Below are 111,547 nucleotides of genomic sequence, written 5' to 3'. Positions count from 1 at the left end.
CTGTTAGGGCTGCTGCCAGATTGAATGAGATAATCCAGGTAAGGTACTTAGAACTGGCACGCTGAAATTCACAAAACACAAATCATTGCTAGAATGGGAACGGGAATAAAGTTATCTGGCTAACTTTTGTTAACTTTTAAATGTTCCCATAATGAATTAGAGGCACAAGGAGTTTCCCTAAGGTTGTGGGATATAAAAGTGACACATGACTATTGTAAAAAAAAAATTCAAATGAAATGGAAGCATATAAGTAAAAGGTGGAGTTCACCCCATCTTTGTTATTATTAGAGAAAAGAGTATGCACTAGTATTTTGCATGAATTTTCTTATGTCATCTGCACGTTTTTATGTGATAATGCCGAAGGTAAGGGGTTACGGGCTGGACCTTCAAAGCTGCCCCAAAGGATGCTTCACCCGGGGCTGGTTGGTCCCTCTCTCTGGCCTCAGTCTCCCCATCCATACGGTGAGAAGCCTGATGCTCTCTGAGCTCTAATAATCACTGCTCCAGGTCTAGCTCTGGCAGAGGAGGGACCTGGAGTCCAGCCATTCGTGTCTCTGGGATACAGGAGCAAAGAGCGACACATCTTTACAGCCCAAACAGGCATCGCCTTGAATCTCTCCTTGGCCTCATCCACCCAGGATCCCAGAATGGCATTAGGCTGGCTGGCTGGCCCTAGGAGCCCCTGTCCTATACCTCTGGCCTCACCTCAGGGGCTGCCAGGCTGACCACCCCCACTGTGCAGACTCCCCTCCCCCAGGGTGGCAGCAGGAAGAGGGAAGAAAGGATCGTCTCCAGCTGGCCCGGGAGACAAACCTCCTTGTGCCCATCAGCCCTCCAAGAACCCCAATCCATCCTCCCTCCCTCCCCAAAGGCCTGTCCACGGGGACTTAGGATCAGCCAGAAAAGTCAGGCAACTTTTCAGGGACTGGAGCGAGGGGAGGTGAGGTCTCCCAGCCTGGCCCAGGTCCAGCCCCTGAGAGCAGCGTGGTGGCCAGCCCCACCCCTTGCTGTGCCCTGTCCGTAACTTCAGACTTTGACCCTGAGCTCCAGTCCCAGCTGAGGACAGGACGCCCCAGCCTCAGGAGCCTCCCTTTAGGAGATAGGACCCTGCACCCGTAGCAGCTGCCTCTTTTCTCCAGAAATTTGGCACGCCAGGTGAGTGGGGGCAGGGGTGGTGGCGCAGCAGATCTGAGTGTCCTCCCAGTGTCGACAGAGAAGGTCCACGTTAGAGCCTGACGCAAGTGACAACCTTGCCGGGACCACAGGTAAGTGCCTTCACTTCTCCAAGCCTCAGTTTCCTCATCTGGAAGATAAGGGTCATAACTCACCTCTTCCAGGGTTAATCTGAGTATGAAAAGAGGTGAGGACTATAGGGGCTTAGCACAGGACTGGCACATAGCAAGTACTCAATAAATGGTCATTGTTACTGTTTGGGGGGCTGGGAGCTGGTAGCCTGGTTTTCCAGCGTTTACAGAATCTGTCCCATTTTAAAGATAGACTCTGAAGCTTCCTAGGGGTTAGCCACACGGAGCTGATTACATTCATTCAAATACCTCACCCGTGACTTGTTCATTTTTTTTAAAAAAGCAAGTCTTTCCTATTCTTTGCACATGTAGCCATCAAAGGCATGAGCTGCTTCAAGGTTCGCTCTAGGGACAAGGGAAGTTATAAGCAAACAAATACAAGACTGAAAAGTAAGCGGAAGGTGTGAGCTGCCAATTTCTTGCCGGCCGCCAATTTCTTGCCGGCCGCCTAAAGAGCTCTATGGCGCAGCACGGAAAAGCTCAGATAGAACTGGGTCCAGATCCGAACGCTGTCCCACACTGGCTGTGTGACTTCGGGGGAGCGACTTCCTCTCCCTGAACCTCAGTCCTGCGTCCCTAGAACTTCTTATAGCAGTTGAGAGGATAAAGTAAGAGGATGTCTGTACTGCATCTATATGTGTCGGGCAAGTGGCAGGCGGCCAAAATTCCCTTCCTACTCCACAAATACATAGACGTTACAATTACACACACACAGGCACACGTAATAACCCCAGCTGTTTGCATCTTCCTGAATGCACACTCCAAGCACGCTTGTTTGAAGTAATGGCATAAAGCAGAAGACTGCAACACTAATAAAAACGTCAGCAACAGCAAGAAAATGGTTGAACGATAACAGAGCTGTGTGCAGACGAGTCCAGGAGTTCATTACCCACATGCATGAATGATTTTACCCGAGGCTGGGTCTGTCAGATGCTACAGTCTGACTGCCAATTCTGATAAGAACCTTATGCATTTATATTCCACTTAAATGCATGCACACACACATGGTTGCTACAATCAGTATCAAATCTGATTCATTTATTTAACTAAGATAATTGACTTAGGACACACATTTTCCCTTTTCAGTTCTATGCCTACCACCAACACAATAAAATTCCTGCACTCGTTGTATTTTGTGTTTTTTTTCAACGCAGGACTCGGAAGCCTTGACTGTTTTTCTTCACCTGCTTGACTTGATGGTTTTTCAAATTGTGGGATTAGCACGGGGTGTAAGCACACAGCCTTGAGAGTCAGCCGGCCTGGGCTCTTCTTCTCACCAGCTGGTGCCTAAGCCTCAGTTGCCTCATCTGTAAAATGGGCATAAGGACAACCCTGAGGGTTGTTAGAAGATTAAAGTAGATAATGCATGTCAATTTCTTTTTATTTATTTATTCTTGGCTGCGTTGGGTCTTCATTGCTGCGTGCGGGCTTTCTCTAGTTGCGGCGAGCGGGGGTTACTCTTTGTTGTGGTGCACGGGCTTCCCATTGTGGTGGCTTCTCTTGTTGCGGAGCACGGGCTGGCTCTAGGCGCGAGGGCTTCAGTATTTGTGGCTCACGGGCTTAGTTGCTCCGCGGCATGTGGGATCTTCCCGAACCAGGGCTCAAACCCATGTCCCCTGCATTGGCAGACAGATTCCTAACCACTGTGCCGCCAGGGAAGTCCCACATGTCAAGTTCTTAGCACAATGAGTAACACATCATTGTGTTACTCACATCATACTAGAAGTCGAAAAGCTAGCAGCTGCTATTGTAATCTCCCCATTGCCAGGTCTTTTCTTTCACAGAGACTTTTAAACCCCAAGACTCTATAGATTTTTTGATCACAAACATGTGACTTTGACTGAGTGGCTCCCCTTCTGTGAACCTCAGTTTCCCCTTCTGCATGATGCCATCTTGCTTATCTTTAGAATTTTAGACATTGGAGAAACTGAGCCCTATGCTGTTACCTGTCCCTCTTTGTCTTGGCCAGTTGGTTCTAGAAGTTGCTCTGGGTCCCCCCGTCATGATCTTCTCTTGGGCATGTGCCACCATTTCTAACCAGAGGCTTTGCCACAGCCTTGTTATTGGAGACATGCCATGTGATGGCTTCGGTCTGAAGTCTCTTTCTCCCTGCTCAGAAACCTCTTGCTCAGTCAAGTGAAGTGACTTACCCAGGGTCACACAGCTGGTGTGTGCCACAGCCAGGCTGTCTAACCCCCAGCCTGGGCTGTTACTGTCACCTCTCCAAGCCACACCGCCTCCTGGGTTCATTATGGGGAATTTGGAAAATACAGGAAAACCCTCTATTCCTGCCTTCTTACTGTCAATGTCAAAAGTGGTCAAGGGTTTCCCTGGTGGCACAGTGGTTGAGAGTCTGCCTGCCGATGCAGGAGACACGGGTTCGTGCCCCGGTCCGGGAAGATCCCACATGCTGCGGAGTGGCTGGGCCCGTGAGCCATGGCCGCTGAGCCTGCGCTTCCGGAGCCTGTGCTCCGCAACAGGAGAGGCCACAACAGTGAGAGGCCCGCGTACCACAAAAAAAAGAAAAAAAGTGGTCAAATTTCCAGAGGATATGCAGAGACAGAAAGCCCAGAGAAGGGAAGTAACTTGGCCAAGGTCACACAGCAAGCCGGCAGTGAAGCCAGGTCTGACTCTCCCTCCTTCCTCTCCTCTCCTCCACAGCCAGTGTTTTTCCCATTGTTATTTTCAAGGTGCTAGGGGACAGAAGGAGGCCACCACAGACTGAGGCCAGGCCCTGTACCAGGAACTTTGACCAGGCTAGTCATTTAACCTTCAGGCTGACCCCATGAGATGGGGTTAACCCTATTTCACAGCTGAGGAGATTGCATCTCCTGAGGCAAAGGATGGGGGAGGAGGTGAGGGGTCTCTGAGAGGGTCCCCCTGTAACTAAGCCCAGGCTCAAGTCTGGAAGCAGAATCACCCAGAGGAACGAGGCTTTTCCGCTTTTTGGTTTTATCTCCAACTTGGCTGCTGAAACCCCAACAGAGTCCAGTTCTTGTGGGCTGGAGCCATTTTCCCCTTTACAAAACTAGGACATATTGAGAATGTCCTGCCGTTCAGGGCCATGGGCCGCAGTTGCCAGGAGGCGAGGTCTGTGGGAGGAGAGCTGTGAGCAGAGAGGAGGGAAAGTTGAATTTGGCCCTTCCGGGCACAAAAAGTCCCCTTGTTCTGCCTTAGCAGGAGCCTGCACAATATTTCCCTGCTGTGCAGTCCCAAGCAGCTTCAAGGTCAAAAGCTGGTAGGTCTTCTAAACTTCTGAGGACCCAGCCAGCCAAGCACCCCAAGGCAGGCCTGGAGGGGATGTGCCGAAGATCTGAGCTCTGAGGCCAGACATTGCATCTGACTGGCTCACAGCTGCATCCACTAGCGGCCAGCTTAGCACACACTAGGTGTGCAGTGTGTATCAAGTTTACCTGAATTAAAATTAAATCCTGGCAGCACCATTTACTGGCTGTGTGACTTCAGGTTAGTTACTCCACCTCTCTGAGCCTTCGTTTCCTCATCTGTAGAATGGGGCCAATAACACCAGCCCCTACTTTCTAAGAATGTGAGAGACTTAGACGAAATGACGCTTGGGAAGCGCTTAGTGCAGGGGCTGACACACAGTAGGTGCTCCGCAATGTCAGGAAGTCACTTCTTCTGCACTAGACACTGTGTTAAGCTTTTTACGTTTGCCATCTTGTGGAAAACTCCCATCTACTCTCCGGGGCATGAGTTATTTTTCTCATTTTCCAGAAGAAGAATTTGAGGCTTGAGAAGCATCTTGGCCAAAGTCATGGCCAGCAGGGAGCAGAGCTGAGATCTGAGATTTGAAGCCCATTTTCCTAACCATTAGACTAACCAGACTACAGCTGGCCAGGCACGCTGCTGGGCCCTTTTTTTTCCCCAGCCTGGGGACAGGGTATTTGAGGAGAGTCCCCAGAGAAAGCTGCATCACTTACTGGCTGTGTGACCTTAGGCAAGTTGCTTTGCCTCTCTGTGCCTCAATTTTCCCATGTGTAAGGGCCACTGAGGGAATCAAGTATAAAAAGGGCTGGGCGGTGTCTGGCATCTTCTAAGCCGTCAGTGGACGGTAGCGATGGTGGTGGTGGCATGCCTCAACCCTGACTTCCCCCCGCAGGCTGGCACGATGCGCGTGGTTGTGATCGGAGCGGGCGTCATCGGGCTGTCCACCGCCCTCTGCATCCATGAGCGCTACCACTCGGTCCTGCAGTCGCTGGACGTGAAGGTCTATGCAGAACGCTTCACCCCGCTCACCAACACTGATGTGGCTGCTGGCCTCTGGCAGCCCTACCTCTCCGAGCCCAGCAACCCACAGGAGGCGTGAGTGAGGGTCCCAGAGGGTGGCCTGGGGCCAGAGGGGCTGAGTCTGCAGAGAGGATGTTCCCTCTCAGGGTTTCCGTCACCAATTACAACCTTTTGTGGAGGCTCTGGCCTGACATGCTATAAAGACAATACGCATAAATATTGTCCCTGCTGTGGGCCAGCAGATGCTATACTTGATCGTGACTGAAAGGCTGAGAAGCCATGTGTGCCAGACAGATGGAGACTTTGTCTCCATCCCTCACCTAAACTGGGTGGCTAGGATGCTCAATGCATCTGTCCATCAGGAATGCCTCTAAGTGGGTGGATGGATGTTCAAGTTTAGCAAAGTGGCAGAGGTCATTGTCAGTTTAGAAACCACCAGCTGCTTCAACAAAGGAACCCTCAAATGAGTTACGACTCAAACAGAAGTTTCATTCTCATGCCCATAAATTCCAAAACCAGTATTCCTGATCAGTAGGTGGCAATTCAGGGGCCCGGGCTCCTTCCATCTCATGGCTCTGCCATCCTCCTTGTGGCTTCCGATGTTGCCACGGACCAGTGCCTGTAGAAGGAGCACAGCATGAGGACCACCTGGGAGGAGACGTTAGGGTCAGTTGGCAAGAACGCAGCCACATGGTCACACCTATCTGCAAGGGAGTCTAGGAAATGTTGCTGAGCTGTATGCCCAGGGAGGGGAGAGAAAGTATTCAGAAGAGTAAGTGATGCCTGCCACTGGCATTTACAGTGGGGGGTGCCCAGGGTGAGCCTGAACCACGGGGTTCACAGTCCCCAAAGCAGTCAAAGCTTTCATTTAAACTCGCAGCTACGTGATCCCAAGCCAGAGGTAGGCTCCAAATACTTACGATGGAGCATCCTTTTTTTTTTTATTTGAAGTATAGTTGATTTACAATGTTAATTTCTGCTGTACAGCGAAGTGATTCAGTTATACATATATATACATTCTTTTTTTATATTCTTTTCCATTATGGTTTACCATAGGATATTGAATATACTTCTCTGTGCTATACAGTAGGACCTTGCTGTTTATCCATTCTGTATACAATAGCTTACATCTGCTATCCCCCAACCTTCCACTCCATCCCTCCCCCAACCAACCCCCTCCCCCTTGGCAACAACAAGACTGTTCTCTATGTTGATGGAGCATTCTTTGTTACTCCTCTCCTCTATCCTATTAATGGGAAAATATTAGAAAGTTTGGGGAGGGGGAAGACCCGTAGCATTTGGGGCACTGCAGAGTGAACGTGGTGGATTTCTAGATCTGGACACATCCCACTAACCTGATCACAGCCCCATGCAAGCCAACCCTTGGAGCTTTCATTAGGTGACTGAGATCTGGGGGATCCTTCTAGGCGCTGGAACCAGCAGACCTTCAACTATCTCCTGAGCCACATCGGTTCTCCCAACGCTGCAGACATGGGCCTGGCCCCAGTCTCAGGCTACAACCTCTTCCGTGAAGCCGTTCCGGTGAGTGAGGAGTCCCTGACCATAAACCATAGGGCAGAGCCTTGATCAGAGACCAGGGGGTGGGGGGGGTGGTACTTTGAGCCTCTTAGGCAAAGTCTCCTGTGTTCAAAACAGGTTTACTTTAATTTCTATTTTTGCTTTCAAAATCATTTTCATTTTCAACTTTGTTATTAAATTGGCAGAGACCAAAGAATCTTCTGATGAACCAGGGAAACTAGCCCTTCTTGAGTGGTGTGGGTGAAATACACACACATCCTGGAGTGGGAGGCACTTGACGCTGAAGCCAAAAGGTTTCCTGCTCCCCTGGAGGTTCCAGGACTTTCCATCAAGATGGACTAAAAGACTCACCCTGGCACAGACTTCTAAAGTACTTACTATGTGCCAGGCCCTGTCCTAACCACTCTATAACTAATGACTCATTAAATTTTCATCATAACCAGGAAGTTAAGTGCTATCATGGTCCTCATTTTGCAGATGAGAAACTAGAGGCTCCAAGAATTGGGGTAACTGACTTGAGCTCACAAAGCTTTAAGTGGCAAAGCTCGAATTTGAACCCAGCTCGAATGACAGGCAAAGCCATGGGTGATGTTCTCAGGTTGTTTGGAGAGGGTGGTCCGGCTGGGTGCCCAGAATCCCACGCCAGTTCTCCCAGGCTTATTCGATGTCTAGCACTGTGCTAAGGGCGTTACTTTCATTATCTGTTACCTTCCAAGAGTGATTATTAACTCCATCATACAGATAAGAAAACTGAGTCTCAGAGAATTCAAAGTGGTCAGTGGTGAGGCCAAAATCTCCCCCCAGGTTGTCTGACCCTCCACTCTGCTACCTCCCACTCTCATCCTTTGGTGACCTTCACTGTCGCCCCTTTTTTTCTCCCCTATTTATGACCCTTACTCTATCACTCATCCTTAGCCTTATTCTTACCCTTCATATAGCATCATGGTTAAGAACATGGACTCTGAAGCCAAACTGTGTGGGTTTGAATCTCAGCTCCACCATTTATTAGCTGTGTGACCTTAGACAAGTTACTTAACCTCTCTGAGCCTCAATGGGCCCATCTGCAAAATGGAACTAAAAATAGTATCTACCTCAATGGGTTGTTGTAAAGATTGGATTGGTATGAGTAAAATGCTTGGAACAGCGTCTTACACACAGAAAACATTATATAAGTTTTTGTTATTATCATTCTTATTGATGTTCATCCACCCCTGTGCCGCCTTCTCTTCTTCTAAAGGACCCTTACTGGAAGGATGTAGTTCTGGGATTTCGGAAGCTGACTCCGAGAGAGCTGGACATGTTTCCCGATTACAGGTAAGGTTACTGCCATGGGTGAAGGAGCGGAGGCCCCACAGTTCAGATAGACTTGTCCGAAAGATGGAGGCATCAAATCTCCTGTTCCATCCCTGGTCTAGAGCCCCATACTCTGGTCTCCCAGTGCTCCGTCCAGCTCTTTCAGAGAGCCCACCCACCCAAACTGCACCTTAGACTAGGGAGGTAGGGGATACGGAATCATAGATCTCAAGCCCCGAAGTTCCATAACACTACCCTATTTTGTAGATGAGGAAACTGAGCTTCAGAGAGGCCAAGTCACTTCCCCAGGTCACACAGCTAAGTGACCAGAATGGGATTCCAACCCAGTCCAAACCCCTCTATTCTTTTCACTATAGTCTGATGCCTCTCTGGTCCTCTCTTCACCTCACCCCATGTCTAAACCCTCTCTACAGATGCACAATAATCTCCACTTGCACACCCCAATGTCAGGAATGGCTTCGTCTGATAGAAAATATTCCCTTGCTTCGAGCTGAAAACCACTTCCTCCTTGAATGTCACCCAGTGGTCCTTGCTCCACCCTTTGGGGGCCCAAAGAATGTGACAGCTCCCACTTCCATATGATAGCCTTCACATAGAGCTGTGATTCTGATCCTTTATTCCCACCGTTTGCCTCCTGTGACTCTAGCTATGGCTGGTTCAACACAAGTCTGATTCTGGAGGGAAGGAAGTATCTGCAGTGGCTGACCGAAAGGTGAGATTTTCAGCTTCACTTTGAGGAAAGCACCTCCCAGGGACCAGGGCTGTAGTGGATGATGGTTCGTGGGATTTGTCTTTATATTGACCAACCCCAAATGTTGATGAAAACCTTTAGGTTTGGTGGGAGCTATCCTTGTTCCTGACCGCCTCTGTGCACTAAGACAGTGGCTTCCACACCTTGTTGGAACCACCTGGGAAGCTTTTTACATGTGATACAGTATTTATTATCAGCCTTACTAAAATCTGTGATGGCTGTGTAATAGCTTTAAATAGATTCTCTTAAGTTTTCCAGATATATTTACATCATCTACAAACATAAGGTGGGTTTTTTTTTTAATTTTTAAAATTTTAATTAATTAATTTATTTATTGGCTGCATTGGGTCTTCATTGCTGCGCGTGGGCTTTCTCTAGCTGCGGTGAGCAGGGACTACTCTTCATTGCGTTGCACAGGCTTCTCATTGTGGCGGCTTCTCTTGTTGCAGAGCACGGGCTCTAGGCACGTAGGCTTCAGTACCTGCGGCACGCAGGCTCAGTAGTTGTGGCTCACGGGCTCTAGAGTGCAGGCTCAGTAGTTGTGGCACACGGGCTTAGTTGTTCTGCAGCATGTGGGATCTTCCCGGACCAGGGCTCGAACCCGTGTCCCCTGCATTGGCAGGAGGATACTTAACCACTGCGCCACCAGGGGAGTCCAGTTTTTATTTTTATACCTCATTTTTTTTCTTGTCCAATTGCTGTACCTCTAGAATAACACTAACTAATACAGATGATAGAGGATGTCCCTGTCTTGTTCCTTATGTTGATAGGAATCTTGTAGTGTTCTAAATTAGCAAACATTAGCTTGAAAGATACAATTTGTACTCATATTCACATATATGCATATTAAGGAAGATTCCATATATTTCCTATATATTATTATTTTATTAAGATTTTAAAAAAAACTGGAATGGATGGTGGCTTTTATCAAATGACTTGGGGAGGTTTTTAAAAATATAGATTTCAGGACCTCCCTTTATATCTACTGAATCAGATTCTCTGGAGTGGGGCTCAGAAATTTGTATTGTAAGAAGTTCCCTGAGTGATTGTAACTATCAGCCAGGTTTGGAAACCACTGTATTAAAACATGGTTATGTCTCTTAACCTTGGGACACTTATGACTCTTATCCAGCCCCTTCCAGGAAAGAATGCTCCCAGTTTTTCCATCTTGAGGAAACCATGTGGATAAAATAATCCTGATGTTATGCTTTAGCTCGCATGTGGTTTACTTCCGATTCTTTTAATGTTTCTACTATATTTCTAATAGTGACATACGTTTTTTTCTCTGTGAAATTTAGGGAGGGGGTGGGTGTCCCCAGCCCACCTCCTTCCTCATGCTCTGCTTCAGATAAAGAAGCAATTGGGCTTTGTCCCAACCCTGCCCCTCCTCCACCCTGCATCTCACTCCCTTTGATAATACAAAGCAGGGTGGTGGTAGTAAGAGGCCTGGGTTTGAGTCCTAATCCCATCATAGACTCACCGTATGACTTTCAGCAAGGCCCTTCTCCCATCTCCATCTGCCCAACGTGGGGCTTGGACCATCTCAGGTTTCCCAAGGGACATTTCGTGGACCACTGGTCCATCAAGGTGCTCATGAACTGGACTACACAGCCATCTTCTCAAGGAGCATCCTGTGGGACTAACACCCACAAAAGGTTCTTTGGGAAATGTCCCCCACGCCATCCTCTTGCAGGGATGGGACAGAGAACTGAATACTGGATTTTTTTTTATGTGTTTGATCATCCCAGGTTAACTGAGAGAGGAGTGAAATTCCTCCTAAGGAAGGTGGAGTCTTTTGAGGAGGTGAGCTGCCGGGCTGGAAGGGGCTGGATGTGGGAGAGAGGAGAAGAGGGGAGGCCTTTGCTTCCTGTTGCAGGGTTGGGGGGCCCCTTCTCAGGCTCCTAGCATCCCTTTGAGGTCTGTCCCAGATTCTAGGTCTATTTTTAATCCCAGAAGGACTCAGGCATTCTGCCTTGATGTTGGTGTCAGAAGCAAAGGGGCAGTGGGATCATGGTGGCCATTGGGGGCTATATCTATACCTGAGCCTCAGTGAGTTTTAGGGCCAGAGAGCTGGCTGCCTTTTCTCAATATCAGCTATACCACACCCCCAACTCCAGATGCTTGGTGGCTTCTTATCAACATTTGAGACGATGTTCCTACAAAGTCAAGGCCCTCCACTGACTTACCTCCAGAGTGACGCCACTATCAATAATAATGACAGTAGCGGCTACCATCAGCAGGTACTGGCTAGGTACCAGGAGCTTTGCTGTACGACCTCACTCAATCTCAGTACCCAGAACAGCGCTTGGCACATGGAAGACTCTTGTACTTGCAGCCACTAACGTGTACGAGCATCTGCTCTAGGTCAAGCCCTGAGGGGCACTTGGAATACATACTTGACTTAGACACAGTTCTCAATCCCAAGGGGCTCACAGCCCAGTGTGGCAAACACTGGTTCATGAAAAATAGCAGTGCGACCCAGGACTGACCCGTGAGGGGAGTCACTGGGGCTGGGCTGGGAGTTTGGGTGCCCATGTGCTACATCCTTGAGCTGTGGAGCTTCCCATAGAATGCACGGAGCTGGGGCTTCCAACGTGCCTTCCTCAGATGTCTTGGCAGAGCAGAAGACAAGAGAATGAAATAAAAAGGAGTCAGAAGGAGGGAGAAGACTATCTCTGTGTCCTTTCTGACTTCTTCTAGAAGGTTCCAAGAAGGTTTCCCCCTTCCGTAGTATTCTTTTCCAAACACTTTTCTAGGCAGAGTCATACTGGAGCCTCACAGCACACTATGAACAGATGTTACCGGCCCCATTTTATAGTTAAGGAATCTGATCTGAAACTTGAGGTGATGGGACATTTCTGAGGTCACACAGTAGGTAAATGGCAGAGCGGAATTTGGAGGCAGGTCCATGGGTTCCTCACTGAGTCCCCTCCTGGCTGTTGCACAGGGAGCAGAGAGTTGCAGGCTGGGGAGGATGCAAGGGATACTAAGGTCCTCATCCCCTTCCATCCCACCTGCCCTGTTGGTTGCTACCAGGTGGCAAGAGGAGACGCTGATGTGATTATCAACTGCACTGGGGTGTGGGCTGGGGCTTTGCAACCAGATCCCCTGCTGCAGCCAGGCCGGGGGCAGACCATTAAGGTGAGTCTGAAGGTGAGGGATGAGCTTCCAAAGATAGAGGCTGAATCGGGGGACATCTGTCAGAGGAACCCCCCAGTGTTCAGGGAATTTGCATGTTAAAGAAACAAGAAACATGACCCTCCCAAACATACTCTTTCTTGGGCGGGGTTCTTCTTAATAGTAAAGCGCGCGCGCGTGTGTGTGTGTGTGTGTGTGTGTGTGTGTGTGTGTGTGTCTCTATATGTGGAAGCTGCATATGCCCGCCATAATAAAAAGTGCAAACATTTATGGAATGCCTACTAAGTGCCAGGCACAGACCCAAGTACTTCATTGTGTTAATTAATTTGATCCTCACTGCAACCCTTTGAGATGGGTTCTATCACATCACCATCACCATCTTACAGATGGGGAAACCGAGGCACGGAGGAATTAACTAACTTGCACAAGTTCACATCACAGTAAGTGATGGAACTGGGATTAGAACAGGTAACCTGGTTTAAGAGCCCAGGTGTGTAAGCATTGTTCCACACCACCTCTCACTGTGTGTGTGTGCATGTGTCTGAGGCATGCCTATTCGTGGGCATGTGTGCGTGTGTGTGCCCCTGTGAGTACTGGAGTGCATTCGTAGGTATGTGTGTTCTCGAGGTGGGCTAATGTATACGTGCATTTACACGTGTTGGGCTTTTCTGTGGATGAGAATGTGTGATGCTTCAGGGACTGGGGTGCTCTCAATCAGGGCAGCTCTTCCCACAAAAGCAAGCAGTCTGGTGCAGACTTGGGACAGAGGGGTCACTGAGGGCTAAGGAATGACTTTGCCACTGTTGTCAGAACATCTGGTCATAGAGGGGAGCAGGCGATGGGAGCCCACTGATTTAACTCTTCTGATGAGACTTCTCTGTCTTCAATCAACAGGTGGATGCCCCATGGATGAAGCACTTCATTATCACCCATGACCCAGAGAGAGGCATCTATAAGTCCCCGTACATCATCCCAGGGTAAAAATCTGATATTGTAGGGCAGAAGAGGGAGCACCTTCCTGCTCTTTTTATGCCCCCGCTGCCTGCTCCAGGGCTCTTTCTTAAGTCTTTTCAGGTTTTTTCCTCCAATGCTTTTAAGTGAGGTTGAGCCATTAAACCTGTGGGAAGGCAGGACTCAGCCTTAACTGCCACATCACGCAGCTTATGGGATCCCCGACCAGGGATCGAACCCAGCCCCTCGGTAGTGAAACTGCAGAGTCCTAACCACTGGACCACCAGGGAATTCCCCTGGGCTCCTGGCTTCTATCTTGAACATAATCTGGGATGACAGTAGTGGTGATGCTGGAGACAAAGGTAGTGGATGTGATGGCAGTGACACCAGCAGTGTTGTGAATGGCAATAATGGTGGTGGTGATGGGGTTGATGATGATAATAATGTGGATAGAGGAATGGTGGTAGTGGAGATAGTATTGTTACAGCAGAGGAGATCAGTGTTGATGGTGGTGGTGAGTGAGAGTTCGGGTGGCAGTTGGTGCTGATGAAGATGACACTTATCAATGATGACTTTTAATAATATGGCAGAGATGACAGTCTCAAATGCCATGTTAATGTTGTGACTGTGCTGACTGCCTCAATGGCGATGTTAGTGGTGTGGCGGAGATGATGGTATCAATGGCAATGCTAATGGTGGTGGTGGAAATGGTGAATGGGATTGATCATGATATATTAATGGTAGCAAAGAAGGCAGTAGTGAAGATGATGTTGTTGATGAAGATGACAATGTTTTTCCCAGATTTATTGAGATATAATTGACATATAACATTGTGTACATTTAAAATGTACAACATGATGATTTGATATATGTATATATTGTGAAATGATTATCACAATAAGGTTAGTTAATGCATCCATCAACTCACATAACTATAGTTTTTTTGTGGGTGTGGTGAGAACATTAAAGATCTACTCTCTTACAACTTTCAAGTATATAATACAGTATTGTTAACTATCATTACTATGCTGTACATTAGAAGGGATAACAATGATGACAGTGATGTTAATGGTGATGGTGGAGATGGTGGTGTTTGATGGTAATGACAATGGCAATTGCAGTGATTTTTCTTTGAATTTTATTTTTTTTATACAGCAGGTTCTTCTTAGTTATCTATTTTATACATATTAGTGTATATATGTCAATCCCAATCTCCCAATTCATCCCCCCACCACCACCCCCGCTTTCCCCCCTTGGTGTCCGTACGTTTGTTCTCTACATCTGTGTCTCTATTTCTGCCTTGCAAACCGGTTCTTCTGTAGCATTTTTCTAGATTTCACATGTATGCGTTAATATATGATATTTTTCTCTTTCTGACCTACTTCGCTCTGTATGACAGTCTCTAGGTCCATCCACGTCTCTACAAATGACCCAACTTTATTCCTTTTTATGGCTGAGTAATATTCCATTGTATATATGTGACACATCTTCTTTATCCATTCGTCTGTCGATGGGCATTTTGGTTGCTTCCATGACCTGGCTATTGTAAATAGTGCTGCAATGAACATTGGGGTGCATGTGTCTTTTTGAATGATGGTTTTCTCTGGGTATATGCCCAGTAGTGGGATTGCTGGGTCATATGGTAATTCTATGTTTAGTTTTTTAAGGAACCTCCATACTGTTCTCCATAGTGGCTGTATCAATTTACATTCCCACCAACAGTCAAGAGGGTTCCCTTTTCTCCACACCCTCTCCAGCATCTGTTGTTTGTACATTTTCTGATGATGCCCATTCTAACCAGTGTGAGGTGATACCTCATTGTAGTTTGGATTTGCATTTCTCTAATAATTAGTGATGTTGAGCAGCTTTTCATGTGCCTCTTGGCCATCTGTATGTCTTCTTTGGAGAAATGTCTATTTAGGTCTTCTGCCCATTTTCTGATTGGGTTGTCTGTTTTTTTAATATTGAGCTGCATGAGCTGTTTATATATTTTGGAGATTAATCCTTTGTCCGTTGATTTGTTTGCAAATATTTTCTCCCATTCTGAGGGTTGTCTTTTCGTCTTGTTTATAGTTTCCTTTGCGGTTTATAGTTTGCTTTTGCTTAAAAGCAAAAACTTTTAAGTTTCATGAGGTCCCATTTGTTTATTTTTGTTTTTATTTCCATTATTCTAGGAGGTGGGTCAAAAAAGATCTTGCTGTGATTTATGTCAAAGAGTGCTCTTCCTATGTTTTCCTCTAAGAGTTTTACAGTGTCCAGTCTTACATTTAGGTGTTTAATCCATTTTGAGTTTATTTTTGTGTATGGTGTTAGGGAGTGTTCTAATTTCATTCTTTTACATGTAGCTGTCCAGTTTTCCCAGCACCACTTACTGAAGAGACTGTCTTTTCTCCATTGTATATCCTTGCCTCCTTTGTCAGAGATTAGTTGACCATAGGAGCATGGCTTTATGTCTGCTTTCTATCCTGCTCCATTGATCTATACTTCTGTTTTTGTGCCAGTACCATACTGTCTTGATGACTGTAGCTTTGTAGTATAGTCTGAAGTCAGGGAGTCTGATTCCTCCAGCTCCGTTATTTTCCCTCAAGATTGCTTTGGCAATTCGGGGTCTTTTGTGTCTCCATACAAATTTTAAGATTTTTTTGTTCTAGTTCTGTAAAAAATGCCATTGTTAATTTGATAGGGATTGCATTGAATCTGTAGATTGCTTTGGGTAGTCTAGTCATTTTCACAATATTGATTCTTGCAATCCAAGAACATGGTATTTCTGTCCATCTGTTTGTGTCATCTTTGATTTCTTTCATCAGTGTCTTATAGTTTTCTGAATACAGGTCTTTTACCTCCTTACATAGGTTTATTCCTAGGTATTTTATTCTTTTTGACGGTATTATGAGCAGAGATTATAATGTTTTTAAAGTTTATTTAATATTTTAATTTTTTTGGAGTATAGTTGATTTATAATATTGTGTTAGTTTCAGGTATACAGCAAAGTGATTCATTTATACATATACATGTTCATTCTTTTTTAGATCCTTTTCTTATATAGGTTATTGCAGACTATTGAGTAGTCTGCAATAACCTATTGCTACACAATAGGTTACACATCCCTGTGCCTCACAGTAGGTCCTTGTTAGTTATCTATCTTATATATAGTAGTGTGTGTGTGTTCATCCCAAGCTCCTGACTTATCACTCCCCACTATGTTTCCCCTTTGGTAACCATAAGTTTGTTTTTGACACCTGTGGGATGATAATGTTGAAGTTGATTTAGGCAAACATGGTGGTAAGGGTGAGCATGGCAATGACCCTCCCCCCGTTATCTCAAAGGCTTTGTTTTCCTTCATCCTTGACCCTGCCCACTTTTACCAAGGATCCAGGCAGTGACTCTTGGAGGCATCTTCCAGCTGGGGAACTGGAGTGAGACAAACAATATCCAGGACCACAACACCATTTGGGAAGGCTGCTGCAGACTGGAGCCCACACTGAAGGTAAGGTGGGGAGAGATATCAGTGCTGCTGCAGACTGGAACCCACACTGAAGGTGAGGTGGGGAGAGATATCAGTGCCCTAGACCAGGATCCTAGCAGCTTGATGATCAAAAGGACACTTGAAGATGGGAAGATATCGTGACTGGGATAACTGGGCAAGATAATTCCAACACGGGACTCTGGATTATACCAGAATTGGACAATGTACAGGGAAGTCCTGCTGCGGGTTGATGAAACCTATCTGGTCATGGCTAACAGTTGCTCTCTCTTGAGGTGACATCCCTTAAACACCTTAGTCTGTCTTCACAAGGAGCAGATGTATTTGTTGCAGAAATCTCAGTCTTCACAACTGCCTGCTAGTGGTGGTAACAATAGTGATGGTCATGAAGACAGGATGGAAGTAGTAGTTAGTGTTGATGGTGATGAAAACGCTGAGAGTGGTGATAATGATGGTGATGAGGCGATATTATGGTGGTGGCTGGTGGGGACGGTGACTGATAAAGATGGGATAGTTGATAGAACTGGTGGTGAGATGGTAGTAGTACAGTAATGATGTTGGTGGCCGATAAAGGTGGTGATGATCTTAGTGGTAATTAACAAAAGTGACTATGATAGTGCTGGTGGTGGTGACGGTAATGAAGTTCCAAAAGTTAACTCTCTATCACCTAAAAATGGCATCAGAAAAAAATAAAATCCAGAGATGAATTACCAACAATTTTCTTTCCAGGATGCAAAAATTGTTAGTGAATGCACTGGCTTCCGGCCAGTACGCCCCCAGGTTCGACTAGAAAGAGAACAGCTTCATGTTGGATCTTCAAACACAGAGGTATGCTCTCCCGGCGAGGAAAGCAATGCCATCCCCCAACTCCTAAGAAGTCTCTGGCATTTTCGGGGGAACAGTCATGCTGACCTGAGGTGGGGGCAGGGTGGCTAATATCCCCTCCTCTATAAATGGGGAAACTGAGGCTCAGTGATGGTAAAGGGCCTGCTCAAGTTTACATAGAGGGCAGTGCCTCGATTTACTAGAGCCTGTGGTCGAATAGAAGGAAAAGGGGACTTTATTGAGCATATGCTTTGTGTCCATAACACGAATGACCTAACTGAATCTCCCCTACAGCTCTTTGGGATAGGGACTGTTCACCCCATGCTTCAGATGAGCAAACTGGGGTTCCCAGAAGTGGAAGTCAACTTGCCTACATCAGACCAGTGGTGAGGGGCAAGGCTGGGATGTGGTTTGAATCTGAGTCCAGAGCCACTTCCCAGATGTCCACGTTGTGACTGCTCCATCATCTCTCTGGGTTCCCCTCTCGTGTCCTGTCTCATGGGGTAGGAACTGGCCTTATTGAAAAGGCAGGGGTTGTCCTGGGCTGAAGGAATCTAGGTCACCCTTCCTCCTTTATTCTGATCCTTTGGAGGTGGGCTGTATAGAAGAGTTTTGTGTATGTGTCATGAGAGGGTTGTGTGTCTGTCTGGAGAGAGGTCATGTGTGTGTGTGTGTGTGTGTGCGTGTATGTGTGTGTGTGCATGTGCATGTACGTGTGTGTGTGTGTGTGTGTGTGTGTGTGTGTATGGCAGTGGGGTTGGGGGGAGAGTCACAGATAGAGTTGAACTCCCTGCTGATGGTTTTAGCTTTGAAAAACCCCCCTAGCGTCTTGCCTCTCTCCAGGGTCCATCCATACAGCGCCCCTTCTTTTCTTTGGTGGGTAGAAGAGTCTACCTATTAACATCCTGTCTGGAGCAGGATGGGAACAAGGAAAGTGATTTAGGGAACTTCAAATAACTTGACGTGGTGGGGGAATCGCAGACCTCAGGTTCCAGGTGATTCTACTTTTTCTGTGTTGAGTGCTTAAAGCAGGTCTGCCTCCTAAACAGAAGAGGAGTCTAGGGTGTTGACCTCCAACTCCCCAAACACTCCCCTTGACTACCCTTCCAGGGGTTCCCACATCCCACCAGGGATGGTACCAAGAGGAGCTCTGGTACCACCAGGCTTACCTAGGATACTTCAGGAAGCTCCTGAATCTTCTAGGGACCTTCTCTCTTGCCTCTCCCAGGTCATCCACAACTATGGCCACGGAGGCTATGGGCTCACCATCCACTGGGGCTGTGCCCTGGAGGTGGCCAAGATCTTTGGGAAAATCCTGGAAGAAAGGAATTTGCTCAGGATGCCACCGTCCCACCTCTGAAGATGCCAGTGACCTCCGCCTCCCCCACAAAAACTCCCTGCTCCCCTCAGCCAACTAATCATCGCACCCATCGTTAACCCCCCACGCCACCTGACTCCTTTTTGCAAGAAGCACAAGGTGAGAGGAAACCACGGGGTCAATTCCTGAAGGAGAGTCCTGTTATCCCATGAGTCCTCAGAGGAAGGAAAGCTCAGAATATCCAAGTGGCGAAGGAGCTCTGAGCGAGGGAGAGTGTGAGGGAGCCCCGAGTGAGGGAGATCTGGGTGACGGAGGCTGTTGCAACCTTGGTTCCCTAAGGCCACAGAATGCACTTGACGTAACTGGTATCAGATTTCACTGCAGGAATTTATACATAGAACTGGGGTATAGAGAAGACAGAAGAGGAGAGCCATTGAACGAGCAACATGGGATGCCTGTTCCACATGCAGCACTCCTAATGGCTTCAGTGGCCCACCAGCGGCCCCACGGGCACTATGTAACCCTTGAGGAGGACCCCTTGGGGGTCGTCCCCAAAGGAACCCCTTTATAGATAACTAAACTCACCAAGCAGATTGAACGTGTCCCTTACCTTCTGGCTAGCACACTCTGGGGTAGCAAACAGGCTTCCAGATGTTTCTGAGAGCTTTGAAGGAGCCCAGACGGCACCTTAGCATCTTCATCCCTAATTACCTGCCTCAGCCTCTGAGGTGAATTTTTATCTCTCCGGGGCTTTGGTAAAAACCAGAGCCTAGTATTCCTCATGCATCTGGGACCAGTGACACCCTATGTGCTGTGAGGGGGTCTTGATGGGCCCATGCCATCTATATCCATGTCATCTCACCTGATGGGCTCTTCATGGAGCATATGCCATGAAGATTTTGGCTGGCCCTAAGCTAAGCAGGGTATGAGAGCCAAGATCTTAGAATTCCTGCCCTAATAATAACAACAATTATTATTTTTATTACAGTTATAATTTTTTGCATTCTAATGGGCTACTGGTGCTCAACTCTTACAAACATTATGCATTTATTCCTTACAACCTACCCCCACCCCCCCCGGAAGTATCTATTATTCCCATTTCGTAGGTGAGAAGACCAAGGCACAGAGAGGCAATACAAGGCCAGCAGCTGGGAAGGGGTAGAATGGAGATTCAGGGCCAGAAATTATGTGGTTCCAGTGGCTCACTTTCAACCACCATGAAACACTGAATCCCAGGTTGGGGGGAAATACATAGTTACGAAGGAATAGGTTGGCCTCCTCCCCAACTACTGCAAACACACTGTAAAGGAACCAGGTCTCTCCTCCTCACAGCCACATTTGGGCCAAGATCAGGGGACTCTCACCAGATTGGAGTCAGGGACACTTCCTGGTGCTTGGAGTGGAACACCATTTTTGACTAAAGTGATTGCCTATCCTAAAGTTCCCCAGGGAAAGTGACCCTTACCGCTTTGTCAGCAGGAACACTACAGGGCCCAGAACACAGTGAACTCACAAAAATACATGGCCAGGGCTTCCCCGGTGGCACAGTGGTTGAGAGTCCGCCTGCCAATGCAGGGGACGTGGTTTCGTGGCCCGGTCCAGGAAGATCCCACATGCTGCAGAGCAGCTAGGCCCATGAGCCATGGCCGCTGAGCCTGCGCGTCCAGAGCCTGTGCTCCGCAACAGGAGAGGCCACAACAGTGAGAGGCCCGTCTATCGCAAAAAAAAAAAAAAAAAAAAACATGGCCAGGGAAGTCTCTATTCAGACCCAAAGTGACTCTCCTTTTTGTAAATAGTAAAGACCTCTTTGCAATGTGGTTTCCTCTTGATTCCATCCCAAAATTCAGAATAGAAGGAACATGGGGAAAGTCTGCAATCCACATGGCGCTGTAGGACATTTGCCTTGATGTCTTCATTCTTCTTCACTTAACATTCCTGCTCCTTCCCCAGTGGTGATCTACAACCATATTTACAATGAATGCTCGGCCGCTTGCTGAGTTTATAAAAGTTTATCTTTTCTCATTGAATTGTTTTGGAACTTTGGTGAAAAATCAATTGACCATAAATGTATGGGTTTATTTTTAGACTCTCCTTTCTATTCTATTCATCTGTATATCTACCCTTATGCCAGGACCACACTGTCTTTTTTAATTTTTAATACATCTTTATTAGAGTATAATTACTTTACAATGTTGTGTTAGTTTCTGCTGTACAAGGACCACACTGTCTTGGTTACTTGTAGCTTTGTAGTTAAGTTTTAAAATCAGGAAGTGTGAGTCCTCCAACTTTACTCTTCTTTTTCAAGATATTTTTGGGCTACTCTGGGTCCTTTTAGTTCCATATGCATTTTACGATCAGCTTGCTGATTTCTGCCCCAAAAAGCCAGCTGGGAATTCGACAGGGATTGTGTTGAATTTATAAGGTTAATTTTGGGAGTACTGATTGACACCTTAACAATTTTAAGTCTTCTGATCCATGGTCATGGAATGTCTCTCCATGTCTCTCTCTGATTTCTTTCAGTAATGTTTTGTAGTTTGCAAAAGTCTTGCACTCCTTTTGTTAAATTCATTCCTAAGCGTTTTATCCTTTTTGATGCTATTGCGGGTGGAACTGTGTTCTTACTGATGAATCTGGGAAGCGCTCTGTTCTCTGGCATGGTGGGGGTAGGGGTACTTGAAGTGGTTCATCATCAAAATACTCTTGATTAATTTAGAATGATTACACGTGATGTATCCAGATGTTCCAATGTCAAGGAATCAGAATATAGTAAAGTACCAATGGTGACTAAATCTGGCTGTAACCACCGAATCTTTGAAGAGCTGGAAGGTGCTTCAGAATGTTCTAGAGCTTTGGGATTGGCATCCTGTGTGCCTCCCACAATACTCTGCATCCCTCCATTAGCGCCCGTATCAATCTCTGTCCCACCCATCTACGTTCCCCCCACTACGCTGTGAGTGCATGAAGATAAGGACCATGTCTCAATTCTTTTTCACAACCTCTGTGTTAAGTATCATGCCGATACGTGGTGGATACTCCATGTATACTGACCACATGCCATGCCATGACCCAAAATACACTTATAATGAACAGACTCCAAAGTTCACCTATGTGCTGCTGTGGGTTCTAGGCATACCATTAATTGTCTGTGCCACCAGTAGTTGTCACGGCCAAAGCTTCCATGTTCGTGCCTCCTGATCCCACCTCTCCCTGACCCAACTGATTGGACCAGGATTGGAACCAACACTGAACTGGGCCAATCAGCTTTCTCTCCTGAGACTTTAGAAGCGGGACACTGAACAGCTGAGTCAGATGTGTTTGCAGAGCTGAGCCCCGGTGAGCCCGAGCTATATGCATAGTCAGTCAGGCATATGCAGCAGCCATGAGGGGTCAGTAGCAAGCCAGCCTGCAGAGAGGGACAGAAACCAGGGCCACGGACCCAGAGAGAGGGCTGCCTCAGGCCCTGGTGGCTCTCCAGGTCCCGTTCCCTTTATTTCAGCGATCGTTCTAACCTTTCAGAGGCTGCAAACTGGTCGCCCGTCGACCCAATCTGGCCTACAGATGAACTTTATTGGGGCCACACATTCAAACATTCAAACAATCCAACATAATAAAATTAAAAAAAAATTGAGCTAACATACTAAAATTCGGAGATTTCACATAAGAATCCAGATTCTTGTCTTGAAAATCAGGCGATTCTATGGTACAACAAAATCAACTGGAGCTGAGTCGTAGCCACCCCCCATGTCCCATACTCTGCCACAACCTTCCCCTCTTCCTGGTGTTCCTTACACTTCCGCTTCCCGCATTTATAGTCCCCAGGAAATTAACTACTGTTCCCAGCCTTATATTAAAGCTGTACTGCTTGATTTGAATTAATCTGAGTACAATTTCTATTCCTTGCAACTAAAACAGCCTTGATGAGAACTCTGTCAAGGTTTCTCTCAACTATCTCCCATCCCACCACTATTGTCTTCCTTCTACCAGAATCTCAATTTTGTGTTCAAGAGGCTGTGGGTATCTCTTGATCCTGTGGGAGATCGTAGGCTGGGATGGGCATGCGACCCAGGTTTGACCAGTGCAAAGCAATGGTAAATCTGCTGCGGGATTTCCCTTTCCAACCAAAAACAACAGACCCTTTAAAAAGAAAACCTTCTGTGACTGCTCCTTCCCCATTCTAACATCTTGGAAAAAAACTTGATGCCTGGCACTTTGACAGCTATTTTGTGACCATGAGGTTTCACACATAGGGTCAACGGGCAACATGCAGAGGACGGCAGAGAGGAAAGGCAAAAAGAAGCTGGGTCCTTGATGACACTGTTGAGCTGCTGAACCTTCCCTGGAACTCTCTGACTCTGGGCTTGTTGTCAAGTGAACACTTAATATTCTAATGGGTTAAACTACTATTGGTAGGTTTTACTGTTGCTTGCAGCTCAAGGTTATCCCAGTCCTTTGATGCTTACTATAGTAACCAAGGGATGATCTTATCCTTCAAGCCTCTCTGTTGCTTAACATTATTTAAAAATAATGCACATCCATATTCATTTCAAAGCCCATCTCTAAGATCCTCTTTTATCTCACTGCCAGCACATCCCATTTATGTATTCCTGAGCATACTTGAAGGGAAAGAAAGAAACCATATAACCCTAGCGACACGGAACATCTTTTGCCATTTTCTAAAATCCTTCCTAACACTGAGAGAAACAGATGACATTTCCAGTACTGAAAAGGGGAGCTTCTGGACAGTTCAAAATTAGATACAAAGGTCTTCAGCTAAAGGTCTCACGCATTTCAGAGGTTTGGGCAACTTCTGTGGCAGCTCTTGTATCATTCAATAATATCGATTTTATACAAGGGCAGGCAATTTAGAAGGCCAAGAGTTTTCACCTTTCATTTTCTCAACAAGAGAAAACCCACAACTACAAGCCTCTTTACTCCAGCCCCTGGAAAACATCTCTGCGCACCAAGCCCTCCTTCCCCACGGCAGCCCCCGGATCCTCCAGGTTATTTGAGGGTGAAGCAAGTGGACTTGCTCATCCGGCAGTGTCTGGCCAGCTGGAAGGCAAAAAAGACAAGCATAGGCTCTTAGTTGCCCAGGAGAGCTCAGCAGACCAGAAATAATTAAAGCTTTAGCCACTCATGGTCCAGGGAGATGTGGGTGTCAGAGAAAGGAAGCTCTGCCACGCTGCCCCCTCTGACTGCCTGGGCTTAGAGGGCTGCAGTACATATATTCAGGGATGTGGGATGATTTGCAGTCGATCTAGGACCTGGGCCTGAAGAAGTCACCCACTGCGACCTCCACACCATTAGAAGCAAGTGTTGCTTCCAACAGACTCAAAGTTGGCTGCCAACTGTGCACCTTTTCCCCCTTGCTGGAAAGACTGTCATATTAAAGCAAATGAAAGCACTGAGCTTACCCTACATGGATAAAGTTGGCAACACCGTTAAGCTGAACCATCACTAGGACGTTGTGACAAACGAACAAACTTCAACTCTTGCAACGTCCATCACCAACATGTTTTAATAAAGGTGAACGTACACATTTGGCTTCCTTGGAATGTTCACTTCAAGCAGATACCTCCAAGCAGACGGTCAGTCTTCTCTGGCCTTTGATGGGATCTGGCATCTCCGTCTCTCCTTCCCTAAGGTCCCGCCTTCCTGGCGGGGAAAAGGCTCGTGGAAACCAAATCCTGGAGGTGGATGTTGTCTGCTGAGACACAGCATCAGCCCTTCCTCTGGAGGCCAACCCCCAAATCCAGTTGACCTCCCTTCTCTTTCTTTGAAAATGTACATGTTTCACATATCTGGGCCCGCCCGTTCCTCCCTACCCATGGTATCCATGCCGTGGGGTCCATTGCTGGAACCCCAGGAGCTGCCTCTATGGAAAGACCAAGCCACCCCTTGACAGCAGGGATGGCAGAGAATCCAGGGAGGAAGGATTCCTGGTCCCCTGGCCCGCACGGGAGCAGGTGGCTGGGGGGAGCATCTTTCTGCTTCTCGGTCCGTTTGGCCACCCACCGCGCTCAAACTCCAAAGCACTGAAACCTGACTTAACTGTTTTCTTGCCCCAAGAGTCACCAATCAGCCTGACCAACGAGGGGGCCAGAAAAGAAGCCCCCTGGCGCGACTTTTGCTGCTTCCGAAGGGGAGGGCCCTGCTTTGGTCGTGGGCTTGGTTCTCACCTCCCTTTTGCCTCCATCCCCAATTCCTGGGGGTAAAAGCTTTCTGAGGCTGTCATCTAGTGCAAGCCCAGCTGTCCTCGTGGCCACATTTGGATCCCCCGGAGCCAGAGACAGCAACTCCAAGAGGGGGCCGGGTGGAGGCACACGGCTCAAGTTCAAATGCATGTCCATCGGCCAGAGTCTCCGCTACTCAGCCCTGGGAAGGCAAAGCGAGGGGCCCCTTCCCTGGGAGCATTTCTCAGACCCGAGAAAAAGCTGCTCAGGCCACACCCAGGTCACCTGCAATTTCAAAGAAGAAAGCCTGGGGCCGGGGAAGCAGGAGAAACCTAAGAACAGGTCCAGCGGGTGAGTGGCAGGTCTCACAGGGGTCCCGGCCTGGAGTGTATCTACAAAGATCTTTCGGTTGTTGTTCACCGAGGCTGTGACCGGCTGACTCTGGATGGTGTCCAGCTGGCTACCGGCGTCACCAGGCACTGCTGAGGTGGCAGTTTTCCCATGCAGATCCACAGGTTATTAACAACCCCCCACACACATATACGGAGAACCCCCCAGAGCAGATGCCTCCCCAGCCCCGGATGGATCTTGATAAATATGAGAAAACAGTCAAGACACAAAACCTCGTTGGTCCAGGTGGCACCCTTGGGTGAGTTCTTGACGTGGGCAGTGACGATCAGTGCCCCAGCCGGGCTCCAGCAGCTCCCCGCTCTCTACAGCCTCAAAAACCAGCTCAGCCCCCCATCAGTCACTACTCCTGAGAGCCCGAGTTCGACCTAGCGACACCTGTGCCGTGCATCCCTCGGCCGACCATCTCCTGGCCCCACTCCCGATGGCTGGACTCCTGCAGTCCACGGCCTTTGGTCTCAATGGGCAAAAAGCAGGAGGCCAGGGCAGCCAGGAGGCAGCAGCCGCTGTAAACCGCCAGCGTCAGGTACACGGACGATTCCAGCATCACCTGGGGGGAGGGAGATGCACGCCGGTGAGAGCATCCCTTCTGACGCACAGGCACCACCAACCACACAGATAATATCGAGAACGCCAGGCCCTCTGGTAAGCCCTCTTTATCACTGGACTCCCATGGAGTCCTCACGACAGTTTTATCAGGTATGTCCTCCACCCCCATTTCACAGAGGGAAAAACTGAGGCTCAAAGAGGATTAAGCGGCATACCCAAGTTCATACAAAGACTAAGGATGGGGCTGAGATTTGAACCCAGACCCCATCAGGCTCAAGAGTCTATTTAAATCTCTCCCAAAGCAGCATGTCTGCTGACTTCCTAGCTTTACGTCCCAGGGCACGTCACGCAGCAGAGCTAAACCTCATTTCCTCATCTGCCGAACGGGCAGAAGAGCAGTAGCCATCTCCCAAGGAGAAGATGCCTCACTTGACACCATGCAGGCACATGGCAAGCTGTCAACCAGTGCTAGTTAATAGTGACGTACAATGGCCAAACACAACGGTACCGGGACGGAATGACTTGGCTAAAACACGTGTTGGAATTCTATTTACACAAAATACCCAGAAGAGGTAAAATTCATCCAGACAGAACGCAGACCAGTGGTTCCCAGGGGCTGGAGGAGGGGGAGCTGGGGAGTGACTGCTGAATGGATACGGAGGTTTATTTTGGGGAGAGGAAAATGTTTTGGAACTAGATAAGAGATGGTAGTTGCCCATCATTGTGAATGTGCTACATGCCACTGAATTGTTCACTTTATTTTTAAAATTGTATTTATTTATTTGGCCGCGCTGCGCAGCTTGCGGGATCTTAGTTCCCCGAGCAGCGTTTGAACCTGGGCCCCAGCATTGGAAGCGCGGAGTCCTAACCCCTGGACAGCCAAGGAATTCCCCAAATCATTCACCACCAGGGAATTCCCTGAATTAAAATGGCTAATTTTATGGGAGGTGACTTTTACCTCAATTTTTAAAAAGTGATAAAAACAGGAAAAAATGAACTGGATATTAAAAAAGCAAAACGATTCCCAAACAAGCTCCCCCCAAAAGGAAAGAAATGCTTCAAGACACAAAGAGCTGCAAAATTCTGCAACGACACCAAATCAACCAACTCAGAAACCAGGGCCTGGGACATTTGTTTCCCACTAAGGCATGGTGGCCTGTTTATTCTCATCCAAATTGTTTTCGGCCAAATCATCGGAAAGACCTGAGTTTGATTCCCAGCTCCTCTACTTCACAGCTGTGCGACCTTGGACAAGTCCCTTGACCCTTCTGAGCCTCAGTTTTCTCATCTGCAAGCAATACTTCTTCGTAGGATGGGCTGCTAGGATGAGATCAGGTAATGCACACCAAGGGCAGGGCAGAGGCTCAGGGTACAGTGACAGCCTGCCACGCAATGGCTTTTGTCACGCCCACCCCCTCTGTATTTGGGGTGACACCTACCTGAGCAATGAACGGGGTGATGAGCGCACCCACCCTTGCCATGCCGCTGCAGGTGCCCAGGCCCAGAGCTCGGGTCGCCGTGGGGTAGACCTGAAACACAGCCGCCAAAGTGGCCGCACTGAGAAAATGCAGGCCCCTCCCTCCTCTCTGGCTCGGGAATGATGGGAATCCCAACCGCCGCCCCACACCCTGCCCCCGGGGGCAGGTGGGCCTGAATTAGGGTCAATCCCTCAGGGGTTGGTGATACCAAGAAGGGGTGGGAGGGCAGGGTGGGGAGTCTCACCCCGAAGGGGACAGGAAACTCAACCAGATGAGGAGGGCAAGACGCCAAGCTGGGGGTGGGAACCTAGGAAGGGGGTCCTCCCTGCCCTGGGTGGTTATATCCAAATGAATAAATGAATAAATACTAAATTCCTATTTTTTCTTTCTTTCTATCATGGAAATTTCAAGCACAGACTAAAGTAGAATTGTGTAATCAGTCGTCTAGGACCAAGCCTAGAGGACCTGTGTTAGTTTCAATCATACTCTCTCACCTCCTTCCCCTCCTGAATTACACTAAACCAAATCCTAGCGGTGGTATAATGTCACCCACTAGATATTTCTGTATATGCTGCTTTGAAGAATTTTTCCTCTTAGAAAAAGACTGCAGACATTTCCCATGTCCATATTTGGTCTTCGCCAGTAGCATAATTTTTATTGGCTGCACAGGATTCTCTCATTAGGATCAATCCTCATTTATTGAACCAATTCTTCATTGTTAGGAATAGCCAGCTGGATTACTTTAAGCCAGGAGTCAGCAAAGTTTGTCTTAAAGGGCCACAGAGTAAATAATTTGGGCTCTGTGGACCATCTGGTCTCCGGCAACTACTCAGCTCTGCCCCTGTAACACAAAAGCAGTTGTAGACAACGACAGCAGCACGTGAAGGGCTGGGGCGTGTTCCAGTAAAGCTTTATTAATGAACACTGACATTTAAATTTCATATAATTTTCATATGTCAAGAAATATCCTTTTGATTTTGCTTTCAACCGTTTAAAAACATAAAAACCATTCTTAGCTTTTGGGCTATCCAAACACAGGCAGCAGGTTGGATATGGCCCGCGGGTCGTAGTTTGCTGAGCCCTGGTATTTGCCCTTGTAGACCTTGGGCCTCCCAGTCGCTGCAGGGCAGGCAGCCTTCTCCTGGTACTCTTCTGGGAGGCTCCGGCAACCAATCCACAAGCCTTTGTTGAGGGTACACTAGGCCAGATGAGAGTCACAGAGTAGGAGACCCAGGCCCTGCCCATAGGGAGCCTTAGTCGGAGTCTCCCTGGGGCACAAGCAAGGTGGCATGACTAAAAATACCAAAGAGGCACACAGACACTGAGGGCAAAATGAAGTTGGGTGGGGGTGGATCCTGGAGGGCTTCCTGGAGGAGGCAGCATTGGAGCTGGGCCTGGAAGGTGGGGTGAAGGGAGCAGGGCTCAGGATGATGACTCAAAGTGAGGGCTCTGGAGTGCTGTGCAGACCTGAGGGACAATCTAGATGGCTTCTTCCCCTGGCACAGCACCTGGTACATACTATCCTCTCCCTCCCTTTGACCCCATCTAAAATAAGATGAGATAAAATAAATACAAAACAAGTAACCCATAATCCCCGAGTGTGGGAAAATGGACACTCTGAGACGCTGTTGCATGGAGCGTAAGTTCAGGCAACATTTTAGAGGATGATTTTTTTTTTCAATCTTTCTCAATGTTTGTAATGTTTATTATAGGCTTTAATTCAGAAATTCCACATCTTATTTATTCTAAAGAAACCACACATGTGCACAAGGATAGGTAAAGCTATTTACCTCCACACTATAATAGTGAAAAGTTGGAAAATGATTCAAATATCCATTGGTAGGAGAATTGTTACAAAATTATGATTTGCCCAAACTATACTATATAATATAGTATAGTATGTAATATATATGATATAGTATAATAAAGTATATTATATAATATAAAGTATATATATTCTATAACAAAGTACAGTATATAATATTGATATATAGCATATATATTATATAGTATAGTAAAGGAATGTACCTAATAATATAGTATATAGATTACCATATAGTACAGTACAGAACAGTATAGTACAGCAGCTATTAAAACGAACAAAGCAGGTCCATATGTCCTGTGTTCCTTGTCTTCCACCTTCCCCTCCAGAACCTCTCTCTACCCCTCCCCACCTCATTCTCTGCCCTGGGGGCTGGCCACTGTGGACCACCAAGGGCTCCTAGGCTCTCTGCCTTACGGTTGGGTTCTGCCAATGGGAAGCCACAGTGGGAGATGGGCGGGAGGTGGGAGAGAGAGGCCAGGGTATTTATTCTCCTGCTCCTTCCGGTCTAGGTTGCCTAAGGGCACACGTGTCCCTCAACTAAAGGTCACAGCTTTTCTCTGCACAGCTCCCTCCTGGGACCCTGTAACACCCCATCTCCTCACCCCACAGGCCTTGGGTGGTAGCTGTGTCCCCAGCCACCTCCACCTCATTGTGAGCTCTGGGCGCTGCTCCATCACTTTTTGGTTTCCCTAAGCCCTATCCTACACCGCTGTAATCCGTCCTTTATTAAACTCATCTCAGTTGCTCAGTTACCCAAGTTGATACATGCACTAACATAAATTAGGAAAAAATCTGGAAGAATATACACTGAACCATTCAAGAAGGTGGTCTCTAGGAAGGCAGAATGTGAGGCCCTTTAGTTTGGGGGTTTTATACAGTTCTGTAACATTTGGAACTTGTACACCGACCATAAGTTTTTATAAGCAGAAAACAATGACTGAACGAAAGCCTGAAATAATGAAGGCCTTCACAGCCGCCACTCAGACTCAAGGACAAATTTCACTCAGAGGAGCCCAGGCTGGGTGTTTCCGGAGAAAACACCCGCCCCCTTCCCACCCTGGCTGCTCCCAGGCATCCCTCCTACCTCAGGTGTGTAAACATAGGCTGCTTGGAAGCCTCCAGAAATAAACGCTCTTGCAATGAAGAGTAACAGAGTGAGCATATTTCTAGGAAGAGAAAAAAAAAGCAGATGAGCAAGTATTTTTTCTGACAGTTTCTTTCAGCAAAGTTTTATCTGCCCAGGTAGAATTGACACCCTAGAAACTGGCAAAGCCCACCTCACCCAACACACCATCAGGCAGGCACGCAGACACACGCATCCCAGTGGTCTCTCGGAAGACCTGCTTTTATAAGTTCATCATTCTCCAAAGTTCCAGGCTGAGATGGTGGTGCCCAGGGTGGGGCACGGCTGGGGTGAAGTGATGTAAATAATGAAAAGTCTAGATAGGACCTCGTGGGGGCAGGAATTGAGCCAGGAACCAGCTGAACCAGGGAAAGGAAACTTCTCTTCAGTATTATGAGGATAATCGTGATCTCCAGCCCTCTGTTCCATTGTTCCCAGAATGTCTTTGAATATCAACATTTCCGGATCTAAGCGACATCTCCAGACCTTTCACAGATCTCTCATCTGTGGTTCGGTCTGGGGCCTCTTGGAGATCAACACAGGCCAGTTCCATATTTTGAGGCTCTTGATAGATGGAAAAAATGGAGAAATGCCAGAAGGGGATTATAAAACAAGACCTTGAAATATTGCCATGGAACAAATGAACACTTTTAACCCATATATGAATTAAACAGCTATATGCATGATCTTACTGGGAGATGATGTCAAAAGTCTACATGTAACGGTGTCGGAGCAAAATTTGGACCAAAGTGCCCTCCTACCCTCACTCCCATCAGAGGCCCCAACTTTGAGCCCAATCTGTTGTCCAGTTATGAAGCAGCCAAGAGCCTCAGGCTTCGTGAGGGGCTGGGGGGGGGTCCTTCAGGTACCCCAGGGGGTGTAATCCACAGTCTGCAGGCACAAAGACCTGACCGCGAGCTGAGAAGTAAGCCTGCTGGCCAGAGAGCTGAGTGCATGACCTACCTTCCAACACAAATAAACAGCAGGAGGCTGCAGAGGGAGAAGATGACGAAGCACAGGGCCATGGTCTTCTTGCGGCCCAGGCGGTCGATAATCCAGAGGGTCACAAGGACACCTGCAAGGGAGCAGGGGAGCCATGGGAGGCAGCATCTGACACGAGCCCCAATAACCCCACCTCCTGGTGCCGCACGCTGTGTAATCCACCCCTCTTGCGAGTGGGCTGGACCTCATGACTCGCTTCTAATGACTAGAATATGGCAGAAGTGATGGGATGTCACTTCTTTTTTTGAGTCAAAAAATTTTATATCGGGAAGTCCCTGGCAGTCCAGTTAGAATTCTGTGCTTTCACTGCTGAGGGCCCGGGTTCGATCCCTGGTTGGCAAACAAAGATCCCATAAGCCACGTGGCATGGCCAAAAAAAAAAAAGTTTTTATAGCAATATTTATGACAAAAAGACTTACAATAGCGTAAAAGCAATCACTTAAAATTATACTTTCCATAAATGTCATTAATGTAACTAGATGCTGACAAACTGCTTAAAATGCCTTGAGGGACTTCCCTGGTGGTGCAGTGGTTAAGAATCCGCCCACCAATGCAGGCGACACGGGTTCGAGCCCTGCTCCGGGAAGATCCCACATGCCGCGGAGCAACTAAGCCGGCACGCCACAACTACTGAGCCTGTGCTCTAGAGCCTGCTGGCCACAACTACTGAGCCCGTGCGCTGCAACTACTGAAGCCCACGCACCTAGAGCCCATGCTCCACAACAAGAGAAGCCACCACAACGAGAAGCACGCACACCGCAACAAAGAGTAGCCCCCGCTCGCCACTAGAGAAAGCCCGTGTGCAGCAACAAAGACCCAACACAGCCAAAAATTAAATAAATAAATTTATTAAAAAAAGAAAAAAATGTATTGAGTTCTATGTCTACTGCAAGGTATATCCGTGAATCTTAGTCAGTGATTAGGATTACAGCTTTTTAAAATCAATTTATGCCAGTCTTAAAGACATATATCCATATGTCACTAGGGAGGTCACTTCTGAGATAAGCTTATGCAAGACTGACGTCTGTCTTGCTGGCATTTGCCCTCTCCCTGGCTCTTCTCATGAACTTGCCTTGATGGAGAAGGCCACCTGGCAAGAAACTGAAGGTGGTCTCCGGCCAACAGGCAGTGGGGAACAACCGGGGGAGTGAGCATGAAGCAGATCCTGCCTCAGCTGAGCTTTCAGATGAGACCACAGACCCTGGGCCAACACCTCCATTGCAGCCTTGTGAAATACACTGAAGAGAGGACCCAGGGAAGCCCAGGTTCCTGACTCACAGAAACTGTAATAAATATGTGTTGTGTTAAGCCACTAAATTTTGGAATAATTTGTTACACGGCAATGGATAACTAATACAGGCACCAAGGGGAGCCTGAATAGCGGCATTCACTGAAACCAGGCAGCAGACACCTGGGCTGGGCGTCAGAAACACGTAGGTTCTAAGGCCTCATCTTGCCTCTAGCTTGTCATGTGGTCTTAGGTTAGTCCCTTGCCTTCTCTGAACCTCAATCTTCCTTTTTTTTTTTTGGCCATGCCCGGCAGCATGTGGGATCTTAGTTCCCCAACCAGGAATCAAACCCATGACCCCTGCAGTGGAAGCATGCAGTCCTAACCACTGGACTACCAGGGAATTCCCTGAACATCAATTTCTTCATTGGAGAAGTAGGACTAAATAAAAATAACATTCTCTACCTCAGTAGAGGTGGTATAGCATATTGCTTGATAATCATAATAATATAATAATAAAATCTGGGCCAAGCACTTTTACATCTATTATCTTGTTCAATCATCAAAACAAACCTCTAAACTATAATGGAAGAGAATAAAGAAAAGAATATAGACATACACACATATATATATGAATAACCAAATCACTTTGCTGTATACTTGAAACTAACACAATATTGTAAATCAATTAGACTTCAGTTAAAAAAAAAAACCTCTACAAAGCATGCTAATAGCCCATTTCCCACTTTTATTCAATCAATACATTAAGTACCTACTGTGTGTCAGGAGCTGTTCTAGGAGCTTGGGATGTGTCAGTGAACAAAACAACAAAACAATACATGTAATAATAGGGAGGAAGAATCTGAGTTTCAGAAAGGTAAAATCATAGAAATGGTGAATGCCTGAAGTCCCGAAAATGGCAGCTGGCAATGCTGGGTTTAACTCCAGAGGCTTTAATGTTACCTGCTAAGCTATGTGGGAAAGATAGACAATGTAGTATAGGAGTGGACTCTGGGCTCTGGGGTGGGAACACAGGTCTTAGCTCTGCCAGCTGTAGGACACAGTGTCTTAGTTGGGTTTTCGCAGAAGCAGACCCCAGGACAAGGGTCCGAGTGCAAGGTGTTTACCTGGGAGGTCATCCAAGGAGGCACCAGTAGGAGAGTGGAGAAGTGAAACGGGGAAGGGACGCAACTAATAAGGGTGCATATCAAGCAAGTTACCACCATGGGAAATTCCTACTGGATTCCACTGGAGGGCTCTGGGAGTCAGTGTGGAACGTGCACCTTAGAATTCTACCTGATAGGTGAGGAAATTGGGGTATTTATACACTGGTTGAAGGCTGTTCCCAGGTGTTAACTCCCTGGCACCTGCAGCCACCTTTCTTGCTTCTAGTCACTGAGGCTTTCAATTCCTCTTGAGATAGCCCTCAGCACAGAGATGCAGAAATCGGCAGCTGCAACTGGCAGGAACCATTTTTGCTACACCTCTCCAATCCTCAGTTCCTTCAGATGTGAAATGGGAATGATACTACTTCACAAGATGAAATGAGACCATACCTGTAAACTATTTAGCACAGTGCCTGATATATATACAGTGAGCAATCAGTAAATACCAGATATTATTATTGTTGTAATAATACTATTTCTTAAAGGAAAAAGATAGATCACCTTTGCTTCATGTACAGGTTTGGCTTTTTAACACCCCACCAATCCTTTCCAGTGTGACTGGTGTTGGGGAACAATTCTCCACGGGTCTCTTGTATTTCTGCACAGCTTGTGAGCGGAGGCCCTAGCTGCCCTTTGGTTCCAGGCTAGCATTCCAAGGTTGTTTGTAGAGCCAACAGCCTTGGAAGACAGAGATACTGCCTCCTTCTAGAGCAAGGGGAAGGTCTGTTTACTGCCCAATGTAGTAAAGATGATGTCTCTCTCCAAGGCAAAGGCTGAGCAGGTTTCCGGCAGCCCATTATAAAAGATTTGGGTTCCTGAAGTGTGAGATGCCCGAGCTGTGTTGCAAATCCATTGCACGTGTAAGATTCACCCGGACCCATCCTCATCATCCCCAGGGGACTTGAGGGCAAGAGGAGCCAGCGCTAACATACTACTCAGGCTGCCTGCTGTGCCGTGAGTAATGGTCTTTTGTCTCTGACCCAGGGGTCTTGTGTCTTCTGCCGGTGTGTGTGTGTGTGTGTGTGTGTGTGTGTGTGTGTGTGTGTGTGTGTGTGTGTGTGTGTGTGTGTGTGTGTGTGAAGCTGGGCAGCTTAACTTGTTAGCCTTCAAATAGAGTAAAATGTCAGCCTCTTCACAGTTCTTGCCAACTTGTAGCTAAGGGTTGAAAACAAATCCCCAGCTTCCCTTAGAAGTGGGATTTGCGGGCTTCCCTGGTGGCGCAGTGGTTGAGAGTCCGCCTGCCACTGCAGGGGACACGGGTTCGTGCCCCGGTCCGGGAAGATCCCACAAGCCGCGGAGCGGCTGGGCCCGTGAGCCATGGCCGCTGAGCCTGCGCGCGTCCGGAGCCTGTGCTCCGCAACGGGAGAGGCCGCGACAGTGAGAGGCCCGCGTACCGCAAAAAAAAAAAAAGAAATGGGATTTGCTTCCAGGCGGCACCAGGTAAAGCCGCATTCCCAGGAGGCCCTGCCCCAGCCCACGTGGCACAGGTCCCTCACCTGGGAACTCAGACAGGGTAGTCCACAGCAGGTCCATGTAATCCTCCTCACTCAGGTACTCACAGGCCAGGCTGCATTTTGCCTCTACTGCCTTCTTCCGGCTGGAGACTGGAAGGTGGAGAGAGAGAGAGAAAAAGAGCAAGAGGCATGCGCAGTCTTGGGGTGCAGCCTCCTGCTCTCCACACCTTCCCTGGGTATGATTTGGTTGGGATGCCAGGGAAGGAGCATGGGCTCAGGACTCAGACAGACTCAGGTGTGAATCCCAACCAGCAGTGTTAGAGCTTCATCTCTTTAAGCCCCAGGTTCCTCATAATCCTGGGGCTAATAAACCCTGGGGCAAGGCGGTGGAGACACTGAAAGCAGGTTGTGCATATGAATGTGCTTAGCCCAGAACTGGCACATACGAGGTGCTTTTGTGGCAGACAGGCTCTAGGGTGGCCCCAACGACCCCCACCTATATTATCTGGCCCCCATTGCTTCCTCGATCGCACCTCTCTCTCCCTCGCTCTGCTCATACTACTCCAGCCACACTGGTCTCCTTGCTGTCCCTTCAATACACAAGGCATGTTCCTGCCTCAGGACCTTTGCACTGGCTGCTCTCGTCCTCCATTGCACTTTATATATCCCCATGACTAATTTCCTCACCCCTTTCGAGTCTTTCTTTAAATCTCACCTTCTCACTGAAGCCATCCTGACCACCCCACTTAAAGCTCTGACTTGCCCACGGCCACTTACTCTGCTCCACACTCCTGACCTCCCTTACCTTGCTTTATCTTTTTTCCCCCAAATCATTTGTTAGGAAACAGAGTCAAAGACTTTGAAATGGGCAAAATGTCCTGTCTTGTGAACCCTTATAGGTTATCTCAGCTTTCATGATCTTTAAGCTCTTTCACAACTTCGCATTATAGAATACCAGTGCAGATGATTCTTGTGTATAAAAATGCAAGCGGTGTCTGGTGGTGATGCGATTGACTATTGCCTTATGCACACTGCCAATTTTTGCCTCTAAGTGTAAATCCATTTCAGCTTTTCTGATCGCCTACATACATGTGTGTTTTGAATTCTCCTTTGAACCAACTGTAACCTCTTACTGGTGTTAGCAGACAGTTCCCCATGGGTCTCTCATGTTCTCTGCCTGTTTTATAAGCAGAGGCACTGACTGCCTTTGTTCTGGACTATATTTTCAAGGATTTTAGTTTAGCAAACAGCCTTGAAAGATAGAGAGGATCTCCCTTTGGTGCAAAGGGCAGGTTTCCTTATGGCCTTTGAAGATAGAGCATCTTTCTGCAGAACAAAGAGCTGGCAGGCTTATTATCTGGTATAAAAGATCTGGGGGCCCTAAGTTCAGAGTTCCTCTCATAACACAATCCACTGCTCCTTCCCTATCACTTTCCCACCCAGGTGTAACAGTGAGTTTTTTTTGTTTTTTTTTTTTGTGGTACACGGGCCTCTCACTGTTGTGGCCTCTCCCATTGCGGGGCACAGGCTCCGGACGCGCAGGCTCAGCGGCCATGGCTCACGGGTCCAGCCGCTCCGCGGCACGTGGGATCTTCCCGGACCGGGGCACGAACCCGTGTCCCCTGCATTGGCAGGCGGACTCTCAACCACTGCGCCACCAGGGAAGCCCAAGAGTGAGCTTTTAACACGGGGTGGCAAACGACCGCCTGCAGGCCAAATCTGGTCCCCTGCCTGTTTCTGCCTGGCCAGCAGGCTAAGAATGGTTTTTACATTTTTTAATGATTTTTAAAATCAAAAGAAGAATAACATTTCATGACATAAAAATGACATGAAATTCAAATTTGTGGTCGTAAAAAAGATTTCCTCGGTGGGAAGTCCCTGGAGGTCCAGTGGTTAGGACTTCGCGCTCTCACTGCCGAGGGCCCGGGTTCGATCCCTGGCTGGGGAACTAAGATCCCACAAGCCGTGCTGCGTGGCCAAAATAAAAAAAAAGGTTTCCTTGGAACACAAGCAAGGCTCGCTTGTTTACATATTATCCATAGCTGCTTTTCTGCTACAATGGCAGAGCCGTTTGGCCCCCAGAGCCTAAAGTATTTACTATCTGGCTGTTTATAGAAAAACTCTGCCAACCCTTCCTCTATAACATCCCAATGGATCCTCTGCTTTGCTTAAGCAGGTCCACTGTTACGGTGAAACCAAGCAGGCAAATCCTGAGTACGAATCCTTTCCATGCTCCCCCTTTCTTGCTTGTAGGAAATAGGCTTCATTCAAGCCTCCTAGACCTTCCCTGAGTTCCAAAGGGCAGGTTCAAACAGTTGCTAATCAGGGAAGGGAGGGGATGCAGAGAAAGGGGAGGAGCTGTCAAGAAACAATAGTGCAGACTTGGGGCAGAGTCCTGGTTCCTCCTCAAGGAATATACATAACAATATCTTTGAGTTCTTCTGCAGGAACTAAGGCCCTCACCCAGGTTGAGGATGGTAACTTCAGGCTGAGCACAAGATTCCTGGAACATCACCCTGTTCCCTCACCACCAACGAAGCAGAAGAAAGTCACATACCCTGTGGCCATCCCCCCCACCAAATTCTGCCTCTAAAAACTTCTCCCCCCCCGCCAAACCATCGGGGAGTTCAGGGTTTTTGAGCACAAGTCACCCGTCCTCCTTGCTCAGCCCTGCCATAAACCTTTCTCTGCTCCAAACTACGATGGTTTCAGTTTGTTTGGCCTCACTGTGTGTCAGGCACACAGTATTCGGCCACAGAGGCAAAGGATTTAGGCTCAATCAATACCAAAGCCAGAATTTATAACTGAACTGCTTCTCAGGGCGGTTAAGGCTCTCCCACACCTCCCAGCGAGATGTGATTCCGCTATATTATTAAATCCTTATACCAATAAACAAAACTATTAACTCAGATTATAGAGGCTTCATATGAAAAAGATAATTGGACAAATCCCGCAAACAGGCAAGAACTTGATCCCTTTATCCCCCATCCCGGGTTCAATGCTAGGAATCTAATATTCCCTTAAAGACAGATTGGTTTGAAGTCCAGACATCTGTGTAGAGACTTTGCTCTTTATTCATTCCTTTTGTCCATTGCCTTCCACCTCCAGCTCTACAACAGAATCACCTAGGGAGCTTTTCAAACCCACTCATGCCTGGGCCCTACCCCCAAAGCCGCTGATTAAATTGGCCTGGGCATTGTTTAAATGGCACTGCCTTTGTGGAAAAGCTCCCCCAGGTGATTCTGTCGTGTGGCCAGGATCGAGCTCCAACCTGATGCTCAGACTTGATGCACACGCAGAGGATGGCTACACAGGGTCACAGCCATAAAACTCAGGGCTGTACTTCATGGACCTCTTTAGGGGACATAAGATGTGATTCTGCTCTAATGTCAGGTCTACCGTGACAAGAAGGTCCAGGTTTCTACAGAGCGCCTTGGAAACCACAACCCAGCTCTTTCATGCTCAGATTTTGCAGAAACTTTCTCCCTGGAGTTTGTGCAAGGCCAGGCCCTGTGAGGGCAGAACCTGGGCTGGGGTGTGTGTGTGTATGACCTCGTGTGTTGGAAGTGGGGAGGGGCGGGAGAGGACGGTGTTAACTGCGAAAGGGCTGTTGATACTCACTGCTGCAGACATCTCCTGCCTGGAAGAGCTCAGTGGTGAGCAGAACTAATCCATAGTAAGAGAATGCATTGGAAAACCTGCCAGGAAGGAAGCAAGAAAGGTAAGGAAATGATGGGAGAAATGCAGGTCCCCATTCCCTAACCCCTCTGGAAGGACGTGCAGCTCTAGCAGCAGAGTCTAGGCTTTGGGCTCAGGCCACACTGGGCCTTTGCGGGGCTTTCCTGCTGCTTGAGCAGGAAGATGGTGGGTACAAAGCATAATGATGTGATAAAGGGAAGTGATCCTGTGTCCTTTGAAAGATCAAGAACTGAATTCTGTCACAGATAAAGCTACCTCCAAGGCTGTTCAGTCAACTGGCAAAAGGAGGGGGAAAAAATGGGGGAACCAAAATTTGGTAGAAAACAGTCATTTTGACAGATGCCAACAGATGTCAGGGCTTCTGGGTTGAGTTGAATAGGGAGGAGGAGGAAGATATATTTAATAATACAGGTAGCCCCTACTTTTTCAAAAGTTTGCTTTACTGCACTTCGCTTTTACGAAAGACCTACATTAGTACCTGGTTTTGCTCGCCAGAAGAAATCCGAAGAGGATTTTCACTTTTACGAAAAAAGGGAAAAGCGAAAATAGCATCCAACGCTTATTTTACAGAGGCAGCACCTGCCCCAAGCAGCGAGAGTAGCGCCACCAAGCCCCTTTCCCGGGAACTACACTCAGCACCTCAGCATCAAGCTGCCATTAGCTTTTTTTTTTCAATTGATTTTATTGAAGTATAACTGATTTACAATGTTGTGTTAATTTCCGCTGTACAGAAAAGTGATTCAGTTATACCTATATATACATTCTTTTTCAGATTCAAGCTGCCATTAGCTTTGAACTGTGTCTATGAGCATCTGTGCTTTACCTCCATTTATTTTATTTCTTTTATTAGCAAGACATGTCCTCAGGTAATTACTTCTCTTTATGCCACTTCAGTTTAGGAAAGCTTTCATTGGAACGCTCTACTTTTGAATAGCAGGGGGAAAACTGTATGCAGAACTGGGCTCCAGCTTTGCCCCCCGCCCCGCATTCCTGAGAGCTACATCAACTCACCAAGCATTTATTAAACACCTGCTGTGTGCCCAGTCAAATGCGGAGTCTGCAGACTTCTTGAGCATTTCAGATCAGAATGACGCAGTTAACTAATTCCCGACTGTCCTTGGAACCAGAATACTCAAGTCTGTAGGGCCGGAATATTCTCATCCTGTGGTAGTTATGTGGGAGCTCAGTCACAATCAGAAGCCGATGATTACTTTCCTTGAGTTACCACATGTGCTCTCAAATGTGACTTCTATAGTCTTCTAAAATTAGTCTCTCATTAATTGCTTAGTATTTAAGTAGTGTCAGCCCCACAGAATCACATGCACTCAAAGATAGATACTCTCAATTCTGTTTCCCCACCTTTTAAAATATCCCGCCAGCTCCATGCTTGTACTGGGCACACAGCAGGTGTTTAATAAAGGCGTGGTGAGTTGATTCAGCGCTCAGGAATGCGGGGGGCAGAGCTGGAGCCCCGGTGCTTTGTATTATCAAAGCTTTCCCCTCCTCTTCCCTGCAGTTGACCTCTTTGAGGTCACTCCCCTGCTAATTAGCACCTCTGCTCAAAGGTGAATAGGAAAAGTGAGAACTGTTGAAAACAGGACACAGAGCCTCAACCGGGGTAATTTTGTGCAGTTAATGCTGTAGAAAGAATTGAAAGAAGGGCTGAAATTTGACTAGCTGCGGACTATAAGTTAATTACTCACTACAAATGCCCTCCAGCCAATGCCAAGGTTGTTATTTAAGAAAAAGTGGATCAAGAACTGAAAGTTCTCAGAATGCCCATGTTGACCAAATCAGTGGTTCCCCAAATATTGGCCCTGTGCTGCTGGTGGTACCCAAGGCAATATGAATGGAGAGGGGGATGGATACAGCAAAAGTATTCAATCTTTTTGTGAAAAGAAGAGATTCCTTTAAGTTTCCTTTCAATTCTTTAATTGTATCTCAGTCTTATTTACGGGCTAACGAGTCCCTAACACCTCCCTTCTCTGTCTTTTTGTTTGTTTGTTTTGTAATTTAAGGCGAATCTTAACAGATTTATAAAAGCCGTATATACAAAATACATTTAAACTAACCCCCGTAGCTATACAATACACTGTTTACACTCTTAACCTGGAACACCGCATCCGTAAACCGAGGCCTGTTCCCCACTGTCGGTGCCATTATGGGGGCGGGTGTGGAGCTGCAGCGACACCCCAGGGGCGGTGCCAGTGACCCAGCACTCGGCTGTTGCCCTTGAATTTCCTTTCTGAGTGTAGAGACCCGGGAAGAGCTCAGAGCTCCGTTTCTGCAGCCGCCGCCTCCTCCGATCGCCCCTGCAGCCCTGCCCCCTCTGCGGGGTCCCCCACGTGCTACAGGGGACACAGCACAGCACAGCGGAGGACATGGCAGAGAGGAGGGGGCCGAGCACACCGCACTGAACTTCCTGGCTGCAGTGGTGTCAACAGAGAATAACGTGCCTGCCAATTCTAGCAGGTTTGACTGGAGTGAAGGAAAAGACACTTGGAATGTTTTGCCATTTGCATAACAGGTCAAAAGGTAATGCTTTAAGATCCTAGAGATGGGCAGACTCAATAGAGATCTATTTTAAATTTCTCGATAAACAGGCTTGTTGGAGAATCTAACAGTTAAGATGATGGGGAGAAAGTTTCACAGGCTGCCCGTGAGCCCTCCTGGGACGGGCCTCGTCCCCGGCTTCCACAGACTCTGCAGCGAGAGCTCTGGCCACCTGTTTGCAGGTGAACCTGGAAAAGGTGCCCGGGCTCATCCAGAAAGCTTGGGTGAGGAGGGAAGCCACGGAGAACTGGCTTTGTTAGCCCGACTGTCAGATCAAGGCTGGTTCCACGTTTGTGACCTGAGTTCCAGAGTCTCCTAGGTGACAGTGCTCTCTGCCCACCGTGGGCACCGATCTTTTTTGAGGGCAGCTTGACAGGCGGTGGTGGGGAGACCTCCAGCGTTACCCCGAGGCTTCGGGAGGCTTCCCCGGGGGCCCGGCCACTGAACGGAGGGGGTGGGGCCCAGGGACACGTGGCGGCTCCGTGAGATGCCTTAAAGCACCCAGGCTGCCACGGCGGCTCACCGGGCCTGTCACCACTCCGGGTGGGCGCTGCGCATCACAAAATGGGGCCTCCCGGAACCCCATTCTCAGTTCCTTCCCGACTGGAGAAATTCTGAAGTCGGCTGAAAAGCTGAGCCCCTGGACCAGCTCCAGGAAGCACCAGAACCCAGAGCTGAGGGCCTGTTTCCCACGACTCACAAGGGTCATGCTCTCAGCTGCCTCTACGTTGGACTTCCCTCGGCCGGACTCCGGGTCAGCCTCCCCAGGTGGGATGCGCGATCCCCGCCTCCCCGGTCACCAGAGCGGTCTGGTTCTGCGACCTGCCGGGAAATTCGGTCCCGTGGGAAACCTCCACCTTGGCTGTGAATAGCTGGGGTTATGTTCATTTGGGGGAATCAATCAGCTTCGGAAAGCACAAAATAAAGTGAATTCAGTGTTAATAAAAAGGCGCCTGAGTGACAAGCCTGGAACAGACTGACCAGGACGACTGTGACCCCGTGCGGCTCAGCCCTGTCTACCCTCTGCGGGCTGTGCAATCAGAGTGCCGGCCACTCGCCCGCCCAGGAGGAAACTCGGGCTGGTCCAGGAACACCCAGTAGCCGCTCTAGTGTTTCACTGTGGTTTGTGTTACACACACACACACACACAAAAGAAAACCACCAGAATAAAAACACTACCTTCATAACCAGATCAGAAGCGGAGAACCCAATTTCCAGGGGGAGCCAGGTGTGCGCTTCTCTGTGAAGCGAGCCACAGGGCCGCGTTTACGGCAACAGATGCAAAGTCTTCGGGTCCCTGTAATAAGAACCTCACAGTGACGTGCCAAGGTCAATGCTGGATTTGAGGAGGACGAGGGAGTCACCACAGGTCAGGATGGGATACAACAGCAGTTCCCTCCTGTTCTCATCTACTCCACACCCTAATTGCTCGCTTCCGGGGAGGGCCCTGCTGCCTACGAGTACTGTGTTTTGGGGCAGGAATCTCATGGTCTATTTCTGAGTTCCACCCCATTTCCTACCCCTTGCTATACTCAGACGCCAATTCCCAGGAACATCCATCCTGCCAGGATGTCTGAGAACTCACTCGGGCCCGGCAACATCGCGCTCCTTCCTGCTGTGACCTGGGGTGGGAGCCTCGCGTAGGAAGTTCCCACGTTGAGCAGCGCTCCACTCTCCTAGGGGCTCACGACCACCGTCAGGGTCAGCAGAACCCCCGCAGGTGTGCGGTCCACACCGAGGAGCTGCTCTGGGTATGAAGCATCCCATGTTAACCAGCAAGAGGCAGGCACTGGGGGTGCTTCGGGCAGGTAGCAACCTGTTGTGCTTTAAAGTAGTTTTCACCTGAAGAGATGCCAACATGGTGTGGAAACCAAAACCACCTATTTCGATATGCCATCTTGAGCACGAGTGGACACCCAGCCTCTAAGTTCTAGCGGGTTCTGGAGGGCAAGACCTGGCAGGAGAGCAAGGGCCCACACGAGCAGCCGAGCCTTGCGTGACCTGAAGTCCTCCTCCAGCAGAAGGTAGGAACCAGACACCGACAGCAGGACCGAGGAGGCGGAGTGGCCCTTCCACGCCCCACGGGCTCCACTCCACCCACAGCAAGTCTCGCCACTTCCCTGAACTCAGCGCGTACCACATGCCACCTGCCGTTAAGGGCCGTTAACACAGCAAGTGCTGGCCTCTGAGCCGCCTTAACCAAGCAGCTCCTTCCTCTGGGGACTCGCCACCACCCTCTTCAAGGCCCAGGAGGTGCTTCACAAATGCAGTCAGTAAAAGCAGCCCCTGCTCGGGGGGGCTGAGCTCTCAGCCCTCCCAGCTGCAGGCCCAGCACCAACCTTGGCACCAGGGCCTGCGCCCGGAACGCCGAGTCCATGAAATGCAGAATCCCACACCCAAGGCCCACCTCTGCCTAGGGCTGCCAGACAGACTTTAAAAGGGCTTGTCTTCTTCTTCAAACACAGCTCCCTAAATCTCCAGGCATCCCTGAAGAATGAGGTTGCTGAGCGCATCTGATGTACCTTACGGAGAAGGTGGCGTCAAAAGGCCCAGAAGGACAACCCGACACACAGTCGAAAGCTTAGTGGGAACTTGCTGCTCTTCACTTAAACCACAACAGCAAACCCAGCGTCACTTTCTTCCTGAGGCAGGTCGCAGGTCACAGTGAGGGGAGGATTCGGGGGCCGTTACGTTGTGGACCACAACTCCAGCAGCCTGGTGGGAGTCTTCCATGGTCCTCTGCTTCACGGCTCCTAAGCCCGGCTGCACAGCAACCACCCAGGAAACCAAGAGTGCATCCGTGTGATGCCTGTACTGCACGGCCTCGGAGTGGCTCAGCCCAGGGCTTTGCAAAGCCCCTCAGGTGACCAGACGGCAGCGCCAGAGCTGAGCATCATGATCTAGTCCAACTTTTACAAATGGGGAAACTGGAACCCAAAGAGCTTGGCCCTCAGCCACGTGGATAATGACGAGTGCACGTTTCTCTGGGGTGAAGGTGCGCTTCTGCCTTCCCCACTGTGGGCAGTTTAGGGGCCCACACGTGGACGCACACAACGCCTACCCGGGCAGTGGCCACTGGACAATACATATGTGCCTTTTCTACATGAGAATCCTGAGCTCCATGAGCTCTGTCGACTGGGAATCGTTCACACTTTGCGTCAGTGGTTTCTTCGTTTTGCGATGGGGAGAGTCACCCCACGGGGTTGCAGAGAAAGAGTTCCCACCCCTCCCTTCCCTTGGGCTTCCTCCAGCCTCCGGTCTCTGGACATGTCCATGTCCATCACCAGGTCCTCTCCTCGGGCTCCCAGGTCTCAGGGCAGCAGGATCCCTCCCTCACACACACACACGTGTCTTTACATGTATTTGCCGCTGTTTCTTGTCCTGAAGTCGTGTTCCAGAGGCATCCACACAGCAGTGTTGGTGACAGCGCTCCTGTGTCCCATGTGGAAATAAAAACTGTGATCGACAAGTAATGAACCTTCAAGGAACATTAGGGTTTGAGTTATCCAACTGCTCTGAATTTTGGGGACTGAAAAATTAATGTTGGCTTCAAATGCTGAGTTGATATTTTCTATTAAGCAAAGGAAAACTAAGGATTTATCTTAATAAACATCCAGAAACTGAAGGTGGTCAGATCATCAAACCAGCCCCTCCTGCCAATGCTAAAATGCTGTGCAATGTGTAAGCGGTGAGCAATTCACCCCGACTGCTCTCATCCTAATGGTGCCTTTACTCACAATACCAAGTTAGCGTCTGTTCCCAGGATGCCCAAGTTAGTCAGTCATAACTAGTAATCTTGTTTCAAGATTATTTCCTGATCTTGGAGTTAAAATAAACTGACTCATTTTTATCAAAGAAGTAAAAATATTGCAAGAATAAGGAGTCTAGAGATCTCTATAAATTACAAAGCTGCAATGCAATATCTCTGAAACAATTTCTCTACAAACTGAAGGGTTAAAAAAATATTTCAGTAAAAAACATACACGTGTCCTTACGTGTCCTTATGTGAGGAAAATATCTTAGTTTGAGGAAGTTTATTGTTACACTTTTGTAATAATTTAGATGAGGCACAACTATCTCCTGCTTCTCTAACATCTCAATTTAAAAAAAGACAATAATCGAGGGTAACAGTGAAATTAAAATAAAATAGAAAAGCCTAAGGTTTTGGAGAGAAAAGTGACTATAATCTTTGTGTAGAAAGGCTGTAAATGGTTTCAGGCGACCTTGCAAAGAGGCATCTTCTTCTCGGATGACAACCAATCATGGAATTGAGGGCCGGGAGCCGTGAAGAGAGGGGAGCCCGGCCACAGCGGGGAGAGCGGGTCAGTTCTTGGCGGGGCAGGGCCCACCCCCCTCGGGCTGTCCCCCCTGCTTCCCAGTCCGCTCGGCTTCCCTGTCTATACCAACTCGCTTCCGCCTCTGAAAGCAAACCAGCAACCGCGTCAGAAGGTTTAAAGGACAAACGGCGCTTGCCGACCGTGCCGACCCCAACTCTCCAGCAAGCCTCAGGCACCTCCACCGGCTTCGCCGACCGCGAGGGCCGCCGCCGCCTCCTCCGCCAGGGCCACGGGGAGTGTTTCCAGGCTGGTGAGGAAGCGCGTGGGTCCCAACACACGTGTGAGACCTGGAGCCCGGCGGGCGAGGAGCGCTCTTGCCCCAGGACAGGGTCCTCTGAGCAGTGACAGCGGGGTCTCGGGCCGCCCTGATGCAGCCCATTGAGAATGTTCTTTTTCCTTTAAACCGCGGTCATCGGCCCCGATCCCGGGGCACATCCTTTCAGTTCATGAAGAGCCAGAGGAAGCAGTACAAAACCAGCAGCTTTTCTCCAGCCAAAAAAAAGAGCCGAACCCCCAGCAAACACCCCCCGGAAGCTCTGAGCGCCCAGAGAGACGGGATTTCATGTTGTCTCCTCATTAAAACCCTGTGATAACAAGGCTGACTCAGAAGCAGTTTTTTTCCTCCCTTTCCTTCTGGGTCAGCATCCGCCACAAGATCCCTGTTTATCTGCTGGGTGAAGGCGAGCGAGTCACTCACCAGGGACACAGGACTGGGAACAGTGTGGCCTGGGGATGGGGCCCAGGGACGGTTACTAAACCACAGGAACATTCTGGTGCCACTGACAGAGGAAGCTTTTTTCTCTTTTAAATGCTAGGCAGAGTCCTCAACACGCCAGGCACTCTTGAGTAGAGTAATACACAGCAGGGACCAGTTTGGAATGCAGTGTATTTTTAAACACAGTGAAAGACACCTGGACAGAGTAACCGGTCAAGTTAACTGAGTGCAAGATTGACCAGCTCGCGTCAACATTCACAGCCTCTGCAGTTTCACTCAGAGGAGATCACGTCCGACAGTTTTCCTGCGACGCGTGTATGTTAGTAGAAGCGAGAGACCTTGATAAGAACCTCGATTCTCGCCGGCCACCGGAAGGCAGCGCGGAGCCGGGCGGTGTTAACGAAGGCTCTGCTGGCAATGCCGCCAGCTCTTGAAAGCCCCTGAGCGGAAAGGAGCTCTCTGCTTCCTCCAAAAAAGGAAAGGCTCCCTGCAGCGGACTGCAGGTGTCTCTCGGAGACAACTCATCTGCAAGGCCAGTTGGTTTAAGTCTTTGCCGAGGGGCGGGCGAGGGGCGGGGAGGGTGGGCACAGAGGCAGCAGGCACTGCCCTGTGCAGAGGGGAGGGGGCCATTCACGGCAGCGTCCGTGTGCACACCTTCCACCCCGTGTCCTGTCGTGTCGTGGGGTGATCTGACAGGGCGGGAAGAAAGCGCAGGTTGTGGGCACATTAAGTCAAGTCCACACCGCCAGCTCTCACTCCCACCCTCTCATCTAACAGCCAGGACCAACTGGCACAAGAGACTTAAAAGGCAACGCGCTCCCCTGGGGAGGTGGCGGGGACAGCCCGCGATTCACCTCCTTTCACCTCCTACAAACCTCCACCAGGTAATGCTCCTCACGAAGCACTCACGAGTTAGAGACAAAAGCCATCTGCAAAGACGTCGGGTTTTGTGTTTCTGTCATTAAAGACAGAGCATGCGTGCACACACACACGCAGTCCTCAATTACACTGTGTCAGAGAAGGAATAGTTTCTGTAAAAAGAAAGCAAGCTGTGTTATTAGGCATTACACATTAATACCAAAGTGATCGCTGGGGTTTTCAGTAGTTTCACTAGTCCCCAGGATTCAGTAGCTAACATCAAAGTGTCACATCCTTTGGCCTAGAGCGCAGCGGCGTGGCGGGCCTCACAGCATCCCTGAGCCAGGTGTTGAGGGCACAGATGCGGGAAACCCGCTCCGGGACACCGGGGAGATCTGGCCTGTGGCCAGCCAGGCTGCTCAAGGACCACAAGAGTGAGGGGCATCCTCTTTCATTGCAACATAATATTCTTTCAGGTTCTCTTGCAGGACGGTGTCCTTCACAGCGTGAAACACAAAGCAGATGTTCTCCGTGTCTATGGCAGCGGTGAGATGGATGGCTGCGATTCCGTCTCTTCTGGTTGAAATACTGGACCAGGTAGCACTGGACGTCCTCCAGCCTGTGAGGGTCGCCCTTGAAGTCTGAGAAATGCTTCTTCTTCTTTCTTTTTTTTAATACAAATTTATTTATTTTATTTATTTATTTTTGGCTGCATTGCGTCTTCGGTTGCTGTGCGCGGGCTTTCGCTAGTTGCGGCGAGCGGGGGGCTACTCTTTGTTGCGGTGCGCGGGCTTCATCATCCAGGTGGCGTCTCTTGTTGCAGAGCACAGGCTTTAGGCGCGGGGGCTTCAGTAGTTGTGGATCCCGGGCTCTAGAGCGCAGGCTCACGTTGCGGCACTCAGGCTTAGTTGCTCTGCCGCATGTGGGATCTTCCCGGACCAGGGCTCAAACCCGTGTCCCCTGCATTGGCAGACGGATTCTTAACCACTGCACCACCAGGGAAGCCCCGGGAAGTGCTTCTTGATGCCGATGGTCTTCACTTTCTCCACCAGGAGGTCCATCTTGTTGAGAGGCAGGACGATGGAGACGTTGAAGAAGAGCTTGTTGTTAACGATGGTCTCAAAGATGTTCATGGGCTCCACCAGGCGGTTGGTGCGCCTGTCCTCCGTGAGGACCTGGTCGTACTCACTGGACGAGACCATGAACAGGATCAAGGTGATCCCATCAAAGCACTGGAACCACTTCTGGCGCTGAGACCTCTGGCCACCCACATCCACCATCTTGAAAGGGACTTTTTCTATGACAAAGTCATGCTCCACTTTGCCCTTGGTGGCCTTCCTCGCCAGCAGGATGTCCTGCTTGCTAGGGAAAGTAATTCAGCTGGCCAATCCGATCCAAGTTATCCAGGAAGTACTTCACTGATTCACCCAGCTGAAACTCCCTCCTCCGGCTGAAAGCTTCCCTGATGCCAGAATCCCTGCAGAGCGCGGTCAGAGCAGGTACATAACAGCTGAAAGGTGGCAGACGCCACGGGCAGCCCTGCTTTGTTCTCAAAGGCCATAAGGTACATCCCCTGCTTCTCATTTTCAGAATACTGCCAAGGAACACCAAGCCTGTCTCGTGCATCAACCAGAAGCCTTGAGCCCTTGAGGATGTCGTTGAAGATGGCGTCACGGAACTCCAGAAGCGCACTCTGGTCGAACTCGCGGCCGTGGACGATGCGCATCTGCTTGAGGAAGGTGGACTTGCCGCTCTCGTGGGGCCCAGCAGCAGGATCCTGACGAGGCGCCGCACGGCGCGCCTCGCGCTGTGCCGCGCCGCATCGCCGGCGGCGTCGGCCTCGGGCGGCAGCAGGCAACGGCGGAGGGTTTGCACCGCACCGGACATGGCTGCTGAGGCCATAGACCCCGCGGCGGGCGAGGCGGCAGCCGGCCGCTCCCTCAGGCCGCGTCCGCTGCCACTGTGCCGAGGTCCCTCTGTCTGGCTCTTAAATACAGTGGTTCTGTCCCCTGGCAAACCATCAGTCTAGCTACTTTTTTTTTTTTTTTTGTCTGCGTTGGGTCTTCGTTGCTGTGCGCGGGCTTTCTCTAGTTGCGGCGAGCGGGAGCTACTCTTCCTTGCGTTGCGCAGGCTTCTCATTGCGGTGGCTTCTCTTGTTGCGGAGCACGGGCTCTAGGCGCGTGGGCTTCAGTAGTTGTGGCACGCGGGCTCAGTAGTTGTGGCTCACGGGCTTAGTTGCTCTGCAGCATGTGGGATCTTCCTGGACCAGGGATTGAACCCGTGTCCCCTGCACTGGCAGGCGATTCTTAACCACTGCGCCCCCAGGGAAGTCGCAATCTAGCTTTTTACTGTATGGTCACTTCTCGGTATCCGTGGGGGATGGGTTCCAGCACCCCCTGTGGATACCAAGATCCATGGACGCTCAAGTCCCTCATATAAAATGGCATAGTATTTGCATATAACCTACACAATCCTGCCACATAGTTTAAATCATCTCTAGATTACTTATAATACCTATACAGTGTAAGTGCTATGTGAATAGTTGCTGGTGCACAGCAAATTCAAGTTTTGCTTTTTAGAACTTCCTGGAATTTTTTTTTTTTTTTTTTTCCCATCTGTGGTTTGGTTGAATCCATGAACACAGAACCCGAGGCTACGGAGGGCCACTTTTTTATCTTTAAAAGTGAGTTCTGGGGGAGGGATGGACTGCGAGTTTGGGGTTAGTAGATGCAAATTATGACATATAGAATCAATGGACAACCAGGTCCTACTGTGTAATACAGGGAACTATATTCAATGTCCTGGGATAAACCATAATGGAAAAGAATATGAAAAAGAATGTATATATATGTATAACTGAGTCACTTTGCTGTACAGCAGAAATTAACACAACATTGTAAATCAACTATACTTCAATAAGAATTAATTAATTAATTAAAGCGACTTCTGTCTATGGCCTGCAATTAAAATTTTTCCTTAAAGCAGGTATACAGAGTTTCCCTTTAAAAGACATTTATCTGAGAAAAAGTGAGTCAAATTTTTAAAAAGGCTAAGAAAATAATAGTATAGAAAATAATTTTAAAAAGGCTAAGAAAATAATAATAACAGGATAACACAGAAGTGAGGAAAGTGATGCTCAGTTTTGCAAATGCTGCTCAAGATGGAAGAGTTCTCTGTCCTCCAAGTGAAAACCCAAAACAGGGCGCAGAGGAGGGGGACCCGAGAATCAACAAACAGCTCTTACCATATAAACCACAGCAGCAAGGTTGTCCATCTAAAATGGGGTGTGAAGAGGTCCCTCATTTTGCCTCGGTCTTCCTGTTTCAAGACAAAGAATACCATTTGCTCTCCTCCCCTGCGGATGTGCGGGCACAGGTTGGTAGCCTGAGACCAGCGGACACCCGAGGCTGGGAGGGACGTTTCTGGTGGGCAGGACACTCAGGTCCTGAGAACCCGGGACTCAGATCCACGGCACTCAGCGCCCCCCAGCCCAGGGAGGCCTTCAGCCAGGACTCATTGATGTCCAGAGGTGGAGACATTCCACACCCCACCCCAGCCTGGAATCCTGGAGCTGGGAAGCAGGCCCCTCAGGCTTGGCCCCTCTGAGGCCTCTTGGGCGATCCCATGGACCGGGGAGCAAACCACCAGTCCAAGATGCCTCCCGCCATTTCACACCCTCCCCACCCAAAGCCAGCTCTAGGTCAAGGTAACAGAAATTAATGTGCTGAAAATCAATTCACCAAGAGCCAACTTGCCAAAAGACCAATTAGCTAAATGACTCGCTTGCCAATTTTATATAATTTACTAATTTATCACATCTTTGCTTTACAATGTTCTATTTCAAAACATATATTCTGGGGGGGGAGGGATAAATTGGGAGATTGGGATTGACATATACACACTCCTATATATAAAACAGATGACTAATAAGGACCTACTATATAGCACAGGGAACTCTACTCAATACTCTGCAATGGCCTATATGGGAAAAGAATCTAAAAAAGAGTGGATATATGTATATGTATAACTGAGTTAGTTTGCTGTACACCTGAAACTAACACAACGTTGTAAATCCATTATACTCCAATAAAAAATTTTTTTGAAAGCATCAACAAGAAAAATAATTTAAAAAATATATTCAGAGAATCTATATTCTACGGATTATCTTCTTAGATTTATTTAATGAACATATTATTCTTAGCAGTTTGAGAAGTGCTCACTTATTTAAACATGCTAAAAGCTTTTTTAAAAAAGATTATGGGTTATAGGTGGTTTAATCTACCCATGAATATTGTCTTTGTGAATAAAAATATTTTGTAATATATTCTTGAATAAAAAGACGACACTCATTGATATGCTTATTGAATATATTTGAGCATGTTTGTATTTATTGACTATATTTTAGAATAGATTCATTCATTAATATACTTAAGAATGAATTCATTAATATAGTTATTGAGGAATATATTATACGTATTAATATAAACACAGGAAAAATATATTCTTATGTGTTAATATATGTATTAGTATTACATAGGAAAAATCTCTCCCTATTTACTAAATATATTCAAAAAGAATAATCCTTAAAACATGTTTTTGGTAAACATACATTGGCAAGAAAAATTGGCTTTTGGAGAATTGGTCTGCTTTCTGGAAAATCCTTCTCTTCTCTTTTTGGTGATGGGGGATTCACCACCTTCTTGCAGCCTTCCTGGACCTGAGAGAGCTCTCTCTCTGGGCCTGGCTGCTCCTGGCTGCATCAGCTACGCACCTGCCCCAGTGACCTCCATAAAAAAAAACAAAAAAACAAAAACAGGCCCCGCTGCCGGGCACCCTGGAACACAGAGAGGTCCCTGCGGCAGCAGCTCCTTTCCAAAGAGAAGCCCACAACTGGAGCATCCAGCCTTGCCACTGTCACTTTGCAACACACATCTGAAATCACTGTATGCTTTCTCCACCCAGAGCATCTTCCCACAGGAGGGACGGGGGAGAATGCAGTCCCTCCCCAAAGGCAACTAAATGAGCCTCCTGCACCCCAGACTCTCTGGGATGCCCCCTACCCCAACCCTGTGCTTCCCAAAGCAAATTTGGGGTATGGCTCCTGGTTTCTATGTTGTCAGACCCTGCCTAGCACTTCCTCTCAATCTGGTGAAATTCCATTCAGTTCTTTTTGCCTAATATAGAAACAGTCAGAAAAATGATATTATTTAAAAAAAATAGGGCTTCCCCAGTGGCGCAGTGGTTAAGAATCCTCCTGTCAATGCAGGAGACATGGGTTCAAGCCCTGGTCTGGGAAGATCCCACATGCCGCGGAGCAACTAAGCCTGTGCGCCACAGCTACTGAGCCCGTGTGCCACAACTACGGAAGCCTGCAGGCCTAGAGCCTGTGCTCCGCAGCAAGAGAAGCCACCGCAATGAGAAGCCCGCGCATCACAACGAAGAGTAGCCTCCGCTCACCACAACTAGAGAAAGCCCGCTGCAGCAACAAAAACCCAATGCAGCCAAAAATAAAAAAATAAATGTATAAATAATAATAATAATTTCCTTGTAGGGTCTGTTGTTTGCTTAAGGGTATTTGTGATGTTTCTCTAAGCCACATGCTTGATTCTTGAGGGCAGGGACTGCAGCCCTTAATCTGGCTCCCTTCTCCCCACTTGCACCTGCAGTAAGTGCTCATCAGTTTGTAGTGTGGTGGATTCCCTGATGGTGTTGCCTGTGGAGTGATGCACCATCCATTAAGGATGTCTACACAGGGGCAGTTTGGTGTCTTGGATCTAAGTCTTTCGTGGCACTTTCTAATGTGATTTTACTGTCAAGCCTTTGCCAATCAATCACATTTGCTAATCAGACTTCATGGGTGCTGAAAGATGAAACTGAAGCAGTAGTTACGGGACCCATTATGGGACATTCTATTACATTTATCTAATCACTTCCCAGGTGGTACTTTTAGGACTTGGCAGTGAAAGTACACAGACTGAAGTTGCCAAATTTCCTTTGCAGATCCTGCCCACTGCACCCCTCACCCACTCACATATACATGCTCCCAGCACGTGCAGCAACATGCACAGTCAGTCCGCCAGGCACTGACCTGTCTGGAGATGATGAGTTTCCCCAGAGGCATGGGGGCTCCGTTTTCTGTGGCTATCCTCTTTAAGGTGGCGATGGCCTTTTCCTGGTTTCCGGACAGCACATCATACCTTGCGCTCTCTGGCAGCCACTATGAGGACAGGAGACCGAGACGTGGCCAGTTAGGGCAGAACAGAATGCTCGGTCACAGCCATACACTCTCATGTGTGTGTGGAGTCCTTAAGGCCGGAGGCTCTGGGGCCAGAAGCCTGGCTTCAAATCCTGGCACTGCCATTGATTATAATGGCTCTGTGACCTTGAGCAATAACTTGACCTCTCTGTGCCTCCATTTCCTCATCCATAAAATGGGGATAATAATAGATCCTCCCTCTTAGGGTTGTTGAGAGGCTTAAATGGGATAATCCAAACAAAGTGCTTAGCACAGTGCCCGGAATGGGTTAATGTATCTGTTCCTGTTGCCGTTGCTATTACTGTAATTTGGTGCTGCTGAGTTGCAGGTGACAGCTGAACTAAATTAAGACTGCCACCAAAAAAGAAAAACAGTCCGCCACTCTCACCATCATCATCATTATCCCTATCTCTCAAGAAACTACACCTCACCTGTGTTCAGCATCGTCTTGCAAACTCAGTCTAAGAGACAGAAAGAAATCACAAAGACCTTTAGGCCTACTAGAGTCCCAACCCCAAGTGACTAGACAGAGATCTCTCCATAAAACAAAGCAACAGCAATCTGTGAAATGAGAGAGTGTGAGACTTGGAGTCAGAAGATTTGGTTCATATGAGTTCTGTTGTTTATTTGCTGTGTGTCTTTTGACAAGTCAATCAACCTTTCTGGGCCTCAGTTTCCTCATCAGTAAAATGAGAATATAGCAGAGATTGCTAGCATCCAGTAAAATTCATGCTTCCCTTTCCATAGCATAGAGTTGTCCTTGGATACGGTTGCCCAGCCAGTAACTACATTTCCCAGCACCTCTTGCATCTAGGCATGGCCATGTGACATGCTTTCACCAATGGCACGAGAGCAGAATATTCCCGGCCAAGTTATTTAAGTATACATCTCTACCTGCCCTTCTTCAGTCTACATGTAGAAGATTCCAAAGCCCCAGACAGTGGCAGAGCTACAAGCTGGAAGGAACCCTGGGCCCAGAATCACACCTGTCAAACGGAAGCACCCATTCTGGACTGTTCTGTGAATGAGAAATAAACTCCTATTGTGTTAAGTTACTGAATGTGTCGGCTTTATTTGTTACAGCAGCTGGTATCATCCTAGCTAATATAGGGGTTCATCATAGTCCTACCTCCTGTGGTTATTGGGAGGACTAAATACGATAACGCATATAAAGAGCCTGGCACAGGGCCTGCTACACTGTTACGCTAATAATTATGAATACCTATTGTCATTACCAGTAATTATTATGTTATTTATCATAGATGAGACCTACCTCCCTACAGGCTTATTTTGGGGCCCACTGGCTGTAAAGCATTTCATGGATGTGGTCTTCACATGAAATGATAAACGTGTGGTCTGATCTCGCTGTGTGTGCGGGGTAGTTTATGCAGAGATGAGACGGCGGGATCATGTGAGCCCTTGGACCCAGCCATGCCTGAAGCCAGATATTCTCTCATATGTCTCTTTCACTCAAGCCAGTTTGAACTGGGTTTTGTCACTTGCAACTTAAGAATACACTCACCTTAAGTGTAGCTCTTGTAGTGCAGGGAGAGGGAGCAAGGTATCCCCCATCCCCTTGATATCTCCCTCAAGAATATCCCAGCAGTGTCTGCCTGGAGGAAACCCAACACCCCATACTGGGCCCACCCCAGGCCCTGTACCTTTGTCTCATTTCCTGATTCAAAGAAATAATCTTAAAAGTGGCTTTGGTACCCTCCTCCACACCCTCCCCACCAAAATATAATGAACGGCAGGAGACCAAGTAACAAAGGCTGAGATGTCTTAAAGGATACCTACAAAACACAGAACAGCAAAGAGGAGGAGTGGGACAGCCGAGAGGATGAGCAGCCAACGCCAGCCCAGGCTGGGCATCACAAACACAGCCAGGACAACCTCGAACACTGTCCCGATGGCCCAGAACACCTGGCATGGGAGAATGGGGGTCAGTAATGGGGCAGCATTGGTCAACACAGTGAGCAATTTCAGGATCATTGTAGACAACGTTATCCATGTTGGTAAGGGGGTCCTTGGGGGTCAGGAAAGTCAGAATGGCCATCACTTCTCCTGTGGTTCATATGGTTGGGCCAGGGTCTCCATGTTATCTATCTCCTGAGGGTACCATCCACACTGTATGATATTTGCATGGTGCCCACTGGAGTGTGCAGTGTGGCAGCTCTGGTTAAGGAGATCAATATGATCAATATTGTGTGGGGCCAGTAGAGTAGTGGACACATTGGTTTTTGTCTACTCACATCCATCTCCCTTGCCCAACAGTGCCCCGGTATCCTTTATCAGAATTGTCTCTCCCCTGTGGGGCTGAATATCTTCTGTCTGTTTCTCTGAATCACATTCCGCCCTTTTCCACCTTGCTCTTTGTATGGACTGCATCCACGGTCCCCCTGTCCTCTGGCTTCACGTTGGGTGCAGCCACACAGAAGATGGGGAGGAAAGAGGGATTCGGGTGCTTATTCCTCTGGCTCCTTCTCTGCAGGGTGGTCATGCGCTGGCTGCATCCCTTAGTTGAAGGTCACAGCTCCTTTCCAAGAGCCTTTGCCATACAACTCTCTCTCTCTCTCTCTCTCTCTCTGTCTCTCTCTGGGCTGCTAATTACTCTCTCCCTTTGCCCCTTCAGGGACCTTATAAATAGTCCCTTTATGAAACCCTCTTCAGCCAAAGCAATCTTGAGGGAAAAAAATTTGAGCTGGAGGAATCAGACTCCCTGACTTCAGACTATACTACAAAGCTACAGTCATCAAGACAATATGGTACTGGCACAAAAACAGAAATATAGATCAACGGAACAGTATAGAAAAACCTGAGATAAAGCCACGCACCTATGGTTAACTAATCTCTGACAAAGGAGGCAAGGATATACAATGGAGAAAAGACAGTCTCTTCAGTAAGTGGTGCTGGGAAAACTGGACAGCTACATGTAAAAGAATGAAATTAGAACACCCCCTAACACCATACACACAAATAAACTCAAAATGGATTAAACACCTAAATGTAAGATTGGACACTATAAAACTCTTAGAGGAAAACATAGGAAGAACACTCTTTGACATAAATCACAGAAATATCTTTTTTGACCCACCTCCTAGAATAATGGAAATAAAAACAAAAATAAACAAATGGGACCTCATGAAACTTAAAAGCTTTTGCTTTTAAGCAAAAGCAAACTATAAACCGCAAAGGAAACTATAAACAAGATGAAAAGACAACCCTCAGAACGGGAGAAAATATTTGCAAACAAATCAACAGACAAAGGATTAATCTCCAAAATATATAAACAGCTCATGCAGCTCAATATTAAAAAAACAGACAACCCAATCAGAAAATGGGCAGAAGACCTAAATAGACATTTCTCCAAAGAAGACATACAGATGGCCAAGAGGCACATGAAAAGCTGCTCAACATCACTAATTATTAGAGAAATGCAAATCCAAACTACAATGAGGTATCACCTCACACTGGTTAGAATGGGCATCATCAGAAAATCTACAAACAACAGATGCTGGAGAGGGTGTGGAGAAAAGGGAACCCTCTTGACTGTTGGTGGGAATGTAAATTGATACAGCCACTATGGAGAACAGTATGGAGGTTCCTTAAAAAACTAAACATAGAATGACCATGTGACCCAGCAATCCCACTACCGGGCATATACCCAGAGAAAACCATAATTCAAAAAGACACATGCACCCCAATGTTCATTGCAGCACTATTTACAATAGCCAGGTCATGGAAGCAACCTAAATGCCCATCGACAGACGAATGGATAAAGAAGATGTGTCACATATATACAATGGAATATTACTCAGCCATAAAAAGGAATAAAGTTGGGTCATTTGTAGAGACGTGGATGGACCTAGAGACTGTCATACAGAGCGAAGTAAGTCAGAAAGAGAAAAACAGATATCATATATTAACGCATACATGTGAAATCTAGAAAAATGCTACAGATGAACCGGTTTGCAAGGCAGAAATAGAGACACAGATATAGAGAACAAACGTACGGACACCAAGGGGGGAAATCGGAGGTGGTGGTGGGGGGATGAACTGGGAGATTGGGATTGACATATATACACTAATATGTATAAAATAGATAACTAATGAGAACCTGCTGTATAAAAAATTAAATTAAATTAAAAAAAAAAAAAGAAAAGAAACCCTCTTCAAATTATCCTAATGTGAGTATGTTGTTTCCTGCTGCAACTTTGAGTCTACAACCATTGTCCATTCCAAAACATCATCCTTCATCTTCTCCATCTGGGAGCCCCCAAGAGCCTTCCTAAATCCCCTTTCGCTTAAAGTAACCACAGTCCATTTCAATTGCTGACAACCAGAGGGACAGTCAAAATGGCTAACAATTTATAAACTGACCAATCAGAGTGTACACCATACAGTATTGGCCAATCAGAATGAACCCTGGTCACACGCCTCCCCCAACCCTCACCAGACTTTAGTTGCTGCATCATGGGGAGCTCTAGGGAGTCCTTAGAAAGGACAGCGTGTCAGGCAATGAGGGCCAGTCAGGGTTCAGGATCATCTGGCAGATGCATTTCAATATTAAACTGGTTCATCCATACCAGTGTGGACCAGCTGACTACCACCCTGATTGGTCAGGGGTAGACACAGTCAGGATGGTTAAGTTGGGCTGTGGATCAATATTGTCATGTAATCATGGTGATTAGGGATAGTCGTGACTGTGGACCTAAGTGTCCACCAGGGACAAATAATACTGCCGCTGCATGGAGGAGGGCTGTTGGGCAGCTATGTATTTGCCCTGAGATCTTCCAGATCATGGTTGGAAAATGGGTCACAGGACCCTGGCAGAGGGAGGGCTTGAGAGGGACTGGATGGTCCAAGAGAGTTTTAAGGCAGCCTACTGGCCACAGACGTGGCCATGAATAGCGATCTCACACAAGACACGAGTCAATCTGGTGAGGCGGGCAGGAGTTTGGTCCACTCAAGCTACAATGTTCAGCACCAACTTTCAGATAAAAGTCATTTCTAGTTCAGGAAGGACATACTACCTGCCTGCTACCATTTTTTTTCAGGGGTGGTAGATTGAATTTCTTGTCAATGGAAGAATTTATCCATATTGCAAAACAACCATGTTGAAATCAACATACATGATCCATTTAAATCCTTGCATAATGGATCTGTTATATTTTTCTTAAACTCCCTTTCCTTGTCCTATGGCTCAAGAAACCTGGGAATCTCCTGCTCAGAGACTGAGGAATATCCAGAATCCCAGACCATCCTCCTTACCTCAATCAGCAAAATACACTTAGCTCTGGCTTTCATGGGAAGGAACTCAGCATACAGCGTCACCCTGGGAATGCAAAAGACAGAAAGGGCGTTAAGGTCGGGACTGAGTGGGAAGATTGCTATGGTCTTCTGAATTTCTCGGCCAACTTTCCTCCAAGGGTGGTCTGTGGACCACTTACATCAGGATTTCTGGGGATGATGGCTAAATATTCAGGGTCCATACCAGACCTTCAGAAACAGACTCTCAGGGGTGGGGTCCTGGCATCAGCATTTTTAACCAACTTCCCCCCGCCACCCCATATGATTCTCAAATTTAATACCTACTATCACTGAGCATTCCCCAAAACCCAGTAAATGTAGGTGAAAAAAGAGTGGTGGGATGATGGGCAACTTCAATCTAGAACCGTTCCTTAGATTTTCCCTATCACTCAAGTCCTGAATAGTCTTGGAGTAGGGGCCTTTCATATGGCAGGATGCCCCTCATCCCGGGTCCATCTGATGTCTCCCTGTGACTAGACTCAGCCCATGTCTTCTTGGCAAGAACCTCACAGAAATGATGCTCAACTCTTCCCAGTGCCTCACACTGGGGACATGACATCAAGCAGTCCCATCATTGGTGATATTAACTTTCATCACCAGGTCAAGTTTTCTGATAGATATTTCCATCCTAAAGTTATCAATTTTCCATTTGTGATTAAGAAGTACTTTATGGGGGAACATTCAGAGATTATGTCAATATCCTGCTCCCCACAGAACCTCTACTCACCAGCTTTAGCATTCCATCTTTTGACTATTTCTGCCTGAATCAACCACCACTATGATGACAAACTGTATTTATTATTTCCATAACTCCTTCAACATTTACTGGTTGACATTCTACTGTAAGGAATGTAAGCTTTCTTTTCTCCTGTCTCATTTATCTATCCATCCATATATCTATCTACCTACCCACCTATCCATTCATTTCATCAGTATGGACTTGCAGATTCCTGTTTTATTCAATGGGTTGTAATCCATTACTGTCTTTATTATTTTGATGCTCAGACTGTCCCAGATCTGGTCAGCGGAAGCCCTTTCAAGATGATTCCTATGTCTTTTTGACACGTCTCCATCATTCCTTGAGCTCTTTCTTACTATCTTGTACAAAAAGATGTCCAGGCTCATCTAGTACTTTCTTTGCCCCAACCATGGGGTCAGACATTTTTCTAAGAAGTCCTGGTTCCTTTTGGCAGAAGATGGTGTTTAGAAACCAAGATCTGAGTGTTCAGTGTGCTCATTGCTATGGGGGTTCCCATTGCTTCTAGGCCCTCCCAGTGGACACAGCTAAGAGATCTATCATCCATCCATCTATCTATCTATCATCTATTCATCCATCCTTTCTCTGGGCGTCTCTATTTCTCGCTCTCTCTCTCTTCCCACATGCACACCATACATCTATATCTATTTCAATACCTGTGTATATGTATTTTTAAAAACAATGAGTTCATACTGATATTTTCAGTACCAGTCCAACACTTTAGGATTCTTTCTAACCTTTAAATTTCCAATTTCTTCTTCTTCTTCCATGCAATTTTCTTTTCCAACATTGAGAATTCCATGTCTCATTATCCTCAAAATATTTCCCATCTACTCCATCAATTCACTTGTTTACTCAATGTAACCAATGTCGCAACCATATTGGCTGCCTCCTCCATCTACCTCCACATCCTCCTCCCCTCCCTTTCACTTGCTCAGCTAATGGGCATGCTGGGAAGAAAAGGAAACTTCTAAACTACTCCCCATGCTCCCTTCCATTGTGCTAGGAAGATAAGCCCTTCTCTTTCCCCTCATCTCCCACCTAAGCCAGACAACCGAGCTACTAGATGACCTCGTCTTACTTACTCTCCTGGCTCCTCATAAGGGAGGAGGGGTAGAGGGAGGCTTATTTCCATTAACCCTTTTGAGGCAGGTGGTGTATCTCGATCTCCTGGGATCCCTTTACTAGATCATGGGGCCCATCTATCTGATGCTGCTTCTAACAGCTCATACCTGCAACCCTCTCTTAGGATTGCTTTTGAGTAATTGGAGTGGCCTCACCGCAGAGATATCTGGGAGTTATGCCCTTTCTCTCCAGGGCAGGCTGAAGACTAGTGTTGGGTACAAAAGGCTCATTCCCTGCCTCAAGATGGGACAGACCCTATGAGACAATGAATACTCCAGCTCCCTATGGGATCAAGCTGAGTCTAGATGTCACCTGAAACCACATCCTTGCTTAATTTCTTCCCTTCACCTTTCTTGCCTCTTTCACTCTTTTACAGGATCCTCCTGAGAGCATTCCCTGAATAAATTACCTGTACAAAAATCTCTGCCTCAGTCTGTCTACTTCTATGAAACCCAACCCATGACACCTTTCCCTGCAAAGCATCTATCTTTTTAAATGTTGGCCTCAGCAATACCATTAAGATCTAGAAATAGTTCTATCACTGGTAAAAGTCTTTCTTAGGGTTATGATAAAAGATGCCTCTGTCCAGAGAAGGAAGAATTCTCAGGAGCCGCAGAGGGATAGCTAGGGCTTTAGTAGTTCAGCTATACTCTATGTAGAGAAAAGCAGGGAGAAAAAGTCAATGTCATTTAGTCTTACTTCCCAGTGCGTTTTAGTAAATCCTCTCTCTCTGTTTTGGTGTTCTGTCTCTCTCTTTCTCTCTCTCTTTTCTTCATCTCTCTCTTTCTCTCTGTTTGAACCCCTATCTGAGATCATATTCAAGAATTTTGAACCCTATTTTTATTGACTTTATAAATAGTATTTCCATGACATTTTAAATCCTCTTACACACATATATTCTATCATATTCATGAACCATATTTTCCTTAATAATAGCTACCTTTTATTGAGGATCTACTATGTGCCCAAACATTCTTCTAGATATTTTACATGAATTATCTCACTCAATAAATGCTGCAAGTCAATGGGGTAGGTAATTATAATTCCCATTGTGTGTGTCTATCTTTAATCCCTATTTTCATCTTTATATCTGTGTCAGATAAGTTATTTGACCAGGATCACGTAGCTAGTAAGTTGGTCAGTAGAAGAGCCAAAATTTTAACCTAGGTCTGTCTATATTACGCAGCCCATCACTCGCTTCCCTATTTAGGTGGTTTCACAGTTATAAACAATACTTCAATAAGCATCCTTCGTCTTAAATCTTTGTTTGCATGTGGTTTCCTTAGGGTATATTCCTGTAAAAGAATTTGAGTCAAAGGGTACACGTTTTAAGGCTTTTGATATATATCATCAAAGTGCTTCCTAAAAAGTTGTTCCAATGTATAGTCCTACAAGTGCCTCTCCAACAAAAACCATGAGGAATTTCATTCACTCAGCTCTGAGAATGGAGACCAATTGCAGTGGTTGTAAAAGATTACAGTGATTACCATGAATGACTCGGAAATTTTATTCTGTTCTCCAAATGGTGTGCTTATATTATTTTTAAAACATCAATACTGATAATAAAATAGGAAGCATGTTTACATTTTCCCCACCAAATTAAAATCAAATTACTAACCATGAAAAAAATGTGCAGTAGCATATTCTAAGGGCAAAGCTAACCCTGTCCTTAGATGTCAAGGATTTGTTTTTATAATGAACTTACAACATGCAGTCTTTTTTTCTTTTTTAGGCACAGAATTAGTACATGAATGCATTCTCATTGTAAATAACTTAGCAATATGCAAGAAGACAGAGTGTATGATGAATTTTCCTCTTCCTCCTTACCCCTGCTTCCATTCCCCTTCCCCAAAGCCATGACTAATAGCAGTTTGCTTTGCAACCTTCCAGCCCCTTTTCTATGTAAATGAACATATAAATTTAAAACTGAATAGACATTTTTCCAAAGAAGACATAACAGATGGCAACAGGTGCATGAAAAGATGTTCAGCATCACAAATCATCAGGGAAATGCAAATCAAAACCACAGTGAGTATCACCTCACACCTGTCAGAATGGCCATCATCAAAAAGACAAGGAATAAGCGTTGGCAAGGATGAAGGAAAAGAGAACCCTCGTGCACTGTTGGTAGGAATGTAAATTGGTGCAGCCACTACGGAAAACAGTATGGAGGTGCCTCAAAAAATTAAAAATAGAACTACCATATGCCAGCAATTCCACTCCTGGGTATTCATCTGAAGAAAATGAAAACACTAATTCGAAAAGACATGTGCACCCCTATGTTCATTGCAGCATTATTTACAGTAGCCAAGATGTGGAAGCAACCTAAGCGTCCATCAACAGATAAATGGATAAAGAAGATGTGGCATTTATGTCAATATATATATATACACAATAGAATATCAACCACAAAAAAGAATGAAATCTTGCCATTTGTGACAACATGGATGAACCTAGAGGGTGTTATGCTAAGAGAAATAAGTCAGACAGAGAAAGACAAACACTGTATGATTCCACTCACATGTGGAATCCAAACACCAAAACAAATGAACAAACATAACAAGACAGAAACAGAGTCACAGATACAGTACAGAGACTAGACAGGTGGTTCCTGGGGCCGTGGGGAGGGGAGGCGAGCAGAGAATTAGGTGAAGGACGTGAAGAGGCACAAACTCGAGCTGCAAAATAAGTGGGTCACAGGTATGAAATGTACAGTATGGGGAATATATGCTGGAATTAATTATATAATAATAACTAATAATAAATTTAAACAACAGAGTATCTTTTTTTCCCTTCCCTTCCCCTCTCTCCCTCCCTCCCCTTCCCCCTCCCTCCCCCCTCTCTCCCTCCTTCCCCCCTCTCCCTCCCTCCCCTCCCCCTCCCTCCCTCTCTCCCTCCTCCCTCCCCTCCCCCTCCCCTCCCTCCCTCCCTCCCTTCTTCCCTTTCTCCCTTCCTCTTCCCCTCCCCCTCCCTCCTTCTCTCCCTCCCCTCCCTCCCTCCCTCCCTCCCCCTCCCCTCCCTCCCTTCTTCCCTTTCTCCCTCCCTCCTCCCCTCCCCCTCCCTCCTTCTCTCCCTCCCCTCCCTCCCTCCCTCTCTCCCTCCCTCCCTCCTTCTCTCCCTCCCCCTCCCTCCCTCCCCTCCCCTCCCCCTCTCTCCCTCCTCCCTCCCTCCCTCCCTCCCTCCCTTCCTTCCCTTCTACTCACACATGCAGCATACTGCCAGTGCTCCACCCATACAAATGCCCCGATTCTCACCACCTCTGGTTATGCCAGTCCACCTTCCAACTGCCAGCACTCGCACCTCTTCCCTGAGTGCTTTCTCTGGTCATTAAAGCTTGCTTTGCCAACCCATGTGGCAGACCAGAAGTGCCAAGGAAGTTAAACTTCCCAGGAGCCTCGTCCCTCGAACGGGACAATTTGGAGGATGTGTTGCAGTGTCTCCCAGAGGAAACTCCTTGCTTCTGAATTTCTGTGTCAGGATCTGCTCCTGATAAGACAGTCTGGAAATCTTTCCATAGTAATCTATGTAGCGCTACCAGATTATTTTTTAATAGCCGTGACCTATTAATTAATACTTAGCTCGTTTTCAACTTCTTGTTTTTGCAACCTATGCCACAAGGAACATCATTTCCTGTAATTGTTGTGCCCCACGTCTGGCCATTATTTATAGCAGTTCATGATGAGAAAGAGTCGCTTCACCCAAAGTATGGGGATTATTACAATCACATTGAAGAGCTGAAGAATAAGCGATGAAATTAGCAATGCCAAGCAGCAGCTGAAACGGGCACAAACAACTCCCCACTGCGAATAACCGCATTTACAGCACCTGGCAGTTAGAGGTTTGCCATTTGGATCACATGCCTGGGAAGGAAATGACCTGTGATCTCCGTCTGGCATTTCTGCTTGGTCTTTGGGGGAAACAGCAGCGCCAAGGACAGATTTGTGAACCAGCTTATTCTAGACACCAATCTGAAGCAACTTCTGAGACAGGTCTCAAGGCAGAACAGGTGGGCAGCTACCTGGGGTATTCATCTTTAAGAGTGGCTAAAACACTCACTCGTAGGATGCCAGGTAGGGCAGGCTTCCATCTCAAAGGTAAGTGGCATTTCTGCTGAAATACACAGCACCCTCTACTGGAAATAATAAACCATCTGCCTTGGTGCCAACCTGTGTCTTGTATATTTTTTGTGAGGCAGTATGTGCAATTAGAGGTGATTATTATTTTTCGGTGCCTATTTGCATTTTCTAAAACAAAAATGTACTGTTTGTAATGATAAAGTTACATTTAACTCTTTTGCTTGGATTAAAGTCTCTTCCTTCTTGTGGGAATGTAAATTGGTACAGCCACTATGGAGAACAGCATGGAGATTCCTTAACAAACTAAAAATAGAGGTACCCTATGATCCTTCAATCACACTCCTGGGCATATACCCAGAGAAAACCATAATCCAAAAAGATACATGCACCCCAGTGTTCATTGCAGCACTATTTACAATAGCCAAGACATGGAAGCAACCTAAATGTCCACCGACAGAGGAATGGATAAAGAAGATGTGATATATTTATACAATAGAATATTATTCAGTCATAAAAAAGAATGAAACAATGCCATCTACAGCAGCATGGATGGACCTAGAGATTACCATACTAAGTGAAATGAGTCAGACAGAGAAAGACAAATATCATATGATATCGCTTATATGTGGCATTTTAAAAAAGGTGCAGGGCTTCCCTGGTGGCGCAGTGGTTGAGAGTCCGCCTGCCGACGCAGGGGACACGGGTTCGTGCCCTGATCCTGGAGGATCCCACATGCCGCGGAGCGGCTGGGCCCATGAGCCATGGCCGCTGAGCCTGCACGTCCGGAGCCTGTGCTCCGCAACGGGAGAGGCCACAACAGTGAGAGGCCCACATACCGCAAAAAAAAACAACAACAAAGAAAAAGGTGCAAATGAACTTATATACGAAACAAAAACAGACTCAGAAACATAGAAAAAAAACTTATGGTTACCAAAGGGGAAGGCAGGTGAGAGGCTTGTGGAGCAGAGGTGAGTCAGCTGTGGCGATAGTAGCCTAGCCGGTCCCCATCCAACTCACCAGCAGACAAAAGACACAAGAGTAAAAGCCCTGCAGAGACCAGAACAAGCAAATGGCCAAACTGCAGTATCGTGAATTAAATAAATTGTTACCATTTTAAGCCATAAGTGTTGCGGTGGTTTGTTACAAAGCAAAAGGTAACTCTACATTCCACTTAAAAACCATCTGACCTTAAGCAAATCCCTCAGGATCTCTGAGCCTTAGTTTTCTCAGCTGTAAAATGGGGATAGTAGGGCTGTCCAATGGACAAGAAGAGGTAGTGTGAAGAGAGAGCTTAGCATGGGCCCTGCACCTGGCAAGCACTCCACTGACATTATTATTATCACCATCACTACTACTCTTACTGTTATCACCAAGGACCAATGTGAACACCTACTCTGAGGGAAGAGAGAAAAGAAAGAAGAAATAAAGGGAGAGGAGGAGTTAGAAAGGCAAAAATTAGGGCAGAGGGATGGGTTCCTTATTAACAATATAATTTCTATATGAATTGGTGGATGTTAGCTAAACTTACTGTGTGAATCATTTGCAAGATCTATGTCATTACACTGTACACCTTAAACTTATACAGTGCTGAATGTCAATTCCATCTCCGTAAAACTGAAAGAAAAACAATTTTTCAATTAAAAACTTTTAATAATATAATTTGTATTTATACTAAAAATTTGAGTACATTATAAGGACTTGTGATTGTTGAGCTTTTAACAATTATATAGCAAAATCTTATTCGCTTGGTTTTGTGAGATAGCACAACTGGGTAAAGTCCTTCTGAATGAATGGAAACTCTTAGTTCCATTTAATTACACAAAAAATATCTTCGACTAAATGTTTCCAAATAATGAACTTAGGGGAGCCATTTTTATAACTAGATAAGAGCTTTGCATAATTAAGACATGATTATTTTTATGTAAATAGCTGGCGTGAAAGTGCTGGGGAACCAGTGAGTCTCTTGGGTGGCTAAATATTTCTTCTGTAATTTTTTTTTGGGGGGGCCTCGCCACCTGGCATGCGGGATCTTAGTTCCCCAACCAGGGATCAAACCCGTGCCCCCTGCAATGGAAGTGCTGGGTCTTAACCACTGGACCACCAGGGAAGTCCCTCTTCTGTAATTTTGTTCGTGGTTTTTATTTGCCCTCCTTTTACTAACCGTGTGATCTTACACATGTTACTGCTTTAAAGCCTCAGTTTTCTTACCTGTAAAATGAAGGTAATCGTATCTACGTCTTAAGGTTTTGTGGGTTTAAAATGGTCATGTGCCTGGAATGCAGTAATAGCTCAATAAACAGACAGAAGGGCTATAGCAGCATTAAGTAAATGAACAGCTAAATGGGGAGGCAAGACATTTGGTGTGTGGGGGAAGGGAGCAGGTAGGCAAGCTCAGAACCCTCACGACATCAGGTAAGGGGGTAAAGGCCCTTCCAGCTGCTCTGTGTCCTTAATTTTATTTCCCTGGTGTCCTGTACTCTCTGCCTGAAGATCTCTTCCCTTCACAGTTTTAGGGGATTTTTTTTCTCTCTCCTCTAGTTATTCTGCCATTGGAATCCCATCTGCTTACAGTCTTCCAGAGGTTCCTCAAAATTTCTGTTCTGCTGATAGCACCTTTTTCTTGCTTTCCAGCACTCTTCAAGATTTATTTCTTATACCTTTTATGTCACTTCCAGAAAATGCGGAAGAAGAGGACGTAGAAAAGAGCGTTTCTCATGGCACCATCTTGAAAAAGAATCACTGTGGACATTCTGAATTCCTGGTTCCTTTCCCTTTTGTCACATGGAAAGAAAATCCAGGGGGCTGTTTGGAGGCTGTTCTGTTGCCATCTCCCCGAGCATCCCTGGGAGAGGAATTTAATGTGTACCTCTGTGATCTCATTCCTTCCAGCATGAGGGGAAAATGGTCCCCTAGTCAATGAATGGCTCATGAATGAATGGGACAGTGGCTGTAACTACAGGAATTCGTGGAGTCAGGCCAGAAGTGGAACACATTGGCCACAAGCCCCTGCCAGCCCAGATTAATGGACTTGGCTTCATGGCCTCTGCTTTAAGCTCCAGTGGTTTTTAAGCTCATCCCAGATCCAGAAGTCCATGTCAAATGCCTACTGAGCACAGCCCTGGAAGATCAATAATGAAAAAGGGAGGGAAGGACGGAGTTGAACTGAGAGCCTCTAAGTGGCAGACAGTCTGGATTTGTCCCTGTGTTAAGTCCATGTTCTCACATCTCCTTTCCTCTACATTTGTTGTTTCCATAATTATACACCGAGTCCATCGTCCATCTCACTGATGCCTCAGCCTCTTACCAAAGCCTTCAGCAGACGAGCTGCGTGCTGACATTTTTTGAGTGTCTGCTAGCCACTGTCCTGGGTACTTCACATGTGTTGCCATTTAACATTCTAAGTGACCCATGGGGTAGGTATGCTATTATCCCCATTTTAGAGATGAGAAAACTGAGGTGTAGAAAGGCTTAATGACTTGCCTAAGGATGCACAGCTATTATGTGACAGGGCCAGGGGAGCCTGGTTTTGGAGCCCATGATCCAAGCACCCTGCTTCAGTATTAGCATCCTCCTGTGAGATCCCCTCTCCCAGCCTCCCCAAACCGTGACCCTCCAGAGGCTCAAGAAGTCAATCACTGAGCTGTTGACCCTCGGAGGGCAGGGGCTGCGGTGGTGCCTCACCCCAGTCTTCACCCACCAGAGCCAATCTTGCCATTTCTGCTGCCAAAAAGCCAGTCTGCCAGCAACAGAGACCAACACGGAGCCCTCAGGATGGAACCATCCCATGTCACTTGGTGGCGAGTTTTTTACATTGGACATTTGGGAAGAAGCAGTGATTCATCTTGACCGGAAATGGCACATATTCTGGGTATTGGTTTGCCTTTCCTGCCCACAGGGTCTCAGGCAGCATTATTATCTGAGGGCTTTCCAAGTATTTGACCCATTGACACAGGATCCCCTAGTGCATGGGACCAAGGGAGCCGATGCATAACAAAGGAGATGCAGCAGTGGGTATATGACCATGGAATCCACTGGTCCTTTCACATAACATGCCGCCCTGGAGCTGCTGGCCTGAGCGACGGAGCAGCCTTTTGTAGGTGCCGTGGAGGTGTCAGCTTGGAGATGATACCCTGTGAGGATGAGGCACTATCTTCTAGGACACAATATACCCTTAAATCAATGATTATTACATGGTGCTGTGTAGAAAGAAGACGTGGTTCTGGAAATCTAAGAGTCGAATTAGAAGTGGCCTTCATTGCCATCATTCCCAGTGACCCACTTGGGGGGATCTGTGCTTCCTCCATTCTGCATCTTCTAGGCTCTGTGGGTCTGGAGGTCCTGGTTCCCAGAGAGAATATGCTTCCACCAGTGTACGCAGCAAGAATCCAATAACTTTAAGCAACAGCTATCACCTAGTGACTTTGGGTTCCTTGTGTCAAGAAATGAGTAGCCACGAAAGAGAGTCATCATCCTGTCCCAGGAATTGATCCTAAGCATCAGGAGGTGGTAGGATTACTGTTACCTACTTGGGTACCTAGGTGATACACGGGACATCGCTTGGTAATCCCCCTGCCCAGTCTTGGTGTTAAATGGACGGGCAGCAGCAATGACCTGAGAAGGGCGTGGTAACAAGGGGCCTCATCTAGATCAGCAGAGGTACTAGCCAAAGGTGAGGAGAATCTAGAATAGGTGGCAGAGGGCAGAGAATAATACACATCGGTTGTAGTCATGAGGCCAGCAGCCATAGCAGGGACTGTAGGTTGTCTCACTAGCCATCCTTTTATAAGTCTTTTCAGGGAAAAGACCAACCAGAATCCTGGACGAGCTGTTCCCAGACGGGGTGAACTTACTATACGATGCGAGCACATCCAAAGGGTCCAGGGAATGGACTGTAGTGGATGCTGTGATGCAGCGCCTGGATTCCCCCTTCAGGGCTGAGGCATACGGTCCCAGGAGTACTGCCTGCTAAGAGCTCAGAATTGAGGCCCTTGCAGGAATTGCCTTGGCCAAAAATAGCTGACTTCCCCAAGGTCATGTTCCCTCCTTGCGGACAGCCCACATCCAAGGTGGCTGATGTGTGGGTACAAAGGCCCAGCCCCCAGGCCTCAATTTGGAACAACCCTAAAAAGCCATCCCAGCTTCCGAACCCCTACAGGATTGGCTGAGGCCCCCATCAGCTGTTACAATCGCATTGCCACTCAGCTTCTCCCTCTGCCTGTGCCCGTTTTTCTCACTCCCTCACAGGTGTTGATCCTGGCCCCCTCTTGCACACAAATCTCTATCTCAGTCTGTTTCCCAGGACGCCAGCCTGTAACAGGAACCGTGCCTGTTTGGCTCACTGCTGTACCCCCAGGACGTAGCACTGGCCCACGTCATAGCAGGAGTTCAAGAAATGTTGGTTGAATGAATGAATAAACTAGAAAGAAACCACCTGGTCCTTGTGCAAAATTTTCCTCAATTATTGCAGTAGGGTTCCTTATCTCCAACCTGTCCAACCCATCACTGCCAGATTAATACTTTTAAAGTACCTCTCCTGCTCAAGAACTTTCAGTGGCTCCCCACTGTCTATAGACAATCCCTTTGGCCTGGGATTCAAGACCTTTAAGAAGCTTGCCCCGGTCTATCTGTCCCATCTCAGTTTTCAATTCTCATGTATCTCAGTCTAACAAGCTACCTGAACTGGACCATTAGCCTTCCTCAGACTCAGCTACGGCTTCCTCTTTTCATGAAATTCCCTTCCTATGAGATATCCTACATCTTCCCCAGTCTCCTCTGGGTCTTTCCAAATCCTTTTAATCCTTCATAGCAAGGCAGTAAAATGCAATGGTTAGAGCCCAGGCTCTGCAGTTAGAGGGAGTGGGTTCAGATTCCAACTCTGCCTCTTGTAGCTGTGTCACCTGGGGCAAGTTACTTTACCTCTCTGTGCCTCAGCTTCTTTATCTGTAAAATGGGGTTAATAATGGAATCTACCTCATAGGGAAATTTGGGGGATTAAATGAGACAATCTGGGCAAATTGTTTAGAACAGCACCTGCTCCTTAATAAACACCAAATATTGGCTATTAATCATCATCCTTGAGAGTGGGGTCAACACGCTTTTTTTTTTTTTTTTTTTTGCCACACTGCCGCTTTCAGGATCTTAGTTCCCCAACTAGGGATGGAACCCAGGCCCTCGGCAGTGAAAGCGCAGAGTCCTAACCACTGGGCCGCCAGAGAATTCCTAAACACACTCTTTCTATGAAGGGCTGAATAGTAAATATGTCAGGTTTGCAGGCCATACAGTCTCTACTGAGACAACTCAACTCTGTTGCTGTAGCATGAAAACAGGCGTAGATAATACATAAATGTATGGTGCGGCTGTGTTCCAATAAAACTTTATTTAGAGACCCAGTAATCAGGTCAGATTCGGTCCACCTGCCACCACCTGCCAACCTCTGCTTCAGGATTCCCCAGTCTCCCAGGAGACAGTGACCTCTTCCTACAAGTCCGACTACTCTCAGCATCTTAACAACAGCAACAACAAAATAACACATAACTTACAGATAATTAGCACCATCCCCTGCCTCCTGGTTAGGTTAGAAGAGGGTAAGAGGCAGCACGCAGTGTAGTTAAGGGCACAGATGTTACAGGCGGACAGACTCAGGTTCTTAGTTCCACCTGCAGCCTGTGTGACTTGGGCAAATGATTTCACCCGCTGAGACTCAGTTTTCTCAGCTGTAAAGTGGAGACTGCACTAATTCAACACGCCCCCGCAACATCTTCTGGGGCTGCTGTGCTGTGTCAAAGAGAAACGTCCAATCAATGCTAGCTCTATTATCTTTATTATCATTTCACATCTACGACCTTCCAGCTACCGTGTTGCTTTTGCTGTTGGTAATCATTATAATACTGACAATGACACCATTCTCTGGCTCCATCCAGAGCCCCTGGATACCAGAAGCCCTAGCGTATGTACCATCTTTGCACCCCTCTGAGGCCATGAACATAGTTGGCTGGCTGCCTGGCTGGGTGGCCAGAGCTCGGTCTTTACTTACGACTGGGGGACCCCTCCGATCCCGAAGCCCACCAGGCCCCGGAGCACCAGGATCCAGCTGTACACGGGCGCGAAAGCACTGAGGATGCCATAGTACAGGGTCCAGAGCACACTGATCTTCAGCCCCTGCGGAGAAGGAAGACACAGGGCTTCTCAGCATCTCCAGGTCACATGTCCCCTGCACATGTTCAAAGTCACCAACAGGGTCATGGTAAAGGGTGAGCCACACAGCCAAGGGGATGCCCGGGGTTCTCTGCATGGGTGGCACCCACCCTGAGGGGGTGTGGGGGAAAACTGTGGGTCATTCTTGGTTGTCCCAATGATTGGCATTTAACAGATACATCCCAGAGATGTTAGACGTCTCACAGCGCGTGAGACCTAATAAACACTTATCCTGTGTCCCGCACCAGCTCGAATCAAACTTCCCACCCGACCATCGTGCAGTCGAAAACTGTGTATGGTTATCAGCGCCTAGATCTTCACTCTAGTTTACATATAAACAGGATTTTGGAAGGTGGGTCACGTAATTTTTCAGGAATGCAACTTCTAGGTAAATCAAAGGAGGATACACTTTGTTTTATCCAGAATTTTACAAAACGGTTCATCATTTCCGAAAACCGTGTTGCCAATGGCAACGCTGCGTGTGATAGTTGAGTGACTGAGGGAACACTTCGGCATCTGTCTGCATTTATGGGGCTTCTATGTGTATCTATGAATAGATTGATCTGAATCTTATTTCAAAACGCCAGATATAAAGAAAAAGCATTGACAAGATTCCATTAAATCCAAACTTATTTATAATTGGGGCAAATAGTAACTACTTCCTTTTAGGATCTAGGCAGAGTTGTGTGTGAATATTTGCATACTGAAAGTAAATTTATTAATTACCTCCTTTAAAAATGTTCTCCCTTGTGTCATAGTTAGAGCATTATAACTGACTTTTTTATTATTTTTATTTTTTAATTTAATTTTTTTTGGCCGCACCACGAGGCTTGTGGGATCTTAGTTCTCTGGCCAAGGATTGAACCCCGGCCTCTGGCAGTGCAAGCATGAAGTCCCAACGACTGGACCACCAGGGAAGTCCCTGACTTCTTTTTTAAAACTGTGTAAGCAGCTAGGTTATTTTATCTTTGAAATTATTTCTGGATTATTAGGGGCACTATTAAAAATTTTATAATTTTTTTAAATAAAGGGGACACTGTAGGGAATTCCCTGGCAGTCCAGTGGTTAGGACCCAGTGCTTTCACTGCCATGCCCCACGTTCGATCCCTGGTCAGGGAACTAAGATCCCGCAAGTCGCGTGGTGCAGCCAAAAACAAAAAGACATTGTATTTGATGGCGTTGAAAACCACCTAGGAACACAGTACTGCAGGACAAACCTGGTACATATTCCTGGAGTGTCAATGACCCTTAGAGACTGAGAAAAAATGAAGGGTGAATGTAATTGAAAATAGAGTTTTTATAACACAACCAACACCAAATGTACTATGGAGTAGAATGCAAATTTAACATGAATTTTAGACCCGCCACATGAGGTCTGGGCAGACCTCCCTCGGCAGCACTCTTCCTATATCTGTAGGGTTGAGCTCACCCTTCTGCCAGCTGCCCATACCCCCATGCTTCAGGGAGAAAGCGTGAGACATACTAATTTTAGCTTTAAAATGAAAATGAATTAAAAGGGACTAGAGCGGGAATGTGGAGGTCTATCAGATGATTTCAGGTCTTTTGGAAAACAATTTTAGGTGGAAGAGAGAATGTTTTAAATAACTTTGCATCACCTTGCAAGCAGGCGATCTCCTTTTCATTTGAACCTTCACTTGTCTGATTACGCCCAAGAGGAAGTATCCATGTGGTGCTGGTCTGCCTTTCTTTTCTAAATTTATTTATTTATTTTTGGCTACATTGGGTCTCCGTTGCTGCCCGCCGGCTTTCTCCAGTTGCGGCGAGCGGGGGCTACTCTTCGCTGTGGTGCGCGGGCTTCTCGCTGCGGTGGCTTCTCTTGTGCGGAGCAAGGGCTCTATTCGCGCAGGCTTCAGTAGTTGTGGCTCATGGGCTTAGCTGTTCTACGGCATGTGGGATCTTCCCGGACCAGAGCTTGAACCCGTGTCCCCTGCATTGGCAGGCAGATTCTTAACCACTGCGCCACCAGGGAAGTCCCCCAGCTAGAATTTTATAACATTGTTTTCTTTGTATTTATTTTTGCAGATACTTCCTATTTAGTGCAGTTGCTATTGATTTCCCATTTAAGACTCTCTATCAAGTTTCCTTTTCAAAAAACATGCATTTGAGGATTTTAAAAAATGTTGCTATAAAGAGAGATATTAAGTATATAAGAGAACAGGTGGAGCAGGAATTATTCAAGCCCAGGAAAACCTGGATCTATTGTAATAGTGAATAACAATAATAACTAATAAATAATAAAGCAACTTTTCTGTTCCCCTAAACCCAGGGCTATGATATTGGTACCTGCCACACATATACTTGGTTCCTTTCTTTTGGCTTAAGCTAACTTAATAGGGATTTTCTTTCTTGGAACCCAACGAGTCTTGAATCAGTAACAAGACATCATTAGCAGCAGAGAAAATAAAAGAACAGAAGGAAAACAGCAGGAGAAGAGGAGAGGGGAGAGAGGAGGGCACCCAGACTGGCACATGGCAGCCAAGCCTCTCTCACGGGGCTGCCCGGCAACTGTGCTATCCCAGTGAGGTCACCGGGTGCCCCGATACCAGGCAGCAAAGACAAGCAGGCTGATCTGTCCTGTCAGGTCATAGCAGGGTACAGCTGGCTCTGCGTTTGCCCGTCTATGCCAGGGCTTTCCAGCTGCCCAGAAAATGAGGACTCAGCAACCATTTGGAAGTACTGTTATAGCTATTGCAAAAGCACCGGCAGTGCCAACAAGCCCCATCTAAGCACTGCTTGGGGACTCTGCAGAAATGTCCTTTGGGCTTCTCATGACCTACAGTTGTCATTCTACCTAACATCTGTTCTGCCTTTTAGATTGTTACCCCTCCCTCCCTTCCTCCCTCCCTCCCTTCCTTTCTTCCTTCCATATTTATTAAGCATCCTCTGTATACCAGGCTCTAGAGATAGATGGATAGATATTATACATTCATTAATTTGCTGATTCAGTTATTCATTCAACAATCAGCATGTATTGAGTGACTGCAGTATACCAGACACTTAGAGATACTGATATATTTTATTCAATACACAGGTATCGAACACCTGCTGTGTGCCCAGCACTAGAGGTACTGAAATGTATCATTCATTCATTCACTCATTTGTTCACTATACATGTATTGAGCACCTGTTGTGTGCCTGGCAGTTGAGGTCCTAATATACATTATTCATTCATTCATCCATTCACTCTGCACACATTGACAGCCTACTGCTTGCTAAGCACTTGGCTTTGTCCTGGGCTAGGGCAGGCCACATGACAGCCAGAGTCTCTGACTTCATGGAACTTTCATTTGCATTTCTTAAATCGCAGCCCCATCATTACACTGGATCCTCACAGTGGCCTGTGGAAAGACGTTATTTTCATGACCACTTTATGAATCAGCATGTTGAGGGCCGACGGAGCTGAGTGATTTGTTCAGGATCAGCAGAGTCAAAACTGGAGCCAGGATGTCTAATGCCCGAAGCTGTACTTGAATGAACCACTCCCCTCCTCCAGGATCTTTGACGGCTCCCCATTACCCCTGGCAGAGAACATACACACATGATGCAGGTGTAAATGCAGTGAGGACAGGTGGGCCTGGGTGAATGAAAGAGAACTTGCCCTGCCTTGCCAGCCTCAGCTCCAGACGAAAGCTACCATCACAGAGTGTGGATCCCAAGCTGCCGGATAACGCAGCTTTCCAAAAACCCACACCTCTTTTTACTTTTATGCAAAAATATGTGATGTTTGAAACGGAGGCAACTGATTCAAAATCCCATAAAGCATTGCATGGGATAAATCATACACATCTGGGGGCCACATTTGGCTCATGGCCCACCTGTTTGCCACCTGGAGCCTGGAAAGGCTTTCATCTTGCTGCCACTTGGATGCCAGGCCTGCAACCCCAGAGGAGCATGCTGATCCCATCGCCATGAGCATTGCTCAGTCTCCTGCAGGACTGTCTGGCTCAAGTCTCCTGGTACTCTCCAATCTTTCTCAAGCACAAGGAAAATAGTCACAGGCAAGGAAACCCGAGGATCTTCAAAATATTGAAAAGAGAGGCCCAGTGCCTGCCAGCCACCTCCTTTTCCTCCTTAGAGATAACGTGGTCCTGTAGCCTTTGAACTAGAGGATGACCTGATCACATTCTAAATCTTTTTTTTTCGAGTCCCAACCAAAAGTAGTTACCATTAATCACGGGCTAACCATGCATCTGTAAATACTGTTCTAAGTGTATTATATACATTTTCTTTTTTTTTTTTCGGTACGCGGGCCTCTCACCATTGTGGCCTCTCCCGCTGCGGAGCACAGGCTCTGGAAGCACAGGCTCAGCGGCCGTGGCCCACGGGCCCAGCCGCTCCGCGGCATGTGGGATCTTCCCGGACCGGGGCATGAACCCGCGTCCCCTGCATCGGCAGGCGGACTCTCAACCACTGCGCCACCAGGGAAGCCCTACATTTTCTTATTTAATCCTCCCAGCAATCCTTTGAGCTCCTACTGTTGTCAACCCTATTTTGCCGATGGGAAAACAGGCTCAGAGAGGTAAAGCAGCTGTCTCAAGGTTACCTCGCTCGACAGGGGGCGCTACGTTATGAACCTGGATGCGTTTATCTCCATCTGCGCAAGGCCACACACCCACAGTCGCCCTTCCTTTCTGCGGCTGCCACAAGCCCCCAGGCTGTATAAACTGTAGGAATCAAAGCATTCTCGGGGCTTCCCTGGTGGCGCAGTGGTTGAGAGTCCGCCTGCCGATGCAGGGAACACGGGTTCGTGCCCCGGTCCGGGAAGATCCTACATGCCGCGGAGCAGCTGGGCCCGTGAGCCATGGCCGCTGAGCCTGTGCGTCTGGAACCTGTGCTCTGCAACGGAAGAGGCCACAACGGTGAGAGGCCCACGTACCGCAAAAAAAAAAAAAAAAGCGTTCCACCGAGTCCTAACCCCACATGTGATCCTCCTGCAAAGTCACGCAGCAGACGCCCTCACAGAAACCTCCCAGCTGAGCCAAGGAAGATCAGGGAGCTAAGAGGAGGTTCTCCGAGCTTGCCAAGACTCGCCAGCTGTCTGGCTCGCCTGCTGGTCCTGGAGGAGTTCTGGGGAAGCTTTATAATTAGAGCCGGATCCATCCTCCACGAGGTTGGGCCAGAATTCCATGCTGGGGAGAAGGAGGCTCTTCAATCTGGCGGCGCTTTCTCGCTCTCTCTCCGGTCACGCCAGCTTTATGTTGGGTGTGGTATTTAGCAAATCTGGAGGAACCCTCTGCAGGCAGCCCCCTCCAGGCTTCATCTATTTGGGGTGGATGAATGTTCAACTAATCAACTGAATTCCAGGGAATCGTTCAGTGATGTCTCCCAGCAGCCAAGGTCAAGGTGATGGATGTGAACTCTGGAGCCAGATGCACCTGCATTTTAACACTGGCCTTGCCATGTATTGGCACCGTGAGCTTGGCAAATAGGAAAGATAATGGAAATTGAAGAAACATTTCCTCTGTGTCAAAAGCTTTCTGTCACAAGGGTCATTTACTCCCCGTAACAGCCCTATGGGGAAGACTATTATTATACCATTGACAGATGAGGAAACTGTGGCACAGACAGATTGAGCGCCAAGGGGATGGGGGTGGGCACCTCCAGCATCTTCTACGTTCTGAAATGCACATCCTTGGGTCCCACTAGGGATATGTGATTTCAAGAGTCCACAGCCTCAGAGCAACATCTTCTCTTTGCCCTTCAGTGTATCCCTGAATTAATTAGACCCCCACCAAATGCTCAGTCAGCATAAGTTTTGCTACTTTGTCAATGCCATCACAAAGATAACCCAGAGGACACGAGCTTAGGAGAAGTTGCCTTACTGTTTTCCTGCCATACTGGTCTGAGATGTTTCCCCAGAGGGTAGAACTGGACATCATGCCGACAAAGACCACCTGTGTGGGCAAAGACAGTTTCTGTTAGATAATGACATGGAGACGTGGAGAAAAGGAACACCAGATTGAAAGTGTGACATCACACTCCTGTAATAAGAATGAAGCAAACTTTACTGAGAACGTGTTGAGATGCAAATACTAGTCTACATGCTTCATGTTACTGTTTAAGCCTCACAACAATCCTATGGGGCGGGTGCTATTATTATCCCCATTTCACAGATGAGGAAACAGAGACTCAGAGAGGGGAGGTCACATGGCCTGGGTCACACAAGTGTAAGTGATGCAGCCTGGGCTGGAATCAGGCTGCATGGCTGCAGAGCTAGTATTTTACCAATTTCTCACCAAACCCAAGAAATGTCTTATGGCTAAAAAAATGTTAAAGGTTGCAAGGTAGAGTTTGGAGGATATGAAAACAGGAGACAGGAGGTTAGGATGGGAGTTGTAAGCCATTAGCAAGAGACAGCAACCATGGAGTGCTCACTGTGTGCTGGGCAAAGTCCTTGTTCCGTTGTTAACCCTTGATCAGAGTAGATGGGTTATAAATGCTCATACCCATTTTATAGATGGGTAGCTTGAGGTTTAGAAGTTTCAAGAAACCTGCTCTTAGCCCAGGGAGGAGAGGCTAGAGACAGGTCTTAAACCCAAACAGGCCGACTAGAGCTCTCTTCACTGTTCTATCCTTTCCGGAGCACTCACCAAGTGTCAGACACCACACTGAATGCTTTTTACATATGTCTTACCTAATTCTCACAGCAGCCCTAAGGAGTGGGTACTATTATTATCCCCAGTTTACATATAAGGCCACTGAGGCCCAGAGATGGGAATGGCACTGCTTAGTGTGGTCTGAACCCAAAAGCATTCCTCCAGGCATGGCCTAGAGCAGAGGGCTCCAAACCGGCTACACAGAGGTGTTCCAAGGGAGAAGCAGAGTTGGATAGTTTTAAAGGAATTCATTTCCAGGTCCTCAACTTCCATAGAGATTCTTTCCTGAGAACAGGTTAGGGGTCTCACCAGTTCCCTCCTCCCTTTCTCAACCATCCCTGCCCCACTTCTCCCTACCGCATCCTCCCAATGCACCTCACAGCACATTGGTTTGAGGTTAAACCCTCCAGGATGCCTCCAGAAGGACACCAATGACACAGTTACAAATCCTTTCACAAGTCATCTTGATTCCAATTCCATTTTATTATTATTATTTTTTATTTTATTTATTTATTTATTTTTTGCCGTACGCTGGCCTCTCACTGCTGTGGCCTCTCCCGCTGCGGAGCACAGGCTCCAGACACGCAGGCTCAGCGGCCATGGCTCACGGGCCCAGCCGCTCCGCGGCATGTGGGATCCTCCCGGACCGGGGCACGAACCCGCGTCCCCTGCATCGGCAGGCGGACTCTCAACCACTGCGCCACCAGGGAAGCCCCATTTTATTATTTTTAACCAAATTGCAGGAGAGCCTAATCAAGCTGTCAGCAAATTAGATCACTAAAAATAATTTTTCATAAACGACTGCTGTGTGCTCTTCAGCACGAAACTTGGAAGTTGTTGAAAAACATCAAGTGGCATTAGTTTATTGAGTTATTACAAAACTCCTTCAGTTTCCTCCCCCCAAAGTCTTTATATGTGAACAAAGCCTTTCATATTCGTATCCGTTCAATAAATATGAAAAGTAGGACTAGCCTAGTGGCTGAACCCTGTCTCATTTTAGCAATAAGTAATGATTCAAGAATGCATGACATAATTGGGAAACACTCCGTAGCCCTCATGAAGAGGTGCGTTCCTGATAAGGTGACTTATGTTTAGCAATTATTTACCAAAATTAATTCTATCTTGTTTTGATCTGTTGCTTATTACTAAAAATTATCATGATAACTTACTGCAGGAGAAAAATGTTAATACTCAGAACCTTATGATCTCAGAAAATTAAAAACAATAACTTAAAATGTCACAAAAACTATGATAGGGTGACAAATGAAGTACTTTCAAGCATAATAAAACATTACATTAAGATAAAATTATCTGGAGAAATGGAATGAAAATACCGGTTCAAGAAGAAAACAAAACAATGCAAAATTTCCAAATTCTTCTGAAGAGCTTATTCATGTTATTTTTACACGGGTGATGGTGGGTAGCAGATAAATATTTCAATTCCACTGGACACATTAAAAAGAGTGATATGGGACTCCCCTGGTGGCGCGGTGGTTAAGAATCTGCCTGCCAGTGCAGGGGACATGGGTTTGAGCCCTGGTCTGGGAAGATCCCACATGACGCCAAACAGCTAAGCTCGTGCGCTACCGAGCCTGCGCTCTAGAGCCCGTGAGCCACAACTACTGAAACCCGCGCGCCTAGAGCCATGCTCCGCAACAAGAGAAGCCACCGCAATGAGAAGCCCACACACCACAACAATGAGCAGCCCCCGCTCGCCGCAACTAGAAGAAGCCCACGCGCAGCAACAGAGACCTGACGCAGCCAAAAATAAATAAATAGATAAATAAATAAATAAATTTTTAAAAAATAAAAAGAGTGATATGAAAATTTAATTTGAACTTTTAATATTTCAATACTCCAGAAATTATATAAGCTGCAACTATAATTTTAAAGTTTTAACGTCAATTTAAAAACTTGTGAGACTCCTGGGGGCTGCATAGTTTTTACACAATTCTTTTCTAGATTAGCGAGAGCAAAAGTGTTTGATGATTACTGTCTTGGGGTAAAGTGTGGCCTTAGTCATGTGCTAAATGATATCCTTACATCCCGAAAGAGTCAAGCAACCCTGTAAACACCCGTTTTCCCCCATTCTCACTCTCCCAGGGTAGACCTAGGCACCGCAGAGTACTGGTTATATATCACAGTAATTACGGTAATCTCACACAGTATTGCCTGTGACAGCAACGATGGTCAGTCTCATCCTTCTTATGTACTTTATGCAGCTGAAGCAGCTCCTGCAGTGCCCTAACTTTTCTGCAGAAAACTTGGCCATGGAACTTCACTGCTTTACTAGCCCATGAGTCCAAACCTGATACCATAGGAAAGTGATCCAGGGCAGTAAGCTGGGGGCAGGGGCTCTGAGTCTGCCTGGCCTTGATTTCAATCCTGCCTCTGCCTCTGATAGACTGTGTGAGTTTGGGCAAGTCATCGCACCTGTCTGAGACTTAGTGTCCTTATCTGTAGAAATGGGAGGAGTAATAACAGCACCTCTTTCATAGGTTGAGAGGGTTAAAGAGGTAAAGCATGGAAAACCCCTAGCACAGATGATGGCATGTAAGTGCTCGTTGATAAATGGTGGCTGTTAGGAACCACTGACAAGGGATCAAAAAGGCCTCGCATCACAAAAACACAGACCTGTGATTATTCCTTAGGAGGTATTAGTGAGAACGAGGAATATAAGAAAGAAGTATCGTCTACCCGACCTCTACCATGGGCTAGGCACTCTAGGGGTTTTGTTGACCATCCGAAGTCAAACAGGCGTTATCACCCCTATTTTGCAGATGATGCAATAGAGCCGAAAGTGTCTCATTCAAGGTCACACATCTCAAGGTAACTAAACCACAAAAATCCAGATGTATGCGCTTATGAAGTTCCTTATTGCCTTGTCGCCAAAGGCCAAAGGCACTCAGGCCATTCTAGAACAGTTGTCCGTAGAAAAACAGCATTCTGGGAGGCATTCCTAGTCAGCAATGACTCTGCCACTAGCTAGGCTGTGTGACCTTTTGCGAGTGACTTAACCTCTCTGCACTCATCTTCCTCAGCTCATAATAGTACCTACCTCATAGCACTGTGAGGATTAAAAAGCACAATGTATGTTGCACATATATTGTATACAGTGTATATAAAGCCATTTGCACTGTAAATGCTCGAAACATTAGCTTTTGTGGGTATCATTATTTTTATCCTCTTATCCAGCCTGGCCATTCCCCTCCCTTTTAGAAGATTGCCGTTGAACTATCTCTGACAAAAATTAAGCGTCTGACTCATGCTCCTCCAAGCCTTAGTTCCAGGGAGCAGCAGCTCCTACAATTTATTGAACATGTACTATGTTGTTTCCAATCCTCAAGTCACCCTCATGTGGGAGGAACTGGCATCTCCTTTTCGGAAGAGTGAGGCTTATAAGGTTTAAGTGATACGATCAGGCGTGTTCCAGCTTCCTGGCAATTGAGCAGGATATCTGGGGCCCCCAGGTAGCTGGAACCCCCAGGAGAGGTTAGAGTTGGCTGCAAAGCTGCCAGGATACGTGAGATGGAGAAGGGAGGAGGAATCTGAGGTAATGGTGTTTCCATTCAGGGTTTAAGTCTTTTCTGTTGAGTCCTTGGCAGCAGAAGGAGGAGGGGGACATCCTACAGAAACCACCCCTCCCCCCCGGGGGGACCAGAAATGTGCACAACAGGAAAGGGCTGCTGGGCTGCCTACCGAGGTCAGCAACGCCACCTGCCAGCTGGGCAGCCGCCACTCGCAGTGCAGCTGCGGCGCAAGGATGCTCAGGATCATCATCTCCATGGCGTCGGCCATCTGCAGGGAGCAAGCAAACATCATGAGGCCAGGATGCTGCCCGGGCCGGGGACGGCTGGCCCTTCACCAAGTCCACGACCCCAAGCGAGTGTGTACAAAAATCCCTCTTCTACCTTCTGCTGAGTGCCCTATCACACATCAAAACACACTGAAAGTTGGGACTTCCCTGGAGGTCCAGTGGTTAAGACTCCACCCTCCCAATGCAGGGGGCACGGGTTTGACCAGGGCGGGGAAGTAAGATCCTGCATGCCGCTGCAGAGCGGTCAAAAATACAATAGCTAAATTAAATTTTAAAAACACACTGAAACAAAGCACCGTCTGGAAGGGTGGGATAGGGAGGGTGGGAGGGAAGGAGATGCAAGAGGGAAGAGATATGGGAACATATGTATATGTATAACTGATTCACTTTGTTATAAAGCAGAAACTAACACACCATTGTAAAGCAATTATACCCCAATAAAGATGTTAAAAAAAACAAAAACAAAAACAAAAAACACTGAAAGCTCTAGTAGTTAAAACAGTGTGGTGCCATGCAGGAATTGACAACTAGACATTCAACATTCTTTGTGTGTGTGTGTTCTCCCATGTTTGGAAAAACTTAGGGGCACTCCCCGAATGAAGTGGTAAGATACCATACTTCGAAAATCAGAAAAACATTTTTATAGAGGTAGAGAGACAATGACTTTTTTCTCTTATAGCTCAATTAAAAACTAGTTTCTCTTTGGTCATCGTTCATGTAGAATTGTCAGTATTGTTAATGAGTGACCTTTTAATATTATTAAAACATACTGGGAAGCCCTGGTAATTAAATATAGTGGTACCTTTACTGGATTAAACAGACAAGAGCAATGGCACAGAAATGAGAGTCAAGAAGCAAACCCATGTAGCCGTGGGAATGTGGTGGATGATAAAGGCGGCTCTGCAAATTAGTGGGAAAAATGATGTGGGGAAATTGATGACTGTTTGGAAAACTATGTAGTTAAATCTCAGTCTTGCACTAGTCACAAAAATCAATTTCAATTGTATTAACGGTCCAGATGCATTATTTGCTTTAGGTAGATTAAGGGAGTTTGACGAGGGCTCATGAGCCCCTTAAAACAAAGGCACATTTTGATCTGTGCATGTTTTTCTAGGGTGAGCCTCACAGATGACATCAGAATCTTATAGAAGCCCTGAGCCTCAAAGGGTTGAGAGCCACTTAATTAACCAGAAGCTTCAACTTCTCCTTGAGGGCAACTGTCAACCACACCTAACCTCCGCAGCCCCCAACCCCCAGACCTTCATTATCACCCAGGGTCACTCAACCCAAACTCTGCTGATTCAAGCAAAGGCTCTATGTGGAAGGAGCTGTGTCCTTCCATGTAGACCATGGAAAGCCAGTTGAGCAGCACAGGTGTTCCTTGGAAACTGAAGGGGAGGTCACTGTCCCCAGAGATACTTGCCCAAGCCAAGCCGGTGAGAACAGAGAGCTTCCATTGAAATTTTCCAAAACCAATGGCTTCCACCGCATCTTCCACCATGAAAGTATCTGGGAAGGAGAAGGGGGAGGTGGAGGAAGGAGTCAGTGCATCTCGCAGTTGTCCTAGTGTGTGGGGCCTAGGTGGGGGCGGGGGTGTCCCTGGCCAAGCTCTTTAAAGGCAGTGCCTGCTGCTTCTAGAACTTATCCTAGAAAAGCCTTCCAGCAAGCATGCGAAGCAAGCATGGACTTGCTGCGAAGTCCAATGCAACACTGTTTCTACAAAAGGAAAAACTGGACCACCCAGAATGTCTATCAACAGGGAATTGGTTAAATTATTTTATATATTATATTTAAATGTTTATATATCTACATTATGAAATACAACCCATCTGTTTAAAAATGGGCAGATATAGAAAGATGTATATATTGCTAATTTTAAGAAAACAAAGCAAGATGGACCACGGGAAGCAAGTGTCCACAGACTGTCGACAGGGTTATCTGTCAGCATTCACTTTTTTGTACATTTCGATCATGTCTGAATGCTTCCTAAATAAACACATATTATTTGTATACTCAGAAAAAAATAAGGATATAATTTAGAAGCTCATAAGTGTTTTGAGAAAGACGAAAAGACTAAATGCAATGTGGTGTGCTGGATTGGTTCCTGTAACAGCACTGCTGGGAAAACTGGTGAAATCTGAATGAAGTCTAGAGTTTCCTGGACAGTATTGCACCGGTGTTAATTTCTTAGTTTTGACAAGTGTGCCATGGTTAAGTAAGATGTTAACTTTAGGGGAAGCTGCATGAAGAGTATATGAAAAACTAACAAACAGACAAAAAAGATTTTGAGAAAGACAAAAAGAGTATACGAGAACTCTCTGTGCTATCTTTGCAAATTTTCTGTAAATTTAAAATAATCCAGGGACTTCCCTGACAGTCCAGTGGTTAAGACTCTGCGCTTCCAATGCAGGGGGCACAGGTTCAATCCCTGGTCGGGGAACTAAGGTTTGCATGCTGCACAGCAAGGCCAAAAAAAAAAAAAAGTCCAAAATGAAAAGTTAACTAAAAAATAAAAATACTAAAGGAGCATGCTGGGTGGCCTTCCTGTGGGGCCTCTGAGGATCTCATCAGCCTCTGCTGGGAGTTGTCATCTTATCAGAATTTCAATCATGGGCCCCTTATAGCAATCATAATTTTCTCTAGAAGTATGAGCTGGTGTTTATCACACCAGCAGGGTCTGGTTTCCTTCAGTAAAAATACTGAGGAGAAAGCAGAGTGAGTTCTATAACATCATCAATAATAAGAACGGTAATAGTAGTAATATAATGGTGACTTTATGGAGTGCTCCCTGTGGGCCAGGCACTGCCCTAAGAGCTTGATGTACATTATCTCATTTACTCCCTGTCACAACTACTAGTTAAGGCTCAGTCTTAGCCCCATTTTACAGAGGAGGACACGAACTTGCCCACTGTTAACGTAGCTGGCACACTGAGCTCTGGGAACTGAGCCCAGATCAGCCTGAGCCTGAAGCCACTGCTTCTAACCTCTGCCTCCCCTTCCTCCCCAGTCATTGCCTCCTTAGATCTGCCAACAACAGGCCTTGGGCTCAAGCCATTAATCCTCTCTCTTGTTGGGAATCGCTCTCAGGAATGCATAGAATGTTTTCATCCATCAGCATCGTCAGGTGGTGAGGGGAGACCAGGTCCCCTAGCACCGCTTCAAGTCTCTTGTTTGACCATCTGTATTCAGAGGGAGCACAGGGTCATGGGTAGGAATGTGGGCCCTGAGGCCAGATTTCCTGGGTGTAAATCCAGCTTGGCTAAGTCCTAGCTGTGTGACCCTGGGCAAGACACTTAACCTTCTGTACTTCCGGGTCCTCTCCTGGAAAATGGGAAAGATAATCGTAATACTTCCAATGGGAACTGTTGTGAAGATTAGATGGGTAAGATGTGTAAAGTGCTTAGAACAGTGCCTGGCACAGAGTAAATCCTCAGCCTGTGTCTGCTGCTCTAATCACTACTATCATCTTCACAATCACCATTGCCACCATCATCATTACATTATCATCAGCACAATCATCATCTCTAGCATCATCATCATCATCATCATCATCATCATTATCATCTCTATCACCATCATCATCACCATCACCATCTCCATCTCATCCTCATCATCATTATCATCTCTATCACCATCATCATCACCATCATTGTGGCTGCCATCCTCAGCGAAGTGTTAGTCAATGTTGTTGACTGTCAGGGATTATGATATAACCTTGCCTGCTGAAGAAAGCCATGTAGGTCCAGCCCCACACTTCCAGTGTCACCCCTGGCCTCCAGGCCCTCCTACCTGCCCCTTCACAAGATCCCTCTGAGCATACCACCTGGAGAGGCAACCCTGGTACCTCAGAGCCCCTGACTGTGGCCTGGGCCGACACCCCAAATTCAGGGTCCCCTCACCGTCAGTGGGATTGGCAAACTCCTTAGGCACAGCTGCCCCATCATCCAGCTCGACGGCCTCTAGGCCTGCACGGACCCCTTCAATCTGGACCTCATGCTCTCCCGAAGCCGTGTCGTCCTCTGACCTTGCACTCTCGCCTGTGCGACGGAATTTCACCACCCTAGAGGACAGAGCAAATCTGGTCATGATGGCTAGAACTCCTCCTCAACGGCCTTGCAGTATAGCTGTTGTGTCCAAGACAGGTGACAAGCTTTCTCTCATGGTCCAGAGAGTTGAATGGGTGGAGGAGAGGTGGGGGTGGGCATTTCTGTTGAGCTGGACTGTGGGGAGGGTGACAACTTTAAGGGCTGCCTAGTACAGTTGGATGGGTTGGGCACTGCACAACTCCAGGGGGAGCCCTGTTCACATGGCAAGTTATGTGAATGAGGATATCCTTGCGCTAGACCTAAAAACTTGTTGGAAGTACATGTGTTTCAGAATTTACGTTCCTCTATCTATATCTAATGGAAGTAACAATTTGGTCACCTAAGGGTAACATTATGCCCACCAAAAGTTGCCCACACAGTACTTTTTTTTTAATTTAAAGTGGATGCCAATGTTTTAAAATTAGGAGAATTCACATAAAAATCCAGATTCCCGACATCTCTTTCAAAGTAGAATATCTGGCCATCTGGGGCACACATTCTAATAAGGCACCAACGTGGCTAGACCAGGGCTAGATGCGACACATGATGCACAGGTGACCACAGTGTTGTCCTCTCCAAATAACCTCCAGCCCTGACAGTCTCCTGCCACTTATCTTTATACTTGCTCTGTGTTCCACTCACTTGGCACTTTGTCCCCTTTGTCTGGCTCTGTAGGCATTTGAGTTTGAGACCCCATGGACTCCACTCTCAACACAATACATTCCTTCACACTGTGCTGCTTCTTGTTACTCTGGAAAACGCCTTGACTTTTCTGAGCAGCAACTTCTTAATCTGGGACTCAGAGGCAAAAATACAAGTCTCCTCCAACTTCCTCACCCCCAAACACAAAACTCCTGCTCTCTGCCAGCCCTGTGGTGAGTTTCAGGGTGATGGCAGCAACAGGAGAGATGAGTCCCTACCCTCCCAGGAGAGAGTCATATGGAATGAGTAATGCCCATTTCTCCCAGAGCTTTGAAAAACGGAGTCTGCGATGACATGGGCATGAAGGGCAGAGGGCTGATGAGGGACTGGAGGGCAAATATGGGCAACGTTTTTAAAAGGTAAAAATGGAGACATTTCTAAGTAAAAAGTATTGCTATCAACATCATCATCAATTAATTATTGCATTATTCCATACATTTCACCAAGAATAACTGGTACTCTGGCATAGAAAGGGTAAATCTTCAGATTCCAGAAGGCTGGGGAACATTCCCTGCTTGTGAATTTGGAGAAAAGACAGATGAAATCACGGCAGTTTTGTAAATACCTGAAACTCCATTTGATGGCAAGGCTGGGCTTGGACAGCTCCAGCTGTTAATCTCATCTTGTGTTGGAAATACGCGGCAGAGCGCAGAGCACAGGGTTTGCAGGCGGATCGGCTGGGATTGAAGCTTGGAGCAAACACTCCATCCCATCCACTACCACCACTGCACTCTCCACCACGCCCACCACCGTCTAGCAGCACCTGTGCCTCGTTCTAGGTGTTGCTTTCCATGCACTCGCTCTGCACGACAGCTCTATTAGGTTGGTATTATTATCACCATTTTACAGATAAGAAAACTGAGGCCCCAGAAGTCACAGGACTTACCCCTGGTCACAGAGCTAAAAAGGCATGGAGCCAGGGTTCACCCCCAGGTCTGTCTGATCAAAACCTTGCGTTTCTGCCAAAGACAGGATACCATTCAAACCCTTCCATTACTCCCCATTTACTCCATCCCCCCCATCCAAAATCTTTTATTTTGAAATATTTAAAGAATATAAGATTGAATAGATAACGATGACAGAAATGTCTTTGATTCTGCTGTCCAGCTTAAAGACTAGACACTACTAGTAGGTTGAACCATATGAAATTGCCAACATTTGACCATAATTCAGTTGAAGCCACCATGTCTCTTTCCCAGTCTCTCTCTCTCACATTTTCATCGTTAATACTCTTCCTTGATCAGTGCTCTTTACAGGCATCGTTATTGGACTTCACCCTCACAATAACCCTGAGACGTGGTGACCATTACCATCCCCACAGCATAAGATATACCTATAGTCACTCTGAGCCTCAGTTTACCTTGCTATAAATTAGGTGTAATAGTTTTGTCCTAGGTCGAATTCCTTAGAAGCAGAGCCTAAAATGGGATTCTCTTTTTTTCACCTGTGGTAAAATACACGTAACATTAAATTCAACATTGTAACCCTGTTTAAGTGTAGAGTTCTGTGGCATTAAATACATTTACAATATTGGGCAACCATCACCACTGTCCATTTCCAGAACTTTTTTTTATCTTCCCAAACTGAAACTCCATACCCACTAAACACTAACTTCCAATCCCCTTTTCCCACCAGCCCCTGGCAAGAACGATTCTACTTTTTGCCTCTATGAATTTGACTGCTCTAGGGACCCCACATAAGTGGAATCACACAGTAGTTGTCTTTTCATGATTGGCTTATTTCACTTAACATCTTCAAGGTTCATTCACGTTGTTACATGTGTCAGAATTTCCATCCTTTTTAAAGGCTGGATAATGTTCCATTGTATGAAATGTGATCCACAGGGAGCTCTGGAGTGTGAATTGTACCATGGAGATTGTCCCACCCAGAGGTCTGGGGGCTTGGCTCGAATCAGTCAATCACTGGTCATGCCACCCCAGGGATGGAAGGCATAACTTCCCAGGTATCCCCAGGTGAAGTGGCTCCCCTCAGTCAAGGGACACCCTCCAGAGGTGACTGCAGCTGTGAGCTGTGAGCACCCATGATTGGCAGCAGCTGGGGGATGATCAATCTGGTAAAGGGAATCTGGGACAGGCACCAAGGGTATCTGCTACCAAGGGTATCTGCTGTATGGACCAACCATACAGCTATTTATTGAGCACTTACTAAATGCTAAGAGCTATGCCTTTTACATTATCTCCTGTTAGTTACCCTGATGATCAACCTACGAATGAGTTAATGTTATTATCCCCATTGTACAGATGAGAAAACAAATGCTCAGAGAGGTTAAGACACTTGCCTGAGGTCACACAGCTTGAAAGAACTGAGGCTTCAGCCTGGATGTCTTTGGTATTAGAGCCCTGGGTCCTAATCACTAAGCATCAGCGCCTCTCGCGAGCATTCACCTGTGTCTGGGGAATGAATGTGAAGCCCGAACCCAGCTGCCCTGTGTGGGTGGGCTTGCCAGAGAGTGGATAACGACGTGACCTGGCGCAGGAACAGAAAGGCACAGCTCGATTCCAGCCTGGCTGACAGCTCTTCAGGTTGTCACATTTGTGCAGGGGCTCTTGAGCTGGATGGAACTTCGAAATCCCTGCGGGGCTGGTCACAACACAGAAGTCGGGGCCCCACTCCAAGAGGGTGTGACTCAGAAAGTCGCGGTTGGAGACTGAGATTTTGCATTTCCAGCACGTTCCCAGGTGGTGCTGCTCTGGCTGATCCAGCGACCGAATTAGCGCCTTAGAGGCAGGCAAACGATTCTGCCCACCCCACCTTCCCCACCCCGAGTGCTGAGGGGCGGAGGCTCCTACTCTGTTGGCTGAGCTGGGTGCCTGCAGCTTACGCTCCTCACGCGAGAGGCCCGGAACCCCCGTGGCACGGGACTCAGACAAACGTCCCTGCAGTCCAGAGCTGGGGCTTCCTTTGCAGCTGGAAGGCAGGTGTCACCTGGGAGCAAAGGCCAGGAGACAGACTGCCTTAGGCTTAGCTATCCGGCATGAAGTTGGAATCTGGGGCTTCATTTAAGCAACACTTTTACAGCAAGAGCACCATTTTATTCACAGTATGTATTGTGTTGGCCAAAAAGTTCGTTCGGGTTCTTTGCAGAACATGGGGGAATCCGAACGAAGTTTTTGGCCACCCCAAAATTTATTTGGGGGTAGCTCTGGAGGGATGGGGATTATGGGGATGCTCTGAAGCCAGTGCCTACAAACTGAGTCTCAAAGCCCCCAAACCATACTGATGTATAGCATTTGCCAATATCTGTGGGGTAAATACTCCCACTGTGACCAATTTTAAGCTCTCAGTGGTTAAATAACAGGCTCTGAGATGTTCTGAATATTTCACAATCTGCCCACTAGAGCTTCTGTGAGTAGCCTCCAGCATAACTACTGTAAAAAGTCCTCAAATCGCTGTCACAAGCTACAACACAGATGAACCTTGAAACACGATGCTGAGTGAAAGAAGCCAGACACAGAGTCACACATGTATGATTCCATTTATGTGAAGCAACTTCATAGAGACAGAAAACAGATCAGTGGTTGCCAGGGGCTGGGGAAAGAGGGATGGGGAGTGACTGCCTAATGGGTACAGAATTTCCTTTTGCGGTGATGAAAATGTTCCGGAATTAGATAGAGGTGAAGGTTGTACAACACTGTGAATGTACGTCCATGTTCCCAGCAGCACTATTCACGACAGCCCAAAGGTGAAAACAACCCAGGTGTCCATCAGTGGATGAGTGGACAAGCGAAATACAGTCTGTACATAAAATGGAATATTATTCAGTTTCAAAAAGGAAGGGAAAGGGGAATTCCCTGGTGGTCCAGTGGTTAGGTCTCCGTGCTTTCACTGTCAAGGGCCCAGGTTCAATCCCTGGTGAGGGAACTGAGATCCCACAAGCTGCACAGCCAAAAAACAAACAAAAAACAGGAACAAAAAAGGAAGGAAATTCTGACACATGCTATAACATGGATGAACCTTGAAGACATGCTAATAAGTGAAATATGCCAGTCCCCAAAAGACAAATACTGCATGATTCCACTTATATAAGATACTTAGAGGAGTCAAATTCAGAGACAGAAAGTAGAATGGTGGTTTCAGGGGTTGGAAGAGGAAGGAATGGGGACTTAGTGTTTAATAGGTACAGTTTCAGTTTGGGAAGGTGAAAACTTTCCAGAGGTGGATGTTTGCACAACAATGTGAAGCACTTAATGCCACAGAACTGTCCTCTTAAAAATGGTTAAAATGGTAAATTTTATCTTATGTGTATTTTGCCATTCCCCCTCCCCCCGAAAGCCCCAAACCCTCAACCCTTAGCACTGCATGGATATTATTACTTCTTAGTGAAATAAGTCTGACAGAGAAAGACAAATACTGTATGTTATCACTTATATGTGGCATCTAAAAGATGAAACAAACTAGTGAATGTAACAAAAAAGAAACAGACCTGTGGATAGAGAGAACAAACAAGTGGTTACCAGTGGGGAGAGGGAAGGGGGTAGGGACAGGACAGGGGTATGGGATTGAGATATAAACTACTATGTATAAAATAGATAAGCAACACAGATATATTATACAGCACAGGGAATACAGCCAATATTTTATAATAATATAAATGGAGTCTAACCTTTAAAAGTTGTCAATCACTATGTTGTACACCTGAAACCAACATAATATTGTAAATCAACGATACCTCAATAAAAAATTTTATGTATATATCCACATGTATTTTGTAATTTTTATATGTAAATAATTACATACATATATAAATATATATTTGTATATAGTTATAAATTTATATATAATATTTATACATTATACATTTATAGATCAATATATAAATTAATGTTTCTAAATATATTTGTAAATATAAATAAATATGTATTTAAATATAATACACGTGGATGTATATATTACTACATAGATATTCCTGCACATTGTGAGAAAAGCTGCAAATAAAACGAACCTGATGCAGTGAGAGGCTAGCGGGGGCGGGGGTGACATTTCAACTCTGCAAGCCACCAAGGGGTGGAGCGAAGTGGGTTCCAGGGAGGGAACGACAAAGGAGTAGGACACCCTGTCCCCAGGAAGCAACCTCCCAAACCAAAAACATAAACAGTCCCCCAAGGTATTTGCAGAAGATAGAAATGTAGAGAATTATTAAGCGCAGAAAGGAAATGAACATTTATGGGCATTATCAATGGCTTTTCAGGGGTGAGGGGAAGGCGCATGGCTCGCCCTTGACTCTGCAGGTAACATCACAGAAGGAGATGGCTGTGTGGCCTGACACTCTCCCTCTCATCACACCCTCTCCTCCAGGACCGTCCAAGGCTCTGTGCTTCCTTCTGTGACTAATAGCGACCACTGCAACCTTTTGGGAAGGTAATCCGCGTTATCTTTCAAATTTTTCAGTGCTTTGAGCTCCCACCCGGAGTGCGTTCTGCAGGCAGTTCATTGTGGGGACGGGCACAGTAGGCAACGATTTACCCTACAAATAATGGCAGATATGATTGCTGGCTTGCGCGTGTCAAGTCTAGTGTTTGCACTGTGCCTCGATTATCTTACTTACTCCCACTTTCATGGTCCCCTTTTTACAGATGAGGACACTCAAGCACAGAGGGGCTGGGAGCTCGCCCAAGGTCACACAGTAAGTGTCTAGGCCTTGGCAAAGCCATTGGATTTCAGTGTCCCTGCTCCCAGCCACTCTGCTCTAGTCTCATCTGGTGCCAGCACACTCCTTGTAGCTTTGCTGCGGTGATACCAAACCGGAAACAATCTTCAGGAAAGGAGTAATTAGATAGACGATGGCACATCCACTAAAGAAAATGTTAAAAAAAAAGTATTTATATTGATCTGTACCACATTAGCCGAAGGTGGAAACAACTTAAGTGGTCATCAGTGGATGAATGGAGAAACAAAGTGTGGCCTATCCATACGATGGAATATTACTCAGTCTTAAAAAGGATGGAAATTCTGACCCGTGCTACAACATGGGTGTACTTTGAAGACATAGTGCTAAGTGAAATAAGCCCAGCACGAAAGGACAATTATTGTACGAGTCCACCTATCTGAGAGGGCCTAGAATAGTCAAATTCACAGAGAGAGAAAGTACAACAGTGGTCACCAGGTGATGGGGGGTGGTGCGGAGGGGAATGGGGAGTTAGCGGTTAATGGGTACAGAGTTTCAGTTGCAAAAGATAAGAAAATTCTGGAGATGGATGGCGGGAAAGGTAACACAACATTGTGAACGTAATTCATACCGCTAACTGTACAAGTTAAATTGTTGAAATGGTAAATTTTATTATGTATATTTTTTTTTTTTTTTTTTTTTTTTTGCGGTACGCGGGCCTCTCACTGTTGTGGCCTCTCCTGTTGCGGAGCACAGGCTCCGGACGCGCAGGCTCAGCAGCCATGGCTCACGGGCCCAGCCGCTCCGCGGCATGTGGGATCTTCCCGGACCGGGGCACGAACCCGTGTCCCCTGCATCGGCAGGCGGACTCTCAACCACTGCGCCACCAGGGAAGCCCCTATTATGTATATTTTAACACAATAAACACACACACACTAAACACACACACACGTTGGTTGCAAGAACCAACAGGAAAAGATTGCTGGGGCTCATTTTTTTTTTTGGGGGGGGCTGCACCATGCAGCTTGCGGGATCTTAGTTCCTCAGCCGGGTATCAAACCTGGGCTTCCGGCAGTGAGAGTGCTGAGTCCTGATCACTGGACCACCAGGCAATTCCCGCTGGGGCTCCTTATGAAATGTGCTAGACTGTGGTCCCGTGATCTAGGTCCTCGGTACTAAGACTTAAGTGTGGTCTCGAACCAGAGGCCCCAGCCTCCCCTAGGGACGTGGTAGAAATGCTCAGTCTCGGGCCCTGACCCAGATCTACTGAATCAGCATCTGCATTTTAACCAGGTCCCTAGTGAATCTGTGTGCATGTTCAAGTGGGCTCAAGAATATTTTTGCTTCTACAGTCGAACATTCTGGAAGGATACTTAAGAAGCCTAAGACTGGTTGCTTCTGGGAAGGAGGATTGGATGGGAATGGGGAGTTTTAAGGAAAAGAAATTTTTTTTTTTAACTTTTCATTTTGGATCCCACTGCAATATGTAAATTTTTTAACCTGCACATCTATTAGTTAAAGAATCAATATAAATCGCAATAGCGACTATTCACAGCGCTCTTGTTGGTCTTCTAACATCAGCTAAGCATGTTACAGACTCGTTCGGCTGTGAAATGGGATGAGGACAGGCTTGCAGGACGGCCGTGAAGATTAACTGAGATTGATGAACGGGAAACTGAGGGGCATGGTGTCAATATTGGCTTTCCTCCAACCCAGCTTGGTTCAAGTCACCTTTCTGCCTTGAGCGTGGAGTACACTGGCCTTTGTGAAATTCGACTTTGAGAAAATGGCTTAGCTCCCTGGAGTTTTAAACCAGGATGTGTTCACCTTCCTTCTCTGGCAATTCACTAGAAGCCAGGGCCCTTTATTTATTACAACTTGTTTTAGGACGAATGTAAAGAGAGACCTCTGACATGAAATTATAGTCCGAAAGCCAGACTACATTTTGAATCGGCTGGGTTCCTGAAAGCAGTTATCAGCTACAGGAGCCAAGATTTCCCAAGGGGAAAAAAAAAGTAATATGACAGAAAAAGAAAATAGCAGTGGCATATGTTAAATATAGGAGGGCTTCCAAACAAGCTGGCTAATTTCTTGGCATTTGTTGTGTATATATAGCATATCATTTACCAAAATAGCAGGGAACATTTGTTTTACATAATTTTGCTATTGAAAGAAGATAAGAGCTTGAGGAAATGGCTGTCAACCCAAAGACCTCGCTTGTACCATGATGTCATTCACCTCTGTACCTTCAGTTAGGGTCTGAGACTTGATTAGGGTAAAGGCTTGAGTTCTTTTCATCTCAGCTTCTGGATACTTAGCCCCTGAGTTTGTGAATCTATCAGACTGAAAAGGAAGCTTGTACCTAAGTGTGACTATTACAGGGTAGCATTTAATGTCTGAAGAGAGGGGGATTGTCATAGAAAGAAGAGCCCCACTCTGCAGACAGACTGATTTGGGTGTGAATCTCCTGCCCACCCCATTCAGTAGCTATGAGGTTAGGTTACTTTACTTCTCTGGGTCTCAGTTTCCTGCTGGTAGAAGGGAAATGGTAATTCCTATCTCACGGGGTTGCCATGGAGACTAAAGGAGTTAACAGAACATCTCAAAGAGCCTGGCCCCATCATTCTGCAGTATTTTAATAAGTTTATTGAGTGCTGACTATGTGCTGAAGGCTGGGATACAATAGGAGATAAAATACACCTGCCCTCCGGAAGTCCCAGCTGGGAATGCCCTAGCTGGGATGCCCTAGCTGGGAAGACGGTTAATGTACTAGTAACAAGAAATCATTATACATCTGCAAATCAATGAATCTTGAGAGGGAAACAGACAGGGAATAGAGAATGATTGGAGGGAAGAGTAGTCAGGATAGAGAATGATTGGAGGGAAGAGTAGTCAGGATAGAGAATGATTGGAGGGAAGAGTAGTCAGGTTAGACTTCCCTGAGGTCTGAGAACCAGGAGAGTCCCACACAGACAGGGGAGGAGGAGAGAGAACAGCCAGTGCAAAGGCCCAGAGGTAGGACCGAGGAGTAGAGGTCAGAGAAACAGGCTGAATTATAGAGAGCTCTGGAGACCACAGGGAGGATTTTTCATGCTATCCTAAGACCAATGGGATGCCACTGAAAGCTTTCAAGTAGGGGTGACACAGTGGAAGATGATCAGAGTTGATTTAGGGAAGATCGTTCAGGCACATTTTTCTACAAGAAGAGGAATAGATTGGGGAGACTGTTTTAAAATATAGGTTTTAAAAAATGTTTTTGTGTGTCACACTTTTATTTATTTATTGGCCCCGCAGTATGTGGGATCTTAGTTCCCTGACCAGTGATCGAACCCGTGCCCCCTGAATTGGAAGGGCACAGTCTTAACCACTGCACTGCCAGGGAAGTCCCTAAAATACAGGTTTTATTATTATTTAGGTGTGGCAAGGCAAACAGATCAGGAGACAACTGCCTTTGAAAAGATTAGACTCTGTTATACTCACAGATTCCAAGAAGAGGGGGTACACCACACCTGGGAAGCCAAATGGGAAAGCACCAGGGTCAATAACAAGGCAAGAGTGAGGGGAAAATGTGGGCAAGAGTCTTTACTGTGGTTTCCATAGGAAGGAAAAGGTGACGCAGGGTCACCAGGCTGAGGACTGGCTCGTCTGAGTAATTTCTCCAGGCTCTGAGCGTAGGGACTGTCTCCAGTTGTCTGGGATTTGGCTGTGGAGTGATTAGGGCAGGTGGATTAATGGGTCTGGATTGCTTGGTTTGCACATGAAAAGTACACTGGCGGGTGAGTTATTTACTAATTAACCCTGGGAGGGGAGTGCCCTCCAGGACCTTTGAGGCCCTAAGATGTCAAAACATCAGAACATAGAAAATAAAAAGCCTGATTAACACACAAAGATGGGGAGAGAAAGCAGGGAGACTGTGTGGTCAGCTGAGTGAGAAGTGATGGTGGCTCGGACCAGGGGGTACAGCAGGGTGGGTGGGCAGTGGGGTGCTGAAGCTTTTATTATTCACCTCCCCACCCTGACCCCCCCACTCTTCCAATCAGTAGAGGAAAACAGCCACACAGGGAGGCCCATCTGCAAAGCTAAACAGCAAAGGGCCGAGTTATATCAAGTGTCCTCAGATTTGGGGAACTCAGTCAACAAAACTGATGACCAGGGCTTCCCTGGTGGCGCAGTGGTTGAGAGTCCGCCTGCCGATGCAGGCGACGCGGGTTCGTGCCCCGGTCTGGGAAGATCCCACATGCCGCGGAGCGGCTGGGCCCGTGAGCCATGGCCGCTGAGCCTGTGCGTCCAGAGCCTGTGCTCCGCAACGGGAGAGGCCACAGCAGTGAGAGGCCCGCGTACCGCAAAAAAACAAAACAAAACAAAACAAAACTGATGACCAGTGCCCCTTAGCTCCGTCCCAGGTACTCAGCTACATCACACTGGGACTTCTTTGGAATCTGAAACCTACTGACAAATGGGGTTAGATGCTGTGGGCCTGGAGCAGAGAAACTGCCAGGGTCACTGACAAATGGACTTGCTTTGTCTCCTTCAGGATAAGACCTGGGGACTCGCTGATCTGTCTGATTTGGTTAGAGTCTTCTCAGGGGCTGAACCTCTGTCTTCCAATATGTGAACTTCTGGCATGTGAAAGAAGGTGCTTGTGCACGTTGGACCCTGAGGATAGAGCTTGAACTGCTGGATATAAAGAGGGAAACAGATTTCAACAAAATATAAGGACGCTTCTCAGGTAGAGAAGTCCAGAGATGAAAAAGGCTGCTTTAGATGGTAGTGGGCTCCCCTTCATGGAAGGTCTAGGAAAGGCAGGTGTCCACGTGTATGGACTCAGGAGTAATGATGTTTAATACGTAGCACTCAGCATGCCAAGGGCAAGCCTAAATGCTATATATAATTATATACAGTAACTATATAGATAGCATATATATCTTTTTTTGAGTTTTTGTGGCATTATATTTAGTCATCTTGGCTGGTTTAGTCACATTGTTGTTGTTTATTTTTTGGCTGCCGCTGCATGGCATATGGGACCTCAGTTCCCCGACCAGGGATCGAACCCACACCACCTCCATTGGAAGCATGGAGTCATAACCACTGGACCGCCAGGGAAGTCCCTAGCATATGTATATCTTATATAATCTCTTCAGCAACCCTAGGAGGGAGGGTTATTAATATCCCCAGTTTATAGACAAGTAAACTGAGGCTCTGGTCCAAGTCCCCTAGAGTGTATATAGTATCCTAGGTTCCTGGCCTGAGTAGCTCCAGAACCCATGATCTTAACCAGTAGCAGATGCTCCTCTGAGGCCAAGAGTACCCCCTAGGGAACCAATTACAATGCCGATTCCTGGCCATTCTCCAGACCTAAAGCTTTTGCATCTCTGCAGAGCAGGGCCCATGAATCTGAATTTTAATAAGATGTTGATGGTGGCCACAGATGTTTAGAAGCCACCACTTGGATCCCCTCTTGCGTGGAATTGAGAATATGAGGTATAAGGGGTTGGAGTGATGACTTTTAAGGTCCTTTCCGTTCCTGAATGTCTATAAGTCTATAATTAATGGAAAATATAGTTCTCTGTGGATTTTATTTTTTTGTATTTTCCTGCCACCCCCCATTGACCTGAATAGCTTTGAGCTTGTTCCCTGGATAATGGACCAATAGCTTATATTCTAGACAAAAGGCAATGAACACAAATAAATAATAGTTAAAATTTGTTAAGCCCTCACCACGTGCTGGGAGCTCCACTAAGTATTTTATAAGCCTTATGCCCTGTGAGGTGGACGCTATTACTATCCCCACTTTACAGATGATGAAACTGAGGCCCGGAGAAGAAAAGTAACTTGCCCAAGGTTACCTTCCAAGTCAGCAGGAAAGTCAGAATTCAAATCTGACTTTCTACTTGAGCAGAGAGGCCACACACTTAATCATTCTGTGATGTGGCCTCAGTGGGGGGATGGGTAACTTCTAACTGGGGGAACTGAAAGCCTGGGGGACAACTTTCCAGGCAGTTTGTCTTTGCAACTTATTTATCCACTCCTTCATTCAACAAGCAGTGGTTCTCAATGGGGCTGCCATTCAGTCTCCCAGGAGACACCGGCAATGTCTGGAGACAGTTTTGATTGTCACAACTTGGAGGGGCAGTTGGTGGTTGTGACATCCTGTGGGTAGAGGCCAGGGATGCTGCTAAACATCCTATAATGTCTAGGACAGCCCCTCATGACAAAGTGTCATCTGGTCTAAAATGTGAACAGCATTGAGGTTACAAACCCCATGTTTAAGAAAGAGATGCTCTTAATAATGACACCAGAATAATCACCATAAGCCAGATGGTACCAGGCACGTCCATCTAGAGAGCTTAGGATCACAGTCTTTTAAAGCCAAAAATGGGGACTTCCCTGGTGGTCCAGTGGGTAAGACTCCACGCTCCCAATGCAGGGGGCCTGGGTTTGATCCCTGGTCGGGGAACTAGATCCTGCATGCATGCCACAACTAAGAAGTCCGCATGCCTCAACGAAGATCCCGTGTGCTGCAACTAAGACCAGGCGCAGCCAAAATAAAATCAAATAAATAAATATTTTCTTAAAAAGCCAAAAATGCCCTTGAAGGTGGCCCAGGCACCCTCTTATGTCTCAGGGAAGTTAAATGAATTGCCCAAGATCACATAATGATTCACATTCAGATCTGTTATTCTTTTAGACAGCCCAGAGAAGAGCTTGGCTGGGCTGTAAAGCCACTGTCAGGGTCAGTAGTCCCTTGAACAACCCTCTCTAAGGCCTAAGACCACCTAAGCAATGGCCTCTTGGCAAGGAGATTTTCTTTCTTTGGCCTCCAGACTGTTCCACTTAAGTCACTGAAACACATATTCCCTAGAGGTGAAGCTGGCTGGCATGTGTTTGAAACGATGGGGTGTGAGCAGCTTTGAGCCTGAGAGTTGTTTTTTTTTTTTTTTTTAATTGAAGTATAGTTGATTTACAATGTTGTGTTAGTTTCTGGTGTACAGCAAAGTGATTCACTTATACATATATACACATATTCTTTTTCATATTTTTTCCATTACGGTTCATTACAGGACATTGAATATAGTTCCCTGTGCTATACAGTAGGACCTTGTTTATCTATTTCATATACAGTAGTGTGTATCTGCTAATGCCAAACTCCTAATTTATTTCTCCCCCACTCCCTTTCCCCTTTGGTAACCGTAAGTTTGTTTTCTATGTCTCTGAGTCTGTTTTTGTTTTGCAAATAAGTTCATTTCTATCATATTTTAGATTCCACATCTAAGTGATATCATATGGTATTTGTCTTTCTCCTTCTGACTTACTTTGCTTAGTATGATAATCTCTAGGTCCATCCACGTTGCTGCAAATGGCATTATTTCATTCCTTTTTAATGCCCGAGTAATATTCAAATTTGTATATATACACCACATCTTCTTTATCCATTCATCTATCGATGGACACTTAAGTTATTTCCATGTCTTGGCTATTGTAAATAGTGCTGCTATGAACATTGGGGTGCATGTATCTTTTCGAATTATGGTTTTCTCTGTGTATACGCCCAGGAGTGGGATTGCAGGATCATATGGTAACTCTATTTTTAGTTTTTTAAGGAACCTCCATACTGTTCTCCAGAGTGGCTGCACCAATGTATAGTCCTACCAACAATGTAGGAGGGTTCCCTTTTCTCCACACCCTCTCCAGCATTTGTTATTTGTAGACTTTTTGATGATGGCCATTCTGACCGTGTGAATACCTCACTGTAGTTTTTTTTGTTTTGTTTTGTTTTGCTTTAAGAAACTTAGTATTATCTTTATTTTCATTTATTTATTTATTTTGCTGCTTAGCATGTGGGATCTTAGTTCCCCGACCAGGGATCGAACCCACGCCCCCTGTATTGGAAGCTCGGAGTCTTAACCACTGGACTGCCAGGGAAGTCCCCTCATCGTAGTTTTGATTTGCATTTCTCTACTAATTAGCAATGCTGAGCATCTTTTCATGTGCCTATTGGCCATCTGTATGTCTTCTTTGGAGGAATGTCTGTTTAGGTCTTCTGCCCATTTTTGGATTCGGTTGTTTGTTTTTTTGTTACTGAGCTGTAGGGAGCTTGAGTTTTTAAAAGCCTGTGGTGGGTTAACCTTGAGGATTCCTAGGCTATTACAATAACTCCCTACTTTTTGCCTGAGGTGGGTGACAATGAAACTCCCATCTCTCCTCCTTGGCCAGGAATCCCTTCCTTTTGCCCCGATGAGCCTCAGGGGGATGGGAGCCAACATGAAGCCCCACGTGTGCCTTAGCCGCCTACTCTGGTCCTGTCTCTGTGCAGCAGTCTCCTCATTTAGAGGAAACAAAACCTGCTTCCAGTTCCTTCCCTAGAACCAAGAATGAATCCTTATGGGCACAAAGAACTTGCCTGGGACAGTTTCAAGAACGTAGTCATGTAATCAGTAAGTCAAACTGCATTCTCTCAACCTCCCTGATTTAATGGAAGGGGATGGGGAAGCAGAATGGCAAATAGGATGAAACAAGGTTATGTGTGATCTTTCCATGGGGACTCAGTGCTTTAGCTGCTAAAACTTAATAATGGGGGCCCCCACTGTTAAGGAGAATGATTAAGCTGATGGACAGATTTTTCTGATTTTTTCATTCATACAGTTTTTTTTGTTGTTGTTGTTTTGTTTTTTTGCGGTACGCGGGCCTCTCACTGTTGTGGCCTCTCCCATTGCGGAGCACAGGCTCCGGACGCACAGGCTCAGTGGCCATGGCTCACGGGCCCAGCCGCTGCGCGGCACGTGGGATCCTCCCGGACCGGGGCACGAACCCGCGTCGCCTGCATCGGCAGGCGGACTCTCAACCACTGCGCCACCAGGGAAGCCCTCATACAGTTTTTATTTAATCCTTTGGCCTGGTCTATACTGAACTCCAGTATCAGATGGAATGTAGGCAATGCCCCACCTTCTTGGGATACATTAGACCCCCGCCATGTGTGAAGCTTTCACACTAGTAAGTAAAGACAGACACTAAACAATAAGTAAGCAAATTACATGGCACGTTAGTAGGTGATAAGCGCTATAAAAAAAGAAAAAGCTGGACACGGTCTGGAAGATGGGGGAAACGGGCTGCAATTTTTTTCAATTATGGTAAAATACACATAAGATAAAATTTATCATTTTAACCATGTTTTTAAAGAGTACAGTTCAGTGGTATTAACTATATTCACAATGTTGCACAACAATTACCACTGTCCATCCACAGAACTCTTTTCCTCTTGTAAAACTGAAACTCTGTACCCACTACGCAGATCCCCCTACTCCACTTCGCCAGCCTCTGGCCATTCGACTTTATGTCTCCATGAATTTGATTACTTTAGGAACCGCATATAGTGGAATCATACACCAGCTGTCCTTCGGTGTCTGGCTTATTTCACTTAGCATACTGTCCTCAAGGTTTATCCATGTTGTAGCACGTGTCAGCATTTCCCTCCTTTTTCAGACTAAACAATATTCCACTGTATGGATAGACCACATTTGTTTATCCACTCATCCATGAAGGGACACTTGGGCTGCTTCCACCTTTTGGCTATTGCAAATAATGCTGCTATGACATTGGCTGTACAGATATCTCCTCAGTACTCTGCTTTCAATTCTTTTGTGGGTATATACCCAGAAGTGGAATTGCTGGGTCATATGGTAATTCTATTTTTAATTTTTTGAGGAACCACCCTACTGTTTTCCATGGAGGCTGCACCATTTGTGACTCTCGCCAACGGTCAGTGTGTAAGAATTCCAACTTCCCCACATCCTCACCAACACCTGTTATTTTTATTTATTTTTGGTAGTTGCCATCCTAATGGCTGTGAGAGAGGGCTGCAAATTTTAAGGAGGTGGTCAGGGTAGGCTTTGGTGAGATGGTGGCATTTGAGACTTGACAAAGGTGAAGCAGATACTCTGCAGAAGAGCTTTCTAGGTAGAGAACAGTGGGTCCTGGGGCAGAAGCCTACATGGTGTGTTTGAGGCAAAACAAGGAGACAGAATGGCTGCATGAGGGGGTGGGAGAGGAGAAGAGCCCTGGAGGGTTTTGAACAGAGGAGGGATGTGACCTGACTTTTAAAGAATCCCTCTGGTGCTGTGTTGAGAATGGGCTGTAGGGAGACAAGGGCAGGAACAGGAGGACCAGAAAGATGACCACTGGAATCTGAGAGGTGATGACTGAGAGGTGATGGAGGCTTGAACCAAGGACTAGCAGTAGAGGTGGAGAGAAGTGGTAGGAGTTTAGATGTAGCTCAAAGGCAGGACCAGTAGAATCTCCCGATAGATTGAAGTGAAATATGAGAGGGAAAGAGGGGTCAAAATTGACTCCAAATGGGATGGACAGAGTTACCATCAACTGGTATGGGTGAGGCTGAAAGAGGAGCAGAGTGCAGGAGAGATCAGGAGTTCAAGGTTGGACATGTGCTTCCATGAGCTAGCATTAGGACATTCCTTAGTATTCTGAAAAGGAGACCATGGCTTCTAGGTACTCTGCTACCTGAATAAGCTGGAGGATAAGGGAAACAAGTCCAGAGTCAGGAAGACAAAAAACACCAGCACCACTGGTTGAGCCCTTACGTAGAGCCAGCCACTGTACTGGGAGCTTCCCAGTGGTGACGTCCCTCATTCTCACAACAGCCCTGCCATGCAGATACCGCCATTATCCCAACTTTACCGATGAGCACCCAACCTTGGGGAGATGAAGTCGTTAGTCCAAGGCCACCCAGATGCTAAGTGGCAGAGCCAGGGTTTGAACCCAGATCTGCCTGACTCAAGAGTCCACACTTTTACCCCTGCTGCTGCTGAAGCCCAGGAGATGTCAGGAGATTCATGGAGGTGATGGACTTAAGCTCAGTCTTGAAAGACGGGGTTGGTAAGAAAGGAGAGAGAGTGGATTGAGCAAACACAGGATGAAGTTCCAATGTCTTGTCCTCACTCCAGGGCCCTGTGTGGCCGGGTCCCTGCCATCCTCTGCATCCTTCCTTCACACCACTTGCTCGTGAAGCTCCACTGGCCTGATTTTGAGCTTTTCCCCCACACAATTCCCTCTATTTGAAATGCTCCATCCTAGCTCTTTTTCTGGCTGACTCCTACACATGTCTGGGGGTTCAGCTCCAAGGTCACTTCCTCCAGGAAGCCTTCTCTGATTCTCCCCTCCGCTATCTAGAACTACTCTTGTTGCATCATGCACTTGTCCTTTGTAGCCCTTAAAACAATTCTCATAATTATTGTGCAATTGTGTGTTCTACATCCGCTTCTCCCATCGAACCAGTGCCGTCCAACAGAACCTTCTGCAGTTCCGGAAATGTTTTGGACCCATGCTGTCACAACGCAACTACAGCAGCCACTGGCCACATGTAGCTACTGAGCACTTGAAATGTGGCTAAGGCAACCGAGGAACGGATTTTTCAAACACCACCTACTTTACTTATAAGTCAAATTTTATAGTGTGTATTATATATGAAAATTATTTCACATACTAATTACATAAGTTAAATTTAAATAGCCACATGTGGCTAGTGGCTACTGTATTGGACATTGAAGCTCTAGACTGTGAGCTCCTTGAGGGCAAAGACCATGTATCTTATTTGGTTGTAGAATCCCTTGACCTAGGATGGTACCCAGGAAAATCACTGAATGAATGAATGAGTCAATCAATCAATCAATCAATGTAGTCTGCATAACTTGCTTTCAAGAAATCATCCTAGAAAGGAGAGACCCAGGAAAATCTGACTTGCATAAGATCTCACAGTAAGGCAGAACTAGATATAAAATCTCAGCTTTCTGAATCTCCTGTCCATGGTGCTGTGCCTGAGTGGACAGCAGGTGAAAGGCAGAGGTTGTTTGTGGTCTCAAATGACCCATCCTAGAGCTGTGTGAAGGTGCCTCTAACAGCAGGAAAGGACTATTTCTTAGACACCCTCATCCCTCTTCCCCCTCCCCTGACCCTGTTAACTACTTAGCAGCTTGTAATCTATTAACACTTGGCCTCCTGTGGGACTGAGCCTGTTCCAAGGTCCACTCTTGCCCACCCCCTACAAGGCACTCTGATTTTTTAAAAATCCATATTGCTCTCAGGCAGTCTGTTGCCAGCAATCTGTGAATAATATGTATAGAGTGTGGTTTAAAAAACACCTATGTCGTGACGTGTAACCCACTCAGATTCACACGGCTGCTCCTTTTCTTCTATTCTTTTTTATAAATGGAGGTTAACATATTTCAGGGCTAATTTTGACATCATTCAAATGTACTTTGGGGTTTGCAGATTACATTTTGGGGGAGTCCAGCATAAAGAGTCTACAGATTTTGTTTTTATAAATTCTTTTTCAGATGTCATAATAATAATAGTTAATATGTGTGACTTCTTTGTATCTGCCAGGCATTAGCACACATTATCTCATTTGATCTTCCCCATAACCCTCTGAATCAAGTACTATTATGATTCCCATTTTATGGCTAAGGAAACTGAGTCTCAGAAAGGTTAAGTCACTTGCTCGAAGTCACACAGCCAGGAAGCGGCACAGTCAGGATTTGAAGCCAAGTCTGTCTTCTCAAGAGTCAGTGCTCTTAACCAGCATACAATGTGGCCTCGCTAATAGATATTATATGTATTTATGTGTATAAAAATCAGAAAAATAATCAAGAAACTTAACACTGGGGTTTGGGAAGAGAGAGACTTACTTTTATTTTTGTGCTTCTTTTTGAACTTTATTTTCCCTATCTATATATTATATTAGTACATTATATTATATATTAGTATAAAAACTAAATTAATTTAAAGCTGAAGTAAAAAATTCTTATTAATTTTACTTTTTTAAATTAAGGAAGGAATTGTCATTCTAGTGTCATGTCTATATATTAGATTAAATATACATGAATCTTTGAGTAATTTGCAAAGTTCACATGCTCTGACAGCATTTGAAAATTTATCCCAGTAAAACTGCAGTTCCAATATGTATTCTTATTCTGAGTACCAAATTTCATATTTTAGTTTCTGAATTATTTTTTATTTAGAGATAATATGATAATATTATTATCATAAATATGATAATATTAAACATGATATTTATTTTCAATGAACGTGGTATGTTTTCCTTGAGATATCTGCACTCAGATATGTACATTTCTATGTATTCACACATCAGCTTTGGATATTATAACTGAGTGTCCTTTAGCATTTGTGAAATAATGCTGTGTTACATAAGATATGCTATTTGAGGATCAATTAATAAAAGCTTAAAAGTAAAAATTTAATTAATTAAAAATATTAATGAAAATTAATTTTATACTGATTGAGAAGCAGACACTACAATACCCTTCAGTACTTATAGCTTCAGAGAGCTGTATCAGTCACGCTAAAAGTCACTTGGGAGAATTCCTCAGTGGCTTAGACAGAAAAAAACATTTAAGTCAAGAAAATACACACATACTAACAACAATGTACCCTTTCCAACAATTCCAACAATTCCAAACGGTGTCTAGTTTTACCATCCAAATGGCTAGTACTTCTAAAAATTAAAACAAAACCCCCATTAATGTTCTTTTTAATGCCCCACCTCATACTCTTGGAATTTGCTTAACAAATCACCATCAGCTTGTGGTAGGAGACATTTGGAAGCCCCTTTACAAGCTCCCTATACTTGCCACGCTTGACCGTATTCCCCCAAGATTTTCAGAGCAAATTTGGCATCCCTGAAAAATTCCAATCCTCTAAGCAGTGTATTTCTGAGTTCCCAAGGAGAGCCGACAGTGAGTCTCACTCTAGCTAGCTGTTACAAAAGCCGTTCATTCAGAAGGCAAGAGGTTTCAGCAACGATGCACAGCCCTCTCATTCACACACTTCATAAACAACAAGACTTTGCAGAAGCCTCCTCTCTAGGAAGGAATCTCTGCTTTTTAGAAACCAGTTTGCAACATCAGTATCGTTCCCTTCTAAAAGACCTTGCAGGAAAATTAGGAATTTCACAGCATAGGAGAAGGACTGGAAAGGACCGATGTCATTGCATGGACTCATCAATTCAGTCCGCATCTCAAAACAGCAGCTAACGCTTTCTTAAAACACAGACCTCAAAATGCCTTTAGGATTGAGAGCCATTATAAGGGAAAACATAACATGGGTAGGTCCCCATAAGATTCCGACGGATCTGAAAAATCGAACTGAGTCAGAGATACAGATGCTGAGCTGATGGGGTAGGAAAATGGCTTGTCTCCTCCAGGCCTAATTCTCTCCTCTGAAACAGTTCCCTTTAAATTCAGGAAGCCACGCTGAGACGCCCCTCTGCAGGTTTTCCTTTAAAAAAGGAAAACCTGTCTGCGTCTCACTCGCCCCCAGGATACTCACGGCAGCTGCCTTAGCTGGAATAAGTCCTCCTCCATGTCCGCGCTGCGCCAGGACGAGCCCTTTTCATGGCCCTTACATGGTGGTGGTGGATGACGAGGGCTCGGGGGCTTCAGCACTAGGGCTCTGGACCGCGCGGCTTCCTCCCTCGGTGGCAGCTGTTCCGGGGAGGGAGCCGCCAGGGGCCAGCCCAAGAGACAAAGCCGCCGCCGCCAGGAGACCGCGGCGAGAGTGGGCGGAGAAGAGGAGGTGAAGGGCAGGGCTAGCTGCGCGGGGAGAGGGGGCGGGGAGAGCCCTTCTGGTTAGCGGAATTTACAGGCTGTCTGTGGCTGGTGGTGTTTTACTGAGATGCCTGTGGGGCACACCAGCCTGTGAAATGGCTGTCTAGGTACCAATGAGCACTCTTTGCTTGACGAAGCCGCTCTAAATGTTTATTTGTAGGGATTCATTAAGGTTGTTACTGGTATAATATTCTTGAAACCCAGGCTGCTATAACAAAATGCAGAGAATGAAAAAATTGTATACGTACTCATGCATTGAAGCATTGTTTATTGAGCACCTACTGTGTGCCAGGCACTGTAAGACTCACCGGGCATATGACAGAGAACAAGTTAGAAGTGACATTGACATCACAGAGCTGAGGTCTTTTATTTTATTTTACATATTTATTTATTTTGGCTGCGCCGGGTCTTAGTTGCAGCATACAGGCTTCTTAGTTGTGGCATGCAGACTCAGTTGCGGCATGCATGCGGGATCTACTTCCCTGACCAGGGATGGAATCCAGGCCCCCAGCATCGGAAGCACAGAGTTTTACCCACTGGACCACCAGGGAAGTCCCACAGAGCTGAGGTCTTGTGAAATGAATCACACACAAAAAAATGTACGTTGAGTAGGAGAAAGCTACTCATTCATTCATTCAACAAGCATTAGTGATTGATTTCTACAGTTCTGGGGAATCAAAGATTAATAAAACCAAATCCCTGCCTTCAAAATCCTCTTCATCTTGTTTAATGGCTCTCCCATCCCCCTTCCACTAGAATGTCTCCCCCCCCTTTAGCATTTAAGCTCCATAAAGGTTTGTTGATGTACCCCAAGGGCCTGGAACAATAAAATTTATTTATGGACACTGAAATTAGAATTTTATATTCCTAGCTACACTCAACCCCAGGACTTTGCATTTTGAGCACTCAAAAAATGATTGGTAAACTGAAAACAAACATCTTTCATTCAAGTGAGGAGATTCAGTATCTATTTTAAGCCCTAGAGAGTAGGGATAATAATTTATATCAGGGTTGGCAAGTTGGAGGTCTATTGGTAATGGATCCAACTCACCCTGGTTTGTTCAGGACTTGAGTTATAGCACTGAAAGTTCCATGTCCTGGAAAGTGCTGGGCTCCAAGCAAACCTTGACAGTTGGTTACTCAACTCCATACAAACCGAAAGCCAGATCCAACACAGAGATGCTTAAAAGGTTTTGAATACTTTTAAGTGCAAGATTTCAAACTATACAACTCTTAGATAAAACTCTAAGACTCATAGGAATAAGTCTTTATGACTTGGAATTAGGCAGTGGTTTCATAGACATGACATCAAAAAGCATAGGGGACACAAGAAAAAACAAAAAACAGATATATTGGGCCATATCCAAGTTAAATGCCTTTATGCTGCAAATGATACCATGGAGAAAGTGAAAAGACAACCCACCGAATGAGAGAAATATTTGAAAATCATATAACTAATAAGAGATTTACATTCAAAATATGTAAAGAACCCTTACAACTCAGTAAAAGACAAATAACCCAATTTAAACGTGGGCAAAGGATATGAATAGACATTTCTTCAAAGAAGATGTATAAATAGCCCATATGCCCTTGCAAGGAAAAAGTGTAACAACACCGCAATCAAGATACAGAATGTTTCCATCACCCCAAAAGTTCATCTCTGGCTCCAGACAGCCACTAAGCTGCTTTTATTACTATAAATTAATTTGCATTTTCTAGAATTTATATAAACAGAAGCGTAAAGTACATATTCTTTTGTGTCTCAACTTCTTTCACTCAGCATGGCTTTGAGATTCATAAGCGTTACTGTGTTGTTTTAGTAGTGCATTCTTATCACTGAGCTATAGTCTATTGTATGGATAGGCCATATTTTACTTACCTATTCATCAATGAATGACCATTTTGGATTTTCTAAATGTGGAGTTATGATGAATGAAGTAGCTGTGAACGTTCATGTACAAGTCTTTGTGTAGATTTTCATTTTCATTTCTCTTGGATAAATAAATAGGGAAGAGTGAAATGGCTGGGTCATTGAGGTAAGATTATGTTTATCTTTATAGGAAACTGCTGGCTTTCCAAAGTGTATGTATCATTTTACATTCCCATCAGTGATGTATGAGAATTCCAGTTGCTCCAAATCCTCACTAACACACAGCATTGATAGTTTCTTTAACTGTCACCATTCTAATAGGTGTATAGTGGTATGGCATTGTGGTGTTCATTTTTGTTTCTCTCATGACAAATTATGTTGACCATATTTTCATGTGCCTATTGGCCATTTATATCTCTTTTTTGTGCAGTGTCTTGTCTGTCCAAATATCTTGACAGTTTGAGGGGAATTGTGTGTCTTCTTACTAAATTGTAAGAGTTCTTTACACGTTATGGATACAGGTCTTTGTTAGATATAGGTATTATAAATTTTTCTGAAATTTGTGGCATACTTTTTCATTTTCTTAACAGTATCTCTCAAAGAGGAAAAATTTAAATGTTGATAAGGTTGAGGTTATCAGATTGTTTTTCTTTTATGATTTGTGCTTTTTTTGACATAAGAAATCTTTGTTTACCCCAAGGTTGCAAAGATTTTTCTCCTATGAAAAAACTCCTCAGAGAGTTTTATCGTTTTCGCTTTTACACTTAGGTCTATGATCCAGTTCCAGTAAATTTGTGTGTTTTGTAACATTCGTTCACAATAGTATTCCCTCTATATTTTTAGGTGTCCTTCCCTTTCTCTAGATCTCTATGGGTTATTTGGCCACGGAGGAATAGTGTATCTTGCAAAAAAGTTTGAGCAGGAAGACAGGAGACAGGGGTTGCATTCAAGCATTGTGACCTTAGACCGGCCTCTCCACCTGTATGTGGCTGTGTTCTCATCTGTAAAAGTGGCACTGATCATACATTACCCTGCCTGCTGTCCAAGAGTGTGGTGAGAATGGAAGGAGATGCTACAGATGCCAGCGCTTAGAACTGGTCCAGTTCCAGAGAACATGTGGGGTGCTGTAACTCTCATCATTTCCAAATGATCTCTGTTCCTCTGTCTCAGTGTTCTACCAAGTATAGAGTGTTTACTTTTGAGTGTAATGGAGATGACTTTAGGTGATACATGGGATAAACATTTAGCCTACTTAAATGATCAAATACAGATACTTATTTTTATGTATATTAGAAAAACATGGTTTTTTCCAAATGTGAAAACAATCTAAAAACAAAAGAAATTTTAAAATATTTATGTGATATAGATTAAAAAACTAAACTAATTAAACAAATTGGGAGATTAGGATGGACATATATACACTACCATGTGTAAAATAGGTAGCTAGTGGGAACCTGCTATAAAGCACAGGAAGCTCAGCTCGGTGCTCTGTGATGACCTGGATGGGTGGGATGGGGGCAATGTGAGGGAGGTTCAAGAGGGAGGGGATATATGTATACATACAGCTGATTTACTTCATTGTACAGCAGAAACTAACACAACATTGTAAAGCAATTATACGCCAATAAAAAAATAAAATGAAAAGAAAATAAAGTGACTTCTACAGACAAAAAGAAAATTAAATTAAAAGTAAAGGTGACATCTGGATATGGCCAAAAAACTTTAGGATGCTATCCAAAGAGCTGAAGCTTGTCAAAATGCAGATGTATGGGCATCACACTGATACATTCTGATCCATTTGGCTGGGATGGAGCCAGGAGCCTACACTTTTAACCAGGAAGTCAGGGGATTTTTGAGCTAAGCCGTGTAAGGCCCACATTTTGAGGAACATTGCTCCTAGTGTCTTAGTTATCTATAGCTGCATAACAAATTACCCCAAAACTTAGCATCTTTGAAAAATATTAACAATTATTATCTTGCACAGTTTCTGTAGGTCGGGAATCCCAATGCAGGTTATCTGGGTGGTTGTAGCTCAG

General features: G+C 46.3%; 2 protein-coding genes and 1 pseudogene across 3 annotated transcripts; 1 reads left to right on the top strand and 2 right to left on the bottom strand.

Annotated features, from left to right (window-relative positions):
- Window positions 1-1,065: 1,065 nt before the first annotated feature.
- DAO (D-amino acid oxidase) lies at window positions 1,066-18,925 on the top strand. Of its 2 annotated transcripts, none has more exons than XM_060028247.2 (11): window positions 1,066-1,155; window positions 5,425-5,627; window positions 6,980-7,094; window positions 8,329-8,405; window positions 9,052-9,117; window positions 10,905-10,959; window positions 12,193-12,297; window positions 13,189-13,271; window positions 16,615-16,732; window positions 17,459-17,557; window positions 18,783-18,925. In XM_060028247.2, the coding sequence occupies exons 2-11, from the start codon at window positions 5,434-5,436 to the stop codon at window positions 18,912-18,914; spliced, it is 1,044 nt and encodes a 347-aa protein (XP_059884230.1). In that variant the 5' UTR covers window positions 1,066-1,155; window positions 5,425-5,433; the 3' UTR covers window positions 18,915-18,925. The 2 variants fall into 2 exon arrangements, with proteins under 2 accessions (XP_059884230.1, XP_059884229.1); XM_060028246.2 differs by lacking the exon at window positions 1,066-1,155 and adding an exon at window positions 1,161-1,265.
- A 1,409-nt stretch (window positions 18,926-20,334) lies between these two features.
- On the bottom strand, window positions 20,335-107,575 carry SVOP (SV2 related protein). The gene is made up of 16 exons (XM_060028245.1): window positions 107,364-107,575; window positions 86,492-86,652; window positions 84,016-84,101; window positions 82,475-82,573; window positions 78,002-78,073; window positions 71,998-72,122; window positions 58,968-59,031; window positions 55,494-55,619; window positions 53,529-53,657; window positions 50,685-50,758; window positions 38,900-38,976; window positions 35,321-35,428; window positions 31,392-31,503; window positions 30,390-30,471; window positions 27,442-27,531; window positions 20,335-26,003 (listed from the first exon to the last, which is right to left on the bottom strand). The coding sequence occupies exons 1-16, from the start codon at window positions 107,396-107,398 to the stop codon at window positions 25,797-25,799; spliced, it is 1,647 nt and encodes a 548-aa protein (XP_059884228.1). The 5' UTR covers window positions 107,399-107,575; the 3' UTR covers window positions 20,335-25,796.
- On the bottom strand, window positions 47,613-49,327 carry LOC132436499 (guanine nucleotide-binding protein subunit alpha-12-like; annotated as a pseudogene).
- Window positions 107,576-111,547: the final 3,972 nt, after the last annotated feature.

Source organism: Delphinus delphis, chromosome 13 (assembly GCF_949987515.2).
Source record: "Delphinus delphis chromosome 13, mDelDel1.2, whole genome shotgun sequence".
NCBI lineage: Eukaryota > Metazoa > Chordata > Mammalia > Artiodactyla > Delphinidae > Delphinus > Delphinus delphis.
The sequence above is the reverse complement of the archived record's forward strand: the minus strand, read 5'-3'. Positions and strand labels throughout refer to the sequence as shown.

Bases quoted from the DNA above. Each gene is read 5' to 3' on its own strand.
- DAO (XM_060028247.2), top strand. From the start codon at position 5,434: ATGCGCGTGGTTGTGATCGGAGCGGGCGTCATCGGGCTGTCCACCGCC. The intron at 5,628-6,979 runs GTGAGTGAGGGT...GGATCCTTCTAG, and splicing joins CCCAGCAACCCACAGGAGGC to GCGCTGGAACCAGCAGACCT. The intron at 12,298-13,188 runs GTGAGTCTGAAG...TTCAATCAACAG, and splicing joins GCCGGGGGCAGACCATTAAG to GTGGATGCCCCATGGATGAA.
- SVOP (XM_060028245.1), bottom strand. From the start codon at position 107,398: ATGGAGGAGGACTTATTCCAGCTAAGGCAGCTGCC. The intron at 35,429-38,899 runs GTGAGTATCAAC...TCCACCTTCCAG, and splicing joins GGCAGGAGATGTCTGCAGCA to TCTCCAGCCGGAAGAAGGCA. The intron at 27,532-30,389 runs GTAGGAGGGATG...GCTGTGTTTCAG, and splicing joins CCTATGTTTACACACCTGAG to GTCTACCCCACGGCGACCCG.